This window comes from Centropristis striata, chromosome 2 (genome assembly GCF_030273125.1).
Source record: "Centropristis striata isolate RG_2023a ecotype Rhode Island chromosome 2, C.striata_1.0, whole genome shotgun sequence".
Classification (NCBI taxonomy): Eukaryota; Metazoa; Chordata; class Actinopteri; order Perciformes; family Serranidae; genus Centropristis; species Centropristis striata.
Window position 1 is genome coordinate 23,272,010 of NC_081518.1, and position 136,388 is coordinate 23,408,397.

General features: G+C 39.9%; 2 protein-coding genes across 3 annotated transcripts; both read left to right on the plus strand.

The window, feature by feature from the left end:
* Window positions 1–7,159: 7,159 nt before the first annotated feature.
* Window positions 7,160–94,763, plus strand: mpped2a (metallophosphoesterase domain containing 2a). 2 transcript variants are annotated; one of them, XM_059348792.1, is made up of 7 exons: window positions 7,160–7,682; window positions 10,056–10,354; window positions 36,043–36,224; window positions 47,814–48,039; window positions 86,344–86,459; window positions 90,064–90,177; window positions 92,387–94,763. In XM_059348792.1, exons 2-7 carry the CDS (start codon window positions 10,242–10,244, stop codon window positions 92,503–92,505), a joined length of 870 nt encoding a protein of 289 aa, XP_059204775.1. In that variant the 5' UTR covers window positions 7,160–7,682; window positions 10,056–10,241; the 3' UTR covers window positions 92,506–94,763. The 2 variants fall into 2 exon arrangements, with proteins under 2 accessions (XP_059204775.1, XP_059204782.1); XM_059348799.1 differs by lacking the exon at window positions 7,160–7,682 and adding an exon at window positions 8,392–9,041.
* A 14,473-nt stretch (window positions 94,764–109,236) lies between these two features.
* LOC131981848 (uncharacterized) lies at window positions 109,237–132,814 on the plus strand. Its single transcript, XM_059346344.1, has 3 exons — window positions 109,237–109,887; window positions 110,342–110,479; window positions 132,683–132,814. Exons 1-3 carry the CDS (start codon window positions 109,237–109,239, stop codon window positions 132,812–132,814), a joined length of 921 nt encoding a protein of 306 aa, XP_059202327.1.
* The last annotated feature ends 3,574 nt before the right edge of the window (window positions 132,815–136,388 follow it).

Sequence of the window (136,388 nt, forward strand, 5' to 3'; positions counted from 1 at the left end):
AAGAATAACAACCATAAAATGTCATTTCTCGCTCTGTTCTGTAGTTTGCTGCGTTCCGAAATTGCATACTTTTACTTTTACTGCAGCTACTCTACTTTAAAATACTGTTTGCATGCAGTATGCATACAATTAGGTCCTACTACTTTCTTATAACATTACAACTCATGCTTCAGTTTCTGTCTCTCCTGAATAAAAATCCTGTATGATCTCAAAACTCGCCACACTGTGAAAAAAACAAATCTGTTTATTTTACGGTAAAACAGCGGCAGCTGTGGTTGCCAGAACTTCGCTATAAAAAAAATCAGTGAGTGGGTTTTCTACTGTAAATTTAAATGTAAATGTAAGCAAAAATGTAATTTAGACTGAGTAGTCCCTTTATTTTTAGGGTAATTGTGACATTATGGTATTTCTCCTTTTATTTTACGTGGAAAAAACTTTTGTACTATTCCTTGATTTGCAGTAATTAAAAGAGTCTACTACTGTGAGATTCACGTTTCAATTTCACAACCTATTTCCGATGCAATTTGACAGTGTTTTACTGTAATTTCTAGAAACACTTTTACAGTGCAGATACTGACGCCTCTTCAGGACTTTCTGCGTCTGATATTGATGCACAAGGCACCCTTTTAGCTCCCAGCATTCACTGAACTCCAATGTTAACCTGGCCAAAGCAATATTAGACGCTTAGAGTAAAGGATGAAAAGCACAAATGGGAGGGGAAGTGTATGGTTTAAACAAATCCCAGACCTTGACCCAGGACCATTTTTTCCCCTTTGTGAAACCAAGAGTCAGTGTTGTTATTTGGAGTTATCCTGCGTAATCTGCACCCACTACTTAAGTGCAGAATTACTTGTTTTTAAGCTCAACCTTAGTCAAGTGGTTTTATTGCCTAAAGTTAACTGTTACGTGAAGAACAAGCTACTGAAGTTCAAAGCGAGTATCAGAATGGGGGAAGAAATGTGATTTAATATTGAACGTGGCATGGTTGTTGGTGCCAGACGAGTTGGTCTGAGTATTTTACAAACTACTGATCTAACAACCATCTCTAAGGTTTTTACTATTATTATTATTTACAGAGAATGATCCGACAAAGAGAAAATATCCAGTGAGCCCTGATGCCTTGTTGATGCCAACGGTCAGAGGAGAATGATTCAACAGTCACTCAAATAACCACCCAAAGACTGCAGAAGCATCTCTGAACACACAACACGTCCACCCTTAAAGCAGATGAAGATCACTTTATTAGGTACACCTTGTAGCTAATAAAGAGTGAGCGGCTGGTGTAGTGTATGAGAAATATACAAGTACTTACCAGTTTTGCATCCCTTTGTAAACATCTAAGCTCTGTCTAAACATCCTCCACAGTTAATTAACCTGTTTTGCATTGCTTTTTTGGACATCAGAAGCAAACTACAATTATTTTATTGGGATACAGCATATATGAACTTGTGTTTTGACTTGTGGTGTTGCACGTGGGGGTCCTTGGTCAAGCACCAGCAGAGGATGGAGAACGTTACCAAAGCGATAAAAAGCATCATCAGTGGATTAATTGAGAGTGTAGGTGTTCGGGTCGTCACCTGAAACGAGCGGGAGCCACTTCAAGCGGGCAGCAATCCCGTGTTGTCCTCCTCTGAACTTCAGCTAATCAATTAATGTGATTTAATACACAGTCAGTCCACATGGAAGCCAGCGTAGCTCAGTGTTCTCCTAATTTATACCGTATCGACCGCTTCACACACATGCACAGAGAGAGAGAGAAGAAGAAGGAGAAGCGGAGGCAGTGCTGAATGGGTTGCGGGTGAATCTGGATCTCAGGGGAAAATTAAATGATTGTTTTATTTTTACAGTTTCACATTGCTAAAGTTTAAAGGGCTGGAAAAAAAGAGACGGAGAGCAAGCGAGGCAGAGAGAGAGACTGACTCAGAGAGTCCTCTCCTGTGAGCCTTCGTCTAGCCTTTGGCATAGAAAGTGAGCCTGCATATTACTCAGTCTATCACAACACAGCAGGAGAATGGGAGGAGAATTAATACACTTGGCTTTCATGCCAGTGTGCTCTCTCTCCTCGCCTTTCTTCTCTCATACCCTCCTGCTCTCTCTTTCTCTTCAAGCTCCACTGGACAAAAGCACTTTGTGTGCTAATAAAATTAACTTGTATATTGCTTTGATTCTTTTTTTCTTTGGCCGATAACAACCAGGCTGGGCAAAAAAAGAAAGAGAACTCCTTGAATCTTGAGATTGTATTCAATTTTGGGTTCATTTGTAAACACACGATCGGTGCCGGCGGCCGCTCAGTCTTCAGAGTGCTACAGAGGCTCAGGGGCAAACATTTGTGTCTGTGTGCATTTCAATGACATAAACAGTATCTAGCCTGCCATACCCTCAGCAGCCATCTATCTGCCTCCCATAAATCTGAATGACATTAACATTTAAAAAACCCCAACTCCTGCCTGTCTGTGGATGGGCCTCACAGACAGACAGGCTTCCATTTTATTTATCCACATGGCAGACGGGCATAAATCTGTGCAGGTTAGAGCGGTTGAACCGCCGTGGCCGGCAGGTTAAGTGAATATCACCCTCTGCCTCCTGAAAAACCTCACACTCCTATTTCCCACTCCCATTAAATACGTGTTTCATTCCTGCCTTATTTGGATGGAAAGTCATTTTACCCTCTTTTATTGAAGGTCATAAAATATATAGTGTTTTTTTTAACGCTCTGCATAACATTTACATTTTCTATTGTATAAATGTGATCGCGGCGACACGCGGCTGAATAAAACATTCATGGCAAAAGCCATTTCTTCTGTGACATTTGGTCCCCTATCTATCATCAGTTTTCTATATGCAGCCAGGAGAACAAACGCTGGTCAAATGTTTAAATGTGGCCTCTCCACATAAAATTCAAACCCTGCTTTCACATTAACACCCGCCGGCTAGTAGATGGAAAATGCTTTTTTTGCGCAGATAAGAGAAAAGTCAAATGGAAATGACTTGCAGGGCTGTTGTGGCAGTGGGGAGCGTGCTGATGGGTCCGGGAAATTGAAGCATGTCAGTAAAATTAGAAAAAGCCAGCCCTGCCTCAACTGGCAGACATGTAAATGTGGCAGAGCCTCTCAGATGAGTCCATTATGGACCGTCCCACGCAACCTTTTCTCATCAGAAATCCCATCAGTATATTAAAAGGTATAGCCTTGGCACTGACATATTAATTCTTTTTTTCCTCTCTCTCTCTTCTTCCCTGACTGATTTGAATCATTGCTGAACTCAGTGACGGGCAGCAATTCAATATTATCATTCATCTCCCTTCAGAAGAAAAATATGAAACAGGAAAATGAAAAAGATTCATTGTAATACAATTGTGTTTTCAAAATTGGTGATACTAACAATAATAATGTCCTGATAAGATGTGAAAGAATGGAGAACAGTGTTTGAAAATATCAGTTTAGATACTGAGAATGAAGCATGGATGATGTTTTTTATGTCTTTGTTCCTCACTGAGTCTTCTGAGCACATTCATATGTAAGCTCCTATAAAATGTAAAGCCTAGTATTGTTTCACTGTGTCATCTAAATTACCTTGTATGTAGTTTTTAACTCTAGAACTCTCTGAAAAAAATAAATGTTTAATTTTATCAGAAAAAAGTTGCATTAATTAATATTCAGTAACAACAAAGGTTTTACAGAAGTGCATGCGTGAGTGAATACATGCTTATGAACAATATTAATTTTGCACATAGGTTTTATTTACACTGGGGACGTTGAGGACATGTCCCCTCGTCTTTTTAAAGGGTTTATTTTGTCCTCGTCACTAAAGACTCCTGCACACCTTTCCTGAAGGGCTTTGGTCTACCGAAATGTTGTTTTTAAATCTATGTGCTCCTATATTTGCCATCACTTTTTAATGGCAGATTTGTAGACAACACAATTGTGTAGAATATGTCGCAAGAGGGTCACAGGTTTGAATCCGGCTCTTCTATGTGGAGTTTGCATGTTCTCCCTGTGTCAGCGTGGGTTCTCTCCGGGTACTCCAGCTTCCTCCCACAGTCCAAAAACACGCAGCTTACATTAAATTAGTGACTCGTAATTGTCCTTAGGAGTGTATGAGAGCGGGAATGGTTGTCTCTCTCACTCAGTTCGTTTACATGACACTTGAAAAAAACGAATTATTGCCTTAATCCGACTATAACTGGACAACTGAAGTGCATGTAAACGGGTTCGTCCGACTGATGTCGGAGTTCTCTAACTCCGACTACGACACCCAGATAATGCGACTGGAATAGGATTTTCACCGGCATTTATGACAAGACAACGCAAGTACGCATGCTCCACATGCTCCACCCCACACCCAGCACCTGTGCTGGTGTATGACAAAAACATCCAAGAAAGAAGCATCCGGCGTTCTTGTCTGCCCCTCAAAGTCTACATCCATCTTGTTGTTGTTGTTGTTCGAAAATCCTGGTTTCCCGCCTTTCTCCACTTTTTTATTATGACGTAATAGGTCAACCGGAGTGGGGCCGTATTAACCCGATGAAACGAAGCATATCGCCACCCAGTGTTGAAGAGGAGGACACGTTCCCGTCAGTTGTTTGATTTTCTCAGTTGCATGTAAACTGGGACAAGGACAGAAGTCCAATAAGACGCCAAAATCGAATTTTAAGCATAGTTCAATTAAACTGTGCATGTAAATGCGCTGTATGTGTCAGCCCTGTGATAGTCTGGAGGCATGTCCAAGGTGTATCTGTCCTCTTGTCCAATGTCAGCTAGGATCGGCTCCAGCCCCACGTGACCTGAGTTCAGATAAGCAGTTAAGGATAATGGATGTTTTGTATATCAATATCATGCATATGATTCTTCTAAAACTTTAATAGTAGAGTAAGATTACTACAAGAAAAAAATGTGACAAAGAAGAAGCAGAAAGGTCAAAAAGCAGTTTGAGCTTTGAATATTTCTTCTCACAAATTAAGTAGTGACTTTTGGCTGCAGTGCTTTAAGTATGACAAGTTGCATTATAATTTAAGTACCTCATTTTGAACTGAACCTCTGTTATCTCTGCACACCGTGAGAAAAGAAACATTTATAAAGACTTCAAGATCAAGTATTATATGAGACGAGTTCGAGTAGGTTTGTTCATTTGAGCAAGTATGGTTCGTTTCAACACTTGTGAGACGAAATCAAGACCGACTTCCTCCCAGACTTCATTTATAATTTAGTGAATTGATAATCAAGGAGTTAAACCCTGATGATCAGGATGCTGTTTTTACACCCAGTCATCCAAGATGCAGGTTTTTTCCCCCCAGTTTGGAAACTGTGCTGCCCCATTTCAGGTTGTGTGAAGGACTCCCACAGGTACTCATTAGTATTGTTTACTCGTGAACCCAAAGGGGCCGTGTTGTCTTCTAATCATAGATTTTACAACACCTTCTACACTCTGGCAGCGTTTTCCCACACATCTGTGATCTTATGAAGAAATATTCCAGGTCAACACTCGTGCTGATGTACACTATTTCAGGACGGGAACTTGCGGTGTTCAGATGGCCTGATTATTTCAATAAGTCCAATTTAAAAAGTGCATATCTTGTCTCAGGACTTCCCCGTTAGTGTCCATCATGGCGAAGACAATCAATTAGTTTCAGCGTGCGCGCCAGTTTACAAATGAGACAGCGTATGCCGAGTTCAAGGTGCAGCAACCACAATATTGAATACTGCATAAGATTTCATGGAAGAAAATCAATAACCTTCTTATTATGCCATGTCATGAAGCCCCACAGCCCGAAGTAAACCTACCACAGTAAAACCTTTTTTTCAGCGCCAACAGAAGACAAACAAAGACAGACGACACTGAGGGTAAACAGTCAATTTAAGCCCCTGGGTCGAGGTTTTCTGTTCTCAGTGTCTCCTGCATAATAAAATCAGGAGGAGAGATGCTGAAGATGTTCTAATGATACAATCAGCTTATAAAACACAGTGCATATATATTTTGTATTATTTTAGCATAAGTCTATTATTGTAAAAAAAAAAAAAAAGGGGGGGGGGGGATCAGTCTAAAGTGGTTCATTTAGTTCCTTGGAATCAGAAATGCTTTTTAGATGGTCTTTCGAGTTAAGATTCTCCATCCATTGGCAATAAGAAAAAAGAAAAAAGAAAACATAATAACTGAAGTATCTTCAGAATTAGACTAAGCAATATGATTATTGTAATATACATGGGTGTTAAAAGAGAAGTGGATACAGTATTTGAGGCGGAGCCCCATTCATTCGCATGAAAAAGTTGTTTAGTGTCTTATGAAGCCAAAAAAAGGTTGATTTCTGTGTATGAAATTGACTGTGACGGAACTCAAAGTTGTAATTCCACCTTTGACCACTATGAAAATTGGCTTTAAAGCACAGTGCTCTTCCTGTGGGCTTGTTAATATGGCATATGTGTTATCTTTTCCTGGTTTTAAAGGCTGCATTACAGTAAAGTTATATAACTTTCTGATTTTAGCAGAGTAGTTCTACTGTTTTGATCTTTTTGTGTAAATATTTAGTAAAGCACCAACAGTCATCCCTAAAAGGAATGATCATGTGACAAACCTCAAAGTTGTAACACCACCTCTTCCTGGGGACTTGTTTTTATGGCATTATATTAGCTACATATAGGCTTCATATTTTAGACATTAAAAACAAGAAAAATATGTATTTAACATTTAAATAATCAATTTCATAATGAGTAAAACCAAAAAAACATTATTTTATTTAAACCTAAGAGACTGCCGGAAACGACTTCAATGTACCTCTGACAGGAAGTAGAACACACCAAAGCTTTTTCACTTTCACTTTGTTTAAAACTGTTTTAACAAGTTTTTTTGCAAACTGAAATACCTGTACTACTATTTGCTTTCCCGCTTAGACATTACAGCCACATTAATGTTGATTTTATTAATTTTATTGCAAAAATATTTAGTGAAATCACCAATAGTATCATTGCAATATCAACATGTTGAAAAGAAAATTGTGATATATGATCTTCTCCATATGTCCCAGCCCTAGCTTGGAACATTACTATAATCATTTAATTATATATAAAGTTAATTTAATCAATTTCACAGTAGAAGTGTGTCAATTCCGTCAGTACGTAAATGCAGCACGGCGGTAGAGCGGGACTGCGCGAGCGCCCTCCTCCTCCTTTCCCCTCCCTCCTTCGCTCCCGCGCCTCGCCGCGCGTGTGCCCGCCGGTGAGGGCGCGCGCACGGGAGGTGGCGGGGGGTTGTGCTCGCTCCTGCTCTCTCTGCTCTCTGACCCCAGTGGCAGCTCCGACTCACTGCACTCCGGCTCCCCCTCCGTCACACCGAGCCTGCTCTCTCTCTCTTTCTCTCTCTCGCTCTCTCCCCGCTGTCTGTCAGTGTCTCTCGCCCTCCTCTCCGGCTCTCTCTCCCCTCCGCTCTCTTGTCTGGTTTCTTTCCACAGGAGCCAGCCGAGGTCCCGCCGGGTCGAAGGTTCTGCCCTATCCGCCCAGACTGCCGCAACCCCCGGACGGCCGCTCTGGAACCTACCCGCTCTCCTGGCTGCTGCTGCCGCATGGACCCGCGTCCTTTCGCCTCCTGCACTGCCGCCGCTGCTGCCGCCGCCGCCGCGTAGTGGGCGACCCCGACCCGACACTCTTTCTCCGGCCAGATAAAAAACGCACAAAAAACCCCACACGACGAAGGTAGAGCAACCTTTCCGCTTTGCTTTGAGCACAGAAAGAGGGAGGGAGAGGTGGAGAGAGAAGGGGGAGACGGGGAGGAAAAAAAAAAGAAATTCCTGACACAAAGCCGTCGGTTAAAAGGTGGCTTGTCATTTACGAGGACGAGCAAGAGGTTAGCGCGGCGGTGCCGTGACACTGACCACCTTTGGGTGTTTTTTATTATTCCAGGAGCAGAGTTCAGGATCGCACGGATCTTTTTGTGTACATTTCTGCAAACAGCAAGAGGCGCATAGCACACATCGTGTATATGCATGGTATCAGAAAGGGTCAATTTATTCGCCTTTTACCCTCTCTGCTCACCGGAGTGGTTTCTACTGGTGAAGTTAGCTATATGGTGTGTATCAGGAGGGGGTCTCTGTGTGTATTCAAAGACAAGGACTGACAATGTGTGTGTGCACCGCCGTTATAGAAAAGCAGCTCAGTGCGAAGCTACAGCCTGCATAATAAAAAAAAATCCATTGCCAGGGCAGGTTTAGCAGGCTAAGCTACAGAGCTAGTTGCTGCTACTGTAGCCACAAGGTAGAGACAGACAGGCGAGCGAAGCGAGTTTCACACACACACATAGACACACACACACACACACACACACACACAGCCTGCACACGGCGAGGAGCCCGTGGAGCATGCTGCACACAAAATCGGCCTGCATTTGCAACAAAAAAAGCACATTTTCCTTGAAGCAGCAGCAGTAGTAAATGTTTTATATTTTTGCCTTGGAGGTGAAGTGTATTCAACGCATATGACAGGGCAGCTTTTAAATTTAAGTAACACATTTTAAGGCCCAGGGAGAGCCGCAAACTTATGCAACAGCAAGGGTTAAAACAGAGTAATTATTTTAACTTTTTCAATCTAAAGAGCTTTTTTATTTTTTAAATATTTGCAGGAATTGTGTTTTCCCACTTTTTTTTAGATTGGCATAAATCTTTCTTGACTTAAATTCATTGCACATATCATAGGAAGTGGCATGCAGCTGACCCAGAAAAACATAAATCAATGCTTTTGTGAAAATAGGACAGTTTTTTTAGTTGTTTGCTTTTAAGATATTCAACAACTGGAGGTCAGAGCGTCTTTTCTTATTTTTTTTCCACCACTACATCACAGGATTTAACCATCAAATGAACTCTGGAGCTGCTGATTACCCTCCCTAAAAAGATGTTGTAAATTGAGGGCATTTTTTTTCTTCTTTTCATGCTCGTGGGTGCATCAGGAGGTCTGGTATAAAAAGCTTGTCAAGCCCACAGTGGCCACTTGACTATCAGTCAGGGAGGTCAGGCAGGAGGGAAGCTCAGGGTTGCAAAGGAGAGACACATCGAAGCCCTGGTGAGTGAGCTCTGAGGAGGCAGACGCCACACTTGTGTGCAGGATTTTTGGATGCTTTTCGCTGCAGAATTTAAGTGTGTTTTTACCTAATTTAGTCTTGACTGTACGGTTATGCATATATACCAAAGTGGGCTCAGTGGGCAGATTGATTGCTCCTGGTTCATTTCAGAATTAGAGCACCAGGCCTGGATTAACAAAAGCAGAACTTTATGCTTTATTTTGGCGTGTTTCGGGGGTAATCATCAGACCTGTTTTGTGCATGCAAGGTGAAGAATTTCTTGTTTTATTGAAGGGTTTGCAGGGGAATTAAACTTGCAGCTTTTCTTTGTTGCTTGGTTTAATTTCAGCAGGCTAATGCCTTAGAGGCTATGCCTGCGGTATTTTCTATTTTGAATATATTAGTTTGCATTTAAAAACCAGCTGGGTTATGAGCAACAGAGCAGCAATTAAAAACATGCCTCCCAGATTGTAAATTGTCGCCTTAATAGTCAAGTGTTTCATTTTTGAAAGATATTTTGAATCACTTAACGAAATGCCATATTGTTTGAAAAGCTAGAATAAATTTGCTAATTATATTAAAGTTGCCTCGCTGCTTTTTTTTAATTAGGAGTTCGTGAAGAATGGTTTGATGAGCTCTTTCAGGAATTCCTTTTTTTTTTTTGCTAAATTAAATTGTGGCACAGCCAAAAACAGTTCTGTTTGTGCTCTTTCATTGCAAACAGAAAACTGTAATTGCAGCATAAAGTAATGATGACATAGTGATTGGAAATGATTAGATAAAGATCCTATGTTTACTTGATGTGTGTGCTCTGTCACTTCAGCTCTTCAAGCCACCTGTTTTAGCCTGTGCATTTTATTTTTTTAACAGTAAAAATGTGTCTAAATGTATTCAGAGAGGTTTTTATTTGCTTATGTAAAAGACATTCTAACGAGTTTATTTAAGAGTGTGTGCATTCCTTGTAGTCTTGTTATAGCAGCTGATGTGTGTGTGTGTTTTTGCTCCTGTCGGTGCAGACTGCAGTGTGTGTTGGTGGAGTCGGTCGGCTGGGTCGCTGCTCCTCCTGCTTCTCCTGCTGCTCCTGCTGCTGCTGCTGGGAGACTTCCTGGGCTTTTCCTGAGCGGCTCTGAAGGATGACCGCTGCACGGCTCGCTGCTGAATCCCGGTGAACGAACGGCGTCTCATGTCCAAACGGCGGAAGGATGGCTCATGGCAAAGTGACCATCACGGTGGACGAGTACAGCTCCAACCCCACGCAGGCCTTCACACACTACAACATCAACCAGAGCCGCTTCCAACCTCCACACGTCCACATGTAAGTGTCGCACACACTCGCACAAACCTGACATGCAAAATTAAAAAATAAGATGATTTTTACCTGCTAAAATCATATTTACTTCATTAAATGTGTTTTATACTTAACTGGACTAATGGAAGAACTATAACTTTTAAACACACATTCATCCAAATCTTTTTTGTATTTTTATTAATTTTATTTAACTTTTTATTGGTTTAAGTTTTTGGTTAAAGGCTGGTTTTGCAAATATTTTGAAAGATGTTATAACTAAGACCATGGGGGTGAAAAAAAGCAAAAATATAGACATTTTTAGTTGCAACAGGAAGCCAATCAGGAGCCTGTTTGATGCAGAGTCTTTGTTTATACTTTGATTTAATTGGCTCAAGCTCAGAGAGTACGGTGGCCATCAAGGACAAATTTTGATAACAAGCACAGAGACCACACTGCACACAATAACTGTCCTGTGTGACATTTGAGGAAGTTGCTCTTTTAGAAGAAGTTTGCAGGTGAATAATGTTGTTTAAAACATGCATTAACCAGCATTTACACTGGAAACTAAATGCTTTCCAAGGTTCACACATATTTGAGTAAAAGCTTCTCTGACTTTGAGTTTTTTTCCCTCCCTGTCGTGTGTCGCGGACAGCTCACCGCTGTTCCCTATGAGACTGTTATCGTTTGTGCCATGTTGTCATTGTGGTGCACGAACGCTTTGTCCACATTAGAGCCCTCTTTTTATTTATTTATCAGACCAGTTACTTAGCGTGGCTCTTGTCTGATGCGGTTACGCTCTGCCTCTCATTAGTGGGTCAGAGTGCTGTGACCCGTCAGCCCCTCGCCACACACACACACTCCTCATAGCGCCGTGTGTTTTTATCTGTGGATCGGATATTAACACACGTGTTTGCATGCTTTGTGTCTTCTCCTAATTATAGCAGTTTCTTGTCTTTTTATATTCAGTGATAGTTGGTTGTGGTTACATGCACAGTCAGCGTGCTCGAGATGTTTTATATTTGCTGAGTGTGTTGTGTAAGAAGTTAACCTGCAGCAGGGACAGGAAGTGACTGAAGGAGAGCAGCAGAGTGCTGCCTGTCTGCTGCTCTCACTGTCATCATAGTGGATTTGTTTCTCACTTTATTCTTTGTGGGGTTTTGGTTGATTCGGCTGTTTAAAGGCACAGTTATTTTTGGAAACGCAACTATTCCTTCAGCCTTTTTCAGTTTCCCCCTTGGGCATTTTCTATATTAAAGGTGCAACAAATTAAATATTAGGGAGGTGAGGACATTTTTCCACTGGTTATAAACTAATGACAACACCAGTGTTACAGATTACCCTGGACATGCAAGGTATTCCTCGACTGGGTTTAAATCCAAAATATTGCCAAATAAGTGCTTTTGCTTTTCACTTTGTCACAAAATCCTCCGACATCATCTTGTTAGTCAATTCTCTGTCTGAACGGCACGTGATAAGTGAAATCTGACTCCTGCAGACACTTTCAGTTTATTTTTGAATCACCACTTGGTGCAGCAGCTATTTGAAACAAACAAAGCTTGTCCTTTACAAATTTGAGTTTTGTTATTTAATGAGCGTGTGTACTGATTCATGCTCAACAAAGTTACTTTTATTTCTATAAAAAAAAAAAGAAGCAAAACAACAGTGAGGCGGTAGGCAGGTAATTGGTGTATGCCTGAAGTAAGACTATTAAATATGTTGCAAGATGGTTAGATTTGTTGTTTGTTTGTTTGTTTGTTTGGTTTTACACTCGATATTAACTTTAATTTTAGAAAATCCCTCACTGCATTAACGTGAGAAATGCAAACACCATGCACTAATTACATAATTGCCATTGTAGTCTTTGTTAACAACAGATTTGACAGTTGAGTCAATGCAACAATTAATAAGTCCTGACATAATTAATTAAATTCTTGAGCCTTTTTGTCCTAAAAAGCAAAAAGGCGGACTTATGATTGACAGTTAAACAGCCACAAGCCTGAAACACTGTTCCTGAAAGCAGCAGCAGCTTTTAAAACTGGCTACTTAAAAGTTTTGAAAATGCTTCTTTTTTTTAACATTTCTGTTTTAAAAGGTTAGGGATAACCTTGAATTTGAATATACTACTTCGAAAAATGCTTGATTTTTAGCATAATCTGGTGTTTCAGCTACACAATCAAGCATGCAAACCAAAAATATTTTAAATGAAACAACCCGTCATCATATTTGTCTGTTGTCTTCTGGTGTTTTATACCGGACATGGAGCAGACCCGAACCCTAAATGAGAAGAGTAAAAGAACTGAAAAAGTTTCCATGAGCTCTAAAGTTTTTAACAGTAACATTCTTCCAGGATAAACAGATTATTATGTTCATTTTAATCCATCTTGTTGTTTAAACAGATAAATATGTTGCTGTACTCCCTGTTATAAGTATGATTTTAAGAGTAAAATTCAAACATTTTCAAGGTACCTAAACCGAGAGACAGCCATAAAATCATGCATAAAACAGCAACTACAGCAATATCTTAAAAAAAATTAGAAAGTGCTTGAATTATTCTTTAAAAGCTGTATGAACCCTGTAAAAAAAGGTGTTTGCTCCAGAACTGCTAAATCTAAAAGGAGTGATTTAGAAGTTTAGCTGCTTAATCTCTGGATGTATAATTATGGCAATCTCTGACCAGACTGAAATTAAAGATAAGACTGAAGAAGATAATTCAGATAGGAGACCCTGTAAAGTCATCTCACTGGGTCAGACATTGGTGCTGGACGGCGGTCAGGTCACACTTGTGTCCGTGTTAACTCTGAGGTGGAAGTGAAGTGGCATCTGCATTGAGTTGAACCAATAACGGCCGGTGGGGGTTGACGCTCAGAACAGGACAGGACAAGAGTTTATGTTACATGACATGCAAAGACACGGCACTCATGCAGATATATAAACATCATATAGGAGATGTTTTTAGACAAACGTCAGACAGATCAGAGCTGGAGAAGGATCTGTGCAGACAGTGTGCAGAGTGAAGAGCGATTTCTCACTTTGGGGCGCAACAACATCTGGCAAACAAGTTTCTTTTGTTTACCTCAAACACTTCGATTCCCACAATTCTGTCTGCATAATCACGTCCATGTAAACAGGATTATTTTGGGGAGATGGTCACATTGTGGGCTGATGTAAACTCTTACCTTCCTCCTTGTGTTGGCAGCGTTCACGTTATTGTGCCACTGTGTTGTTTTGGGATTCCTCAGCTGCGAGCGGGGCTGCCAGCACAGCGAGCGCCGGTCGGTGTGGAGAAAGGAGACGAGGTCACCCCGCAGTTTGTGTTACATCAGTCCGTTTTAATGGTTGACGAAGACGGCAATAAATCAGGCCAAACCCTTCAATATGAATCAAGGTTAACACGTGGCAGACAGCAGAGGATTCACCAGAACACATTCTAGTTTGATGTTTCAAGAGGCTCCCTCAGTTTCACAAAATACAAATAGTACAAACAATATTTTTGTGCCTATTTTTGCTGAAATTTTCCTGCTTACTTTGGGGGATTTATTATTATTTTATGCTCCTGTGATTGACAGGTTTTGTTGTCAGTTCCCTGGAAAGTCTCTGTACGGTTCATCTCACCTTTTATTCTGCAGTGTTGCACCAGATGACCTTAAGCAGCAGAGAAACCTTACATAAAAACCTCTTGTAGGAAAATAAAGAAACAAGTGGGAAAAGAATGAATCGGCTTGATGTCCGAGAGGGGAAATCCTGAAAAGGCAGAATTTTCTAAAAGTGGATTATTGTTTGTTATCTCGAGACAGTTTAGTTTTATTCCAAGTGACGACAAAAAAAAAAGAGCAGATTGTGGACAATTAGGGGTATCAAAAGTATCGATGCTTTAATACTTTTTCAATGCAACGTGTTTAAAATAACAAGATCTCAACATTTGATCGTATCGAAAATACAGAAGCTATCAAAAAAAATTCAAAATGGGATTTTTTTTAAAATTTTTTTTAAGATTTTTTTTGGGCATTTCGTAGCTTTTTATTGATAGGAGAGATATTGAGAGTGAAAGGGGGAGACAGAGGGGAAGACATGCGGGAAAGGGCTCCGAGCCGGATTCGATCCCGGGCCGCCCGCTTACGAGGACTGGGCCTCTGTGGTATGCGCTCTACCAGGTGTGCCACCGGGAACGCCCCCAAAATGGGATTTTTAACCCCAGGCTACAAAGAAAAAATGTTATTTTGTGACATTTGTTTTTAGTTTTTATAAGTTTAAAATATTGGTATTGTGACAACCTTTATGGATGATATTGTTAAAATAAAGTATTTATCAGTTGCATTAAGATCCAGACTAAAGGAGTGAAAACAAGATATCCAAATGTCTGCAGCTCTGAGAAACACTGATTAAAACGACATAGTGCTAGCATGTTCAAGGTGCAGATATGCTGTTGAAATTCCTAAAAATGAAGAAATAGTCTGTGTTTATCTAAATAATTAGTGTATCAATTTGTTTGCCCACATTGCGCAGCCCTGCTGTTTTTTCCATTTTCACCGTGGTAGTTTTTGGAGGTGAAGCCCCAGTAGGAAGGGGATGTGTTGAAGCCGTGGGGCCTCTCAGCAGATATGTGTTTGGATAAATACATTAGCCTGTTTCCTGGCTTCCACAGAGCCTGCAGTGTTTTACCCTGCCATTCTTAAACTCAGACTGGGAACCCCGGGATCACACACACACACACACACACACACATACACACGCTCCTGCTCCTATAAGCCCATCCCCCCGCTATGTTTAAGTGCTTATAGAATACGCGCTCTGTTCTGGGAAAGTAAAGGCTTGTTTAGATTTGAGAGATAATGATCCGACTTGCTTGGGGGTTCTCGCTCGCTGCATCCACAGTATTTGGACATAAATAAAGTTGTTGCTTCTCTGACAGCAACGAAAGAGAGAGAGAGAGGAAAAAAGTCTAGCGCGGGGTTTGCCCGCCATTTGAAATACAATCCCTGCTCTAATGTTTTTGCCCCCCTAGACAGAATATTTAGATTTCTGTGATGGAGTACAGCAGCGCCTTTTGTGTGGCGTGGAAGGTATCGCTCTCTGAACCACATATGAAAACATGCATGTAGAACATGCACACACTCAGACTGACAAACACACACACACACACACACACACACACACACAGTGGCAGTTGCAGACTAATGCTCAGGAACGTGACCCTGGAGTCAAAGTGGGCTTTCTTGGGCGCATGGGACGTCTCTGTCTGTCTGTTAGACTCAGTCCAGCCCTGTTTGCGTCTGGTTTATTTTTCTGCGCCGTCTGTGTTTTTTTTTTTCTTTTTCTTTTCCTCAGCCCCCTCGTCTTCGTCTCGTGAAGTGAAATGCTCAGCAACTTGGAACATATGCTTCGAGTTGGGACACTAATGGCTTCAAATCCAATTTGAGCAGGATCTGGGCCAGACTGCAGGACGGCCCGACTCACAGACGCAGACAGACACACTGTCAGAGAGTCGGAACTAAAAGGACTCTAGACTGGAGATCTCGGACTGTTTAAACATTTCTCAAGCCCTGAAATAGTCTGAAACGTTTTGAATTTAAGCAGTTAAGAAGTTTTTAAATGTCCTCTGTTATTGGGCAAAGATTTGCAGCAAATTATCTACAATATTTTGATTTAGACAGTTCATTTTAACTGTTTTTATCATTTCATTTTCTTCTCAAAGCTTCAGAAAATCAGTTATGCTTAATAAGATGTAAACCCTAGTTGGGCTGCAACTAATGATTGTTTTCTTAATAAATTTGTCTATCACATTAAAAGATATTCAGTTTATTGGTTTACCTGCTGATTAGTTTCTTGATTAATCATTTGAGGAATTGGGATGACATTTTATAAACCAAAGTCCTATGTGATGTCTTCAGTGTTGTGATTGTGAAGAAGATTACTTAATTAATCCCACAATAGGGAAATTCAACGTCTGCATTTAACCCATCCTTTTTTACACACAAGTGAACACACCATGCAAGGAGCAGTGGACAGCACATTACTGCGCCCGGGGAGCTGTGCAGGGGGGTTAGGTGATATAGGAGATATTCAGTTTAATTTAATATTTTTAAAAAGCCCATTTTTGCATGAAAAATTACTCAATTATCATTTTTCTGTTGATCGACTAAGAGTTGGAGCTCTGAAATCAGAAGAGAAAAGCAGTAACATTTGTGAAGCTGCAGCAAATGTTGTATATAGTTGCTTGATAAACCATAATCAATTATTAACTACAACCATGATTCCAAAAGAGTTGGGATGCCGTAAAAAGTAGAATAAAAACCCAGAATGCAATGATCTGCTAATCCTTTTCGACCTTCATTCAATTGAACAGTACAAAGACAAGATATTTTGTTCAAAATGATAAAATCTTTTTTTGCAAATACACACTGTTTTTATTTACATTTTGCACAGCATCCCTTCAGCTCAGCTCAAATCTTGTTAAAAATGAACCTTTTTTAATTCAATATTTCAGCCGCTGTTATGGAAACTACCTGAAATCACTCAGGAAACAGATAAACATAGATGTCTTGAAGGACAAAACCTATTATACAGACTATTGGAGAGAAAGTTTACCTGAGTACCAAGGACTTTGTGCTTATTATTTTTTAGTTACAGCAGAACACACTAGTCTTACATGATTGGTTCCCTGCTGCCTACTTAAGGCTTTGACCTTTTGCAAAAATGGTATACGACGAATTTAAACCATAAAAGGACACGTTGCACATTTTCATAAGGCATATTTTCCCCATTATGCATACATCATGCCTGTTACATGGCTAAACATACATGACATCTCCATACGGCTCTGATATCAGCTGCTAAAAAAGGCAGAGGTCAGATTTCCAGCTCTCAGCAGTCGACTTTAGCACATGCACTTTATTCAGAGGAATGAAACACGTGGCTGACAGTAAAGAATGAAAACCATGGTATTAACATGATTACTGTCAGAGTTTAAGGCTTATTTGTACAACTGCTAAGATTAAATATTGTTCAAAATATGCAGGAGAACTTGGACGTAGTTTCATAAGAAAGCGACTGCAGGAGGCAGCTGAGGGAGGAAAGTGATCCAAACCAAAGTGCTACTCAATAACACGGAGCTAATCATGTGCACCACATTGGATTGTGCAGGAACGTTGTTGTTTGTGGTTGATCTTGATCGCAGATGTGTTGGCATTTCTCACCCGATGACTTAACTGCATTACGCCATTAACGCCTTTAGAGTGATAATTTATTTATTTCCCACCGGCCGTGTGCGCCGGGCAAGCCAACAGAACTGTGTCAGCGGAGAAAGCCGACTTCCCCGCTGCTGCCAGGGTCAGTGACGGGAGACGGGGAGCTTTATTCTGTATTAACAACACTTATTTATCTTGGCTTTGCACGTCGGAGGGAAATGATACCAATTTCTCTAAATTTCAGACATATTCCTGAACTTCACAGCTGTGTGGACAGTCACACCATCGCTCTAAATACGAATATAAAGAGTTTTTCCTTTTCTTATTAATCAGTAAACCCTGCTTTTTTAAAATCCTGACTGATTAATTGGCCAACCAATATCATCAGCTGATATTAGCATATCCGAGACATAAGTTGTCCATTTCGTGCCTATGTGAAAACTTTTTTCACAACATAAAATGCAGAAAACGTTGCTTGGGGTGATTTTGAAACTGGTGTTAGCTATTTATTTTACTCTTTATTATCTTCAATGTTAAATATCCATAAGAAAGCAGACTTCTGAGTACTTTTGCATAGTCCTATCAGGGCACAATCCCCATAGAAAAGGTCTTCTTTTCAAATTGGTCAGATTAAATGTGAGTGTGAGTGTTTCCCTGTGTGGGTTCACAGCGTGCTGGTGCCAGCAAGAGAAACCTGGTCCATTAAGTTGTTGTCCACTCCCCGTACAGGGTTTTTCTTAATAGCACTTAAAATGCTACTCTGCTGAGTTCAGAGCTGTCGGAGCATTTAGGAAACATTGGCAAACTTTTGTTTTAAGCATCACGATCTGCATGTGTTTCCCACCAGCTTTGTGTCTATATCTCAGCTTTTAAGTCAGTTCTTCAATTCTGTTGACAGGCTGTTGAAAAGGAATGAATCTATCTTTGGAAAACCTACAAACATACTGAAAAGTTTCAATGATGATGCTTATACGGTAACTTTGTTTAGGTAGAGACACTATATAGAAATACTTCTATACAACACATTCTCCAACAAAATATGACCCGTTTTCTCAAATGCATCTGCATTTAATTTGGTCAAATGTTTATTTTGGCAATGCAATTAGTAAAATTGGGATTTAGATCAAATCAAATAACTTGATGCCACTAAGAATCTTTGGTTGATACGATTATTTGTTTGGACAGGACTTATCCTGAAGATAGGACTGACTTAAGAGTAATTAGAGAAGAATATATCGAAGAACAATTTGCTGCATTGACCAAAAATCTGGGGTTAATTTGTCTGTACAATCTGAATGATTTAAGGGAGATTAAATGATGGCACTTGGATATCAAAACCAACAAATGTTGCAAAGTACAGAGCCATTTCCTCTATTATTTTCTATATCAGGACACCTCAGATTTGTGGAGAGTTAAGTTCATGTTTGGGTCAGTTTTCTACCGGTGTGGATGAACTGGTGGCGTTGCAGAAAGCAGAAGTGCTGTTGTTGTGGTTACCCGATTTAGAACGGCATAAAAACCATTCACTGGAACAATGTGAACACTTAGCAGCCAATCAGAGGCTATTATTGTTTTCCGCGGTACTAAAAAGCATCACTTGTAAACACAGAAGAGATGCTGCATCCTTTATTTATTTTTAGTTATTTACTTTATATAAAACATAATTCACTCCAGACACGTGAGCTCAAAACATAAATTTCAATGCTGGTAAAAAAAAACCCTCAAATGTTGGAAGGAAAAAAAAAATCCACATTTAACAAACTCCTTCTCGGCCAGATGCCTTGTTAATTATTCCCGCCCTCTGAATAATTGAGGAGCTCGTAAGTATGAATCATTTAATGACGCCGCCGCCTGCATCCATACACGTGGATATTCTAACACAAGCTGGCGAGGAAACGGCGCCGGGAGAACACGGCCTTCACACATTCATTTTAACACCGTCCTAGTTTTTATTAATGAACTCCTTGTGAGTTTTTTTTATGAGCTGTATTTCCTTCAGTGCAGTGAAAGAATGCTGTTAATATAGTCGAGGAAATTGTTTGGATTTATGATTTTTTATAAGGATCTGTTCCAGGAGCAGCCCCAGTTCTGAAGCTCATGCACACGAAAAAAAAATCAACACTTTTTCTATTTTTTGCAGTTTCCATTAATGAGTTGTGTGTTGGAGTGAGGCGCGTTGAGTCACGGGACAGAGAGAGCCGGTTGAGGTGCTCGGATGATAACTAAACAGGACATTTCCATCTCCGTGCTGATAAAAGTGGCTTTACTGCTTGTGTGACACGACACAAAATAGAGTGTCCAGGAAGAGACCCCGTGCCTCTCCGCTTCATGTTTTTAGATAAACACGCTTGTTTACTTTGGCAGCGGGCGCTTTGAAGATGAAAATATTCACATAATTGGGCGATTTAATTGTGAAAAAAAATCGTGTGACTTTCAAACAGTCACCGCCTGTGTTGGTTAATTCACTCTTGAACACATCAGAAAGTGTTTCAAACTCTCCTCCAGCGTAAATGGATCTCAAACAGAAACACTAAGAGAGAAAATGCTCCTCCGTTTCAAGTGGATCACTGTTTGTTTCATGTTTTGTTGTTTGACCTTTTTTGGGGGGCGAAGCAGTCGTTTGTTGTGTTTCCTTTCACTTGTGTTTTTCATTTTGCTAAATATTTTCATCACAACTATAAATATCACTTATTTGTCTTGGTTTCCAGAAACACAACTACTGAGCCCAAACATTTGGTTTAGTTTTTTTTCTTTGCAGGCTGGTTCCACTGTTGCTGCTTTACAGTAATTGTTACAATGCAGTTATTCTATTAGTTTGTGGTGCAGCTCCAACCTGAAGGTAAACTCCTTCCAGGGTTCTTGTTCTTGTTTGTGGTCGTCTGGTGAAAAAGTGTCTCCAGATGACAGACGATGATCCATTTTTAGAAGCTAAAACATGTTCTGCGTTTTGTTTTCAGAACTTTGAGGTGTTTTCCCTCGTTGCTCTGATTTTCCGCAGATTCTTTGTGTGAGGTTTGTTTGGATCACATGGGTCTGATTGGTTATTTGTAATGGAAACACTTGTTCTTCTTGTCTGCTTACAGACCTTTGAATTGCTACCCAATTTTTTTTTCTTCATTGATTCAAATACAGCTAAGACGGTTCTTTCTGTTCTTCCCGCTCCAGAGCCAGAATCGGCTCTTTGGATGTGGATGAGATAGATGAGCTGCTGAGGGTGGTACAGGTTGACGTAAATAATAGAAACCTTTTGAAGACCAGCTCCAGTAAAAATCAGGTTTTTAACCTTGTTAACATATGGAGTCAGCTTGGGCCGATTGCAGCAGATTGTTAATTCAATATTATTCAGATATTATTGTATGTTTTACAACCACTAACGCTGTGTCAGCCACTGCCAGAAAGCTACAATCAACATAAACTAATAAAAGATACGACTTCCAGCAAATATTAGAGGTGGGGGAAAAAATCAATACAGCATAATATCATGATATTTTGCGTGGCAATATTATATCCATTCATGGCCGCCAAGTATCGAAATTAAGCATTCTGACGGCTGCTGGGCCGTCAGTATTATTGCCATTTATGTTTTTTTTCCGGATACTGGTATCATACGTAACTAGAATCTAAGGGATCTATAGGCACCATGTGCGTCAGGATGTCCTGTTAGGAAGTTGTCGAAATAACACTTTTATGTTTCATTCAAAAAAATTCAGAGCAGCGAAGCTTAAAGCTGAGGAAAGTTTGATAAAATGCTGCAGTTGTTGTCGTCCATACATGTTTGATATCAGTTCAGTTAAGTTTGACTGAATACTTTGTTGGTCAGTCTGTTGGTTTGACTCTCATTGTGGAGAAATAAAAAGACTGAAGAGAGATGAATAGACTGAGAATTTCAATTCTTAATTGAATTGAATTTTGTTGACGCAAAATGCAGTTAAACAGTTAAATCGCAATATATCGTATCGTCAGGCTCAACGCATGTAGACTGTTGATATAGGCTTGCCATTGGTCACTTTTCTCACATGATATTTTCCTCTCCATCAGTTTTCTCCCCAATCTATTTTGCAGAAGCATCGTTGCTGCATTTGGGCTTATTACCGCCCAAGACGATTGTTATTAATTAAAGAAATACAAACGAGCAGAATCGCTCCCCCCCTAAATTAGAACGATAATAGGGCCAGCTAGACCTTTCTCCACAGCTAACAGATTAGTTCTTAAGTGGCTTGTACAAGTGATGTAGCAGAACTTGCAGAATTTCTGCATATTTTGAATTTTGTCAAAGGTACAAACACAATTCAAGCGACCTGTTGTAGAAGTCGTGCAGTTTTCCCACTAATGCATTGCAAATTTCATTGCTTTGAAGAGATTTTGGGTTTGAAAAAATGTGATTCAGGGAACGTTAAGATAAGAAAACTTGCATGAGGCCCAGTGTGCATTATTTTGATTATAGTCTTGCAAAGCCAGACCTACTTTCACAAGTTAATCTAGCAGCTACTATTGTGTGGACTGAAAATTACATTGTTGGGACTCGTACGTCAGACCCTACTGAGAAGAAAATAACCTTCCTTCCCCTTTCAGAACAGTAAACATCTAACGCGAACACAATGTCACAGTGAATAATGAAGTAAAAACCATATTCAGTCTGATTATCAGGCTATTGATGCACCACAAAAGGACTTTTCGGGAATTGAAAATACCTCTGTGGCCTCAAATCTATGAGTATTAATCAAAGGCGAGAGTTTCCATTTAACTGTGCCGCCTCATGTTTACTTCTCACCTCGACCATCCATTGTTCTATTTTCCTCCCAAACAGTTTGTGGAGGAGCAGCAGTCAGGCTTCAGGTCTCCCGAGAACAAAGCCAGTCCCATTTCGTGGCCTTTGTTTCTGTCGGCATGCCGCTGCTCGCCGGCAGGAGTGGAGGGGCTTTTGTAACTGGAGAACCCTTGATTAAGTTCCCTCTCCACCCCTGACCTGCTGCTGGAGCCCGGTGGGACGGTGCTGCTGGTTGCAGGGAGGGGTTAAGTGACAGTTGACATAGGACAGGTCTGCTGTTTTTTGAGATTGAAGCCCTTTTGATGTCTTTGAGATTTTGGCCTCTTGAGCTCCCCGGAGCCTGGCATCGCCGGGCACGATCTCCCGATGATGTCACTTCCCTCTTGACATGAAATGGAGGCGAAGCTGCCCGAGCCTGCAACTTCTCAACGTGACAAGTCGTCCGTTTTTGCAGTTTAGAGTGTGTTTAGTTTGCCTTTACCGGTAATCAGTGTTTTGTTTATAATGCATGTCATTTTAGTTCTCCACAGAGATCTTCATGAAAGCTTTTGCACTCTTTCTCTTAAAAAAAAAAGTGTTTAGAAATGTTTGAATGATTTCAGAAATGGAAATTAGTCATTAAATCTGTCCTGTGAATGAATTAGACGGAACAAAGTTTAAGTTGTTGTTGTTCTTGGGACGTGATCACTTCCATCTTCTGTTTAAAGGAAGCAGAGACTTAATGCTTTAATTGTTAGGTTTTATACTTGCATGCAGTCATTGGTTTGTTTTGTTCAGAGACTTTTTACTGTCTGGTAGGTGCAGCATCCAGCTCTACACACGGGGAATTTACATTTCCTTCATTACTAACGAACTAAAACTAATGGTGGCTACATGTAAATGTTGCTTTAGCTATATGAACATGCATTTCCGCAATCTCTTTTTATTTACCAAAAGAGCCTCAAATCTTCTAAAGGTCTAAACACAAGTAGCTGAACATATAAAGCCCAAGTAAATGATAAAATTTGCAATTTCTTCTTCATCTTAAGCATGATTTTAAAAGCTATGAATCTGAACAGACATTCTTTGCCAATCTTACATATTTACACACAGTACTGAATAGTTTTTAATCCGTAAAGAAACAGTTTTGAGAGTCAATACTCACTCCTTATCGTGAAAATATCTTCCAAACCAGGATTATTTTTTGTTTTCAAGGAACGTAAGCTATAGTTAGTGTAGTAGAGCTATGCAAAGCTTTTTAATGCTGCCGTACAAATAACAGCCACTGAAAGGTCAAAAACAATCATCTTTGCTTGACACAGTGCTGCAACTCAGTCATTCTCATTTTTGATTGATCGATTTGTCCTATAAAATGTTAGAAAATAAATCAGTATTTCCCAAAACCTAAGAAGACGCCCTCAAATGTTTTATTCACACTCAACTGTCAGAGAGGAGTAAAGAAACCAGAAAATATTTACATTTAAAAAGCTGGATTCAGAGTCTCCCTTTAAAAAATGCTCAAACTGATTAATGTTTCTCTGGCGATTAATTTAATCAATGAATCCTTGCAGCTCTACCATAAAGTGAAGCTGGCATGTTTTTTTTAAACCTCGCCTCTTTACTGTGAGCTGTGCTTTCTGTCCAAACTGCTCCACTAGTTTATTCTCCCAGCAGTCTGCTGCTTGGTGTTTGGCCCCCGAGGCCGCTTCGTGCCCGTCTCCTCAGCCTTCCTCCCATCCGCCCTGCAGCCAGGCGGGCTGTCAGCAGCACAATTAAGGGCTGTGCCATAATGAAAGGGGCATTAGCAGAAGCAATTTATTTCCCAGCGCAGCGCCGGAAGGTTTCTCCGGTGCTGATATTCCAACGCGGGCTTTGTGTGCCATACTTGTGTGCCATTATGGGAGGGATGAGGAGGACGCACCCTGCCTGAACAAATGGAGTAAAAGGGGGAGAGGAGGGGAGGGCATAAAGGCCATCATTCACTGTTCTTTAAAATCAATTCTCATTTGAATATATTTAAGTGCCCTTGTGCTCGTTTTCCCCCTCCTCTCTTGTGTCTGCACCCACATTCTGTTTATGCTATTTGCCCCTTTTTTCCGTGTTGGGTTTTCTTGTTTGCTTGTTTCTCTCTTCCACCTTTACCTCTTTCTCCGCTCCCTCAAGCAACCCCACCTCCCCCACCACCACCAACCCCCTCTCCGTTATTCCTGTGTTCATTTTGTTCCTCTGAAGTTTATTGAATTAACGCAGACAGCTGAAATGCAGAAGATAAGAGAGGCGCTCTCTGCTCCTCTCAGAGAAATGGTATTGCACCGTGGATGAGTGAGCGGTGGCTTTGTGTGTGTGTGTGTGTGTGTGTGTGTGTGTGTGTGTGTGTGTGTGTGTGTGTGTGTGTGTGTGTGTGTGTGTGTGTGTGTGTGTGTGTGTGTGTGTGTGTGTGTGTGTGTGTGTGTGTGTGTGTGTGTGTGTGTGTGTGTGTGTGTGTGTGTGTGTGCGCGTGTGCGTGTGCGTGTGTGTGTACATGAGGGGGAGGGGAGCTGATGCAGAGGTTATAGACAGAAGAAATGGGGAGCATTGTGTTTTGATGTTTCTCCTGAAAGAGCAATAAAAAACGGTGTGAGCTCAGCAGTAGAACAGTGACTGTTTGGTCTCCAGTTCAGCTGCCTGCAATATATATTTTTAAATGAACTATAAATGCAGCTTTGTGGACACAAACAAATCAAGTGTTCTCTCACGGTTCTTGTTGTGAAGTTCGACAAGAAGGCAGTGAAGTACAGACGTCCATTTACATTTATCAGCTGCTGTGGTTTTAGTTTTGTTCATAGAAACTGTTTTTGTCTGCACATCCTACTTGGACATTTTAAATCACAGTGAAACAAACTTTAACTTTATAATGTTTGACACTGACTATTAAACAGGTGAAAAGTACAAATTATTCTCTCATTTTAATGTCACACAATTAGTTTTTACTACCTGATGATCATCAGGGGCTGCAACATTTTCCATGTCAGGAATAACATAAAATGCTGAGGTATATGATATTAAACAAACAAATAAAACAAAACAAAAAATCTGCAAAAATTCACATTCAAGCAACTGGTTGAATGACCTTAATGATCTGAATGTTGTTAAATGTTCTGATATTGTAATTAAATGAATGACTGAAAAAACATTTCAAGCATTTAATCCATATTTTAAGAGGTAACATCATGCTACAAAAAGCAGGTTTCCGGACAATAATTCCATCAAACAGTTTCCTCAAAATGCCCTGATCCTGTTTCATATAGAAGTTTTTAGCATTCAAATTGGTAGCAATGAAATGTCAATTTGCTCATGATATAAATTGTCATGATCTGCAGCTCACATGCAGTCAAACCTTTGCAGAGTGCTGTATATATTAACTGTGATCAGCAGGCATTTATTGCAGAAATAAGAAGAATGCATGATGGTATTTTGAGGGTTATTTATCCTGCAGAGTGTGGCGTGTGAACGATGTGTATTGTAGTTGCAAACAAACAAATCACAGCCTGTAGAGTCTGATTAATTTGTGCCTTTTTTCCTTCTGACACCCTTTGAACCAGTGAGTGTACGAGTCCTGATCCTGTTTGTCATGTATGAACAGGTCAGCTTTAGTTGATTAGCAGTCTATTTCCCCGTTTCCCCTTTGACCCTGGAAGGTTTTAGGTGTCTGCGTCAACCGCTGGTGGCCTTTTATTGATGAGAAATCATTAGCAGGACGACTCCATTAACAATGAAGGAACAGGAAGGAGAGAGTGGGAGAAACTGGAGGGTAATCCTCCGGCAGCAGGTGGTGGCTGATAGAAAATGGAAGGAGAACTGGACCGGACTGTGATTGACATGTGTTTCTGTCTGAGACAAGAGGGCAGCTCAGAGGTCGTTGACCTCATTAACTCTTTGTGGGCTTAGAGAAAGGGGGGCTACCAACGGCAACCATAACCCCACAGCATCACAGCCTTAAAATATTATGTTAAACTACAAGTAATGATGTTTGTGGACTCCCCTGTCCACATGCTTGCTCACATATTTTCATAACTCAGACGAGGCTCTTTTTGCTCCAGTTAATTAAAAATGCACCCCTGCACAAAGCCAGCTTCATAAAGAAACAGCTTTTCCAATTTGATGTTGGAAGAACTTGACTGCTCTGCACAGAGTCCTGACCTTATCACCATCCAACACCTTTGGGATGAACTGGAACGCTGACTCCGAGCCAGACCTTATCACCCAACATCACAAGCCGACCTCGCTAATGCTCGTGTGGCTGAACGGGAGCAAATCCCTGCAGCCTGCTTTCAACATGCTGTAGCAGCAGCAGCAGCATATTAAAGACGCTGGTTTTTGGGGATGAAATATAGGTTTAATGTTCACATTCTTTCATCGATTGATCATATACTTTTGGCTGTGTACTGTGCAAAATACTGAAATGCTAGGTGATGTATATATTGCCAAAATGATCTAAAAATATAAATTGTTTCTATCAGGATGCTGAGAAAACGGCATCAGTATTTACTCTTTTTAAATGACGATTTCCGTTCTGATCTTCTACACATGGAAAGTGAAGCTGAGGCAAACCATAGATATGTTTTTGCTAACATGGAGTTTACAAACAAAGACTTTACCTTGTGGTTATTTCATACAGACCAGAAAACATGCTATAACATTAAATATGTCATTGCCAAGAGATGAAATGGCCAATATCAAGATAGAAGTTTTTGGCCAGCAGCACTGTATCATTACTGTTTTTACTAGTAAGTTAAAGATCTAAGTACTTCTTCCATCTCTGCATTAGTTAAAAATCTTGGCAGACAGACTTAAACTTGATTTCTCACCCTGAAGAGCCAATTTCTCACCAGGACATATCTTTATTGCCATTGTCTTTATCCATTTGGTCTAATAGCTCGGGATATCTCTCAACCTCAGCAAGTACTCTCTTGTCATCCATTCATCAACACATTTGAGTGATAGCAAGAGGTGAGGAGAGGAAGTTCGTGCTGCTATGGGAACCAGGATGCATGTTTTTCATGGTCAGCGAGGCTGGATATAGATCAGTGGCGTGAAGTGTCACAGGGAATGTGCCCCTCGCTGCTGACAATGTGGCGGATTTACATAGAAAATAATAGAAGCAGCTGTTTAGACAGGCACCGTTATGTGGCGTTGCATTTTAGCCTTTTGGAGTAAACATGAACACAGTTTTTCATTGCTCCAAATGTGCCCACACAGAAATAGACATGACAACAATGCTGGACAAAGGTAAAACGTCAGTTGATTTTAATTTATATACAGTAGATTATTGTAAAGTATTCCAATTCTTCTCTAGCCTGGCTAACACCAGACTAATCACAAATGAGATTAATCTGGAAACCAGCCGTTCATTTCTCCGTAGAGGACGTGTGGTTTACGATCCTCCGGAGCCGTTTATTGGGCGCTTAGAATGTCTATCAAAACGTCTGTAGGTAGCTCTTAGCCAATCGTATCAGTTATACCAGATGACGTTGGTAGAGCGACAGAAATTGATGTTTGTTGTGTGTGTGTCTGTGAGAGAGTGTTGCTTGCTGCTTTGCTTCTCCAGTTCTCGCTTTCTGCAAGATTATTTATTTTCACGCTTTATTCCCCCTCATGTCATTCAGCCACACACATCCACTGATTTTATGGGCAACAAACAAGCTCGAAATTCAACGAAAATCTACTTAAAATCAACTTTTGCTCTAAACTATTTAAAACACCATCTACAACTAAAGAGAGTTTTGCGTCGGCTGCAGCCATGTTGGATCTGTAAGAAAACTACAAGCTTTCGTCTGCCGAGTAGTACGCGTCATTGTCTTGCCGTCCCTCCCCGTTCTGTGATTGGATCCCTAAAACAGAAACGGCCCTGGTTGCCAGACTGCCTGGAGGTTCGAAATGAAATTTGATCCCGCAAGGCAGTATGGGTATACCCAGGCTAATTCTTCTCTTTAATAGCAGCAAAAATTGTGTCTACAGCATCATAACAATCATTCATTTTAAATATGGTTTCATGTGAGTTCTGTCTGGGAATCGTGGGTTTTATTATATTGAGTAAATAGGTTGTGCACAAAAGTCCTTCAATAGAGAAGAATAGAGCTGTTTTATAAAGCAGCTTAATGACATTTGTATTCTTACCAAAATCAGCCTTAAAAACAGTTCATAAAATGACTTATTGGCAAAGAATTTAACAAAAAGCATTCAAGAAGTTACCTCATCACACTCAAATACAACACCTGAAAGTTAAAAGTTTTTACTGTAAGAGTTCGGACTCTCATGGATTATATTTGGATAGCAGTCATCTCAAACCTCACACGCTTCGTGTCTCTGGTTTGTTTTTTAACTTTGATTTCACAGATCACTGACAGACTACAGTTCTGCAACTGTTCCTTTAGTTAGGTCTTCCATTAGATGTGTACATGAAGCCATTTCTTTTAATGACGGACAGCAGCGTTTATATATTACTAATACTAAAGCTTATGATAAGAGCTCTTTAGCCGGACAGTTTTTTGGCCTCGGCTTGTTTTTGGACAGCGCGAAGACTTGGGAGGAAGTGTTGCAATCAATCACAGTGATTATGTGGCGTCCTTAAAGAGCCGGACGAGTCGGGAGAGTGACACGGAGCGCGACCTTCTTATCTGCAGCGAGTTAAGTGTCACGTTTGAAGAAGCAAGCTCAGGCTGAACTTTGACCCTGTTTGCTTGTGTGTTTTTCTAAAAGGCCACGGAGCCAAGTGTGCTCAGTCAAATTGAATATCCTCCTACAGACATCAGAGAGCACTCCTCCTCCGCCTGTCTCTCCCACGCTGATTTATACTTCTCTCACTGTTTTTCTCTTCTATAGGACACACGCAGATGATATTTCTGCAGGCATTCAATCCACTTTTCAAGGATTTTAGTCATGTATTTACCTTGTAAAGAATTTTCAATTTACTGGAAAGTTTTTGTTGCATTTGGCATTATTTGATGTAAATAAATGACAACTTCAGATATGAAAGCTAAAGAAAACTTGAGAAAACAGAACAAACTAAGTAAAAATACAACAAATTGGCTCGATTTTAAGAGAGGATAAAATGTTTCTGCTCCCAAATTTGGAACATTTAGACGTGTTTTGCATTTGCATTTTTAGTGCACCTCCAGCTCGTCAGTCTTATTTAAGCACTGACATTATAAATGTGCTATTTATATTATTCATGGAGGTTAAAGGGTATGGGATGTCACTGCAAGCTCTGAAGTTAATAATCAAACTGAAGTCTTTAATTCCCAATTCACATGAAAGTCCCTGTCGAATTTGCCATTATTTGATGGGAATAAATGACAACTTTAGGTAAAAAATCAGATATAAGAAAAGAAAAACAGCAAATTGCCTCGATTTTAAGAGGCAAAATAATGTTATGGTTCCCAACTTTGTAGCATCTCGTGTCATCTGTAAATGTTGTGACTAAACAGACAACATGAGCGCAGCAGCAGGAACAGAAACACGAATCTGTGGCTGCAGAAAATGAGGCACTAAAGTGAAAATGAATGTCAAGTTGCAGGAGTGCAGTAATATAATTTTCTTTCCTAAAATGGCGACGGATAAAAGCCGGAGCTGTAGGTGAGGAGAAGTTAATGCGCCGAGGGTTTCTCTGCAGAGGGATCACAGACGTTTCTTCATCGAGCAGATATTTCTGCAGCCACAGACCTCGGTTTTGTGTCAGCTCCAATGTCATGGCGGATTTCAGAGTGTGCTCCTGCCCTCCTCGAGCACATTAGCATTTCTCTTTCTCCCCCCTCCACCAACCCACCCCCCCTCGCTCTTTTCCCTCCGCAGTCTTCCCTCTGATGTCACGCCGAAGCTCAGACATGTTAACACGAACCTTCATGCTAACACAGTTCAGTCTGTCACTGGAGAATATTCTTTTACCTGCTGCTGGAGCGCAAGAAGACTTTTTCATTTTCACTGTCTCCGTTTACAATAGATCAGAGGCCTTCGCTGCGCCGCTGAACTCCTGAACTCCTGTATACATTACTAATGAAGCTCCAGATTGTTATACAGTCATATGTTAACAGGAAAGACAGGGGCCCGCTCTCTTTGTGTGTGTGTGTGTGTGTGTGTGTGTGTGTGTGTGTGTGTGTGTGTCTCTCTCTCTTATGCAGCACTATCATGAAGGTTTCTTGGCCCGGGCCTGCTCTTAATTGATAGGGGCTGCTGGTATTTACTTACATTCTCAGGGTGGATTAAATCTCAAAGGAAAGAGGAGGAGATGGAGGTTGTTTTTTCTCCTGGCTTTGTCTTAATAGTATGCACGCTTGTATGTGTGTGCGTGCTTATATATACATGTGCAAATGTGTGTGTTTCTGTCATCCCATGTGGTTTCGTGTTCGTCCTTCCTCCATGACGAGAACTGTCGAATCCTGTAAAGCTGCATGACGTCGAGGCACCACAGAGCACCAAATCTAATCACCGGCTACACTGCGATGTATGTGCTGCTCCGCTGGCTTAAGTTAATGTGTTTCTGTGTATATAGGGGCACAGAGACTTATTTACTGCACACGGTCAATAGCAAATATCATTATCTCTGCGGCTGGTTTTTTCACTTTTTGTCCGGTCTGTTTAATATGAAGTTCAGTCCAGAGAAACTCGCTCTGGCTTCAGTGTCTCGGGGAGAGAAAAAAAGACATCTCCCAGCTGAATTTGTTAAAGTTTAAAGGAGCGATGGGACCAATGGCTGCAAAATACTGACTACTGCATGCTGCAAACTAGAAAATAACAAGCCACAGGTAGCAGCCTAAATTGTAGATTCTGTTAAAAAATGACTTTGCAGGCCCATTAGATGCCAAAACACATAACGACAGATAATGAGCATACAGGAGGATTTTTTGTACTCCTATCTTAATTTTATACTCAAAAGTGCTTCAAAGTAATGAAATGCACAAGTCATTAGTCAAAACCTGCACATGACTTCTACAACAGGTCAAGACCACTCAAAATTTGTTTCTGTCTCAGAGAAAATATCAGAAAGAAAAAATATTTTGAAGGGTTATAACCGCAGAGATTATTTTATTTCCCTGCAATGATTTCAAGGTAAACTGGAGAAATATGGCATTCGCTTTAAGTCATTTACCAAGATTTTGTGGCTGCACATGCACTTTGTGATTGGCCAGCGAACTACTTCGCCACAAGACGATACATTGTGCTGCAGCAAAAATTTAAAATAACTCTTTAGCCGGATGACCCTGCTTTTTTTCCATGTGGTTGCTGCATTTTTTCCTGTTTGTTGGCCTTGGATGCAGCATGTTGAGCTCCTTCTTACCCTCCAACTTCTAATTCATCCAGTTTTTTGTAGAGTCAGAACCAACACACTCACTTGAGATGCAGGAAGTATGCAGCTGCTGCTGCAGACAGTGGTCACTGATCACAGATGGTCACTACAAATGGTGGTTAGACTACAGTGATGACAATGGAAAGTTAAAGCAGTATGGCAGCAAATACGGCGAGACAATGGCAATTTGACTTTACTACGGATGCATTTATCCCTTTATTTTCTCTGGTTGTATTTGTCTTTTAAATTGTGAATTGAACTGATTGTGGTAACATTGGATTTATGTGATTTGTGCAATCTGAAGAAGTACAGCAAAACTTTTTTTTTAGGTATTTACTTCACCAGATTGGCCAGAGACTTCACAGGTAGTTATTTTTGCCTAGAAACAAATTAATTAGACCAGTCAATAACACTAAAAGAGCACAGACCCACGGCAAGGTTGTGTGCTAACTGGCCCTGTTAACGTTCTGACTTGAGGAGCCAGAATTCTTCGGCTCTGGAACTCATTTTTCTAATAATTCTGACACTATATGAATGCAGGACAAATGCCATATCTTGCAATATTAATGAAAGTGAAAATAATGTGTGTACCTGCCCTGTTATCACCTCCAATCCACTCCAAAATGTGATCGGTTCTTCTTGAACCATGCAACATGTTTTCTACAAAGTTTTATGGAAATCAGACCAGTAGTTTTTTTCTGTAATCCTGCTGATGAACAGATAAACAAACTGCACTGAAAACATAACCTTGGTGGATATATAAATTGATGTAGAAACATTACAAGTCCATAGTTTGGATGAAAATGATTCATTGGCTGCAGCCCGGGCAGTCACCAGGGGCCTCATGTATCAACGCTGCGTACGCACAAAAACACTGTTTTCCATGCACTCGCAACATGTATGAAGAGTGAAGGTGCTGTGAGAATGTGCGGTGGCACCGCAAACCTTTGTTGGGAGGAAAACGAACTCGTCTTTAATGCTCTATTTAAAACATGTTTCATATCTAAACTCAAAATATACCGAATTTCCCTCCGGGGATCAATAAAGGACTTCTGATTTTGATTATGGAGCGCATACATTTTTCACAGATAACCTGCCTTAATTACTGTGTCAAAGTCCCGATCGCCGATTGTTTCCCCTTTGGTTTAACATGGAGATGTTAACGCTGCAGTTGCACAGCGATCCATGACGCACAGATCCCTCTCCCCAGAGAAAAAACTTGTGTGGGAAATCCTTTCAGAATAAGTCAGGTGTGGTGCATATTTGATCCCATATGTGATGTTTAATTGGGACAACAAGTTAAGTGTGGCTTATAAACTGATGTGTGAAAATGATTTTGACTGCATTACGCACTCGCTGCTCCAACGGCCCTGAGTAATGTTAACAACGGTGGAGTTTAGAAGGAGCTAATTTTTCCTGCCTCCACCTCAGAGATCACCACGTCCACCTCGCACGCAGTGGCAGTAAGTTGATTTGCCATTGTTTTATCAATAATCAGCTGGTATGCCGGCGATTTATAGTCATTTGCATGTCATCTGCGTATTCATTTTCGGGAGGAGCCGGGCGTGGTTGGTGGCTCGTGCATGTGCGCTCAGTTCCATGTAGATTGGGATATATCACGGGAAAGGTGCGCTGAACCTGGTGTAGGAACAGTTTGATACATGTGGAGGTGAGTTTGCGTACGTACTTTTCTAGTTTTAGGAGTACGCCATCTTTCAGTATGAAAGCTACGCACTCTTTGATACATGAGGCCCCAGATCTCCACCACATTGAACAGTCCTGGAAGTTGTTTGAGCGTCAGTGCTCTCCGACAGCATCATGTCACCAAACAAGGGAATATCTTTTTGCAAGAATGGTGTTAAACCCTCCAGTAGAGTCACTGAAGCTTTTCTGGAGGCTGATGGTGCACCAACACCTCACAGGGACAACTTATGTTTCTTTAACCCAGGTTTTAGAAATCCATTTGTAGATCTTGATAAAAGATTTCATCTAACCTACATACAGTGGCTGCAGATTACCAGCTTACCCACCATTAACATGAAGTTACAGATGACTGTTTCAGAACAGAACAACAACAACAGATTTCAGTCTGTTTTGTGAACCTTTTTCCATATCTAATATTCTTCTCCATATGTCACCGAAATGGGAAAACAGGAAAATTGCTTCCCAAATGAGACTCAACCCAAATGCAACGTTACCTCCCTCCCAATAACATTTTCTTTTGTGCCGCGGTGCCTATTTTCTCCATCTCTGTTAATGACGTCTCCAGTCTCAAACCTTTTGATTTCATCTGCCTCTTCGGTTGTTTTCATGCCATGTTTGTGCACACATGCGAGTTAACTCTGAGTGTATGTGTGTGTGTGTGTGTGCTTGTCAGGTTGAAGATTGCAGCGTTGATTATGTGTCTGATGTTTTCGACAGAGTGACATCCCTTCTAATGAAATAATGGTCTAGTGGCAGAGTGCTGGAGGATTGCACATTGTAGACTTCAATTACAGACAAGATGATTTTTTTTCCTCCTCCTTTTCCTTTCAGCCAGAAAAAAAGTACAGGTTTTTCTTCCTCCTTAACAGACGTGCTTACATCGAACAAAAAGGCAGAATAAAAGGCTTTTTTTCAGCCAGACTTGGGTCTAAGTGTTTTTTCTTTAGATAATGGATAGAGAGGACATGGCATGCCTTAATTCACCGTCTCTTTAGCCAATCTGATGCCACAAAACAGCCATTGCCCTCCTTGTGTGCACAAATCAACCCGAGCGCCGGTTGTTTTCCAGCCCAAACTGCACATTTTTCACCGTTGTAATGTCTCCTCTTTTCTTTGAGATGCATTTTCTTCTGCTGCATGCATTATTCTGCCAACCGTGTAATTTATTTTGCACAACAAATGATCTTTTTAAGGTTCCAGTTTTCAGTTGTGCCCCCTTCTGCAATCTGGTTTGAAATTAGCATACATTTCCTAAAAATATGCTTCTGGATCAAGTGCACCTTTTTAAAATATCACAAAGAGGGAAAAGGGCACATTCTTTGAATTGCAGCTCTTCTTGGAGAGAATATAGTTAAAAAAATGAAAATAAAAACCGAAGGTAGATGTCTCAAAAATAAGTGGGAAAATTAAATTGTTTGCAAAAAACAGTTTGGTCTTTTTGGATTGCAATAAACTGTTGAAAATGTTATTTGATGGGAAGAAATCAGTTTCTAAAAATTTTGTATGATGCTTTTCAGATTAAAAGCATAATGAGAGTCTCAGCTGGTGCTTAAGACAGACTGTTAAATGTCAAGGACTAAAAAGTATTCTCAAAACAACTTCAGACTTCATATGAAATTCCTGCACCTGCACAAGTCATTTAAAAGGAGATTATAATTGTTTACAGATACAGTTTGTTTAGCTATCTACAGGACATTGTCACAGTATCATTTCACATTAATTTAATACATCATAACTTGAAATTCACCTTATATCCGTGCAGAGACCCTTGATTGACAGATAAGAGCATAAACAAACTGTAGTATTGATATGAAAACCGTTAATTCAACACAGTAAAAGAGGTTTAAGTCGTTGATTGTGTTTGTATGTAGAAGCTGCTGTTAATATTGTACAAATAAATGAACAACATCACCTTAATTTGAGGGAGAAACGACAGAGGAAACCTACACCATCAACACAAACACGAGCTGGACAACAAACTGAATTGAGTTCAGTGAGACGGAGTCACTGACATTATAAATCTCGACCTAGCGATGCATAATTTACTGGGGTTTTTTCAGTGTATGTTTTGTAACCTTTATTGAAAGCAGCATGGGGCGAGAGGGGGTGGTGGCATGCTGCAGAGTTCCCCGCTGCGATTATATGATGTGCTTCTTAACCACAAGGCCACCAGGATGCTTCATATTACAGTTCTCAATAAATAAACTGTTAAAATCCCATTTATTCAAACTGAATAACTCGGACACATAATGACAAAGAACTATAACCAACCAATTAAATCACAGTCCAGATGACTAGAATAATTAACTTATCAGCCTATAATTAAACTGTCCAAAAAAGAAAGTTTAAAAAATGTTAAATTTTAATAGTTGGAATATGCTTCAATTTGAATATATACTCTTTAAAATGCTTGTGTTTTCTCCTGGCGTCGCACAGCAGACAGACTCATGACTGACGAGTGCTGAAATGAAAAGTGGGCTTTTTTCTGTTTTACTTTGCAGTTTCATGAAGGCGACCGTCTGATTTTTTTTCCCCCTGCAATTTTTCAGAATTGCATTTATAATAACAAGTTAGATCTGATAATAAAGGCTTTGAGAGTGTGGAAATTCTACGTTTTGACGCCTTGAAAGTAGTTGAAAAGTGCTTGAATATAATCAAAAAATATCAGACCTGAGAGCAGATTCCTTTTGTCATTCATGGAGGTAAATGTGACTTTATCTTCTCTCAACAACTCTTCTCCTGTGTCTCTGTCTTTCAGGGTGGACCCCATTCCTTATGACACTCCCAAGCCAGCGGGACACACCAGGTTTGTGTGTGTGTCAGACACACACTCGCGCACAGACGGCATCCAGATGCCCTATGGCGACGTGCTGCTGCACATGGGTGACTTCACCGAGCTGGGCCTGCCCGCCGAGGTTAAGAAGTTCAACGACTGGCTAGGTATTAAGCTGCTTAAGACACACATTCATCCGGACGACGCACGCACGTTTTTTTCAAACTTGCACAAAGCTGACATGCACAGGCTCTCTCGTGAGTAGGAGGGGCGGGGGGGGGGGGGGGGGGGGGGGCACGAGACATGTTGCACGCATAACCAGCAACTGGACCACACAGTGACTCCCCCCCCGTCCCCTCCCCTGTTTGACCCCACAACTGGCGCGCTAAAGTGTCCAGTTTAACCCTTCTGACCTAACAGCCAGGCTCAGTTAACCTTTGACCTCTCCCTCTGGCCCCATGCTGTGGGTGGGAGCGCTGGCCTATGAGAGTGTGTGTGTGCTGTCGAAACACCAAGTGTTTCATCTCGGAACCCTCTGGGCGAGAGCTGAAGCATTTTCATCTCTCTAATGTAGTCATGTTTCACACACATCTACTGTCTCTGTAAGTGCAGAAATCAATAAGTGCCACCCACCACAATGGCCTGCAGGTTTTTAGGAAATTTTTATTATTTTTTTCTATATTTATATCATTTTATTTCGGCTGTTGATCAGCCCTAGGCCGGTGAGACGAAACAACTTCCTGAAATGTATTAGCAGGAGTTAAATGTTAAATAAAACACTCAATGCAAGGCACATTTTAGAGACATTAAGATTCTTTATAGGGTAAATGCAAGGTACAGTCGTGAGTTTAAAGCAACTACAAGAAACTTTTAATTGTTTTTGAACTCTCACTTTAATATTGATGCTTCTATATGACCCACATAAGTGAAGAGACCCACAGTGGAGAATATAAAGACAGATATTCTTAATTCCTAAGGTGCTATTGGGTCATATTTAGATGAAATCATGCTGATTCTTTAGCACCTCTTTGATGAGTTTTCCCATTGTTTTTATTTTGCACGTTCCCTGGGAGCTAACCCTAACACCACTCTGCAGGAGGTGCATGCTGTTGTTTGGCTTGCTTAAGGATAAGAGAACCAGAAATGGGTGGAGCAGACTGTCTGACCCGGCTGCAATAAAATAAGAGGTTTTCTTTTTTTATTTTGTGTTACATTTTTTTTAAATGAGAGGTTTTCTAAAGGGAGTCTGGTGCTGATGAGAAAAACTCACTTTTCTTTTGCAGGTGCCACATATTCCTAAAAGTGATCCCGCTACGGCCTCTGGGCACAAAAACGGCGAAATACTGATGGCCCACCAGCAGTTGGAATGTTAAATATAAATAATTGCCAACCATAAATCGTTATTATATTGCCGAGCAAATATCACAATACTATGCTGTATCGATTCCCCCCACCACAACCACCTCTATCACTGACACTTACAGATGCCCCTTGATGCACTGGCTACACACAAGTATGCATGGCTGAACCAGCTACCACAAAGAATAGAATAGTTGTTTGGTGCTATATTAATGTTCTTCATGCCATTTACAGCATCTTTGACTTAAGGGAAAATCTGTGCACGTCCTGAAGTCTTATGACTCCCGTTTTAAAGATACATGGAAGAGAATAGGAAGGAGAGACACTGGAGGAAAAGGACCAGAACAACTGGTGTTCCTCATGGAGTTTTTCAATCCGTTACAAACTGAGCTGTAACGCAAATACACACAGACATCCTCCCATCACCAAACTGGAGTGCATGATGCTAAATAATTGCACCTAATGTTTATCATTGGCTGTTAATGGGCAGAATAAACATCGGGAACCATTCAGTACTTTACTCTCAATAGTCTGATCTGTGCACTAAGAAGGAGAAAAGAGGATGAGACGCAACAAGAAACAGAAGTGGTTTAATGTTGTAATAAGCAAACAGGGAAGAGATTTGAGACAATAATCATCTTTAAATCTAGGCTCATACTTACATTTTCTCCTGGGAGGAAAATCTACATTTCCAGTGGAAATGTTTATAATTTAACGATGACATTCTCAGTCTTTGTTGGACTAGATGAATCATTAAAACAACAGAGTGTCAAAAGTGTAAAAGAAAACTGTCGACTTTTGAAAGATTGAGACATATTTTCATCATTTTAGAGTGAGAACCTTTAGCTTAAAGTGGCACTGCTCTCAAATTCTATGTTTAGAGTATCAGACACTCGCCCCCCGTAGAGTTGAAAGGTAGCTGTCAAAGTTTGGCCTCTCCAAAGACGACAGCGGCTGCACTCAGTCTGGATTCACAGCAGTTACAGTGGATTCCAACACTGACCCAGTTTTCACAGCAAACATGAAAAAAAAAGAGAAATCCAGGCATCTGTAGAGACTCCTCACACCGCTCCTGCTGCATAATCCACTTCTCCACTGTCCGTCAGTATGCTCTGCATGTTCAAGCAGACATATTTTTCGACAGAATTCACCTAAAACACAGCTTCAGTCTGGATCCTCCTGCACAGTCCTGTCAACCCGCTGCCTCCTGCTCTTCCATTTCTTTTTCTGTGTGTAAACTCGACGCTCTGTTCAAACTAAAGCAGATACATTTAAGCCAGACAGGTCCATTCACATTAGCGTTGAAGGGATTGGACTGTGAAATGGTTTAATCTCTTTTTCTTTGTTCTTGTGTGGTTTGTCGCTACACCTTTGCTTGTAAAAGTGTACTAGAAAACAACTGAAAGAGGCAAATAAATAGATTTGAAAAAGTTGATATCTGCCGTTGACACGATTAAGGACGAACATGGGAGTGAATGTGGAAATTTGAATACTTGCGACCAAAACACAGAAGTTCCAGCTGAAAAAATAAAAACGTATCATCATATAGCATATGTACCTGTTCATTTGAACAGACAGTGAGGTGGCATTTTGCACATTGGCAACTTCAGTAGTTTAACTTAAGTATTTTTCTTTGAGATAAAAATAAGGAACATTTCTTCTGTATTATTCTGTACTAACAATGAAGAAACACTTTCCTAACAGGCAGCCACATTCTTATTCAATGGTGTTTCTTCATTTTTATTATTTCCAACATTGTAAATTAATCCTGAAGACATCAAAACTATGAAAGAACCATATTCACACATGGAATTATGTAGTAAACAAAAAAGTGTTAAACAAACCAGAATGTTTTATATTTTAGATTCTTCCTTTTGCTTTGATGACAGCTTTGCACACTTCTGTTATTCCCTCAGCAGCTTCATGAGCTGCTCACCTGGAATGGTTTCTTAGGTGCACCTAGTTAAGAGTTTTTATGTGGATTTTTTTGCCTTCTTAATGTGTTTGAGAACATCAAGGCAGAATGTGCTTAGCTACTTTAACACGTTTTTGTTTACTATATAGTTCCATATGTGTTCCATCATAGTTCTGATGTCTTTATTATTAATACTATGTAGAAAATATAATAAAAAGAAAAGAAAAACCATTGAATAAGATAGTGTGTCCAAACTTTTGACTGGTACTGTATGTCATGTGTTGTCTTCTGATAGATCTTTGCTCGTGTTGTATGAACTCTGAGACATATGTCGCTTTGGATAAAATCGTCTGCTTAATGAAACTGCAACATTGTAACATACTCTACCTGATGACATGCGGCTATAAGTTTCCCTGTGGAATGCATCAATCTACATGCCATGTATTCTGTGTGTAGCTTTGTGCACCAGAATATGAAGGTTTGCTATGAATACACAAACAGTCACAGCCCTACAAAACAAACTCCAAACTCTGCACATTAAATTTTAAAAGATTTGATCGTTGTTTAACAGCTGCATGCTGATACAGGTTTGCAGTGTGTTATTTGCAACGTTAAGAAACTGATTGCACAAACTGAACTTACTCTTTATACAGTTTTAAACAAACTTTGACGTCTTAAATTCCTGCTTTATTAATTATGAATGTGATTTAGTTGGCCGGCTGCAGTTGTGCACCCACTTTACCTGACTGACTCTACAGCCAGGTGCTGTGTCCTAATTCCACACACACACACACACACACACACACACACACACACACACCTGTGTTTTCTGCTGTGTCACAGCTAATACAGCACCTGGCACCACCAGGAGGGCACACTGGTCAGCTTTTCTATCAAAACCCTCCATCCATCATCCCGGACAGCTACGTCAAGCATGTATCTGTGTTTCTGCGTGTGTGTCTGTGTGTGTATACTTTGTTAAGCCTCACAACAGCGATATCGGCCGTAATGGGGAATCGATGCAGGACAAAGTGGAAAATGGCTGCTGTAGTTTGGAGCGCCCTGCCAGGTCTGTGAGTGGAGCTGCACACCTGGTCATCAGAAAGTTTTCTATTATGAGATTACTGCTGAAATCACAAGAAAGAGTCATACTTTTGTGAGAAAAGTGGTGTAGTTTATATATATATATATATATATATATTTATTTTAAAAAAGTCTATTATGAGATTTAAGTTCTAAGTTGAAAGCGAAACCCAATTACAATGAGGTTAAAGGAGTAATTCTGCCAGAAAAGTCATAATATTATAAGAATTAAGTCAAAATATAGACATTAAATGGTCAAATTTATAGGTAATCATTTCCTTCATAAAAATGTGTTACCTTGTATTAAAATACACGTATTGGTCAAATCAAGCCTTTCCACAAAGTAGCATCTTTAATTGGTAAAAGTTCGTATTTATTTCAGAAAATCATGTTGATTTTATCTGTATCTTGTGTTTTCGTCGAGGATAGGAGGCTCCCAGCAGTATTTATGTTGTGGCTTTTACGTTGACAGTGTGAGCTTCATACAGAATGTGCCGCTCTTTAAAGGAAATGCAAATGCATGTGAAAGGTTAGATATTCCCCTCCAAGGCTGATTTTTGTCCTTGTTGACGAAAGGCAGAGAGTCTGAGAGAGAGGGGGCAGTCAGACACGGGGGTCGAAACACAGCAGCATTATGAAAGTAAGAAGAAGAAAAACATCAGTTTGAAGTCATATTAGCTCAATAATTACATTGATTTTTGGATGAAAGATAAAGGTTACAGTGCACAGACGAGCTCGAAACTTTAACATGCAGGTAGTGAGATGAAAAGGGTTTCTGCAGCTTGATTCATCTCATTTTGAAGCTAGCTTGCCCTCTGCTCTAACTTAAAAAAATGCATTATTTCCAATTAATTACACTCATTCAAATTGTATGTGAAACTACAACATATAACTATCTTTAAGGCTTTAAACATGGAGTAGGTCAAGACCAAAATGTAGTTATAAATGGAATAAAACATAGCTCTGCTATGACCATACAAAGGTGCCCAGAAGGCTGCGACAAATAACTTTATTAAAGAATACTTATAATTACAATTTAGTACATTGTCAGCTACACCACCAGTAGTAGTGCTATACTGCTGTCACCCTCCACACCATTGACACCATTTCTGATTTTTTTTTATATCGGCAAACAAAATACACCAACATTGTCCGATAATATCAGCCAACCGATATATCTGTCTTGTTCTAATGTTGAGTGCAAGAGGGTACAGAGAATTTGCTGTGATATATTCCACTGTGACTTATATGAAACTGTAGAGTAAGGTTAAGTAGCAAGAACCAATTTCAGATAAAGAATTATAGTGTGGGCTTTGTTTAGCCTATTCAACCTGTTGACCTGTTAAGTATGCAGTGATGTACATTTTTAAAATTTGCAAGATGGTTTGCAAAGCAATAATGTGATCACTATGCAGAAGTTATTTCATGCCAGGAGCTTTTTTTGCAGCCAGTAGAAACTAGCAGAATTAAAGTTGCAGTCAGAAAATTGAAAAAACTGAAAACCGAATAATCAACAAACGTCCACAGATTTTACAGTTTGGGCTGGAGGATTGTTTTTTTAGGGGCTGTAGCAAATTTCCTTTTTTTTATTTTAATCTGAAGCTTCTATTGAGGTTTTTGAATAAAGCTTTGAATGTTATTTTTTATGATGTCATCCAACAAAAGAAGAAATTTAGAAATCCTCAAATAAATCCTCAATTTGAATTTAGAGATTCATTGGATCTATGTGTCGGCTGCAACAATATCACAGGCTTATTGTTCTCAGGCACCCTGCATGCAATCGCTCATGCAAGGAGTGATTTTTTAATTACAGTACAGAGTACAATGCTTTAATCAATACATAGTAAACTTTTCCCTTTGGTTAATTTTTCCAGGTATATAAAGCTTCTCTTCTTTTAAGTCATAATCACCATATATTTTATTTTTTATTTTAGCACCAGTCTCACACTCTTTATTTACCAGACCACAAATGAGACAAAAATAAGCTTCTGTGTCTGACCAGTAAAGCAAAGTTTGCTGATCAGGCGTAGAGTTGGGTTGGTCCGGGATCAGAGCCCTGGTGTTTGGAGGTTTGCACTACATGAGTAAATAAAGTCTCTGGAGCTGCTGGTTAAGTCTCCTACTGGCGGGGAGTCGGAAACAATCCAATGCTACCACTGGAATCTAATTCTTCAAATAGTTTAACACTATTAATATTGGCGTAGCATAAACTGCAACTGTGCAGAAATACAAGGTTTAAGAAGATTAAATAGACTAGCAAAAAAAGATTCAAATGTTGATCTAGAACACAAATGTCAACGTTCTGAATGAAGCCTTCAAACGTTCCAGTACCGCCCTCCTTGTTATTGTAGATTCAGAGCTTCTTGTGGTGTGTTTGTGCTCCTCCACTGCCTCCCTGCTCTCTCCGCCTCCTCCGCCTGCTCCTCTCAGAGGCTGTGGAGGAGGCAGCGGTTTGTTCGGGCCATCGACTGCTGCCTGGCCCGTTGAAGTAGATCATTGGAGATCGATGCGGAGGAACGAGCTCTCCCTGACCCAGCCTGTCTGATGGTGGAGCTCCGGCTCTGATCTGCTGCTTTAAGCTGCTCCCAGAGGCCTTTGTAGTGTGTGTATGTGTCCGTGTGTATGTGTGTGTGTGTGTGTTTGTTTCTATGCTCAGATGTGAAATGTGTGTAGATACAGGCGGTGATTATATGTGTTAAACAGAGAGACCTGACAGATGAAGGTTTTGTTCACTTCCTGCGTGTGTTGTTTGTGGTTTGAGACTCTATATGCAGTTTGTTTAAAGAGCGAATCATTTGATATAAACGTACAAATGTCCAATCAACTAACCACAAACCACAAATACCTCCTTCTCTGTACATACAGTATGAAAATTATGTACAAGTATGTCTTCGTGGTAATAATTTTCACAGTGACATAAAATGCATGACCTCGTGAAACTACGAACCTTTTTTTTTAATTTTTTTTTTTTTTACACACACATTACTACTACTTAAATATACAATTTTCTTGCTTTTTCAAACACACTGTGCTGAAACTGATATGAAACATAGCTTTAATCATGCTGGATGTCTCAGTGGAGCGAGCTGTAAACAAAATATTTGCATATTATCACTTTATAAATATATTGTTGTGGCGAATCAGTTAAAAAACCTTGGTTTATTACTGGAACTGGAACAAGTCTGTTAATCAATTAGGTGATTATCAGATGAATAATTATAATCAAGTTTCTGCTTCTCAGTTATGAGAAAATGGCTTAATATGATATTCAACTTTTGGTTTCCGACTTTTGGTTTGACATAACACATTTAAAGACTTCATCTTCGACTCTATTAAAATGATCATGCATTTTTCATTATATTCTATCATATTGACTAAATGGTTAATTGTTAGACTAATTGTGAGCAGCAATTTTGATTCAGGGGCCTTAGGCCTGCATTCTTTCTAATGTCCAGCAGGGGGCGACTCCACAGGCTGTAAAAGGAGTCAGATTGAGAAAATGTGCCCACTTCTCACTTGATTTATTACCTATGAGTTTATGATCTCAATCGCCAGTTTCAAGTCTTCCTTAATGCAACATGATGTTCATTTTATGAATGATTGTCCCATTTAAAGTAAAATAGACAATGAAGGCAAGTTAACTTTTGGTTGTGGCTACCTTGTGAAGTCATTAACAAGGTGGTGTCCTGGGTCTTTCAGGCAAATCCACCCTCTTGTCCAAATATGGTCACTTCTTGCTTCAAGAAACCAATATGGCAACAACGAAAATAGTCAAATACGTCCACAGTTTGTCGTACAGTTTATAGCTACTTATTTGCAGCGGTGATTTACATGTCCAGCAGACACAGAGCAACATTAGCATGCTTTTATTTCTGGCCTCCTGATAAATGTAAGTTCAATATTCAGAGTTAAGTTTTAACTCTGCGGTCTGCACAAACTACTGGAGGAAGGATCTGGCTCTTAATCTGTGTCACTTTACCAGCTTGTTGCTTACTTAGTCTATCCCGTGTCTGATAATGAACAGGTGAAGTGAAGTACAGTGAGTTCTTCAGAGCTTTATCGCTGTAAACAGTTCAAATTCTGTTCACACCCTCCTGTCAATAAAGATCAATAACCAATGAATCATTGAAGCTATTTTTCGAGCAAAAATGGCAATCATTCTCAAATTCCACCTTGTCACGTCAAAGATTTGCTGGGTAGTTCTGTGTATTTTTTGATAGAGAACAAAAATATTAAGGTTGGTCAGACAAAACGAGCAATTTCACTACAAACCTTGGTTTGATTACAGCACTAAAACTGAAGCAGAACAGTAAATTTGCAGTTTGTTAAACCAGACCACACAGAACCCTGAAAGATGCTAAAAAGTTTCAAAGAGCTGGTGGTCGTACATTTTTTTTACCTCCTGGTGTATTTTAGCATCATCCAAATATCCAAATATTTAATGATAAGAAAAGGCTTGTTTTCGTGCATATCAGCAGCTTTGGAAATAATTGGAAGACGTGTTGATGTCCATCATATTTCCTCAAGAATTAATATGAGGAGACGAAAGAGGAGATGAGAGCAGGTTGACAGTTTAATTTTCTTACATACTCACCTCTTTAATTTAAGGAATGTCACATAGAATGTGATTTTCTTATTTATTTATTCATCTCCTGTTTAACCTGATTGGAAAGATTATTTTTAGTGTTTCAGATGCTTCTTCCCTTTTAGATCTTTACACAAATCTGAGTGTGGCTTCTCAAGAGGTGCGACAAAACATTTGTCTGCACACGTAGTTCTTCAGAGTTTAACTTTTGTTTTGATTCTCTCTTTCATGCTCGTTTGTGGGCGAAGGAAAAGAAATAAATCTAGGTGTATCACTCCTCCAGCCTTCTGTAAGATGTATCACGGTGGCAATAAAAAGCAGTAGAAATTCCCAGTAGAGTAATGGAGATGGAGTTGTTTGATGGTAATTATGTTTTCCCCACATTTTCCCTGCGCGGTGGTGGAGGTGGTGGAGAGGATGATTCGCTTTGGGTTGTGTGTGTATGTGTGTAAATGGATGTGTGATCCAGTTAGAGTGCTGGGGGACTGAGAGACGGCGCTCTCATATAAGGTTAGACTGGAATTTATGATCCTGAGACGCGACAAGAGCTAATTTAGAGGAGCGGGAATGAAACCTGTAGACCGGGGAACCATGATTCTTTCATTTTCAGCATTAGAGAACACACTCCCTCTCACACACACACACACACACACACACAAACACACATTTTTAGATGGATGCGGTGGAATTTTTTATCTGCATCTGCACTGAGCCAGCGTATCCGGATTGAATTTATATTCTGTTCAGTTTCTATTATCTTTATTTCCAATTGTGGACCTGGCCGCTGCAAAATTGAGCAGTGCCTTTACATCTTTTCATTCACTTACTGTCATGAGTCAAAAAACATTTTCCATTCAACAAATACGTTTTATTGGATTCTTTATTCAACGTTTTATTCAATTTGCCCTCTTGGCATGCATCATAACTTTTCTGCTGTTGCTGGCCAGAGCCAATACGGAGCAGAGGAACAGACAAAAGCACTTCAGTAAAGGGGAGGGGGGATACCTTCCTGTCAGTCACACTCCATGTCCTAGGTGGATGTTGGCATCTTACCTGTAAATAGGTTCAATAATCCTGTAGTGTAGGTCAGGTTTCGAGAGATGTATAAAAGCCCATTAATCGGTGATTGTTAATATTATTTGTGCAGGTGTATTAACCCTCCAACCCCATCCATAGTACCAACTAGGAGTTACGTTCAAGTGGCTCCTCAGCAATTTTAGGCTCATAAATAAATAAAATAAACATACAAAATCGAGCACCTAAAAATTCTGACACATACAGTCATGGAAAAAAATATGCGACCACCTCTTGGATTTCTCGTTCATTTTAATGCCTGGTACAACTAAAGGTACATTTGTTTGGAAAAATATAATGTTAAAAACAGAAATAGATAACAAGAGTTTAATTTAAGAGCTGATATCTAGACATTTTCCATGGTTTTCTTGATAATGATATTGGTTATTATGAAACCAAACTATTAATAAAGGAAATATTTAAGAGATTAATCCAAAATCAAAATAATCGTTAGTAGCAGTCTTGACAGAGAGGAACACAATCAACAGGAAGTCTAAAACTCTAGACTAAAGGAGAGGAGAAAGAGAAATATAGAGAAAGAATGGAGGGGTGATGAAGGCCAGAGCCTTTCGCTGAGTGCTCAATCTGCTGGAATAAAGTAGTAAGTCAGTTTCTTGATGGCGAAGGGGAACCGGGACAAATCACCTCGACAGAGGAGAGCGAAAAGGGCACAGCAGAAGTTGAAAGATGAGGGGATGAGAATCGTAATAGATGTTCTTCTCTATTTAGTTCAGGTTTGTGCTTTTTTCCAGCCGCCCGGCGTCTGCAGAGATGGACGGTGGTCTTCTGGGGTCAAGCAGAGCCGTCAGCTGTGGTTGTAACCTCTCTGACTGTCTGAATTGAGGGTATTTTTCCCCTCCACTTATCTGAGTTTCCTTTTTCCCAGTCCTGATCCGTGCTCTGGGTTAGGCACACAGGGAGCGACTGAGGGAGTGGATGCTCCATGTACGAAATGTTAGGACAACCAGGTGGAAAGTACAAATCCTTTGTGATTTAATAAAAAAAACTTTTTCTACCTTGAAGGCAAGCAGAGTGAATTGGACAAAATATACAATATACCTGAACAAGAATCATTTGCAGTGTATCAAAATGAAATTATTATTTAATTAACCACAACCACAGAAAGAAATATTCAGTAATGTCCATTACAGATTTGCTGACATAAATCATTTTAAAAAAGGAGAAACGCAAGTTAGATTTCTCCGATAAATTGTTTTTACATCAAAATTGCCCACAAATATCACAAATATTGGGGGGTGGGGGTGGAATTGGGTCTCTACCTGCTATACATATTGAACTATTTGTATTTTACAAATATACAACCTTGTCCTGTCCTCTCCTCTCTACTCTGTGTAAACAGATTTTCAGTGAATATTTGACACGAGACAGTTTGACTCCGCAGAATCAATCATGGCTTTCACAGGATCTAGTTTTTCCAAATGGTTTATTTTTGGCAATATTTTCAATGAGATGTAGAATGAAGTGACAGAAATATCACAATTTTAAGCTTTGTTTTGGTAACTTTTTCTAACAGAAATGTTGGTAATCTATGAGGCGTTCAAGGACCGTCGGAAAGGTCAAACTCTAACAATAATAGGGTTTAAAATGTCTTTTAAAAATGTTTCCATGAAAAAAAAAAACATTGCATGCAGAAAGCTTATAGGTTTGATTATCACCAAACATATGGATACAGATGTTGACTCGGGGCTCACCACCCTCTCCCTCTCTCGTCTCTTCCAGGTGGCCTCCCGTACGAGTTTAAGGTGGTGATTGCCGGAAACCATGAGCTGACCTTTGATAAGGACTTTATGGCCGAGCTGGTCAAGCAGGATTACTACCGATTCCCCTCAGTGTCCAAACTCAAACCGGAGGACTTTGACAATGTCCAGTCGCTCCTCACAAACTGTGTGTACCTGCAGGATTCGGACGTCACCATAAAGGGATTCCGGATATACGGAGCGCCATGGTAAGTTCATCCTCCATCCCAAAAACTGCTCATCACTTCTCTGTCTTTCATAAGCGCTGAGTTGCATTTGTGTTGTGGATCCCTGAAGTGAAGGTGTGCCTTCCCCTCTGTGGGAGTCTGGCTGATTTCCAGCTCCCCTCCCTGCAGTAACTCTGTACTCGGCTCTCAGCGAGGGGGCCTCTCTTACATACAGGGTGCTATTCCCAGCTCGCACATTCCTTTGTGAGCTCAGGACCTTCGCCTGCTCCCCAGGCTTACGTTACACCTGTGTTTTGACACGGGGTTAAGTGATACGCGTGGTACCGGGACTCTCTGTCAATAGGCTCTCAGGTGTGGAAGCAGTGCAGAGATGGGTGGGGTGGTGTTTGGTGTAAGCTGCATGTATTCAACAAACAGAGGCAGGTGGGAGAGAAGAGTGTTTGTGCACAGAAACTACTTGCTGTCATGAATGAAGAAAACTCCTGAGATCACGGCTGCATCTATAAGTCCGAATTTTGTGTTAAAATGCTAACCTATGTTTATGAAATAGGGTCATAATAATAACAGCTTTGGGGCTGCTTTTAAAAGAACAGTTTGGGAGGACATTGTTCTTTATATTTGGAATATTTTTACAGATTTTCATGCTGTCAGACAGCTCTTACCGATGCTCTCTTTAAAGCCACCAGACTCCTTTGAAAAAAACAGTAATTTTACCTCACAGAACAAGAGTTGCTGGACTACCACTGCCTTCATCCGTTAGTTTGTTTGTTTTATTGTGTATTTTAAGAGTTAGTTTGGATTCACTTAAGTCACACAATATAACAGCTTATATTCTACTAGATGAAGCTTGAACTCCCAAACATGAATTCATTTTACTAGTTCTTTTTTCAGTTAATTATTAAGTATTTTGAATTCTTAATTGTCTCAAGACTATAAGGTAATATTTTAAAACCGTTTATTTATTCCAACCTCGGCTAAAATTGAAGATATTATGATATGTAACAGAGAAAATAGGCAGCTCCTCACATCACAGTGAGCAATTAACGATCAAATTCATAATGGATTATCTCCCTGTCTACTGCCTCACTAATCTATTAATTGACGAATCATTTCATCATTATTTCTCTGCAGTAGAAGTCATCTTAGATGCTGATAGTTTTCCAATACAGTCCTGTGTTTCCAGTGGTCCTTCACCTTTTCTGTATCATGCAATAGACACTGAGCTGTGTAGTTCAGTGTGAACCGCTCTCGTCTGACAGTATTTGACCCGTCCTGCCGTCTGACCTCGGCTTGCCGGCGCTGCAGCTGTGTGTTCGGTTGCGTGGCGGTCGAGGCTGGAACTTCCTCTGTCCTGCTGTGACTCCCTCCCTCTCTCTGTGTGCAGTGGTTCTCACAAGTCTGCTCCAGACTTAAAATAACTATTTAGGTCACACCTTCATCCTTTTAGCGGCTATAATTAGCAGGTTTTTGCAGCCTTGCTTCAGAAGTAGTGGAGGGACGACGGCGGGGGCAGATCCCAGTATTTCCTGCGACATCACAGCAGCAGGAAGAAGAGATTACCCTCTCTCTTTTTCTTCCTCTTCTCCATCCTTCTGTTTGAAAGAGGAAGGATGCTGCCCCCCTCTCCCTGGTGGGTGTTTAGTGTGAGGGCTGGTAAGTGTCTGTTGTGACAGCTGGGGGTCTAGTGAGAGGCGGAGTGGACAGCTTGGCCACCCCCTCGCCCCCTCCAGCCCTCCTCAGCTTCCTCACCTCCTTCACACCCATATGCCATCGTGGCCCGAGGTCTGGCCTGCTTGTCCAGTGTGAGGTCTCACTTAGCCCCGCAGTGACCCCTCACTTCATCAACAGCTCACCAGCTCGCCGCCTGGGTGGCCGAGCTCCTCCGAGCCCTCAGCGGTCCACTGCTGCAGGCCGGGGCGCGACAGCATCACTCAGGAAATGTAGCGTGTAACTACCACCTGATAAACGCTGCAGTGGCCTGCTCTGCTGCTGCTGCTGCTGCTTTTAAAACACAAGCAATATGTTGGATTTTCAGCTCAATGGTCAGTTCAACTAATCATACATCTGCTTTTAGTGGTCTAAAGTCTTTGGGTCTTTCAGTTTCATTACAAAATGCTGTTCTTTTTCATGAAAAAGGGTGTTTTTGGAGAAAAACAACCAATAGTCATTTGTTTTTCTGACCTAAAATGCCACACATTTTAAAAGTTTGTGAAAATTCCAGAACATTACCGTCTGTACTGTCCCACCCCCTTCCACGTCAAACTGAAAAACAATGAAACAAAATGTCACCAAAAGGCTGTTTCCTTTCACTTTGAAAAGAAATCAACTTTTTGGCTTTTTGGTTCTAAAAAGCTGCTTTTTGAATCCACTTTGCATGTAAGATGACAAAGCAGATGATTCCTACTTTGATTATAACAAGCACAATGGAAAACACATTTTAAAGGGATGGGTCAGTTTTTTTCAGTGTGGTTGTACGAGGTTTGTATTACCTGCAGTAGATGGCGGTCGGCACGGCCCTAGTTTTGGAGAAGCAGGCAGGGGTACTGACACAGAAGCTAAACAATGTGCTGCTGTGGACAGGAGCAGCAGATAAAATGCATTTTTAGACACCCAAAATGACCCACCTAAAAAATACTCTATCCCTTAGAGTGTACTCTATACGTAGAATATTTTTCCTATGCTTTTCCTTGCCGCCAGTCTGCCCTTTCCAAAGTCTTTATGCCCTCTTTAAAGCCACCAGACTCCATTGACCAACACAGTAATTTTACCTCACAGAACACAGGAGTTGCCTTTGTACCGCTGTCTCAATCGCTTAGTTTGTTTGTGTTATTGTGTAACTTTGGCATCACACAATAACGCAAACAAATCAAGGCAGCAGTAGACCAGCAACTCCAGTGTTCTGCAAGTTAAATTGCTCTTTTTGTCAATTGAGTCTGGAGGCTTAAGAGAGAACATAAAAACAGCCTCAGTGTCTGCCGTGCAAACTTTAACAGAGCTGTCTGGCAGCAAGGTAAAGCAGTACACTTAGATTGGTATCAATTATTTAAGGTGTCTAAAATAAATTTAGCTGTAGCAGAACATTGCTTAGCGTCTGTGTCAGTACTCTACTTTCAGAATTAAAATCTGACCTATACCTTTAATATGCCCCTTTGCAGCTCTTTTGTGTTTCATGAAATCCATAAAAAAAAAAAAAGATTTGTGTTTTATTTTGCAAAAACACATTAACCACTGCATCAATTAGTCAGATTTCTACCACAAGAGCAAGCAGCAGACTGAAGTTTCCTCTCAGACAGCAGGTTGCAGCAGTTTTTTTATCTGCAGATGAAAGATGGAAAAAAAACAACAACATTCTGCTCTGATTGACTGATTAGCAACATTACACCCTTCTTTTCCATCATTTAAATGTCTGTCTTTTTAAAGGTCTTATGGAAAAAAATGGCTGTTGCAGCGCTTCTCACACATAATCCATTTTATAATTATCTGCAGCAGGATGTCAGTTCAGCATGTGGCCGTTTACGGCAGAAAGATTTGGATAGACCACTGAGGAACAGTTCGTTTAGTACAGTGTGTTTTGGACACATCCATATTTTGCTGTCGAAAGGAGCACATGCAAATGAAGCATGCTTTCACAGCACAGCAGTTAAAATCTGCTCTTTCCCACGCAAATAGTTTAAACTTTTTATCTTCTAAAACTGAGGAAGTAAAGCCGATTCTGAACTCCACTCGTTAGGGATGGAGGTGGATTTTGAACAAGGCCGATCATTCTCTCACACATAGATTTTTGGTTACTTAAATATGTGTTCAACATGTTGCCTCAGTTAATTAATCTCACTAGAGCGTCTGAAAAACCAGTTATCTATAAAAATCTTAAGCGTTGAGGGGAAAAATTGCCCCAGATGTTGTAAATCTGAGCGCTCCTCTGGCTGTGGGTTTATTGCCGGGGAAGGGAAAAAAAATCAGAGATGAGATTTATTTAAAAGCAGCAGACTTGAGGGTGGTGGAGAGAATTAGAATTCTTTAATTACTTGGTTTTTATTATATTAATGTCAATGGCGGGTTATAAATTCCTTAAACCATTTCAGTTAAGTGAGAAATTACAAGTCTGACATGATGCTGCATTAGTCAAAAATTACAAGTTACTCTTTTTTATTTCCTCCCAAATTAAAACTCTGCTCTAATTTGCCAGATTGATGTGTGATGTAAGTTTAGCTGAAAACCTGCAAAGAAATTAAAGAAACTCTATTGGAGCCAAGTCGTCTGCTCTCATTCAGATACTTGGGGGGGAAAAAACTAGAAGATTCAGCTCCTGAAACATGAACATAAATGTCTTGAAGCACTTTGAGCTTTCATTATCAGAATAAAAAGTTGATATAAATGATAAGCAAAGGGGGAGAATTACATTTTTCTAGTGCCGCAACTAAAGATTATTTCCATAAATTCTCATTCCATAGATTGTTGTCTTTTAAATCACTATTCCCTCCAACTCCTCCTGAAACATGAACGTTAAATAAGTTAAATACTTGGAAAATGTCTTTGAGCTTTCATTATCAGAATATATATAATGTATACTATAAAAAAGGGGGCTACACGGTGGTGTAGTGGTTAGCGCTCGTGCCTCACAGCTAGAGGCTCTTCTGTGTGGAGTTTGCATGTTCTCCCCGTGTCAGCGTGGGTTCCCACCGGGTACTCTGGCTTCCTCCCACAGTCCAAAAACGTAGGTTTAATTGGGGACTCTAAATTGCCCGTAGGTGTGAATGAGAGTGTGATTGTTTGTCTCTATGTGTTAGCCCTGCGATAGTCTGGCGACCTGTCCAGGGTGGGATCGGCTCCAGCCCCTGCGACCCGATTGCGGATAAGCGGTTAATGGTAATGAATGAACTATAAAAAAGGGATATAAATGATGAGAAAAGAGGAAATTTACATTTTTCGACAGCTGCAACTAAAAGGTGTTGACATCTTCTTGTTGCTTATTTAATCCCACCAAATCTTTGAAACCTCAAAGAGATTTGATTTGCAATGATGATATATACAAAAAAGCAGCAATAATAACTTTTGAGAGCCAAAACATGCAAATATTTTTATTTTGTTTGCTCAAATAAGTGTAGATTCACTACAGCTGCAACCTACACATGCAATCCTCCACAGGTTCATGCATTCACACACACACACACACACACACAACCTCGCAAACACTTGACCTCTGTGCCACATTTCAGCCTCATAAAGCAAAAACTGTGGCCAACATAGTTTTTTGTGGCAATTTGTGGAAGAAGTGAGAGGACAAGCTATAAAACTGCTAAACACAACAAAGAAATGTGACTTTATGACAAAATGATGTTGAGGGAAGTCCAGATGTTAATTTCTGCTATATTTACATCACTTTTATGACATTTAAAATACCTTTCATAATACTTCTGATCTGTGTTCTGAACATTTTGAGTAAAACTCTCTTTTGACCCTTTTCACTGCTGCTCAGAGTGAAAGCAGTGTACCATGAAAGACACACAACACACACTGTTTAATGACAGATGCTTAACAGACCGAATACCTAAACCTCCTCTTCTCATACTCACACACTCCTACACACACACACACACACACACACACACACACACACACACACACACACACGCTGTGGAGAGACAGGCAGGCTTCTGCACCTTGTCAATCAAACCTCTTTTAGGAGTAGCTGAAGGTCTCTGGGAGCTGGACAGTTTCACATTTATTCACATCGTTAACTCTTTCTGCTCCAGACAACAAGGTTTTTGGGGGCAAAATAAAACTCTGAGTCCTTTTCTCTGAACTGTAAAGCAGTTTAATGTATTTATTAATCTTCTTTTAATCATATTGCTTCAGTGCAAGATATGAATTTCTGATTTTTTGCCCTTTTGTAAAATGGTAAAAAGTTGAGTGCCATTCCACTTTAGGTTAAACTTTTAAAATACTTTGACTATCACTACTGAATTGTTAGATGATTACACCCCAAAGAGAGATCAATCTGTAAACTGAGTCATTTATCAACTAAAAACAGAGCTTTCCTTTTCCCTGTTTGGTATCACTGGTTTGTGGAAGCTGGTGAGACAAAATAAACAGTTTGATGACTTAATTTGTGCTCTGGAAGCATTATCTGTGTCATTATGTGACAGTCTGCAGGCGATATGATTCAGAAAACTTAAACTGTGGCAGAAATGTCATTTATATCCTTTAAGATTCACGTGAGCTAATTCTCAGTCCCAAAAGGTCTCTTCTCTCTATTCCCCTTGTACAGGAGCATTTACTTTCCTCAGCATTTTGTTCTCAAGACTGTATCATTTATTTGATATGAAAGAAGGGGGAAAATCTCTGTAGCAGCCAAGCTACTCAGCAAAAAAGCTCAGTTCCTAAGTGGACACTGAGTTCACAAAGTTATTCAAAGATGCATCTTCTACCATCAACTCCTGACTCATAACTGTGGATCATGCAATGCAGCTAAAAAAAGCCACGATAGCTCCTGGTGCTGGTGCTGGAGCTGGACTCCAGCACTGGTCAAAGCGGCAAATTCGTGAGTCATAGTTACCAAAGATGAACTTGATGATCTGCTGATCACGCAAATTCTCCAGCAATTTATTGACTGTCACAAAATGTTTCCTCTTCTAAAGCATACTTTGCAGTTATTGTCGCTTACTTTTTGCAAAAAAACATTAAAACTAAGTCCTTCCTCCGCATCTCAATGAAAATGAAAGCAAACCCCAGATACACATCGCTTTGTAGTGAGCTTTGTCTTCTTGGCATTTTCCTGCAATATTTGTATTTTCATAGCTTTCTGCTAAAAGGTTGATGCCCAGAAACGTTCTGAACATAACAACATGAAAAGAAATGAGCTCTGCAGAAACTAACACAATTCTGAGGGGATCATAAGTGATAAATGACAGGGATTAATTTTTTTTGACTCATAGTCACATAGTTTTTTTTTAAGGAAAATCCTGCATAGTATACCTTTAAGTGCTGGTGGGATCAGATCTGTACACACACTACAAACTAAAGCAGAATAATTAAATATCCATCCGAAATATCCCCATTGATCATTTCTTGGACACAAAATCAGACTGAATATGCAGCCCTCGAGATATAATATTGAGCTCTGGGAATCTCTTATGATCATTTTTCATATAGACTTAATTATGAATAAATTAAAAGAAACCATATAAATACTCATTAAATCTCTTGCACTCAGACATCGATAATAGGAGTGTCCGGTCAGGCCGGTCACAGATACGAGAGGAATCCTGCTGGTTCTTCAGACCGCGATAAGCTCTGCTGACTGATTCAGAACAGAAGTACGAGCGGGGAGGAGAGACGGTCTGCAGGGATTAAACTGTTTTGTGATTCTGGACTTGACCACAACTTAACTCCCTGGTCGAAGGTCAAACTGTTGCTGCTGCCTCATCCCTGATCCTCCCAGATGAACCCCTCCTCCTCCTCCTGTCCTCCTCCGTCTCGTCTGGGGAGTCTCTCTCGTCTCTCGACGCTTCTCACATATTTGTCTTTCGTTCCTTTCATTTCTTTTTTTCTCATTTCTTGTCTGTTTTTTTCTCCTCTCCTCATTTATTTACATTTATAACTTTGGTTCATGTTAGAAAATGAAATGGCAATCAATGTTAGTTTATTCAATAGCAAATCTGCTCGCCTGCCTGTGTGTGTGTGTGCCTCCCAGAGGCGGCAGATTAAATCCAAGTGCCCTCATTTGACTCTCTGAAACTCACCTCGGGGGAAACCTGCAGGGCCAAATGCAGATTTGTCATTTGCAGATTTTAGTTTTATTCATGTATTCATTTCTCACTGTAAAGGTCAGCCGTGTGTGTGTGTGTGTGTTTGACACACGGGGGGGGGGAGCGAGAGGGTGTGCTGCACAGTGAGTGGCCCTGGTTGTTTTCATTATGAGGAGGACAGAAATCTGTGAGGTTTGTTTTCCTCCTCTCCCTGTTTGTCTATCTGTCTATGTGTCTTCACTGTTTGGACAAAAGTATATGGACACTCCTGTCTATATACTGCTGGTCCAGGGTTTAGTTCCAGATAATATAATAATGATATAGTTAATATCTTAATGCCAGAATATACAGTTATATTTTAGACAATAACATATTTAATTTTGTGGAAGCTTTAGTACAGAAGAACTTAACTGGTCTACATAGTCCTGATCTCAACAGCTCTGAGATGGACCAGACCTAATTATCCAACACCAGCGTTCGAGCTGTGGATATATTGTAGAACTGAATACCGTGGCGTCTCTCAGCCTTGCAGACAGTTTTTTCTAGTGGTCACTCACAATATTGCAAAGAAATATCCCCCTGCAGCCTAAAAATCATTCTGCCGGCAGGCAAGAAAAGCAATTAAACAATTTAAGAATGTAAACTCTAGAGGTGTATAACAATATATTGCGATTTAACTGTTTAACTGCATTTTGTGTTCAAAAAATTAAATTAAATCAAGAATTCTTTTGTCAAATAAGATGAGGAAATTCTCAGTCTATTTATCTCACTTCAGTCTTTCTATTTCTCCACAATGAGAGTCAAACCACAGACTGACCATCAAAGTATTCAGTCACACTGAACTGATATCAAACATGTATGGATGACCACAACTGCAGCATTTTATCAAACTTTCAAAAACTTGAAGCTTCACTCCTCAGAATTTGTTTTTGAATGAAACATAAGAAAAGCCGAACTTTGCAGCGTTATTTCAACAACTTCCCGACACGATATCCTAAAGGACTTGGTGCCTATAGATTCCTTCCTTCTAGATCTTCTAGTTTCATATGATACCAGTATCTCCAGTATATTCCTCCTGCCTCCAGAAAATTCTGATGGCCGTCGGAACGCTAAACATCAATACTTCGCTGTGAATCGATATTATCTCACCACGCAAAATATCGCGATACGATGCTGTATCTATATTTTCCTCCACCTCTATTAAACTCTATGGACAGAGTGAGAACTAACAGGCAGGGTTGAAGATATAAAACATTTTTTGGTGTATGCACCAAGTGAGTTTTTCTTAATTGACTGAATAGGCTACATCTTTGGGTCCAGTGGTTTGAACTCACTCTTTGTGGCTGAATGGGAGCAAATTCCTGCAGCAGGTTCAACATCTGGTGGAAAGGTTGAGTCTGTCAGAGCAGCAGATTGCAGATTTTTGGAACGAGATAACAATCACATCTGTGTGTAAGGTGCAGATGTCCACATACTTTTGGCCGTGTAGTGTATGACGTGAAGAAAAAAAACTGTAACCTTCCTCCGTCTCACTCCGTCTCTCGGGAAGTGGCCTTTTGTTAAACGAGTATCCTGGAGTTGTTAAAATAAGGACCACCCCTGACCCCCACACACACACACACACACACACAAAAACAAACACACACACACACACACACACACACACACGCCCCCCCACACACATTGGCAGGTTTACTCTCCTTCTGTTTGAAAAATATTCTTTTAATTAACAGGTTATTAAATCTTTGGTGTCGATGTGATCCCTCATCTGACAACAACAAGAGTCTTCTCCTCATTATCAACTACACACAACAAAACTGCAGAATAAATTAGACAGAAACAAAAGAACCTGAACCACAAATAAACAAAGTAACTTTTTTTTAAATGTATTAACTTTATTTGGACCTTGTAATGTGACAGTCCTGCACCTACTTTTCTGCTGTTTGTGGAAATAGCCACCTTCTCTAAGTGGACAAACAAATAAAATAAAATATCACAAAACAAATTAAGAAACACATTCAAACAGTTACATTTACATGTGACAAAATCTCTATTTGTATAAAAATGACAGACAGGTCTACTCATAACTTAAGGATGTCTTAATATCTTTTAAAAATATTACTTGTTGTTAAAATGAGCAAATTTAATTGTTTATATAATTGTTAAACCCCCCAAGATCCTTCCTTCTCACATGCCATTAAGTACAGTAGTATCTCTTTTAACAGTACAATATTTAATAAGCTTCATCAGCTTTAATAAGCACATTAAAAAGGTTGGTCAATGTCCTTTAGTTTTTTTGTTTGTGCGAGTTTAAAAGAACACAATTGCACAGTTTTAAAAAACAAAAATGTCCTCAGTTGACAAACAGATTTTCATCATATTTACAGAACCTTTTAATCATTTATTAAGAAATGAGAACTGTGAACCAGCATATTTTATCATGAAAATATGCGAATTAAATTAATGGTGAAGAAGTTTACTACCTCCACAGTTGTCTTTCTTTGTAACATGCTTCACTCACCTGTTATTACGTTATATTGTCCCACAAATAACTGCAATAAATTAAATAAATGTGATTTTTAGAGCATTTTATGATACAAGATAATGTCTTTCTTCTTCCCTTTTCTTTAAAACATTCTATAAGCAACAAATACACTAAAATATGAGAAAATATTACCCTTCTATGCAATCAGATAGGATGATATTGTACAATATATTGATCATTTTTGCCAGGCTGGATAAGTCGATATTGTAATTATTCTGATTATTACCTATGATACTTACAAGTCCTAAAGTCCTGTAACTTAATTATTTTACTGCACAAACTAGATTCTTAATCTTGTTATTTGTTCCAAAGGAAAACAGAGTTACTGATGAAATATTTATGGAGCAGAATGATCCTTCGAGTCTATAAATAAACGTGTAATTCTCTGCACTGACGCCACCTGTTAACCTTAGAATCTTCCTGCATGGTGAGTCAGAAAAGTTGGCATTAAAAAACATTAAGAGAAGAAACTTTTTCTATGCAGTAATGTTTCTTTTCATAACATTATTATATTTGGACAGCTCCGTAACAAATGAGTAAAAATTGAGTTCAGGCGTTTTAACTTTGTGTTGTTTTCATCCGTCAGTGTCGCTGATCTGACATTTGTGTCGGCTGCTTTTAGCTTAATCACCCCTAAGTCACCTCTTCGCCGGCGCCAGCCCCTGTCAGTTTGTGTTGGCAGCCTGCCCACACACACACACGGTGACACACACTGTTTTCTCTGTCTGAGTTGTGAGCACATGGCAGCGTTACCTCCGATGAGGCAATGCACCCTGACAAATGTCCATCACCAAGAAAAGTCAAGGGCTTGGTGGTCGCTCTGCCCTCGTCTGTCTCACTCTACAGAGAGTTCACGCTGGGAAACTTTCTCAACCTCTGGAAAGTCAAAAACATGTAATGAGGGAAAAGTGTCTTAATTTTGCATTAGCAAGCCCAATTTTACAAGAAAAAATATGGTTTTTAAAATAAAGGAATTAAAAAGCAGCTTTTTTTCATGAGCATTGCTTGGATGTTTTTTTTACTCATTAAAAACGTTTTAATTGAACAGTGTTGCTGTCGGGCTGCAAGGATCATATCTGTCCTGTCCTTTTATGCTTTTTTTGCTTTTTTAAAGTTTTTATACTTTCTGTCTCTCATTGTAAACCTGTCAGGTTTTCTATGACTGTCAGTTGGCAACTTGGAAAAAAAGTAAATGTTCTTTTTTTTTTTTCAATAGAAAATATGAAAGCGACTGAAACAATAGGTCAGTTTGTAGATCAACATAAAATAAATCTGCACTTATTTTGATTTTGACCAATTATCACTCATTTTTACAGCAAACAATCTAAACATTCCTTTCTCAAATAAAAGTATGTAATACTTCTTTTTGTCAAACATGATGGTAAACTAAAATTATTTCAGGTTATAAACCAACGGTCACTTAAAAACGACAAAAAAAATAATCTGAATACATTATCTGTAGCCTTTGGACATAATAATGACAATTTTCACTATTTTTGACATTTAATTAACCAAACAATCAGCAGATTAATAGATAATCATTGGTTGCAGCCCCAGATGTGAACAACATGAACAAATATTAGAATTGTAAAGATAAAATGTTAAATAAATATAAATAAAAGTTCAACCCTGCTGATATAAACACTCGTCACTAGAAACGTGTCTTTTTTTAGTTTAGGATTGAAAGCAATCCATCAGATTTCACCGAAAATGTATCTGCAGTTATTTTGATAACAGTTATTAGTCACAGCAAAATAATCTGTTGTTAAATTCAACAAAAACAAGTAATCTGAATACATTAACTAGAGCCTTGGGATATTATAATGATCAATGATAATCAATTTTACTATTTTCTGACATTTTAAACAAAACAATCAACTGATTCATTGCTGCACAAAATGACTTATTATGACTTGTGAGAATTTTAGATTAAAGATAAAATGTAAAATGCTATAGGTGAGTTTACCTGGTTTCCTCTTTTATTTTTTTAGGATTTAAAAGCACTTAAATCTAAAGACTTTGACATTCAGATCAGCTATTAACTTTTATTGTAATTTGTTACGGTAGAGTGAGATTTATCTACAGATATTCAGAAACTCTTTAAAAGGATATCAATGAAGAAAAACACAGATGGTGCCTTTTTCCCACTGAAACTCTTGCAAAATAAATGTTTGTCTTAAATATACCGACTAAAAATATTTTCTTACTGAATCATTATTTCTCTTTATCTCTTGTTAAAAGTTTTTCCACATATTTGTTCCAAACCTAACTCTTTAATATTATGTTCAGCTACAGAAAGAGCAGTTTTTCCTTCCTGAAAATAAAACATTTTTTTAGAACTGAAATGTTTTCAGTCGACAGCCGTGTCACATTAATTACAGTAATGTTTCAGAATTAATGAGGTAATGATTTATTGATGTTAAAGTGTGACACCTTTACTTAATGGAGCGGAAAATGGAAATCGTCAAGCATCTGTTACTGGGGCAGGATTGTGGTGGACGCTCCTGCTGCCTGTGTCTCTGCTGCTGCTGCTGCTGCAGCAGTTGTTGTTGTTGGCCCTGCTCGGTGCACCCATGGGTGCTGATGCAGCTGCAGGTGGTCGTCAGGTTACAGATGTGGGGAGGTGCAGACTGCACGGAGCCTCCTGCAGCTGCTGATGACGGCTGGGGGAGGATTGTTCTTGCAGGCTGCACAGTCTGCAGGTGTAGCATGTGTGTGTTTGTGTGTCAAAGTGAGTGAATGAGAGGGTTAAGTGATGGATTTGTCATTGTGCCTTCGCTCGCCGACACTGCTAAATGACTAACCCCTGCATACACACACACACACACACACACACACACAGACCAGAGGCACATATGAACTAGAAGTGTGAATCAGCAGAGGACCCACTATAAAATATTATCCTGATACTTGAGTCAGAATACGATGTTAATGCGATTTTAAGCATTTTGCGATATGGAGTATTGTGATACAATGTATTGCGATTTAACTGTTTAACTGCATTTTGTATCCACAAAATTATATTCAATCAAGGATTGTTTTGTCAAACAAGAGAAATTTCTCATTCTGTTCATCTCACTTGTCAACTTGTGGGAACCCAGGGAGCCTATTTTTTCTACGATATCTTCAGTATATTTCTAAATGTAATCCCGATACAGCCTCCGGGAGAAACAAAATGAAAATACTGACGCTAAATAAACGCTAAATATCGTTACTTGGCGGCCATGAATTGATATAATATCGCAAAATATCGCAAAACTATGTGTATCTAGCGAATTTTTCCCCCACCTCTAATATGAACACAAGTTATGCAACAAAAGCATGAAAAACACTGAAATACTGGACTGAACCAACAAACACACACAGCACAGTGTGAATACAAACGGACTAAATGTTCCACATCTCACTGACTCCTCCTGCGGCACCCAACCCCCAACCCAAGGTGAGCCCCCAATATGTCAGAGGGAGAGTGATGGGTCCTCGCCGTCGTTTAATAAAGCTCTCCTCCATGGCCTGGTGTGCATCAGTCACCGGCCGGGCAGCCAGAGGTCCGCCACACGACGGCCAGCCGCTCCATCAAACACTGTCGGGTCTGAAAAAAAGAGCTGACGCAGCCAAAATATCCTGCTCTGGATCACAGCCACAGAGAGATCCACTTCACAGGAAAGGCACAAAAAGTCATTTAGGGCGGCGGTCAATCTTGACAAATTTTGTTGGAGTTAGGGATGATATTGATTTTGCTTATTAGGCAGATTTTTTATCGATTTTTCATTCCTGATCAATTTTTTGTGTAGGGGAAAAGAATAGAACAACAGTCGGTCTGTCAAGGAAGCCTCGCTTTAGAACATTTCTTCATGCCAGCATTGATAAGATTAGATCTCTTAATAATGCATCAGGTTTCAAGTTTTGAAACTTATGTTATTTTTGTTCCTGTCAAATATACGTAATCTGTGCTCTGTGTAAACAGTCTGCAGTTCTGTCTGATTTTCTGTGAATATTTGTCATCTAACTGTCCGTCTCAGCAGAATCAATCATGGCTTCACAGTTGCGGAGAGGAGCACAGTATTTAATTGTTTTTACCATTATCTACTTAGTCCTAACTGTTTATTTTTACCAAATTTTTAAACAAGACATATAAAATAAAGTGATTTTGATGAAATATTACAATTTTAAGCCTTGTTTTGGTATTTTTTTCCCATGGAAACCTCTCATATGATTTATTTTAGTACTCTTACCAATAATGCCTGTTCTTACAGTTTCTTTCTATAATTAATGGGCAAAGTTTTTAAAGCAAACAATTTCAAACAAGCTGGCAGGTTTGGGGTTCAGAGGGTTAATAAAGAAAGAAGTGAAAGCTCGAAGCTATATGATAACAATAAACTGGACAATTAGGAACCAGCTCTTAACTGGAACAGGGTTTTGATTTCCAACTCTCTTTAAACATTTTTGTCCAAATCAAGATTTTGTATAGTCAATGTGATGTTACCTTGTTGCAGACGAAGATGTTGCTCAGCAGGAAAATTTGCTGTGTTTGCACGTTTTCAAGAAAGTCAACCTCGTCTTCAAGTCTGATATTTTTCTTACACAAGAAAATCTTTCAGCAAGATTAAAGAATCATCCTCTGCTTTGTTCACACACACTTTGAGAAATGTGTTGACATCTTATTGACACCTTTTTGTGTTTCCAATAAAAGAAAGTTTAGTCATTTTGTTCGGTATTGATTCTCCAGTTGTCATGATTTTGGACTGTATCGGTTGTTATTTTGGATTGGAAAGGTGCAGTTTATCTTCTTTTGTAGCCATCTGTCTTTTTCTTGCAGCTTTATATCAGAAATGCTGAAAAAGGAAAGAAATGAAAAGGCCGAAATCACCTTCATGGGTGATTTGGTCTCCTCTTAGTATCATCGTAAGACTATGACTAATTTTCGGTCTTTAATGTGTTTATGTCAGCAGCACGATCTCATCGTTGGTTTCTCACCTTCAGTGTGATGTAAGCCAAAAACTGAGCGCTCCGTGAGTAATGGAGAGAGACAGCTGTGTTTGAGCCGCTGGTGTGTTTCTGCTCTCTAGTGCAGCAGACTGTTGGCGCTGCTCTGAGGTCAGATCCGTGTTTGTCCCTGACGGTGTGGACAGACTGTGGTTACAATACACACAGAGCCTCTGGCTGGAAGGTAATCTTTCCTGTCGGTTGGCTGGTGTGTGTGCGCGTGTGTTCTGTAGACTCTGTCCAAGATGTCGACACCCTCGTCCCATTGATGGCCACACAGAAAGACAGATCTCTCTTCTACTTATGTGACCAAACTTACAGAAACTAATGGATGCAAAACGTGCATTAAAGACAAAAGATGTTAAAATAACAGGATGTTTCTTTACCTCTCCATCTTCTCCTACTCTTTGTGTCTGTAAATGTACAGCCCGTCAGCTATATAAATCGCCTTGCTCTCGTCACCTAATGTGATTTCCATCTTTTATCCGTAAGCCCTTAATTTTCTGTGTGAGAAGCTTGCTTCCATCTGTGGCAGCGAGACACTTAACGCCAGGCTAAAAGGAAACGCATCTCACCTTCAGCTTATTTTGGTTCCAGTGTGAACGGAAGATGTCTTGATGCATTTCTTGCTTCTTAACAGCTTTTAAGTCTTTTGTCTGTTTCCTGATTTTTCCACACGAACAAGGTTTTCTGCAAAACTCTAATGGAGCTGCGTGTTTTTACCTCCTATACATATTTTTCTGGAACCAAATGGAAGTATTGAAGGCTGCAAGTAGGAATGGTATTAATACGATTTCATTGATACTAATGACATTTTCGATTCCGCTATTTATATTTATTCCCTTATATGCTTAGATAGGATTTCAGCATCAATGTAACTTTTTTATTATCTCAGAGTCTGAATAAAGTGTAGATGATCTGAGATAATATCTGTGTAGAATTTGCTTTCATTTAGGGTTCTTGGTAAAGTAGGAAACAAAATGTCAAACCCACAGTTTTTCTCAGCTTTAAGTCCATGTTCTGTAGACAGATGTTTCAGCATATTGCTGTTGTTTCCACACTTGAAATTATCATTTTACAGACATTATAATCTACACTGTTTACTTTGTTTCTTTGTGAAATGAAGTCAAGCTTTGGACCGTCTCTTCCTCTCCCACATGACTCCTTGTTGTACGTTTCCAGCATCATTTTAGTGTCCTAGTTAGTCAGAAATTAGAATATTGTGGAAAAAGTTTTTTTTGTCAATTATTTCAGAAAGTGAAACTCATATTATATAGATCACATAGAGTGAAATATTTCAAGCCTGTATTTCTTGTAATTTTGATGATTATGGCTTACAGATAATGAAAACACAAAACTCAGTGTCTCAGAAAATTTGAATATTACATAAGATCAATAAAAAAAGGATATTTTAAACACAAATGTCAGGCTTCTGAAAAGTGTTCATTTCTATACACTCAATACATGGTTGGGCTCCTTTTGCATGAATTACTGCATTAACACTTGGTGGCATGAGGAGATCAGCCTACGGTAGCATGTTGCTTTTATAGCAGCCTTCAGGTCATCTGCGTCTGGTGTCTCTCACCTTCCTCTTGACAATAGTCTGTGGATTCTCTATGGGGTTCAGGTTAGTAGGTTTGCCAGTCAAGCACAGTAGCACCATGGTCATTGAACCAGCTTTTGGTATCTTTGCCAGTGAGGGCAGGTATCAAGTCCTGCTGGAAAATGAAACCAGCATCTCCAAAGAGCTTGTGGAGGCATGAAGAGCTCTAAAATGCCCTGCTAGATGGCTGCTATGTTGACTGTGGACTTCAGAAAACACAGTGGACCAACACCAGCAGAGGACATGGCCCCAAATCACCACTGATTCTAGACTCCAATATTGAACTTCTTCACAATATTCAAATTTTCTGAGACAGAGTTTTGGGTTTTCATTATCTCTAAGCCAAAATCATCATAATTACAAGAAAAACAGGCTTGAAATATTTCACTCTACGCGTAATGAGTCTATATAATGTATGAATTTCAGAATTTCTTTCTGAAATGATTGACAAAAAATATTGAAATTTTTTTGATATGTACCGGTACCTGTATTTGAGAACTGTGGCTTGTTTTGCAGAAATGACATTTTCTTTCTCCAAATGACACCTAGCTATTGACCAAGACCTGCACATGCCAGAGTTATCATTTTCACTCATTCCTGCTACTTAAATTTCAGTACATTTCCTATATTTATGCGGATACAAAAGCTCTACCGGAGATGGGTGTTTCGAATTAACATAAGCATCACGTCGGATACAATAAGTCATAATTGTGTGTCCAGTTTGTTTGTGTACAGTCATCAAAAAAATTATTAGATCATTGTTTTTTTCAATTTCTTGTTCATTTTATTGCCTGGTACAACTAAAGGTACAGGCACAAATCTATCTAGGTTTTCTTGTTAATTCCCAAAATCATTATCAAGAAACCCCGGAAAATGTCTAGATATCAGCTCTTATGTGCTATTTTTGTTGTTATCATTATATTTGTCCAAACAAATTTACCTTTAGTTGTACCAGGCATTAAAATGAACAAGAAATTGAAGAAAACAAGGGTGGTCTAATATTTTTTCTCCATGACTGTATGTGTGTGTCCAAATCAAATAAACCACAAGAAGAAGAGCGGCAGTGCAGTTTGTTAGTGGCAAGAATGTAAACCCAATCAACTCCCGGAAACGACCTCAATGCACGAGCGTTTCTGGGCAGCAGTAGCAGGAGGAGGAGGAGGAGGTGGAGGAGGTGGATGTTGACATCTGATGGCCAGCAGCTCCTCGTGTTCAGAGAGCAGAGCAGCGCAGAATAAAAAGGCTGAAAACGCTGTGGGTGAAGCTGCAGTGACCAGGCTGTTGACTCGTCTCCTCTGCAGTCTGACAGCCGGGCCGACGTGCTGCTACAACAACTCTGACCTGTAAACAAGAGACCTCTGAGTCCGTGTGACTTCTGTTCCCTGGTTAACTTGTACTTGACCAAATACAACAAGGGACTCTTTTACACTGTGCTTGAGACCTTTTTCTTTTTTTTGAGCATGATGAATTGCTTTCTTCAGCTCCCTCTACCGCAACACAAACATTGTGGAAAAAAACTTTTCTTTTCTCGACTGTATCTCTCCAAGAAAACACACCAAGGTCCGGTTCCACTTTGCTTTGAAAGACTGGACACAAAGGTCAACACCATGCCTTTGTTCTGGTGAACAGATAGGATCATTCATACGAGAGGTACACGGGGAAGTTCTCCACTTCTCCACCTACAGTATTTATTTTTCCTGTGACATGTTTGGCCCTCGGATGATGGCCTTGCACCTTGGAAGCGTCGTCCCCCCTCCCCGCTCTTTCATCACGCTGAAAGGAGCTCTGAAGTGCGAGTTTCCTATAGATGTTCTGCTGAAAAGCTTTTCCTCTTCTTCCCCTCCCTCTTTCCTCCTTTTCTATTCTGTCTCTATTCTTTGTCTCCCACGTCATTGAGTGGATAAATGTGTGCAGGCGGGTGATTTTATTTTTATTTTTTTTCACGGAGAGATGTGGAGGGAAGCAGGGAGCGGTGGGGGAGGAGTGCAGGTTAAGGTGGAGGAGGGGAGGCTGGTGGTGGCAGCGGCTTGCCTTTCAGCCTGTTTTACAGTGGCTGGCTACCTGCTTGTGTCAGTGCTTGTGTGGTGACCTTTGACCCAGGGGCTGGTGGGCTTCAGTGGCGGCGTCAGCTTTAATTAGAGAGCCACACGACTCGACGCTCCGCAGAGCCTCTGCAAACGCTCAAACTCAGGGACCGGACCGGCGGGCAGAAGGGACGACAGATGCATGTAATGACAGTCAAACAAACACAGAGGGAGAGATCAGTTCGCCCCGAAGAGAGTTTAATTCACATATATCTAATCCTGGTACTAATTCTGGTCCTTTGAGACCTGGCTCTCGTCAAAGAAAGCAAAATACATTTAGCAAGACACAAAATACAAGAAACATTTTTCATATTATCTACTAACCTTTTTTGTTTATTATTTTGACATTTTTAGCCTCAGTCAACAGTAAATGGGGGAGAAGGACCAGAAACATTTGAGAGATATTGAGAATAAATGTATGAAATGCTACCAAGAAGCTTCATATGAGTTTTAACATGCTAAAATTCGTTGATTATCATCATGTTCATATTGCTAGTTGATTGCTTAGTTCTGATAATTTATGCATCTGTTGAAGGGCTGTACAGTGAATTGATATAAATGACATAGAAATCATAATATGCACTGGTGCAATTTCTAAATCGCAAGAAGCACAATATTTGTCAAATTGTTTGTTGAATGAAGTTTTGTGGTGCTGCAGAGAAGTCCCGGGCCTACAAATCATATTCTATAGACTGAAGAAAAAATCTTTTCTTTGAAAGATACTCTCAAATATCCGGCCTGTGTAATTTTATATATATTTGTCAATGAAAATGAGACTACTTGTGCAAAAATGATCATTCGTCTAATATGAATAAAAAAAATGCAATTAGATATTTATTCCAAATCCTGCAGCCCCACTAACCAACATTACTGCTGTTGTCTCCAGATTTGCAGATGCTTTCCTCTTTACTTGACTGTGATGGAAGGGTGGATTCCTGCAGCAGTAGAGTAGACTCAGTCTTTACTGAAGTGTTGCACTGAATGCTTTTGAGACTTTGCCAGTGTGCAGATTAGAGATATTAGCTCCAGGCTTTGGGTCAGGTTTGGTTGTAAACACGTGTACCATTCCAGTTTTGGCACACATCATGCAAAGAAGGCTGCTTTGCATGATGCTTTCACATTTTTGTTGTGTGACAAACAAATGTTTAAAGATTTGTGAGAAAGGATGACGAACCCTGTAGAAAAAGGTATCCTCGTCCTGGTGTGTTTTCTTAATTAAAATATTTTTTCTTGTACTTCAAATGGGAGCTAGAGCTTTAATGTTCATCTAATTCATCCTTGGATTCTTGATATGAAGTAAGTTTGGGAGTGTGGATCCTTTGGGGTCTAACTAAGAGGACTGTCAGCGTGAACAGTCGGTGTCTGACCCACAAAACTTCCTCCTACAAGGAATCATTTCTGATCTCCTCTGCGGTTAAACTGCTGTTGGTTTCCTCCAGCGGCTGAACAGTCGGCCTTCAAAGTGTGCTACATTTCCGAGAGGATTAATTAGATTAAACAGAGTGTTTGCTCGCTCCTTAAAGTGTTTGTGTTTTCTCCTGCAGGACCGTGTGGCTGCTTTTTTTCTAAGGAGAATAATCAGTCGCATTAAGGAATAATGAAGGGATTGGTGGGCGGTGGGAGCCTGTGGGACCAGGCTGCTGTTTGTGGCTGCAACGTGAATTCACGCAGTGTTGATTTACAGTGTGTGTGCGTGTTAAACGTGCCCCCCACCTGGTCGGCACATTAAATCTGCCCCCCCATCAGGACTGCTGTGGCTTGTTATTTTTTCACGTTGGCAGTGTGTTTTTTGAGGTGTGTGATGGTTCAAATTGATGCTTTTCTGCAGATGGTGAGAGGATGCTCAAATCAAAAAGTATAGAGGTAGAATAAGGTTAATTATTTTTAAGAAATTAATGACCCAAAAGGGGGAAAGAAAGGCCAGTATCATAAACTCTTTTATTTATGTTTCCCTGTTAGCTTATATAAATCCCTGCTGTTTTCCGGTCTCGTCATTTCTGTAAAAAAAAAAAAAAAATCCTTGTAAAACCCCTTAATGAGGTTTGTGTGCCTTTTGTCTATCATTTTGACCTCCAGCCACTGTTAGCTTGCAGCATGGTGACTTTGGTTTGTTCACAGTGGAAGTGGAATTACCAGCCGTTAAGCCCGAGGAGGGATCAGCTTCCTCTTGCCAGCATCGCCTGCAAAGGTGAAACTTTGCTTCACAGCAGCAGCAGCAGCTTTCACAGGTGGAAGATCTACACTTGTGAAGGGTGTAAAAACATTTCCTCCACACCAGAATATTTCTCTCTGCATTTGTTTGAAATACTTTTGCACGTCGGTTGAATATTTTAGTCGGAACTGGTGGGGGAGAAGAAAACACAAGACACCTGGAAACACTGGTGCAATCCTTTTAATTAAAGCAGGAAAAGATCGTTGTCAAGAGATGTGTGAGAGGGAGAATGAGCGAGGGATGAAAAGAAAGCCGGTGTTAGGAATACATCGGGGGATTAAAGACAGTGAGCGAGTGTTACAGACCCCTGGCCAGTTTGCTGCTGTAATGAACATTAGGGCTGCGGCATAAATTTAATGACCTGTGAAACAAACAGCGTGGCTGAGACCAGTGCCTCTGAATGCTAAGTGGCTCTATTATTAATACCAGCTCGGAGATGCCACTGTGTAAACACACTGTAAGTCTCTTTCTCCTATGAGGCCCGTTAAACATCAGTCGGCCGTGTGCTGGCGGTGCACCGGCTCTCTGAAACGGGGTCACGTTTTCCTTTTGTACCTGCAGAATTAATGGCACGTCGCCCCGTTAACAGCATACCTGCGCTAACTAACACGAAATGAATAGCATCGCAGCTAATGGCTGTGCAGGTTAGTCACCTTGATAATGAATAGCTTAGTGATGGGGCAGGTGAGCAAGTGGTAATAAATAGGTTCCACGCTGCTCGGGATTTAACAGGCGAGTGAATAGCAAGAGTTCAACCTACGCGGTTTGGTGACATGTCATCAATTTGTGCATGATGTGTGAGAAAAAGAGTGATTGTACCAGCAGGCAATTTATTAAAGTTTGTTTCAAACTGGAATGAATTTGAGGCAAGTTGAAATCAAACAAAAGAAAGAAACGTGAAAAATAAGGTGCAGGGAGAAGGGAAAGAGGGCCGATTCAGTAACTTTACCTAAATAATGATGAGTATTTTAAGTAATTTCCATAATCAGGTACTCGCCAGTACAAAACAAAAGCATCTATCTGACATGACTCAGGCAGAAATCATATTCACGGACGTGTTGATGTGGTCCAGGGTCATGACTTGCACCTATACTAATATTAAGTAATTCAACTGTACCATGGAGACTTAATAGTTTGAACAAAGACAGAAAACTCTTTAGTTCCATTCTTACCTTTCAAAATAGAAGCCCTAGACATATAAACTGCATTACTGCTACAGAGGGAACCGAAATTCATTCAGAGCATTTCACTAAGGGGCAACTCAAAAAAAATAGCTCACAGTATTAGTTTGATTACTTTAAGTTTATTTACAATTATTCATTTTAAGTAATTTTATTCTTAATGTGGGGTAACATTGTAGGGTAGTAAACATCAGTTTTCCATTGGCTTGGTGCATTGCATAAGCAGCTTAATAAATACACAGCAAAAAAACAAACAAAAGTGAACTCTATATATTGAACAAATCCATAGTATTCATAATATCTTGAATTAAAATACAAGCCCTGGTAAACTTGTACTAGAAAATTACAATAAAGGGACTCCTACACTGTGGTTGAGACCTTTTTTCAAGCATGATGAATGGCTTCCTTCAGCACACTTGCTCCGTCTACCTTGACAGAAGTGTTGTGGAAAACCTTTTCTTTTCTTGACTGTTTATCAGAGTAAACACACCAAGGTCCATGCCAAACAAATAAGGTGGAGAGAGAATGAGTGATTCTTTATCTTTACCTAAATAATATGATATTTGACCAAAACATTATCAGGAATTGTATTCACACCAAAAACCTAGTTTCCTTTTCTCGTTTTTTCCGTGTAACTGCTTTCAGTTGCCTTGCTTCTTACCAAAACTTCCTGTTTAAGCTAAATAATGTGTCAAATTTTAAGAGCAAGGGGTTTTAAGGCAGTTAGGGAGCAGGTCTGCAGGTTTAGGAGCTCAGAGTATGATTACGAGCAGGCTTAATCAAACGATGCAGCACGGCGGGGAGCACAGGGGAGACTAGAAGAGCCCAGAGCTAACCAGATGTCTGCGACATGAGGAGGGAAACATGTCATGAGGAGGCTGCTCGAGGCTATAAAATGCAATCACAATCCCCTGGAAGGGTGCCCAAGATGGCTCAGCAACCAGCCAGGGAGTAAAGGCGATCTGTCAGCAGCTCTCCCCCCTGAACTCGACCCCAGGCTACCTGCTCGTTCAGCAGAGAAGATGCTTAAAAACTACAGGCTGCAGCAGGTTTCCATCGTTACCAACACTGCAGCCGTGGTCACAAAGGGGCCGCCTGCATGTCTCTGACATCTGAATCTTTCCCATCTGTTTGTTTTTTCTTTGCTGTGTTTGTCCTGGTGTGTACACTGGCAGATCCTGGGCCCAGCAGGACTCCATCTTGTTTTCCGTCCCATGCTGTGTCTCACGCTATGAGGGGATAAATATTTGAAAAGCAGAGGAAGCCCTCTGTCCCTCGCTGCTGTGGCCTGAGGTGTAGCAGCCCTGCATTTGCTGCACCTTTTACCACAGTGCCTTTTATATATATATTTCCCCCCTACCTAAACATAGATTTCAGCTCAAAGTGTACCTCACTGTCCTGGCCATTATTCTCTGCAGACGTCAGTGTGAAAGGTCACCAACCTAAGTGCTGCTGCGGCCGAGGCTCAGATGAATAAGTAATGCCATCAATGACAACAAGTTTGAATACGACAGGGGAGATGCTAAGTGCTGGAAGGTTTTTGATAGAGAATGAAAAGAGGTGCAAGCTCCACTGAGTTTTCTTGCAAGTTTAAGAAGGAGGAACACATTAATGATTTAAGATGGAGTGATATGGAAAAAAGATCAGACAAAAGCACAATCAGACGGTTCAAGGTGTTATTATTCGCACTTTGGTTTTCCTCTAAAAGCTTCAAGCTTTGTCCTCAGTGTACAGTATATCCCAGCAGGTGATGGTTACACTTTTGTATATCTACTGAAGATAATTTAATCATATAGGTGCATCTCAATACATTAGAATATGATGGAAAAGTCCATTTCCAGTGGTTCAAGTCAAACAGCCCCAACCAAGTATTGAGTCATATAGATGGACATACTTTTCAGAGGCCAACATTTCCATATTAAACATAATTTTTTTAATTGGACATTTGTAATATTAAGATTTTTTTGAGACACTGAATTTTAGGTCTTCATTAAATGTAAGCCATAATCATCATAACTAGAAGAAATGAAATAAATTAAGACATGAAATGTTTCATTCTGTGTGTGGATCTATATAATGTGTTATTTCTATTTTTTGAAATGAATTACTGACATAAATAAACTTTTCTTTGATATTCTAATTTATTGAGATGCACCTGTACAGCTCTGTTCAACTAGACTCACGATCCTGATACTGTATGATAAAAGATGAGTTTATTTAGTTATAAAGGTGTCATAAGATTGCACAGTGTATGTTGGACATTTCTCATGGCAGAGCTCTGTGGAAGGTGGACTTAACATTCACCACAGCTGGAACTGTTTGTCCAAATAGTTTTTCTCTCTCCCCCAGAACACAAACACTCTCCCACTCCTGCTTCTCCCACTTTGTCTCCCTCCACACTATGTGGCCCCGTGAGGGAGATGTGAATTGTCTGTGGCGAGCCATCAATCACGGCGGTAACGACAGCTCCATAAACAGAAGGGCAGCCTACCTACTGGTTTCTGCTTGGCGGTGATAGCATTCACATCGTCCTGCAGCACTTCCCTTCCTTCCTGCTGACCTCTGCACAGCTTCAGTGGCAAGGACGAGACTCTGCTTATCTCCACTCGCTGAATTTAAACACCCGATGTGGGTGGCAGGAGCACCCTAGGTGTCTGCAGGGATATGGTGTCGTAAATAAAAAGGTGGGAAAACTCTGACCTGCCTTCAGGGATCAGTGTCAGACAGACAACCAACAATAGACATAGTTCTATAGAGGAAAGGTATTGTAAAGAATATACCAAATTTATGCCGATTTATGACTTATTGATGAGTTTGATAGCTGCAGGGCTGCAACAAACAAATCTTACATTTCCATTATCGATGAATCTGTCAAGCTTTTGCCCCTGAAAAAGCTGCATTTCGGGGCGTCCCGGTGGCTCACACTGGTAGAGCGCTTACCATGTAGGCTGAGTCCTTACTGCGGTGGAGCCAGGTTCGAATCCGGCCTGAGCTCCCTTTGCCGCATGTCTTCCCCTCTGTCACCCCCTTTCTATCTGTCACTTTCAATAAAAAGCATGAAAAATACCCCAAAAATAATCTTTTAAAAAAAAAAAAAAGCTGCATTTCAAATAAACTTTGTATTTTTTTATATTTCATGGGTGCGTCTGAGCTCTTTGTACAGTCTGGCCTATTCAGCCTTGTGTGTTCTGTTTTGTCTCTGTTCCGGCTCTTTGTATACAAACCCCTGAGACTAACAATGCCAGTTTGTGTGCTTTCCTGTGCCTATTGTTGCCTCTGCATCTCCGTGCCCCGGCTAGCATCCATTCAGTGTAAGGTCGAGACAATAACTGCTAAACTGAGTGCTATGTGTCTGCACCGCCTTGACCCCGTGGCCCTTCCTGTTGCCTTTAACACCCCCTCCACATCCCCCCCCTTCTTGACCTCTGAACTCTCCAGCAAAGACCGGTTGGCCTGTCATGTCGGGACAAGGCAGGGTGTGCTCCCAGCCTTTTGACAGGAGTCTGTGAGAACCTGCTGCATGCTTTCTTCCTTTCTCCCAGTGTGGAGTTACTCTCCTCCCGAGGAGAGTAACTCCACACTGACGAATACCGATAGAATCAAAGCAGCGATGTCACTTAACAGCTTGCAGTATGCTTTATTTATTATGTTAGTTTCCTCTTCGTCTGACCGTGACAAGGAAAGCCAACTAGTGTGAAAGCTGCAAAGACAAACAAAGCCAGTGCACCCTTATGTTGGAAAACATTTATATAATACGAGTATTTTATAAGTAAGGGAACACACTGATGCACTGAGTTGTGTTGCTTCTTTCTCCTGTAAACTCTCACAGCATGATGGCAGCAATGGCCTCATTATAGTCACCAAGATTTTGACATTGCACTGTTGGATACTTGGAGCATACTCTATGTGGTGTGATAGCATGGACCAGAGACTCCCAACCCTATTGCCTGGCATTTATGTTAAATATAAAACTGCAGTTTAAATTCCTTCAGTGTCAACACAAAATGTATTTAAATGCAACATTTCGGTCATAGATCCTCATCAGAAGACAAACTCCCAAATAGGAAACAGCAATTATTATTATACCAGAGCCACAGGCTGCAACGATCAAGCCAACACAAACGGTTTAGTCTGTCACTTGTCTACTTTGCATCAAGGGCTTCCTGTAAAGTCTTGGTAGGAAAACATGGGCAATAGAAGCAGGTAATTTTATGGTGAACTCGGTGCAATCTGCTCTCAAGAAGAACAAAAAGATGCTCCTGCACACTTGTTATACTTCTTTTTGTCTAGGGAAGGTTATAGATTTGGGTTCCAATGTTCAGTCCTGAGCTGCGTGCAGTCACTGATTATTTGTCTCTCTTTTTTGACAATAAGCCAATATTTTTTAGTGTTTTAACCCTTACACTTAGAGTTGTGGCCAAAGAGCCACTGTTGAATGTTTACATTTTTCAAATTAAATGAAGAAAATGTGTATATTTAGTGCCTTTACGCCCCGAATGCAGGTCCAATAAACTAAAAGATAATAAAAGTAAATTAATCTGGTTATTTTAAATGTGGATCATTACAAATATGCTATATTTTTCCCTAAAAGTAGCAAGTAGTCACACAGTGAGAAAAACAGAAATAAATCATGCATTGATGCATCGTTAATTGTTTTATGATTGCATTGTAGCTTCTGAATCTGGACCTAATCGAATCATGAGGCACCTAGAGATTCCCAGCCTTAAAAAAAAAAAGGGTTTAAAGTGCGACAACGTAAAACACGGTAGTGATACAACAACTGAAGTAATATCATTTGCGTCAGCGTCCACCAGATCTGAAGACTGTGTGGAGTTAAAAAGAATGAGCAGGGTGCTTCTTCTGCTGCTGGCTTGCAGCTCGAGGCTGCATTAGCTAAAAACACCTGCATCTCTAACTGAACTGTTGGAGTTAAATTGTGGGTAACACAAGTGCCAGGTTTTAAAAGGAAGAAAATGTGGTATTTGTGATATTTCTGCATTGATTTTTATCTTTTTAACTGTCCACAATGTAACATTAGTGCCGTACTAAACACTTTGCATTTTTAAAAGCAGGGAAGGCTAACATGACAAAGCTTGTCCTTTAGCTTGGAACAAAAAAACAGAACAGGATAGAGAAATAGTGGATGGTTTATTGAATAGTTAATGATTTTGCACACAATCTGGCTTTTCATTACAGTAAGAAAGATTTTATTTGTCTGAATGCCCCAACTTTTAATGTCACCTCTCCGGGCTAATTTATGTCAAAGCATCTCTTTTCTTTCCCTTTCTGTTGAATATCTGTTTGTGTCTGAGGAGCCGCAGACCTTCAGCACCGGGCCTGAATCGTCACAATTACTAGCAGAGGCCAGAGCACACAATGGTCTGTTTTATTAATTTTCTTTCATCCCGTCTCTGCTCTCAGTATTGCATGTCATAAATTAAAGTTTGAGATGTTCAAACAACTTGTTTTATTTTTTATTTTTTTATTTCAATTTTTTCAATTAACTTGCGGACCTGGAGCAGTAGTCTTTGTGCTGAAGAACAAAAGCAGTGAGAGGTTACAGCTTTCAAAGACACACCTGTGTAACAGAGTGCGCTCTTTCCATTTTCAGATCACCTTGTCCTGTTTGAAACTCGTAGAAAAAAGGTTTCACCCAGTCCTTGGAGCTGGGAAATGAAACCTTGCCTGTCATTTATTGTCACTGAGGAAAGCTCACTTATTTCCCAGAGATATTATCCTCCCCCCCTGCCTCCCTTCACTCCTCCCCCTCCCCCCTCTCACATTGTTCCCCAGGATCAAGTTCACGGAGGTCGGGCTGGAGGAGGGTAATGGGACCCTTGTCCCCACGTCTCAGGGCAGGTTGAATGGGTCTCGGCCCCTGCCCCCAGCCCCCATACAGCCTTTCTGAATAGCTCCCCTCTCGTTATTAGTCTGGTCTCCAGTTTCTTCAGACCTGCCCGGCTTCCTGACGGTCCATATCCATATTTCAAAGTGTTTGGATTCCATGTTCACATGCAGACACGTCCGTGTTCCCACAACACTTCACCGCTCGCTCCTCTCAGAACCCCCACCTGCCACGTCCACCGCGAGCTTTGCACCTGCATGTCTTCAGTGTCCGTGTGAAGTCTTTACAGTGTTTGTCTTGGTGTTTCTTTCAAATCGGGCTCTGTAACAATAAAGACTTACCCTGGGAAAAAGAAGCAAGGGGAATAAGAAACAAATTAAGAATGTTTTAACAATTTAAATCAATGATCAATCACTCATGACAGAGGCCATAAAATCTCTGTATTCTGACTAATGAGGAAAAATACCAAGAAAAAACTAAAAAACAAACTCCACCAACACCTGTGGTTCATGCTAATTCAGGGGCAAAGCAGTTTGTTTTTAAGTGTTTTTTGTTCTGTAACAAAGCCTGAGACTTTATTTATGATGACTAGTATCCTCTGGCACGCATTTTTCGGCAGACAAATTGAGCAAACTTAATGATACTTGGTGCAGCCTACAGTATAGGGCTGGAGATATACCTGCTGTTTAACCACGTGGTCACTTATAGGCTGCGCTGTGAACAGGGTTGTTCACATACTGGCCTGCATACAACACGTGTTACTGGAGGTTTTCACTTAAGGGCACCAGAGAAATCAGACTGTACAGAACTCACAGATTTGCAGGAGGCTAAGATAGTCAGAAATACTAAATAGAAGCTTCTAAACTGCGATCATGGCAGGAAAAAGTGACTCCTACACTACCCCCTACTGTTCATGTGTGTATTGCATCTTGTGGACGTGTAGCATTAATTTCTGGTGATGTGCAAAACCAACGCTTGCAATCTCCGCCCTCAGGTTGGGTGATAGGGCCAAAATCTTTTATCCAGATATGGGTCTAATTTGTCAATAATGATTGTATCATGATATATTTTATTTTATTTTATTTTGGGGGGGGGGGGGGGGTAATTCAATAAAGAAGAAGTGTGTGCATTAACACAGTTCAGCCCTCGTTTTTCTTTTAATTGCAATAGAAATGACACAGAAAACCATACATAGACATTTTTATGTCATTTTACAGTACATATATCGCCCAGCTGTACTCGAGTATGTGATGCTTTCAGGCAATTCAGCTGACTGTCACAGGGTCAAACTTGCCAGAGTTATGATGTTACTACGAAAAAGGTTGCAGCATATTTTTCAACATCTTACAAAACTAACCTCAAGTTGTGACTAAATGTTGGCAGACTACAAACATAGAAAACAACCTTAACTTGTGGGAGTCAAGGAACATGTAAAGTGGTTATGAGGGACTAAATGGGCAAGTATTCAAATATATATATTTATTTTCGTTGTCATTTCTCTGCTGCAGACAGACAGACACTTTATTGTGTTCTAAATTGCTTTATACTTTCATATTAATTGGCCTCAGTGCATGGCAGGACAGATAAATGCACACTGAGTCACACTTCCAGACAGGCAGCTTCAGTTACTGTAGTCTTTGATGTCTGTGCTAATCCAGTGTATCTCTGGCTGCAGAGTGTGTGTGTGTGTGTGTGTGTGTGTGTGTGTGTGTGTGTGTGTGTGTGTGTGTGTGTGTGTGTGTGTGTGTGTGTGTGTGTGTGTGTGTGTGTGTGTGTGTGTGTGTGTGTGTGTGTGTGTGTGTGTGTGTGTGTGTGTGTGTGTGTGTGTGTGTGAGAAGGGGGGTTGTTAAAGAGGAAGTCTCTTAGATGTAATGATGGCAGGGGATACACTTTGAACATCTCTGCTCTCAGTTGATTTCCTGCTACAATGTTGGGCACTTGGCCTTTTCTTTTTCAGTTTTTTTTTTCTTCCTCTCTCACTGTCTCTCTCCGTCTTCACACACACTCAGACCTGCATGTCGTGGATTGTTGGAAACTGCCGGGTCGTCGAGAGCAGCTGTGTTTGCTGCGAAAGCGTCTGCTGGCTGATGCAGCGGTTGTTTTACATCAGCGGTCTGCAGGTCAAACTGCAGCTGGCTGCATCTCAGCGTGGAGACAAACCCTGGGGAAACAGTGTGTGTGTGTGTGTGTGTGTGTGTGTGTGTGTGTTTGTGAGTGTGAACCAGCCCGTCCCAGTGGTTGTAGCCTTTCCTAAGCGGGCTAAGTCTGGTGGCTAACCCTTAGCGCCTCTGCGTTTGGCAGCATGACTGCAGCGAGATTAATCCATTCCACACTCCATCAGTCACCAGGCACAGGTTATTAGTGCTGGGGCAGAGCGGAGCACACAAACACACACATACACACTCGTACATACATACACGGCCCCTTCACCCTTGTGACTTCGCCTTCTACCTCGTCCCCAAAGTTTGCAAAGGTGGCCTTGGTGTTGAGAGGCCATTTGTCAAAACCCAGCCAGAGTCTCCACTTGGCTCCTTTTAATAAGGCTACCTGGGCTTTGGGATTACACACACACATACACACACATGTACACACACACACACACAGGGCATGCACTCTGCTTTGCACATACTCATGCAGCTCTGAGTGTCAGGTGGTGCGTCCCGCGGGGCTTATAAAAGTCCCATTAACATGGCCCTCCTCATTGGTTCTGACAGGTTGATCAATTAGAACCCTCCCCCCGCTGACCCTGGGGCCGCTCTGACTCAGAGGTCAGACACGATGGATCGTTGGACCTGCACACACACACTCTCTCCCTCTCTCCCCTGTTATCTCTGGGCTGGTCACGGTGCAGCTTGTTCGTCCCGTCATGTGTTCGGCGACGGGCTGATATCCCCGAGTGCAGCTGCTCTCTGGCTTTTAGGTGTAGGATCATACTTTACCTGAGACATGTTTCGATCTTATCTCTGCCTGCAACACGACCGAAACACACACACAGTGCTCTGTCTCGCCCTGCAGGGACTCGTCTGTGTGCGTGTTATTGGTCTATTCTTTTGCCGTTTCTCAGCTTTTTATGGGTCTAGTTTTTTCCATAAGACTTACTTTTAAGACTTTGGACATAATCCCATCGAAAAATGACATTTAATTCAGCACCTTCATCACTCAGATTTGATTAAATGACGTGCTGAAATGGCTTCATCAAGCAACAGGCGTGGAGAGATCAGATGATTATTTTAGCGCATTTAGAAGAGTTTGTTGTAATATTTAGTTAGGGAAAAGATCACTAACTCAAAACTGAACCCTGAATTGCATTCTGGTTTACTTCCTGCTGATCCTGTTATAGGAATTGTCCTCTGTGCTTCGTCTACAATAAATCTATACCTGTGTTTACCTTTGCTTCTGAGGGACTGACACCAAAACCGGAAGCACTGATGTTTAATATCACTGATCCAGGTGATAGAAATATCCGGAAACAGTGTCAAATCCTGTCCAAAACATTAGTGCAGGTTATCTTTACAACCACCAGACAGATTTCCATGACATTAATGAGGATACTCATGGTCTCCAGAGGATATTTCCTAATGCATTTGATGAATATATACAGCATGATTTCGGTCATCACCGTGACCTTATCCTGTGAGGGTTTTTTAAGCTATATGTTAAATAATAATCTTAAAGTTTAATTGTTTTACGTCCCTTAATATCACAACGACCTCACAACCGCCTGTGAAAGTTTAGCAACCCCTAGTGGGGATGTTAAGGTTTGTTTTCACCAGAAATATTTACCTGGCAAAGGTCGAATCCCCAAAATGTTAACAATTAAGCGTGTTGCAAGTAATTGACAGTATGCATGAATTTTCTGTCTTTCTGGATATGGACGTTTCCTCCTACACACCTGTCCCCAAGATTTTTGATGGTGTGCTTTAGCTTTTATAATCGAGACTTTCAAAAGAAATAATAAATCTTGATGATCTTGACCTCGATGAATATTATGGAAACAAATCGTCAGTAAATTTTTCAGTTTGTCTTTAACAAGCACAATGCCGCCTCTAGAGGGTGCAGTTAAGAATGTAAGGAGCTTTGCAGGATATTAGAAGACTTGTTGCAATGTTTTTGGGCTGTAGAAATGAATATTTTACAGGTTTAGATGCAGACGGACAGTATTTACCTCATCTCTGCAGCTCGAGTGTGTCTTATGAGGTCTAAGCTGCTCGGTCTCAGCTGTATGTTGAATGAGACTCGACCTGTGATGGCTGCGAGTCTGCAGTGTGTTTGGTAAACAGTCTGCTCTGCACAGAGAACATGAAGGATCCTGTGTGTGTGTGTGTGTGTGTGTGTGTGTGTGTGTTTGTGTTTGTTTAGTTCAGGTTAAAAGGGTGAGCTGTTCCTCAAATACACTGAGTGTGTGAAGCAGACTGAGGGGAAAAAGCATTTGTAAGGCCGTTGAAGAACCAGCAGCTTCGTAACCTGAGTTTAGGATCATTACTGTATTATACAGTTCACCAGAAACTAAAGCTTTTAATCTGTTAGGCCACATTTTGGTTATTAAACTGACACAAAACTGCACAGTATCTTAATTACTCCAAGTATAAGATGATTAAAAATGGCAATGACAGTTTGTAATCATTGTTGTAAACATGAGAATTTAGCTACACGATGTGATAAAGCCTCACATCATCATCAGTATGAAAAGATTCAACTGTAAATCAGTAAATAAATAGCAAATCATCACATCAAAGAACTTAAACTAGAAAAAAACTATAAAAACAGTCAGAGTTTGAACTTTCCGACAGTACTTGAACAGATCATAGGTAAAGAAAGTTTCCCTTAGAAAAGGAAACAAAATCAAAGCTTAAAATTGTGATATTTCTGTCGAGATCACTTTATTCTACAAGTCTCATTTAAAAATTAACAATTTGGGAGAACTAGATCCTGTTAAAAACATTCAATTCTGCTCCTCACTGCGAAGCCATGATTGATTCTGCTGAGGAGAACGGTCACATGACAAATGTTCACTGAAAATCTGTTTACGGAGAGGAGAGAGGAGAGGACAGGAGAGGTTGTGAGTAGAGGCTGTCAAAATGTAAATAGTTCAGCATGTGAATACCCAAATTTTTTGTGGGAACTTCCAATTAAAAAAAAAATATTCAAAGAAATTCAACTTGCTTTTTTTAATGATTTAAGTCATAACTGTTTTTCTGTACAAAAGACATTTTTTAGTTGTTCCTACTTCTAGCCATGATTGTGCTGATTCCATAGAGCTGCAGGACTTATAAATTTTATATATTGAAGTGAAACACAAAGCCTCTGTGAGTAAAATAGAAAAAGAGCAAAAAACACCTGAAACTGCTTGTGGGGGTTCAGAGGGTTAAAAGATGATATCAGCACAGTTGCAGTACACTGTGACTTTGAGACATTAAAATATATCATTGTCTCGCCCTGCCGAGGCGCCCCGATGACTTCAGGGTCAGTGACACAAAAACAGCAGATACACTTTGCCAGATAAACAGCTGATTCAGTGAGGTGTGAGAAAATTGTTAAAATGATCCATTAAATGAAGGGGGAGTCGGATTAAAAGGCGTAATGACAGGAATGAAGCATTCAGTGTGTGTGTGTGTGTGTGTGTGTGTCTGTGTGTGAGTCTGTGTGTGTGTGTGTGTGTGTGGTATTAGGAGGGTATCATAGTCCGTCTAGGGACCCAGTGAGAGTATTTGGCGGGGTTAAGAGCGGTGTCACGCCCAGAGAGACGCGGCGCCGGCGTTCTAATGATGTCCACCGGCCTAATTGAATATTGACGTTCTGCACACGAGAGGCTAAATGGCTTCTGTCTGCTTCACCTCCGCTGCCGGCCCGGGCTGCGGATTTTTAACCTGTTTCCACTGTTTGAATCCCAAAGGTGGAGGGTTGTTTAACGTCCCTGTTACGATGCTTTTAGGCTTTTTATCCATTTTCTTTCAAGTTTTCTTGATGATTTTAGTCAAGGTGAGACCTCAAATCTGAGGTTTTGTGTTATTCTTCTCCCATAACATGTCTTCTTTCAGAATAATTGGGGTAAAAAAACATCCTAAATACACATTTAGGTGTATATTTTATTATATTTCATCCATTTGTGCCTGTAGATTTCGCCTAAATTCAAGTTTGCGTTCTATTGCAACATGCAGAACCGCAAGCGTAGTCTACATCTCGTCATCTCAGGCATTAGAAAGCTCTCACTCTCCTGCACAATATTATGTGTTTTACATGTTCTATATTGTTGTTGCTGTGAATTAGATTCAATATTTTGTCTTTCAATTGTCATTTCTTAAGAATGTATAAAAACCTATAAAGGTTTTTATACAATCTCAATTTCAGTTCCACTTACAGACCAAAACTTTCCAGTTTTATTCCTAACTATATTCTATTCATTCATACCCTGATTTATACAACATTTCCAAAAAACATGATGGGAATTTATTTTTTAATGGCTTTTTACAGTTTTTTCTGATAAATATTAACTTTGAAATCAGATGAGCTCAGATTTATGACCTGGAAATGTTTGTATTTTGGCAGTTCCCATCTCATTTTCATATCTAAACATAACATTAAAGAAAACTTGTAATGCAAAAAAATATTGTCTTAATGTAAAAAACAAACTGGAGAAGTTTCATGATGATATCTGTAAGTTTTAAAAAAATGACCCTATTCACCTGGTGTGTTGACCCTTAAACGATTTTCTCTCTCGACCACATGACGACATCTTCCCTTGTTGTCCTCCACCTCCTCTTCCTCCTCTTCTTCGTCTTTATCTTATCTATCCTCTCTCTGATCTCTTCATTCATCCTTATTATTTTTTTATTATTTTTCTCTTATTTCTGCTTCTGTTTCCGTGGCGGTGTTTTTTTACTTCCCACTGTGCCTGCCTCCAGACGCTTCTCCTTTGTTGCCACGCGACGCGCTCCAGATGGCGAGTGTCAAGGCAAGACCGGGCTCCGAATGTAGTCTGATTTCACACACACACACACACACACACACACACACACACACACACACACACACAGAAACACACACTCTGAGAACAGACTGAGACGCTGGCAGCATACTACAGCCTACTCAGATGCTGGTGGACGTGCACTCTGCTGCCCACTACACACACACACACACACACACACACAGCAGTACAGTATAATAAAACCTGTGTCACAGCCACATAGGAAACAATCTCTCCTTTATGTGACCGGGATGTCATTAATCTTGGCGGAGGTTAACAAATGCACTTGCATGGAAGGTATATTTCATAGGCGGACAGCCGACAATGGGGCCATTGTGGCATCGAGCTACAGCGCCTCGCTCTGCATTCAGTCAGGACCTTTTGGTTGGCTCTGGATCCACGGCTCATGTCAGGGGGTTATGTTTCATCTTCCAGATGAATGTGTTTATGCGGGAGAAAACATGTGAAACACGGAGCAAAATCAAAGCTCAGGCTATTTATTTATTTTCGCCGCCTTGAAACCAGGATTTATTTTTCTGAATGAGCGGAGAAAATAAATGCGTTTGGCCATTTTTCAAAGTTTGGCCTTGTTGCTATTAGTCAAAACTAGAGCCAGACAAATACCCCTGCTCGTGCTTTCTGTGTGCAGCTCTGATTCACTGCTCTCTAAGTTCCTCCAGTAGCAGCAGAAGCGCTTTCTCCCCTCCATGAAGTGGCGAGTCTTCCCAGTAATCCATTAGACTTCCATTAGCTCCGATTTGTGTGATTAGTTCTAATTAATCAGTTCAGTCTGTGGCCTTCACTCCCCTGTGCGCTCCTCACATTTCATTTTTAACCTCATTTCTCAGCTCTCCACCGAGCGAGAGAACGAGGCAACGACTGAGCGAGCAAATCAAAGAGCGAGCTGCAGGTCTGCCGCCGCCGCAGCCTCCTTTCTGTCAGGATACTGATCAAGCTGCACCAGACACAAACCTACTGCCTGCTTAGGCTGCATTATAATGCTCTTTGCTCTCGAATTAATTAGATATTTTTGGCGGTATATGTTGAGTAGAGGTACTTTAGGTGCTCGGTTGTGTTTTAAAATGAACCAGGAGGGTTTGAGATCTCATGTTTTACACATCCTGGGTGCGCGGGCTCGCCCTCCCGTGGCACAGTGAGTATTGATCAGCGCTGGAGCGTCCATCCCTCACTGTAACAAAGCCTATCGATGTGTGTGGAGCCCTGATTTCCCCTCGGTCAAATACCAAATGCAGCACCATTGCTAAGTGACTTGAAGCTGCTCTGAAGTCAGCGATCCGTCCTGCAGAAAACCTGGAAATAACCCGGGCCAAAATCATCTTTTCATCTTCTTGCTGCAAATTAAAATGAAAAGATTTCTTCTCTGGGCGTGTTGCAGCAGGTCAGCTTATATACTGAGGTATTACGTGGTGATAATCTATCTTCCTTTCCTCTGTTGTCAGCCTTCTTCTGCCATTACAACTATTGTGATAAATGAAGGCTCAATTTATCAACCAGCCTCTCTACTCGATTTCTTTCTCTCCCCCTCGTTTCCCAACCCCCACTCCTATATCTAACCTCTACATGCTTCGCTTTATTTCTTCATCTGTTTTCACCCCCTCTGCATCTATCTATCCATCCATCCATCCATCCATCCATCCATCCTTCATTCCTACTCAGCCACATCGAGGCTTTCTTTGTGTCTGCCAGGGAAGGCTGAGATGCTGCTGTCACCCCGGAGCTGCAGACTCCCATCCAGGCTGCCGGAGGTGGCCCAGCTGCTGTCAATCAATCTGTAGCCTGTGCAGCAGAGGGGATGGGGGCTGACACATGACGTGGCTCCCTGCTGCTTAGAAATTCACTTTTGTTTTTTCCTGGAAGGGCCTGCGCCGTCAGTCGTGTAGTTTTGTCTTCTAAAATTAATTTAACTTTGATTGTGACTCGGGTAAATGGACCGATCGCAGGTGTTTGTTTCACCATCATGCCACGTATTTTCACTGCAGGCTGTGGAAACCTGCAGGTGTACAGAGATACTGTGATTGCATGTCCTTTTTTTCATGCATCAAACTTGTTTTCATTTCAAGATTTGTGCATTTGAAAGAAATTGTCCTGTTAAGCTCAGTATAACATGTTTCCACTACAATAGAACACGATATTTGCCATTATCAGTTTCAGCAGGTAGCTTTGTTTGCTGCACATTTAAGTATAGAAATATTTGCTGCAGTAGTTGGTGTTCGGGAAAAAATCTACCCCACTTGTGATTTAGGGGCTTTTAATAGCAATTAAACCCATTTATTTCATTTTCTTGTATCGACTACCACTCTCATCAAAATAAAAAAACATTTATTTGTTTAACTTTCAGCCTCTGAAACACTGTGGTCTGAGAGAGTCTGCTCCATGCAGCAGCAGCAAGAGTTTAGGGATGCCAATCTTGAAATGTTTTTCTAAGCATTTTACCTATAATTAACAAGACAAGAAGCTAGTTCAGTCGTGCGACAGAGTTATGACTTGGGCTTTTTTTTCCCCCTACTACCTGTGGACAATTTTACATGCATTGTCGTGAGTCCATGGCTAGTTTAGCTGCAAAGTTGTCAGCTGTGTGTCTGCCGGGCATATTCTTGGGTAGTGGGAAGGCCTGGAGGGCACTTTTAAGCCTTTTCTTGTCTGTTCGTGGCTCTCATGACCGACTGCTTGGCTCATAATCTTTTGATAATTTTTTTGTATTAATCTGTCAGAATTCTTACCCTCTTACCAAAATGCAATGAGTGCAACCTCAGTGCTTTATATTGTTTACATTGTATGAAGCTACTTTCTTAAATTTTGCAGGCTTTTGTCTTTGTGATGCGAGATCTTACAAACATTTAATTTACTATTTTCGAGTAATGTAACCTATTTTTCATGATTGTTTTCACTACTCTGTTCTCCCTAAGTATGCATCAGCATCTTCAAAACAGGTTCTGCATGCATGAATGTATTAAATAAGGACTCAGGGAGTAATATAATGGGAATTAAAGCAAGGCTTTCTTGCTGCTGCAGCTTTTAAGAAATGGCGTAATAATATATTTTGCTTCCAGATATCAATTTAGCTTTATGCCGTAATCATGGCAGGGTCGGTCTCCTGAGCGATGTTAATGTGATCTCTGTGCCTCCGTCTCTGCAGGACTCCGTGGTTTAACGGCTGGGGGTTCAACCTGCCTCGGGGTCAGTCTCTGCTGGATAAATGGAACCTCGTCCCTGAAGGCATCGACATCCTGATGACCCACGGACCTCCGCTTGGTGAGTCCAATTAACCAATCACAGCGACCTCATCTCCATATCTAATGAGGTTGAGCCTCATTATTCAGAATCCGTACGGAGTCTGGAGGCGTCGCAGCAGGCGGCGTGTGTGTGTGTGTGTCCATGTGTGCGTTACAGTCAACACTGTTTTCATGTAAATCCAACAGATTCTGCAGCGAACACCACAAACATGGACTGATTCAATATTTATGTTTGACTTTATGAAAAAAGAAAATACATATTGTTTGGTTTCACTTCAGACTGATTCAGTTTTTCTTCGAGTTGTTTGGGCTCCAGTTGTTTTGTTTTTTTTCTTTGCGCTCTCCATCTGGCTTTATTGAGTGATTTCCTTCCCTCTCGCCTACGGAGAGTTGCTGCTGCTGCAGCCGCTGTGGCCGTTTGATTGCATGGAAACTCGATTTTGCACCAGTGTGACAGACGCTGCAAACGATTGGAGAGAGACCATGGGAGAGGGGAGCAGAGCTGGGGGGGAGGGGAGCAGGCGGCTGGAGATGTAGGGTGGCTCTCCTGGAAACTGGAAACTCTAAATCTGGGTTGCACAACTGTGGAAGAAATATCAAGAACGGTTTTCATCAGCCAGAATGTGTTCAGGTTGCTGTTAAACTCGGATAAAGGGCAGAAAATGAACAGCTGTGAGGTTTTTTCACTTCTTTTCATAGCTGAGTATGAAGAGGTAACTCTGAACTCGAAAAGGTTGCCAAGATCTAAGAGCTGAGAAACTGGTCAAAAATGTACTTTTAAATTCATGCAGTGACGCAGCAAAATATAATAGGCATTGCATGAAGGTAGTTTCCTGCAGGGGAGGAAGTCCAATATGACCAAGCAGTTTCTGCAGCAGGAACCTGCAGACTTTTGGCTTGTGCATTCCAAAATATGAGAAAAACTGTTTCTCAATTGCACATTTTTAACACAAAGAAGTCACCAACTTCACGAAGTCTCCAGCAGCCACATTTATTTAGATGAGGGCCTTAACTCCATCATTAGACCACATCTGTCCATGTGACATTTTTCAAGCCTGCTACTACCGTGCTGGTGTTGGTTCTCAAATTTCCACCTAAATTCAACCCAGAATGCTCTGTGTTTTGGTTCGCTTCCTTCCTTTGCATTCTCACCTGCAGAGAACCAAACTTTGGTGCACTTGGAAGCAAACCGATACCCCCATTTTTTAGCAGATCCGAGTTTGGTTCTTTGGTTTGCACCAGAGTTCATTGATCATTTACACCAGCAGAAACTATTTTTAAAAATATAATAATCATTGATGAATGTGGGTTCCTGCAGGGGAGGAAGTCCAATACGACGAAGCATTTTCTTCGCAAACTTTAAACTTGTGCGTCCCAAGATATGAGAGAAAATCTGTTTAACTGCACATTTTTAACACAAAGAAGTCATTAACTTCAATGTCTCGAGCAGCCACAATTATTTGGATAACGGGTTGAATTAGGCAGAAATTTGAGAACCAACAGCAGCATGGTAGTAGCAGGCTTTGGAAATGTCTTGTGTTGGTTCTCAAATTCCTGCCTAATTCAACCCAGAATGCTCTGTGTTTTGATTCTCTTCCCTTCTCTGGTTCGGACTACGTTCTCACCTGCAGAGAACCAAACATTGGTGCACCTGGAAGAGAACCGAGACCCCCATTTATTAGCGGAGCAGAATTCAGTTCTTTGCTCCGCACCAGAGTTCATTTAAGCACTCACACCAGCGAAAGCCAAACAGACAAAACACACCAAAATTTGTTTCAAGAGGACCAAACGGTAAACGTTGAACGCACCTTGAGATTCATGCAGTGACGCAGCAAAATATAATAATCATTGCGTGATTGTAGTTTCCTGCAGGGGAGGAAAACATTTTCTGCAGCCAAAATATGAGAGAAAGTTTCTTAATTGCACATTTTTAACACAAGTCTCCAGCAGCCACAGACACGAGGGCTGAGTATTGACCAAATGTGATTTAGTTAGTGTTCTTTCATAGCTTGAACATACTGAACTTTTCAATTACCTCGGAGTGAGCCAAGGCCAACATAACAAACAAAAAGTTCCCTAAACTCAGAACACAATCTTGCCTCACAGAAGACAAAAGAAAATTCAATCAAATACAATCTCTACCCTTCAGAAAAAGAAGAGACAACTAAAGAAAGGGCCCAGCTACCTTCAGTAGATCATAACTCTTGGTTTTACAACTGTACAAATTTGCCTCCTTGAATATACTTCAAACAAATAGATAACGAATAAAATTATTTTTGCTTTCTTTACTTTCAACAACAATCACAACCAAGATTTTATTACAACCAGATCCAGAAAGCATTACTCCATATCCGTCATGCTGCTGTTGATACTTTGTACACTTTTTTGTTGTCTTATTGTCTGACGCAATAACAGTTTCGTTGTGCTGGCATAATGACAATAAACAAATCTCGAAACAGCAAAATTGGCGTCTGAATTGCCCAAAAAACCTGAAAGATTGCTAACAAAGACTACTATCTGTGGAGTAAATGTTATTATACCCAAGCTCACCTGCAGAACTCACTGTTGGAAATATAACATGTTCAGTATTTAGTTCTTTCATTCACCACGGAGGTTTCTCTGCCTCCAAGGTTATCTCGTCTATTTAGGGACATATGTTACATTTCTGTACATCCATACACTCATACTCAAGCAGCTGATGAAATTGATCAACACTGTTTGGGCTGTCAGGAAACTCACATGAAAGATTAACTTGTCTTCTGCTTTTAGAATCATAACAACATGTGCAGTACCTAAACTAGGGATGGGAATAAATAAACAATCATTGATTAATGGTTGTTAGGAATTTGGTCGGTGACATGGAATTTTTTAACGAGCGGTGTATTTTTAAAAAAATTTCATCTATGACTGCGTATCAGTACTCATTGGACTGAAACACTGGCGCGTGAATAAGCCAATAAGCTGAGAATGAAGTTGGATAAAGATACAGTTTGGAAAACTGAAAGTTGCAATAACAATTTTAAAACACACAGAAATAAAAGAGGATTAGTTTCAAATCTTGAAGCATCAAACCTTGCTAGCATGAATTAATGAGTTTAATTTTATCCAAAATGTATTCAAACACAAAAAATACTTAAACATTGAACTCTTTGACGTTATCTTTACAGTATCATCTCACAAGTTAGTTTTACGATCAACAGGAAGTCTCTTTTCATCCTTTCAAAATAAAAGCATCCATTATCAAAACAGGCTTTTGCATAGTACTGTATTTATATCTTATTTTGCCCATGTATGCATGTTTTATACTGGAGTATGTATAGAAACATAGCCATTAATCGATTATTTGATCCTTAGTGTTATAGATTAAGTATACTGTTTTCTTTATTTTATTTCTTTATTCAGCCCTACTTGTTTTGTCCAAAGTGTTTTATTTTTGTTTTATTAGTCTATTCTCGTTTTTTATCCTTCAGTTCAGTTTATCCTTCAGTTTATCCTTAGCACCTTCAGTTGTATAAGTGTCTGTACAGTGACAATAAAGGCTTCTTATCTTATCTTCCCACGACTGTCCGGGGAAACTGAGGATTCTAAAATGTTTCTCATGACTAACATGTCTGTTCGTGCAGGTTTCCGAGACTGGGTTCCTAAAGAGCTGCAGCGGGTCGGCTGTGTGGAGCTGCTCAACACGGTGCAGAAGAGGGTTCGACCCAAACTTCATGCCTTCGGAGGAATCCACGAAGGTACTGAGAGAGAAAAACACAGAGTTTAAGGTCACAGATGGAGACTTCAGACCTCTGCTTGCTTAAACGTTTTATTTCAGTTCAGAGAGTCATGGTGGAATCTGTGTTCTCTGACTTTATTCTTGTGACTTTAAAGAAAAATCATTGTTCTTGGCTGTGCAATAGATGGACGGCGTCCGGGGAGTACAAGGGAAGAAAAAAGGATCTTTTACAAACAAAAGAAAAACATACAGACTGCTGTCTGTTTGTGCAGAAAAAAGTTTTGTTTGCAAAGTTCCTTCAAAGTAAATCTAACTTATAACCCTGATTCGGAAGAAGTCGGGACCCAGATAAACAGAGAATGCATCAAATTCAGAGAGTATATTTACATCTTTATCTGTTAGAACACTTAATATTGTCTTTGTGATTTATTCAGTTAAATGTATGTCAAAAAGGATTTGCAAATCATTGCATTTTATTTTACTTACATTTTACACAGCGCCCTAACTTCAGTGGAGAGTGGAGTTGTAAAATTAGTGTTTTCTTCAGGAAATTAGTCAAGTCAAAGTCTATTATAGCGAAAAATCACAAAACATGCCTCAAAGGGCTTGCACATACAACAAAAACGGCAATGTGCAGCATCAGCAAAATACACAGAAACAAATTGCACGAGATGAACTACATACAAAGCATTTTAAGAGAAATATTTGACATAAGGGATACCAAAGAAAACACCAAATTGTTTTTAAAATCCCAAATTAAACTCTTCATAGTGTAGCTCAGACAAGAGTAAAATAAAGGTGATAAACTGGGAGGAGAAAAAAAAGGATGTATTAAGCAGACAAATTAGAGATTTTGTGGAACAATTATCATGAAAAACTTCCTGACTGTTAGTGTGCAAGGTTATAATAGTTTTTAATTTTTTGCGAATTTTAGTTTTTGTGAGTTTTTGTTTTCAAATTCAGTTTGTTTTAATTAGTTTTTAGAGTGAGTTTGCTAGTTTATTTATTTATTTATTTTTAAATGCTTAGTTTTAGTTTCGTTTTTATTAGTTTAAGTCTTAGTTTTAGTGTTTTTGTAATGGGGTATTTGTTGGGTGTGAGATTCAAAAAGCTCACTATACATTTTTCCTTTATTTCCGTTACCTTATCCATCTCAGCCCCAATAAGGTGATTAACTCTTGTAGCTCCGGGTGTTTTGAGTCTTGGCTGGAGTGAAGTGCTGAACTTTCTGAAGGCGATCGACTCACATAGTCGTGTAGACATCTCAGTCTCAATAAACAGATTTACTAATGTGTTCCTGCATGTTCACTAACCAGCAGCTGTTTGGTCGGAGCTAAATAAATAGATTTCATATCAACCAAAAAGGTTCATGTATGAAAAAAGTTGACAAAGATGAAAACTCTCAACAAAATTCTCAACAGTACAACAAATGTAGAAAAATATAAAATTACACAGTGAACTACTTTACATTCTTGAGTGTTTTTGCAGGTATGCAAAACCCAAAATTAACAAATTGTGAGATTTGTTGTTGTTAGAAAGCCCACGCTCTTAATGTTTTGCAAACTTGTTTATTGAACTAAGTTCCATTCAGTAATAAGTTGTTTCTCTGCAGTTTTCATATGTCCCACGCTCTTGAATGCACCATAGCTGTTCTGACGCTATTGAATGCACCATACCTGTGTATGAACTGCCGTGCTGTGAATGTTAGTTTTTGTCTTGGTACAGCGGCGGATAGATTGTAATGTCTTTTTCTCTTTCCCATCATTCAACTGTTCCTCCTGGTTTATTGCTCCAAGTCATGGCTGACATCTATTTCACTGCCCTCAGCTCCGCGTTTAGCTCCACCTTCAGTCTTTCTGGTTACTTCTCCGGCAACTTAAAAGCGGAGCATGAAAAGGTCGACTCTGATTGGCTGTTGTCACACACATTTCCGACATGTCTGATCAAGTAAATATGCTTACAGCTGATCACCGTGATCGACCTGAAATTTCTCACAATCACTAATTACTATTATATAATCGCCCAGGCCAACATACAATACAGTTTCAGTTAGTTATCACTTTTTTATTTTTTAAACTCATTTACTTAAACTTATTTTTATTTCAGGTAATGAAAATATTTTTCAAATTTAGTTTTCAAGTTTTGTTTTCGTTATTTAGTTAGTTTTTCATCAACTATAATCTTGTTTCTGAGCTGGTTGAGACCTTTTTCCTGTCTACTCTCCTCAGGCTACGGGATAATGACGGACGGCTACACGACGTTCATCAACGCGTCGACCTGCACCGTCAGCTTCCAGCCCACCAACCCCCCCATCGTGTTCGACCTGCCCAACCCCTCCAGCTCCTGAGACCAGAGGGAGTGGGGGGAGGGAGGGCACCACCAAGCTACTTTTTTTCTATAAATATGTCAAAAAAAAAATTCTAAGTGTTTCTTTGCAAAACTTTTGGTCTTCTCCAAGCTGTTGTTGAGACTGAGAAGATTCAGAGACGTGGGGCGGGTCGGGGAGTTTGTCTGGGAGGGTGAAAGGAGAATACCGCCGCTTATTCTTTTCTAACTGTGCCAACAAAGCTGGTTCCCCTCAGAGTTTGGTAAGAGAACAGATTTTTTGCAGATTTCAGGGCTTGTTTTCCTCCAGAAGAGGAATGGCTTTGAATCTATAAAATAACTTCCACAAAATGAGATAATCATGAAACTACGTCCTGATTTATATCCTGTTAATCACCTGACAGCCACAGGAAAACACACAAAAAATATAAATAAATAATCCCTCAAAACTACATCCCTTTAGTGCAGAACAGAAAAAAGTTTTTTTCTTCTTTTTTTTTCAACATTAAATTACAACTAATTTTTTTTGTCACAAATCTTTTTTCATTATTATTATAGGAAAAAAGTTCACGTGATTTTGCTTTCTTTAAGCAAGCTTTTTTTTATATAATTTTAAGAATTAAATTATAACTACATACCTTGATCACAAATTAATATTTTTTTACTATCGGAAAAAACGTAATATTATTTTGTGTTCTTGATGCATGCTCTTTTTCTTTTTTTATCAGTTATTTTCAGCAATGAGTTAAAACAAATTTTCTTGATCACAAATCAATATTTATTTTTTTTATTACAGGGACATTCAAAATATTTTGCATTATTTACTTACATTTTTTTTCCTTTTTTTGGATCATAAAGTTGAGTAGTATTAAATTACAACAAATGTTCTTGATCACATTTATTTTTTATTATAGTGGAAAAAATTTGATTATTTTGCATACTTAAACTTTTTTCTTGGATCATGAAGTTATTTTCAACATTAAATTACAGAACATTTTCTCAATTCATTTTTTATTATTATAGAAGAGAAACATTATTTTCGCATTCCTGACAGTAGCTCTTATTTTTTTTAATTATTATTATTATTTAGATATATAAATATATATAATTTCATGATTACAAGAAAACAAAACAGGAATATTTAAGCTCTTGTCCCCTCTGGCCTTCCGTACTGTAGTACCATCACATCTGCATTTCTTCGTTAATGTAAGAAGTTTTTTGTAATAATGAAATGTGTTGAAGCCGACATACGTATGCAATGCAGAATGACTCTGGGGGGAAGTAAACGTGACGCCGGTATTCTCCTTTCTCTGAGGGATTTTGTGGTTAAACAATCTTGCTCTTGATAAATATTGGTCAGATCTGTAAGATAAATGATGCTTTGTGAATTTGTACAATTTCTTTATGTTTGGTTTGCATTGGCCGGACAATGGATGCCATTGTTTATGTTGTATCATCTGATATTTTGTGTTTAGGTCTTTTTTGTTTAATTTTTCTCGTCAGTTCCTCTTTTCTTATTGGCTGACAGGGACGCTGCCTTAAACTAGCTTTAATGTTCTCAGCTAGAGCCCCACTCTCTCTCTGCGAGCTCAGAGAAAAGTCCTTATTTATTACCCCGCAGAAACAACACCTGACTAACGCCGGGACAGAAAGCTATCAAATTACAGCCCGAAAATTAACTTTGTAACATCCCGCTACGGATTTCTGATCTAATTTGGAAAATGTATGTATAAAATATATATATATATTATATATTCATGTTGTAAAACATCTGTACTAAAAGTTGTGTTTGACGAAAAAAGAAAATCTGGTGCATTTTTTTCTGTATGCACCTGTATAATTGACTTGTTTCTTTAATGCTCCCATCAGACGTTTCTTTCCTGTTTTTTGTATCCCGGTAGGGTAGAATTCATTTCGGATGAGAGAGGAAACATTTGTCAGAGACACAATCCAACAGGTGCAGTTTGTCGCCTGCCTAAACCTGGTAAAGTTCTCCTTTAAAGTGTAAAAAATCTGATAGTATTTGTGTTTTATTGCTTTCTTTTTTTCTAATTTTGCACTGTGTGTAAATGCAATCTTGCTAGCACAAAAAAAAATGTTGCCAATAGTTGTCTCAACTTTGCCGCTGTAAATGCTCTTTCCGTGCTCTGCTCCTCTCTCGCTCTCTCTTTCTCTGATTGTATCCCTCTTCATCAAAATGTTAGTTCTCTCTTTCAGTTCATTGTGATATATTTAGCTGCCTTTATATGCAAATAAAATTGCAAGATTTTTACTTATCGAGCTCTGTCTTGGTTTTTAATCTTGTAAATCTTTTTTTTTGTTGTTGCTCATTTTCAGGATGTCTAAAGAAGTATTCAGATCCTTTACTTAAGTAAAAGTATTAATACCAAACTGTGTGGTATTTTTTTAAATTACTCCACTACAAGTAAAACTCCTGCGTTCAAGCTTACTGAAGAAAATGTACGAAAGTATCAGCATTAAAATGTACTTAAAGTATCACAAGTAAAAGTACTCGTTATGCAGAATGGACCCACTTAGACTGTTTTTTATATATTCTAAACGTATTACATTATTTTTATTGATGTATTTATGTTTTAAACGTTTTAATTTTGTAAAGGGACTCATTTTAACTAGTTAATATACAGTTTTGAGGTATCATTTAAAAACAAACGCCTAATCACTTTAAATGTATCATGTTTTCTATGTTAAATCTCTCATTTATTTGCATTTAGTTGCAAAATTAAGGAGGGTAACAGCTCAACATGCATTTCAGGTTTTCTCATTCGCTTGTTTTTAAGTTTTTGTTGTCTGCAAACAGCAAAATAACCACTACCTTTTAAATTTTTTTAGAAGGCTGCCGTTTTGTTCGGCCTTGACTACAAAAACTGCTTCTCTGAGGTTGTTTTATGTGTATATATAGAGTTTTTTCATCTGAATGTGACAACTGGAGGTTTCACTGTATACACACCAGCAGCTTTCGGCTGGCTTCAAAATTTATGCATTTAAAGGTAAAGGGAAGAGCTGGTTTTAAAAACAGATTTTTCATGTTTTGGCTCAGGTCAAAAGGTTAAAGTCCAAGTGATGTCAAGATTAAATGGTGTTTAAAGTAGTTTAAGATGTATTTGTTGCGTCAAACACTGCTGCTATTTGATTGTCTTGTGATAAGATTTATTGGAAATCTGGCTGATGTACAGTCTTGGAAAAATATTAGACCATTCTTTTCTTCAATTACTTGTTCATTTTAATGCCTGGTACAACTAAAGGTACGTTTGTTTGGACAAATTTAATAACAAAAATAGCTCATAAGAGTTTAATTTAAGAGCTGATATCTAGACATTTTCCATGGTTTTCTTGATAATAACCAGTCATTATCAAAAAAGCAGCTAGATATCAGCTCTTGCTATTTTTGTTGTTAGCATTATGTTTGTCCAAACAAATGTACCTTTAGTTGTACCAGGAATTGAAATGATCAAGAAATTGAAGAAAACAAGGGTGGTCTAATCATTTTTTCCATGACTGTATTTGCATTTCATTGCAAATAAAAGGAAGCCAACTGATCGCTAACAGTCAAACATGCAGTACAGGTGTTACAGGACGTTTCTGTTGTTTGCAAACTGCTAATAGAATAATAATTAATCATTAGTTTGACTTAAAGTTACCTCTATATTTGTATTTTGCTCTTTTGACGTTTGCATGAGGTATAAATATTGCTGCTGTCTGTGTTTAGGACCGGGCAGTGGACGCAGCTGCAGACAGGTCTGGCCTACTTATGAGAGCCATTTGTATACTCGAGCCTAAAGTATATAAATGTAAACTCATCTGCACAGCCCGACGTCGCAGCGGGAGCTTTGCCTCTACAGGCAGAACACCTGCTGGTCCTGATTGTGCCGAGGCCAGAGGAGCAACATGTTTAAAAGTCCTGACCCGCTGATGAATAAAAAGGCCGAGCAGCAGTGTTTCCCCACTGTGACTGTAGATAAAAACCGTTAAAGCTGAAATGTAAAACTTTCTGCACACTGTTGACCTCTCCAGCTGTGAGGTTTATTTGAAATGACGACGTTAGAACTGCAGCCAAAAACGGCAGCTTAGTTGTGGAAAAGCTGCTATTTATTTCTATCATTTACTTCTAAAATCATGCACAAAGAGAACACATTTTAAATGGCTATTTTTGGCAGTATTTTTCTGATTTTCTTATAATAATATAATATATAAATATAAATGATAATAATATATATAATATAACAATATATAAAACAAAAAATATATATAAAATTTGCATAAAAACCTTTGACTCGAATAGGTAAACAAAAAAACAAGCATTTTTTTACCTTTATTAAATGTTCAGTAACATGCAAATTAGTTCATATTTAATATGATAACAACTGATTTGCATATTTAAACTTCCCAGTTTTGTTCCTCTCTTTATTCAGAATTTTTTTCCAGAGCGCTTTGTTCATTTATCATTTATAACCTGATTTATATCAAAATGTATTTCCTAAAACATTCAAAAAAGGTTTTTTTTATTGGCTGTTGGCAGAATTTCCTGATTTTCTTATGGAATTATTAGAAATAATGATAATTAATTAAAAATAAACAATAATAATTATAAAATGATATATAAAACAAAAAATATATAACATTTGCATATAAAACTTTGCCTCACTTATGTAAACAAAATGAGAGATTTTTTTTACCTTAATTAAATGTTCAGATTTCTCTCCTGAAAAATATATGCAAATTAGTACATATTTAATAAGATAATACCTGATTTGCATATTTAAACACATCATTTTAGAAGACACAAAACTTTACAGTTTCATTCCTCTCTATGTTCTGAAAGTTTTTACAGAGCACTTTGCTCATTTATCATTTATAACCTGATTTATATCACAATTTATTTAAAAAAAAAAAACATGCAAAACACTTGTTTTCTTTTTTAATGGCATGTTGGAGGTATTTTGTAATTTTGGCATGGTGTAATAAGAAAATTAAAAATATAAGAAATTAAATTGAAATAATAATAATAAAATATATAAAACAAAACAAATATATATATAACATTTAATAATAGTAATAATAAATGTCTTAATGGCAGTAAGTATGTTTAAATTGTTGACCGTGTTGTGCTACAGCGTCTCCTCTTAAAGCAGCTTTGCCGGATCACTAACAGACAGATCAACAGATGACTCAACCTGCTTCACTCAGCAGGAGAGAATAATGTTTCTGCCTGCACTTATTCTGTGAATATTCACAATGTTTCAGCTGCAGATCTGCATCATTTCTCATTGGTTTCATCAGGTTTCATTCCTTTTCAAGCGCAGCCAGCATGGACCCTCTCGTAGGCCAAAAATAAAATGGGCCTGAGTCGAGGGGCGCCTCTGCCAGCCTTTTCCCACCAACCCCCTTCTCTCTCATCACCACAACATCAAAGCAACCCAACCAATTAACTATTCCCCGAAACGAGAGCAGCAAAGCATCGCCCCACACCCACCAGATCCCCCTGCACATTACCATAATCCAGTCTAATCATATTAACATAGGCCACAGATGAGCAGGAGGAGACACGGCTGCTCGGGCTCTTAGTGTGGGTGTGAATGCATACGGGCACTTTCATGCTGCACATGTCGTGTCTCTGCAGCGCTTCTATAGGCCCCCATATACTGAGCACAACATGCTATATGCTCAGCGTGTTAACATGCTAACGGTGCACATGTTAACATGCTCGAATGTCAACATTACATGCTAATCATCAGAATATTAACAAGCTGACTTTGCACCGTGTTTCATGCTGCTAACGAGCTGCTAAATCCTAAACTAAATGTTAGAATCATGACTGGTCGCATGCTGAACGTGTGCAAGGCAACATACTATAATTTCACATATTAATATTTGCTCATTAGTAAGTTTCAGAGCCGGAAAATAACTGAGTACATTCACTCAGATACTGCACAATTTTAGTACAATTTGTACCATTTTTTGCTCCTTTATACTTTTACTACAGTGCAGTTTAGAAGTAAATATTGTACTTTTTGTTCAATGACGATTCATTATTTTTGGATTAAGTGACTCAGAAGAGTATAAGATATATGAAAATTAACAACTGCAACATTAGTGATGTACAGATAAATGTCTGTCTGTCTGTCTGTCTATTTACATTTTTGAGGACATTGCAATTTTACTGCGTGTTTCTAGCTAAAAACATTAGAACTGAACCTGTCAGGTAATTATTTTTGCACCTTATGTCCACGAGAGAGGACAATACTGCACAGCTCTCCATATTAATTGCTTGAGCTTAATTTAAATAAATGAAGTTAGGCTGGATATATGGATTGGATAAATGAATTAGAGACAGAATGCACTAAAAACGTAACTTAACGTTAATTATACTGAGTTTCAGGATTGCACGGTTTGTCTTGTTTTCACTTTTGTCCTCTTTAAAGTTCAGTTTTTCGCTTCTGCAGATTTAAAAAAATTAGACCTGGTTCTTGTTGGTAGTGCTTCACCACACGGCATCTTTTACACATGTTTCTGTTGTTAACAGACAGAATTAACAAAGATTCTCCTTCATTCAATACAGAGGGACGGGGCATACCTGAACTCTGTGTCTTTGCTGCACCTTATATATATATAAATATATATATATATATATATAGAGAGAGAGAGAGAGAGATTTTTTTTTTTTTTTTTTGGGAGCATGTGGCCGGAAATTACACATTACCCCTTTAACCAGGAGGGTTTAACGTCCACACACTCCCTCTCTGAAGACATCTTTCATTGTCTTGGCAGGAAATGAACTGAGGATCTTTCCTTTTTTTCACCTTGACAGAAACAATTAAGTTGGTTTTATTAGTCAGAGGAATCTGTAATGTTTCCTGGATTATCAGCGCTCCTCTCTCTCTCTCTCTCTCTCTCTCTCTCTCTCTCTCTCTCTGTGTTAGTGAGAGTCTCTCCACCCGTCAGCCCTTCATGTCTCAGCGTCAGGACGTTTATAGCTCTGCCAAATTGCTGGCTGTATTAATTATCCTTGCACCGGCAGCTGCTGGTGGTGTTGGGTGTTTGTCAGGTTAGCCTTCGCCTGCTGCTGATGGATATGGGGCAGGACACGGTGAAGGCTGACAGAGCCTGTGTCAACCTGAGTGTGTGTGTGTGTGTGTGTGTGTGTGTGTGTGTGTGTGTGTGTGTGGCTTACTCTGGTGCCAGCACTCTGCATGCACTGTTTATATGGACTTAATTGCCCGCCAGTGGTATTATTGTAATCTGGAGCTCATTTGGCAGAGTTGGTATGAAATAATTCTCTAAATCAGAGTCATGCAGGCTCATGCTTTCCATGCGCTCATCTCTCCCATGTGGCCTCACTTAACATCTCTTTAGACTAAATATTTTACTATTGCAGTTTACATTATTGAGGGTTTGTTTAAGGACAATATTCGTAAAAGCCTCCTGAGAGCTTTTACAGGATGCACACATTGGAATTAAGTATTTTTCTGCAGAAATGTGAATATATTGAGGTTTAATTCAGTCATTTCGAAATGTAAAACTTGATCAAATTAAATTGAAAGTTCACTGGCTAATTGCACAGATTTCCTAATTATTTCTCCAGTTAATTATTTCTCCTTACAGAGTGGATTCGATGCCATGGTTTCTCTTTTTACATTGAGTCTTAAAGGAGTCTGGAAGAGAAACTGACCCTCCAACCTCGATAACAATACGTGATTATCACAAGTGGCTGGTCTGAATGACGGCCGATGATTGCTACCTCCGCTGTTTCTTTACATCTCTGCAGAGACAAAAGCTACATTTGTCTAATGGTATATAATTTACCTCCTTCCTGATTTTCGCTCTCCTGACTTGCTCACTTTTTTTTCCCTTTTTGCCGCCGTTTGCATGTAAAGCGCCTCATTGATTAGTTTGTGTGGAGTTTAGAAAATTACCGTAATTACAGTTGTTGGGCACCATTGTTCCATTATTCACTAATCAGGAACATCGCTCAACGGACAATCACGATCCTCCACAATCAGACACGTCAGCGCAGCTTCTCCTTTGATTAGAAATATCTCCACCTTAACAAGTAAATACTGCAGCGCTATTTTATGGTAATTTGTTTGACATTGAACTGATTATTAGATGGAGACAGAAGCTTTTTTTGTTCCAGATTTTCTCAACTCAAAGGTCAAAAGTCTGCTGCAGGTGATGCCATACATATAAAAGTAAAGAAGGACCGTAACATTTAAGTTTAGTTTGAAATCAAGTTCATGTATTGTATAAAAAAAATTGAAGCCAATGCAACAGTGTCTTGAATCTGCATTCTTGCTAGTAGCCAGCAGGGGGGGACTCCAATAGTTGCAAAAAGAAGTTCAATTTAAAAAAAAAAACTTTATTTCTGACCTCAGTAAACATTCTCATATTGATTTTTTAGTCTTGTTAGTTAGTTTTAAGTCTTCTTCAACACATCATGGTGTTCATTTAGATTAATAAATTATCGTCCCATTTGGAGTAAAAATAGACGATAAAGCAGGGGGTGCTTTCAGGAAGTGGCATCCTGTGATTGATTGAAGTCACTAACAGAGCAACCTGTCAATCCAACAACATCTCTAACTTAATGACAGAATAGACCTTTTGTCAGCACCACCCATAACAACACATTCCAGCGTCTCACAGCTTGTGGTGCAGCGGAGCAAAGACATCATCATAGATACACGTACAGTTCATAGTTGTTAAAAGGCTGCCGTTTCTGTGAATTATGCTACAAAACCACTGACCTAGGTTAAGGTCAAAAATGACGCCTAACATGCTAGTTAGGCGTTATAAAAGACTGTTTAAATAGTAAAAAAATAAACGTAAATGCCAGAGGTGACGTAAAAAATGTAAGTTACATAAAAAGTTGTTCACTTTTGTTTTCACATGGGTCACGAACCCTGTTCTCCTCGTGAAAGTCTGGTGTTTGTTCAACGTGTTCGATGTTAAAATGTCAAACAACTTGATTGTGTTTTTCTGTCTGAATTTGTGAATTAGAAAGAACGAATGACAAAAAGAAGAGGCTCCTCGATTACGCAGCATCTGTCCTGGTCTAAAGTTCAGGTTTTGATTCTCTTCGCTCCTTTTACCCTTATCAGCCTTCAGCCCCCCTTAGATCTGCTGCACATTTTGGCTTAAAAACGATGTGAAATTATGTCAAATAGTTATTTTTTTGGCAACCTGACAACAGACATAAGAAATCCTGGTTATACAAAATAACAAAATAGTGACAGAAACATTCAACAAAATCAACTGTATCTCATGTTAGAAAGAATCTTTAACACACTACTTTACTCAAGGTCAAGAATGAACTTTTATGCAGAGCTGACACATTGTGAATCCAATTAATGTTGATATATTTGCATTGAAAATGTCTGTTTTTCTTCAGCTTGTTCAACCTTTGTTTGCTTCCTGACAGCCGCTGTTGTTGGCTCGTCGTACAGAAATCTGCAGCAGCTTCAACTTTTATTGTCAGTTTCTGAGAAAATCAGGAGATTCTCCACAATCCTCCGAAAAACCTTCCAAGAAATGGGAGCAGCAGGTCGATGCGGCTGCAGACGTAAACAGGCAGGCAGACACGGCGAACAGCAGCTCGGTGCAGAGGTCAATACTTCATTAATGTCTGATTAATGTCTTCAAGCTGATTAATTCAATTGAGCCCTTTATTACACCGTGTGTATTAATAGGAGTGAAGGAGTCCCTCAGCAGGAGATGCTGTCTGCCATATGGGGGAGCATTATGGGAGGGTGCAGCCGGAGCCCGAGGACGCCAACCACAGCGCCACAGAGAGGGTCAGCAGGGCGCGTAGGGGAGAGGCTCGGCCAAAACTTAGCTGAAAAAAAGTGTTTACAGGCTGCAGGATGACTGACTCAGCAGATAAACAACCCATGGAGGCGTTTCTGTGTGGTCCTGTACAATTAAATGCATTTATTATAGATTTTATGGTAATAAATGGCAAGAAGTTGTAGAAAAATGCCTTCAAATCCCAACAAAATCCACAGTCGCCTATAAAGTTGGAATAAAATATATTTTTTTACCTCTTGAGACAGATACAGTGTATATCTTCTCAAAACGTTATTAATCAATCTCTTCAAAACATATCACAATGAAAATGAAATCCACAATTAACAGAGGATTGTGTCTGAAAACAAGATTATTCCAACTTGATGAGCGACTGTGTAGTTTGGATGTGTTTTGGTATGATTTTATGGTAATAAATGGGAAGAAGTTGTACAAAAGTGTCTTCAAATTCCAACAAAAGTCAGAATATAATTTGTAATAGAACTTGGAGAGGACAGGAGCAAATTTGTTTCAAAGACAAATGTCATTCTTCTAATAAAGGGTCACCCATAAAGTTGGAATTAAATAATTTTTTTTAAACTCTTTCCATGAAATTATTGTGACAGATATGGTGTATATCTTCTCAAAACTCTATTAATCAATCTCTTCCAAACATATCACAATGAAAACGAAACCACAATTAACAGAGGATTGTGTTTGAAAACAAGATTATTCCAACTTTATGGGCAACTGTGTAGTTTGGATGTGTTTTGGGATAATTTTATAGTAATAAAAGGGAAGAAGTTGTACAAAAATGTCTTCAAATTCCAACAAAAGTCAGAGAGGAAAGGAGTGTTTGACTCAAGTCCAAGGGAAAGACTAATGTCCTTCTTGTAGCCATTTTACTGAAAAATGAAATAGAAATTTAACTGGAAAAATGCATTGCTTGACATGTTAAACAGACTAGAAGTGAAAGCTAAAGTACGAAAAAACTCAGAAAACAAGAGAAATGTCCAGAATCTTTGACAAAGTAAGGAATCTGTCTTAAAATTGTAACATGAACTTTTTATTTTCCCCTTGAAACAACTTTTATTTGGGTTATTTTTCATCTAAACGTCCTGTTTAATACTGAAAAAGAAACAAAGACAGAAAGGACGCAAAACAGAAAATATTGAGGAAGATTTCATGTAACTAACTAACAAAGTAACTACTCCTTAAAGTTATTAAATAAAGGTAGTGGAGTCAGAAATACAATATTTACCTCTGAATTGCCGTTGAGCAAGTAAAAAGTAGAAGTAAAAACTCACATAAAATTGGAAACACTCCAATAAAGTAAACAGTAAATGGTTGTTTACTGCTTTGTTAAAGTTCTTAATGTCGTTTGCAGCCCCTTAAAATGATATTTGTCAGTGGTTTTGTTAAAGCTGGTTCTGGTAAAAAAAAAAATGACATGTTAAGACTTCTTATTGTTGTTGAGTTATTTAGTTTTTGTGAATTTCAGGTACATTGTACTTCAGTGAATGGTTGTTTACTGCTATATAAATGTTGTTTACGGCCCCTTTAAATGGTATTTGTCAGTGGTTTTGGTTTTAATATAGTGAGTTTTAGTAAAACAGAACATGTTGATACTTCTTGTTGAGTTATTTCTGATTTTCAGGGTCGTGTTGAGGAATAAAATCCCAACACAACAGTTGACATTGGAGGAACTTTAACAAAACATTTTTACCCATTACTGTTGGATTCTACTCACTATATCAGCAGTAACAGAGCAGCAGTTTATTCACACACAGCCGAGATAAATACAACAAACATAACTTCTGGCGTTTTTTCACTGCAAACAAAATCATAAATTGTTGAGATTAAACAGCGTGAACGTGTCAGAGGAGGATTTCTCCTTTTAATCCTGAAGGAATTTCTCCTTCTGTCCAGTGAAGCAGTCAGTTGGCGCCAGAGAGTTTCTTCTTCACCCCAATGACGCAAACCCCTGGCACACACACACACACACACACACATACACACACACACACACTCAGACGCACTACAGCTGTTATAGTTGGCACACAGTGTCAATTGTGTTTGCCCCGGGAGTTAACAGCAGCCACTCGACATGAGCCGCGCCGCGCCCTCGGCCCCTCTGCCTTCACATGACAAAAGATCTGTTTCTATCACGGCGATGGCGGCTTAATTGAGTATGATAACCTCTGTGTCACAGTTGTTTATCCAGCCACTCTTCTTTCTGCTCCACGCTCAGAGAATTTCAATGTTTCCACCAAAGAATGTGAAAGAATTTTGAGTGGCTCTGCAGTGAGAACGCTGCAAAGCAGGAACTGAAGGAAATATTAGTCAAAGAAACTTTGGGCCTCATGCAACAATTTTGGGCTATTTGTCAGTTTTTGACTCCTTTTCATTCTTTATTTGTTGAGTTAATTTTCAGGAAACCATAAGCACCAAGGTATGACGTCAATTCATTTAGATTTACCGGCCGTGGTAAACAAGAGAGATGTCGCCTCAGTTACCCGGTCAGGCTGCTTTGCACTTTACAACATCAGAAAAATCAGACCTTACCTAACTCAACATGCCACTCAACTCTTGACACAAGCTGTTGTCATCTCAAAACTTGACTACTGTAACGCCCTCCTGACAGGCCTGCCAGCCTGCACAATAAAACCGCTTCAGATGATCCAGAACGTGGCGGTGCGCCTGGTCTACAACCAGCCAAAAAGGTCACATGTCACACCGCTGCTCATCCAGCTCCACTAGCTACCTGTTGCAGCCCGCATCAAATTCAAATCTCTAATGCTGGCCTACAAAGTTGTCTCCGGTACTGCTCCTACCTACCTGAACGCCCTGATTCAGACATATGCTACCTCACGACTGTCGTGCTCTTCCAATGAACGGCGCCTGGCTCTACCCCCCGTTGGTCCAAGGCAATCCAGACTCTTTGTATTTCTTGTTCCCCGCTGGTGGAACCACTACCAGTTCCTACCAGAGCAGGGGCGTCCCTCTCTACCTTTAAAAAACTCCTGAAGACCCAGCTCTTCAGAGAGCATCTTCTTTCCTAGCACCACACGATAATTCTACTGCTTAAAGAATCGTCACTAGCACTTATTGATGCACTAATAGCTCTTACTGCACTATACCTTGATTGTTTGTTTTTTTCTTCCTGTAAGTCGCTTTGGATAAAAGCGTCTGCTAAATGATTAAATGTGACTGTAAATGTAAGAGAGAGGAGACAGTAAGTGGTGCCTCTCCACCTTTGAAGCAGTCTTAAAGTCTGAATATGTGTCTATTTTCTCAATTATATATATACCTTAAATCTGGATGGTTCTACGAATCAAAACAATGAAAACAGTTTTTCATAAAAATATATCCAAATTGTGTAAATTGTCATGTGAAGTCCACTGGTTGCTGTCTGTCAGCTGCAATCAACTTTTATTTTGTGTTGGCAGCGGCTGTGGACAAAAGAAAATAGGTCTTATGGTCTTAGGTTTTTTCTATTGTTTTATTTTGAAAGTTACTTTTCTTGTTTATCATGTCTTGTCCACTTCCTGCCTCTCCTGTGTGATTGTTTGCCCGCCCTGATTAGTTTCACCTGTTTCCTCTCAGTCTGCTCTTCAGTCTCTCAATTTTGTCAGTTTTTCTTTGTTGGTTTTTGGAGTTAATTCCACCCACGGCCAATAGTTGTTGTTTCATTATTGTTTTTATGCAGTCTCTAAGAACACACTGTTGTTCCATGCTGGATTATAAAGCTTCTGGAAGACGTGCAATCACACCTGAGCACTTGTTGGAAAGCTACAACGATGACAAAGCAGAGGCCATTTCAAGTACGTTTCTACACTGTAATGGATTTATGGATATTACAAGAATAGTAATCAGAGTACTTTGTTATCGTATATGACATTGTAGATCTTTAATCTTGAATATTAGCAAAACAAAAAAGGAAAATACAGCACTGAAATCTGCATGGAGCTGATAAAACACGTGGCGTATTTATCATTTTTGCACGTCGCCAGTGGTGGAAAACAAGGGTGGTCTAATAATTTTTTCTATGACTGTAGAATCTGACTGCATGAATCTAATATGTAGCAGAATATTTAAAACTTTTGAAAGTTAAATTAAGATTTTATTATCCCAGTCACTTTCATCCACCAGCAGCTTTTGCAGGACTGTTGTGAATATAACGTGAGAGGTATCAAACTCCCAACAACACTGAGGAGCACAACATGTCTGAGAAGTGTATTAATTGCTCTTTTTGTGTCTCTCAGGAGCCGATCAGAGCATTCAGCTGAAGGTTGGCGCCCACCCGGAGCGTCTCGGAGCTGTGGCCTCGAGTCCAGGTTTGAATCATTTAATTAGCCGTGATTATTTAGTTTCTTTTTTTTGTGCCAAGCGATGTAGGTGCACGGCCTCCTTTAATTGAATGGCCTTCTGTGTAATTATGTCTTTGTGAGCGCGAGGGAGATGGCGAGGATATCCCGTCTGTCTCCGCCGAAACGGAGCAAAAAAAAAAAAAAAAGAGCTTTTCCTGGTGTAGACATGGTAAATAACTCACGTGTAGAAATATAAAAGAAGTTTATTTGAGGGGAAAAACAACCTGGTGGAAAATATCAAACATCTGCTTACTGTCTGTATGATGCACACAACTATCCTGCACCTGCAGAGAAGGTCAAGCTGCCTTTGTTCTGCGACTAATTAAATCTCCAGTAATTATTGCGCTGCAGAGGTTGTCAGGAATAAAATAGATGAATAGAGATCCAGGAGCGCTGCAGATCTATATGAATGCAGACAACATTCATCACATATTTCACAGAGCCACGGGGTTATGGCGAGACGGAGTAATGACCATCATGATGGCTGCGATTTGATCGGAGGGGTTTTTTTTCTCTCTCCAGCAGCAGAGAGAGAGAGCAAAGGGTTGAAGGAGCGTTCATCATTGTTCTTGTTGCTATGCGACTCACTAATTAGCCTTAGCTAGCTAACCTGATGAAACAAAAGGGGATCAGGTTGTTAAAAATAAAAAATGGGTAAGAGGAAGTGAAGTAATTGCTCATTCTTGCTCCTGAAGACGTGGCTGAGGATCCAAAAAGGACAAATCTGATTCTGGTTGCTGTTGGGATTTAGCTGTAGCTGAGTTAAATTTGACCTCCTGAAAATTTTGTCAAAGTTGTGTGTCTATTTTTTCCCTGCACAATCTCAGTTAACAATCTTGGTCATAATTTTTCTGCTTTTGATTGCTCAGCTGACTTTTCTTTGTATCTGTTTGAAGTTCCCGATTTAAAGAAATTCAAGTTTACTGTTCTGACACAAAAATGTATACATCCTGAGCACCTTTCAGACCGCCGCTTCAAGCCACGATATTTACACCTCTGTGACATTTCTCCTGCTATCTGAACTCTCCAGAGGTGTGACGGGGGACCAAGTGATCCTGGTTCTGTACCGCCTGCAGAGGTAGAAACAGAGGCTTTAAATTGGCGAGTCATGTAAACATAAACAAATTTCGAAGCGCATTTTGAAGATTTGCATGAAAAAAGCTTGATTGAAACAAAAAAAAACTAAGAAACATTTGTAAATGCACATAAAAGTTACGCTCACTTGAGGTGGTTTTTGTCTTTTTTAGAAAAATAGTTATTATTATTATTATTATTATTATTATTGTCATTAATAATAATAATAATAATCATAATCATAATAATAATAATAAATACAATAGGGACCTCGCAGGTCGTTGCCTGCTCGGGCCCTAATAATAATAATAATAATAATACATTTTATTTAGAAGGCCCCTTTCTTGGCACTCAAGGACACTGTACACAAAGAGAGGCAGTTGTTGTAATGATGCAGGCAGCTGAATTCTGGACCAGTTAATGTGATAACGGGAGATTTAAATACTTTTTCTGAATAAGTTCTGACCTAGCGAACATTCAACTCTCATAACTGATCAGCTGTTTCCTCTGAAGACATATTTTCTCTCATGGGGCCAAAGTTGGGCTGATTAGCGACCTCATTTTTATTATTTTTTCTCTCTTGCTCAAGCTCTTCTTCTGGTTTTGATGAGTGACTTCAGAGAGTTATTAAAAGTCATTTACTCAGGGAAATTGCACATGTTTTTGCACGTTTGCCAAAGTGGAAGTATAATTTTCTACAATTTGCTGATCAAAACTGAGTTGATTGTCATGACAGTAGATAATCTTTCAAATATGTATCTTGCTGCAATGAAACAAATTCTTCACAAAGACGTTTCACACACATCTTCAACCCTGCAGCCCTTTATCTGTGCAGTGACCTGGAAAGTATTTTACAAAACATACCGATCTAACTTATGGATAAAACTTAATTCATTCAACTTCTTCAAATTCTTGAGTTCTGGCTAAAAATGTGTCATAAGTCACAGTAACATTCTGCCCTACAAAGCAAAAAGGCAGTAACTACGCAGAGTGCAGAACTGAGAAAAATGACTTTAAAGTTATCCTGTAATCCAGCCATTTAGTTACTGTACAAACAACTACCAAAACGACACACATTTGTACGGAAGCGTATTGCATTCAGTTGAAAAAAAAAAAAAATCCGGTTTTTCTGAGTAATTTATTTTTTGGTTTGTTTTTCGGGGTAATTATTTCTGTTTTTCTGAGTATTTCTTTTTCCTGTTTGTCTGACTAATTTTTTCCTGTTTTTCTGAGTATTTTTTTTCCTGTTTTTCTGAGTAATTATTTTTCTGTTTTTCGTGGTAATCCCCCCCGTGGTAACCCCCCCCCCACCAGATACTTCGAATGGAAGCAAACATGGACGGCTTGTTTAGTTTAATCAAGTTTTACTTTGATCTGGGTTTAAGACACTGGGAGATAGTCCTGTCTTTAAGTCATATAGATGGTTTTACTATTAGTTTGTCGACTTAAGCAGGCACCTGAAGACTTTGCGATTGTTCAGAAGGAAAGCCCATTCAGATCTCCTGGACATAGCAATGTTTCTCCGGGATCAGCTGGACATATGTGGCATGCTCCATGGATATAAGATGATGCATTTGAAATGCATTCAGGCTGGCTACGTGGTGACTCAAGAGACGATCAGGAGACTGCTGAAAATATTGGATCCGCACGGTGTGCAGCTGAGGCGCTGGAATCGCCTTCGGCGGCGTATGTACCAGAATCCAGGCCCAAACTTTTTGTGCCATGTAGACTCCTATGATAAACTCAAACCGTACGGGATCTGCATCAGTGGTGCAATAGATGGGTTTTCACGAATGGTGATATGGCTACATGCCTACTCTACAAATAGTGATCCCAGGATAATCGCGCAATACTTCATTGATGAGGTGTCATCAAGGAATGGAACTGCTGCCCGAATTCGTTCGGACCTTGGAACCGAGAACTGTTACATTGAACAAATGCAGATGTTCTTGAGACACGATCATCTGGACAACTTCTCGCACAGATGTTATCTGTATGGATCGAGCAATCACAACCAAAGAATAAAGAACTGGTGGGGGTTTTTAAGGAGGCAACATGCACAGTTCTGGATGAACCTGTTCCAAGATTTAAAAGACTCAGACTCCTTTTCTGGTGACTTCCTGGACAAAAGTCTCATTCAGTTCACATGTCTTGAAATAATAGAGGTAAGAACTGCAATATGTTTATGTTGTTTTTTTCCCCATAGTTCTATATTATGTCAGAATAATACATCTGTTTAGCTTAGTGGTTAAAGTATTCAGATGTTTTACTTCAAAAAAAGCAGTAGTACCACCCTGTGTAGTGGGTTAGTTTTAGTGTGGTACTAATATCATAGGCCTACTGATATTAGTGAAAAAGAGCTCACTCCATGTAGGCTATATTCAAAACCTTAGTAAAGTAAAAGGACAGTATTATCAGCAGTATATATTCAAAGTACTTAAATTATGAAAAGTATAAAATGCAATAAAATTTTCCCTGTGAGTGTTTTGATGTTTTTAATTGCATAATACAGTTTATTATTGCAGATGTTTAAGTTGGAGCTGAACTACATTACTAGTTTAATGATCATGTGTGAACTGATTTTCTCACTTTCTATTTTTATCTTTTTTTTATCTTTAGAGAGAACTGCAGGAAGTTGTTCACCTCTGGAACACTCACAGAATTCGCCCATGCAGAAATGCTGTGTCTCCAGGTGGGCGCCCAGTGATGATGTACACCCTACCCCAACTTTTTGGTGCCAGAGAGTACCTGAAAGAGGTATCTCAACTAAAGATAGAAGCCTGCAGGAATGCCGTCAGAGAGGACCGTATCCCTGTGACTATACAGTGTTTGACATTTGCTGCCTTGCCATGGCAGAAAACAGTCTTCATCCACCCACCTATCCAGAGGAAGCCATTGAGCTTTACATGTTCTTACGTGCTTACATACGAGCTCAAATTTAATGATCACAACCTGCTCTACTGGATCAAATGACTGGATGTAAGCCTCCACATAAGGGAAGAAAATCTTATGGACCATGAATTTCTAACTGTCAACTCTTTACTAATGGACATCTCCCATTTGTGCTTTGTATATCCTCTTTCTATTCATTATGGAAAAATTACACATCATAAGTGTGTGAGTGCTGGCAGTCCAATAGCTGCATATGAAATATCGCGTTACATGTGAAAAAATGGAAAATCTTGGGTGCATTGTTAAAGAGCAGTGTACAAAAAGGAGTCATTATCAATTATAAATCAAACAGGTTATAATATCTTGTCCTTAATGGTGTGTATGCTGAATTTCAAATGCAGCTCTTACACAATACCTGTTAATACTGAGCAGTGAAACCCTTTTCTCTTTTGATATTTAATTATTGTTTAATGTAACATTTAGGAAATATACCTTCCTGTTTTTTTTGTTTCTCTCATGAAGTTATTATAGGTCATTTGCAGCCAAACAATTACATGTAACAAAATTTGGTGAATATGTGTGTATCTAAAATTAGTTGGTGATTATCATGTCATCTCTTTAACATATAAACAGATCAGATAAACTGTTCTTATGTATTTGAATGAAATATCACTTTATAGATTTATGTTCAAATGCAGTTGTCAATAAATGTTCAGCAAATGAAGCATATGATTATCTTTTATTAGGACATGCATCTCAAACATCCCATAACAAAAGGAACATGTCCAATTTTATGATTGTGGATGGAAACATATCATGTCTCACAGAGCAGGACTAACCTGAACTACATGACAGTAAAGACACAATCTGTTTGAAGACAGTTGTACAAAACAAGGCAGCAAGCTGTGATTCTATTTGTAAAAAAACACCTCAAAGTACCTTGTAACAAGCAGATTCACAAACACTGTCAGTATTAACATCTGACATGAGGTAGAGATTCAAATTCTATTATGATTTAACAGTTAAAATAACAAAAGTATTTTTAATGTCCAAACATTCTTATCCTTTGGACATTAAAAGCAGGGTCTTCAACTCACACCTCCGGAAGAATTTCTCCAACATCCCGGGTGAGGTTGGGGACATGGAGTCCGAATGGGCCATGTTCAAAGCCTCAATTATTGATGCGGCTGGTAGGAGCTGTGGCCTGAAGGCCGTCGGTGCTTGTCGTGACGGCAACCCAAGAACCCGCTGGTGGACACCAGCGGTGAGGGAGGCCGTCAAGCTGAAGAAGGAGGCCTTTCGGTCTTGGCTGGCCGAGGGGTCTCTGGAATCAGCAGACAGGTACCGTTCGGCCAGAAGGGCTGCAGCTGCGGCAGTCGCTGAAGCAAAAACTCGGGTATGGGAGGAATTCGGGGAGGCCATGGAGGAGGACTTTCGGTCGGCCTCAAAGAGGTTCTGGAAAACCATCGGGCGTCTCAGAAAGGGAAAGCAGGGCTTGGCCCAAGCTGTGTTCAGCGGGGGCGGAGACCTGCTGACCCGACCTGTGGATGTCGTCGGATGGTGGAAAGAACACTTTGAGGAACTCCTTAATCCAGCCAACACGTCCTCTGTAGAGGAGGCAGAGTCTGAAGACTCAGGGGAAGACTCACCAGTATCCCTGGCAGAGGTCGCCGAGGTAGTCAAAAAGCTACCCGGCGGCAAGGCGCCAGGGTTGGATGAGATTCGCCCTGAGATGCTGAAGGTTCTGGACACTGTTGGGCTGTCATGGTTGACACGCCTCTTCAGTGTTGCGTGGAGGTCTGGGACAGTGCCAGTGGAGTGGCAGACCGGGGTGGTGGTTCCCATTTTTAAAAAGGTGGACCGGAGGGTGTGTTCCAATTACCGTGGAATCACACTCCTCAGCCTCCCCGGAAAAGTCTACTCCAGGGTGCTGGAAAGGAGGCTCCGGCCGATTGTCAAACCTCGGATTCAGGAGGAACAATGCGGCTTCCGTCCTGGCCGTGGAACAACGGACCAGCTCTTTACCCTTGCGAGACTTCTGGAGGGGTCATGGAAGTTTGCCCATCCAGTCTACTTGTGTTTTGTGGACTTGGAGAAGGCCTACGACCGTGTCCCCCGGGGAGTCTTGTGGGGGGTACTGCGGGAATATGGGGCACCGGGCTCGTTGCTACGAGCTATCCGGTCCCTATATAACCAAAGTGAGAGCTGTGTCCGCATACTCGGCACAACGTCAAACACGTTTCCAGTTAGAGGTTAGAGGTGGGCACGTCCAACTGGTAGGAGGCCCCGGGGAAGACCCAGAACACGGTGGAAGGATTATATCTCTCTCCTGGCCTGGGAACGCCTCGGGGTCCCCCAGGAGGAGCTGGACGTTGTGGCTGGGGAGAGGGGCGTCTGGAATGCCCTGCTTAGCCTGCTGCCCCCGCGACCCGGCCCCGGATAAGCGGAAGAAAATGGATGGATGGATGGACATTCTTATCCTAGACTGATAACAAAAGTGTCTTAAATCAAAGTAAATTGTTAAATGTTTTTTTTTAAAGTTTTTTAAATAAGGACAGTCTTTTTGTATCATCTCCACCTCTTCTCTGTTTTTCCATACAGAAACGCCTTGTGGCAATCCTGTCACCATAGGCTGGAATGTAAGAAGCCATAGTGGCATCATTATGTCTCCAATTACCGAGCTGTCAAACTGCAATAAAAACAAAAAGTATACATTAGACATGACAAAGCTTAAACTATATTATCTCTAACTAGACTAGTTACTTCTGTGCTAAATTCCAGGATAACCAATTATAAATGCCTAATGCAGATGATAACACAATAGACAGTATGAGACAGTACAAAAACAGCTTTTGAAGCTGTGACTTACATGATCCTGCTGCATTTTCTGAATACTCTCCTCAGGAACACCTCTGTTTCGAAGAAATATCCACAGACCATCATCTTCTGGGAGGCCAAGGGTTGAGGCTGTAGCCATTGCTGGCACTGCAAAAATTTAGGAAAAAGGCAGAATCTATATAAAAATTTGTTGCACCAACAATTAACATGTTTAATTTTGTTTAAAATGGATGTTTCATGTCTTGACTGTTGACCTATAAACACTCTGTCTATATGTATAATCATCTGAAAGTTGACCTGTCATTAAACATTTGATTAGGCTCACTCAAATCACCACTGATTTGTGTACTCAACAGCTCAGAGTGGGCTTTTATTATTATTATTATTATTATTATTATCATCATCATAATTACTATTCAAATAGTCAATAAAATCCAGATTGGGGATTTGCAACATAGGGTATGAGTACCTCGTTGTACCAGTAAGCAGGTGCAAAAACATTTAAAATTTTAAATTGTTTTATTCAACATATGGGCCTATTCAAATAATTATGTGCAGGGATGTTTCATGCATGCAGTTTCAGGTATGCATGCATGTATTAAATACATAGGAAATAGCAAAGGAGAGGGAGCCCATGAGCAAACCACAGCAACCTCAGCAACTCAAAACACCCGTCATGGTCCGTGAATGGTGTCAATATAGTGACTAGTCTACTGGCAACGTTCTGTTTGTTTATATGTTTACGTGCCCCATATTAAACAACTTTTAATATTCTCATGTTATGTATCTACAGTGTTAGTGTATACTATTAGCATATAACCTAATGTTATGACGAATGGCTCGTTCTACTTGTGCCAAGCCAATATAATGAAAGAAAGGCGATTAATTTTTGATGAGCAGCAATATCCAGCATGATGGAAACAAAACTGTTAGCTTACCTGACAACTGAAATCATGTCCATAGACATGTTCGTCTATTCCTTACCTGCTACAATAAGCAATAGGCTTACAATAGAAGGATAGAGTCTAAAATATAACAAACCATACATTTGAGATAAGATGTTTTGTCACATAACAAAGGATGCCTTGAAAGTCATGAAAATGATAATAACTCATTTTTGACCAAAAATGCAGTTACTGCCTTTTTGCTTTGTAGGGCAGTATTGATCTTTGACCTCCCAAATCCCTCCAGGAATTCTGTGAAATTCCCTCTACTGGAAATTAAAAGACAAACTTTCATCCAAAAGCAAATAATGTTCACCTTTAAAACATGGGCTACTTTAATCTGCAGTTTAAATTCTTTAAGACATGAAACCTCTGACTGAAAGCGTAGTGAGAAATCAGGGGAGAGAAAACAAAGATCTCCCTGACACATAGATGCTTCACCTGCTCTGCAGCCTGTTTCCATTTATAAAACATCCAAACAGTGTTCACTCTCTGTTCCACTGGATCAGTATAATTGCAGAGACACTCACACAGACAGCCTCATATTGCTCTGGAGAATCTCCTAAATATGTCCGCACATAAATTTTCTGTACCCTGTCAGAATCCTCCAGCTTTATACGATATACCATAAACCCGGAGAACAGATCTGCAGTTCATAATCCTTCTGCAGGAGCAGTTTGGATTATCAAAAATTGGTTTGATTGCCACAATAAGTGATCTTCCTCTCACCTTAACCAAGTGGTTTTTGTGCCCAAACCTAATAAAACTCTCCCCTTTCTATCCCCTTTTAATAATAATAATTGGTGTTGTATTATATATGGTTGCATAGCCTGATTAGACACCTTTACACCAAGGTACAACTTGTAGGATTGTGCATTTGTGGAAGGAGCAACACAGCTAAACATGTAGGTAGTGCCCCAAAAAATGTGCCTAAATCCCCTGCAGTATCTCCACTATATTTCCACTATAGTCGAATACCAGGAATGAGGCGGATCTCCCTCGCCGAAACGCCACTAATTTGAATATGAGCCGTTGAATATGAAACGTCCTATTTGACCAGATGTTTTTTTTTTTCTCCCCTGAAAAAAGCCTGGTTGCTGATTGGATAGAACGCTAAGCGAGATGTGACGTAGTAATTGAAACTACAACAGCGCGCCATTTTTAAAAGCCGGCGAAGTAGCAAGTAGTCCCAATAATCATCGCTGCCATATGGGTGAACACATTGACAAGAAACACAGCTCTGCTCCTTCCATCTCGGTGTCTCCTCCGGTTGGCGTGTTTCCTGTGTTAAATCCGTTGCGTATGTGACGTCACGGTCGAAACTGTCGCAAAGTGATTATGAGACGATTGAAAAGCATATGTCACCTCCGAGTCTCGTAATCCTTCAGGGGCCTTTTTTGTAATGGCGACACGCTCAGTGAGCGGCCATTAGAGAGGGCGTGGCCTGAGACTTTCCCAGCAGCCACTTTTTATCCCAATGGAAACACGCCAAAAGGGGAGGAACCGGTCTTCTTGGGGTGTGACCCATCCTCCCATCAGACTTGTTTATTTATGCGTCCAGACCAATGAGGAGTCTGTGCTACATACTGCTAGCCTGGGTATACCCATACTGCCTTGCGCGCTCGAATTTCATTTCGAACCTCCAGGCAGTCTGGCAACCAGGGCTGTTTCTTAGCCCTGTTTTAGGGATCCAATCACAGAACGGGGAGGGACGGCAAAAACGATGACGCGGACCACTTGGCAGACGGAAGCTTGTCGTTTTGTATTTCTCTTACGGATCCAACATGGCTGCAACAGACTCCTGTTCACCACGAAAAAAGGATGTTTTAGCCTTGCTTCGGACAGGATTTGGGAAAAGCCTAATCTACCAACTAGCGCCACTACTAGCCCCGCTACCGTAACGCCGGTGATCTCACTACGAGCCGGGGGACAGCAGAGCCGCCCAGAGACCCGCAGCAGCTTGTTTATTGCCCAAAAAAATCAGTGGATGTGTGTGGCTGAATGACATGAGGGGGAATAAAGTGTAAAAATAAATAATCTTGCGAGAACTGGAGAAGCAAAGCAGCAAGCAACACACACACACTGCCGGTAGATTGTGAGCAGCCAGAGCCAGAACATGCTGCAGAAAAACGTTGCAGAAGCAGAATTGAGCATTTTAGTCTCAAAGTAGAGATGGGCTAGTCTGGCTATGTAAACCATAGATGTAAGCATCCATTTCTGTTGCTCTACATACGTCATCTGGTATAACTGATACGATTGGCTAAGAGCTATGTACAGACGCTTTTGATAGACATTCTAAGCTCCCAATAAACGGCTCCGGAGGATCGTAAACCCCGCCTCCTCTACGGAGAAATGAACGGCTGGTTTCCAGACTAATCTCATTTGTGATTAGTCTGGTGTTAGCCAGGCTGACATACTCTTGCTGTTAGTTTAATTTAGCAAAAAGACTAGAAAAGGGGGAAAGCTGCAACAAAAATATGCTGCTGAAATTTGCTTTATATTTATGTTGCAGAGTGGAGTATCCGTTTTGTCAAGATGAAAGCATATTAAAGCATATATACTCCAAATCGTTAGACTATTATTTGAATCTCCTACTCACATTTTGCTTCTTACTGACATGCATAAAAATCATAAATGGATTTCTGAGCACAGTAACAGGGGCCCAAAGTGTCAGAGGCTCCCCTCGTGCCTTCACCTGCAAAATGCCACTCAAAGAAACACAAACCAACCAGAAAGAGATTCAAGAAGACAAAAAGGAGCTACAAATTAGACACCAAATGACACTAAATTACAAAAAGATTTATATCAACAAAAAGTCTGTGTGTTCTGTTCCTGTGTAGGAGAGATGGTGGAGCTTTCTGCATGTCTGTGCCCGTTGTCTCATGATCCGCCCGTGACGACACTACAAAAATGGTGAAAAACGCATGTGACTGCTTTGGTTTGAGCATAATTTATTGGTCAAACAGAAACGTTTGTCAAGCTGCTGCTACTCAGAGCAAAGATAAGACATATAAGTAGCACATAAGTAGGTCAGTTGTAACATCTAGAAAGTGAAGATAAGATGGTGTTTTATTTACAAAATGAAATGGATTTCAAAGTAAGATTTTTGAGGGCTATATTTGCACGTAGAGATCATGTGAGTTATCACCAGCTACCCTAAATAAAAAATAAAAAAATCCATTTGAGGCTTTCCTATGTCATTAACAATGAGGCTCACATACCCAAGGCCACTCAGACTGCTCTCTGATTGGTTGGCGGTCTTTGTTACCCGCAGCGGTCCTTTCCAAGGGCACAAAGGTCAGGCTTGAAAGCTCTCATTGGAAGAAAAAAAAAAACCTGAAATGATGAAAGAAGGACAACAGGGAAGAGCTACAGATTGATGGTCTCTGGTAAGCACACAGAAAAGAGGAATCGTGTCCTCGGGGGAGAAAGAGACAAATGTTGAAAGAGTTGTTTGTTGCACTGATTGAAAGGATTGTGGAGTTGACAGAACATTTGGTGCACGAGGTCTGCTCGCCTGCAACTGGTTAGTGGCTTTAATGCCTCCTTCCTGTGTGTATTGATTCAAATTATGTGCAAACACAAGAATATGCGTGCACGCTGGCAGACACAGACACACAGAGATGTACGCAGCAGCTCTTCTCCCTGAATTTGACATGTGTTTTTATTAAAGTGAGCAGCTGCTCGATAGTGCTAAGGAGTAATGGGGATTGACTCTGGCATAATTATACAAACCCCTGCATGAATTTGGTCCAAATGGAAGCTGAACACTTAACCCAGACTAAATGCAGAAGGGCAGATCAATGCTGAGGGGCCTTTTTTTTCTCTCCCTCACTTGAGCAGCAGCCAGCTCTCTCCAAAACAGGACATTTACATATGCAATGCATCTCCTTTAAGATAATCACAGGAAGGCAAGAGCCCCAGCGCCTTGGGACCAGTCAGGTGGTGATACCTTACAGGGCTTAAAAAATGAAGATGCATGTCTAAAAAACCCTCTAGTGAGGGAAATCTTACTTAGATGTGCATGCAAACTGGGGAAACATGCAAACACACGCTCTTGCATGCATTAACAGAGCTCATTTCAGGCTATTTCTATGGTAAAGACACTATATGCAACCAATTTAGGTCACACATCATCAGAACCACAACAGTCCCTCGTGTTTAAGGTGCAGGGACACAGCTCACAACCCCCCACTCATTTTCAGCCAGAAATCAATATATTTAATCTCTGTCTCGCCTCACATAACCCGTGTAAGGGACAATGGACTTCTGCACAATTTGTTCAGCTTTATGTTTATTCTATTATTGTATACACTGTAAATCTAACTGTTTTTGACTCATATTTTCCCTCTATACAATGTGGAATGATTTAATCCCTCTATATAGTGATCATGTCCCTGCAGTCTCTAGTTTTGTTCTTTTTGAAGGGCTGCAGACTGATTTTAAGCCAGTTTACTCATCTGAACTGTTGCAGTTGCCCTTTCACAAACGAAGCATGCATAGATGAAGACTGGGCCTCATGCAAGAACATATTTGTATTCTTATCTTTCCCTTACTTAATAATTTATGCAACATTTTTAAACAGAAAATTGCTTTAAAGTAAAGAAATATCTACTGGGTAAAAAACTCTCCTAAATCTCTCAAAAAAGCCACTTAAGAACGAATCTGATCAAACTAGTGTTTTGTGCAGGAGTCCTAGTTTTGGTGTCGGATGCATTCTCACATACTGGACATACTCAGTTTAGTTTAGGCGAGGGTCGAGCATGCAGAAAGGCAGGACATGATACAAAAAGTAGGCTGCAGAAAATGCAGGTTTTTGTTGACATAGCATGTGCATAATTTGGTTATAAACAATCAAATTCCTTGGTGTAATGTTAAAATAATTGATTATTTTCTATATTGGTAAATTATTTTATGCTTGATTTCTGCTTCTCTGTTGTTTGACTCCCTGGTGTCTGTCCCTGTTCTCTGTCTCTGTGAGTGACGCAGGTCACTATCAAAGGTCAAACCTTGAGTGTAATAAATATCTCTATGCATTTATATTAAGTCAGACAATATGATTTTGATACAATGATTATGTTTGTGTGTTAATTTTGGTTTAGAAACTTTGACTACATATATTTCATTGTCTGTTTAATATTTTTTAGACTTTTAGAATCTATGTGAGACAGTAAAAATCCTTTGGCCCTGTAACACACACTATCTTTTTAAGACAAAACAAGGCAGTAGGTTTTTTGTTGAATGTTCTGGAGAAGAGGCCAGGGCAGGATGGCCTTGTCCGGGGCAGCAAGCAACCAGGTGGCATTGACGTGCCGTTGTATTAATTAAAACTGGCGAATCAGCGATCAAGAGGGCGGGACTTCCTGGAGGAAATCGACCAGCATGTTTTGTAAACAAATGTTAGTATTTTAATGGGTTCAGGGAGAGAGTCGTGGTTCAGACTTCACGAACTGAAACACGTCTGTTTGTATTCAGGGACATGAGTTTTTGAACCCGGAGATTCTCTGTAAAGTGCACATTTTTTGACGTATTGTAATAAAACTTTTGTTAAACTGAGAACTTGGACGTCTCCAGCTCTTCATTTCCCCATCAACGAACTGCGCAGAAAAATGGTGAGGTTTTTTCTGTTGGTGACAGATTATCAATTTTCAAGGTTTCCTCATGCAATTTTTCTAACAGTAACTTGAATTGTATGGATGATATTGGTTTTATGGGCTGCACGGTGGTGTAGTGGTTAGCACTCTTGCCTCACAGCAAGGGGCTCGCTGTTTCGACTCCTGCCTGCGGCTCTTCTGTGTGGAGTTTGCATGTTCTCCCCATGTCAGCTGGGATCAGCTCCAGCCCCCCGCGACCCAAGTGCGAATAAGCAGTTAAGGATAATGAACGAATGATTTTGGTATTATTATTTCCTGACAGAAGTTCACAAATTTCTTTGTCTCTCCACTTAGATAATTGCAATGTTGTTCCATGTAAATGGCCCTTCTTCACACTCGGATGTCTGTGTTCTTCCGGTTTTGCACCAGCCACATGATAGAAACTCAGCTGCAATGAATTCTCCATGCATCAATCAACTTACTGAGACTTTGTACTCGGGAGCTGGCAGGTTAATGTCTGATTAATATCCGGTCCAACAGATTCTGACATTGGCGTTCTTGTATACAGCTCCTCTGGATCATATCTAAGTAAGTTCAGCGTTGCAGTGCATGTGTGCAAGGGGCTTTAGTCATACAGTGTTACCAGTGGTAGGCAAGGGAGATTTCCTCCTGCATTTTCTATTTAAAGTATTGATTTTTGGCAATGTTTTCACACAATTTTGATTATCCCAGTTCCCCAACTTGGTCTCGGCTAAGGGTTGGGTTATACTAAAGAAGAACTTGGAGTAAAGCAACGTTTTTACTGACTACATCGGAAATCAAACATCTTTATAGCTGTTATAGACAGTGACATGCATCATAGAGATGCATGATGGTAAAAATAGGACGAACGTTGAGGGCTTGTGAGTTCAAATTCTGCTTGCTTTCTCACCTTCACATTTATTGCTGCATGGAGTGGGTGTGCATGTCAAATTGTCTGTTTCATAAAGTTACAGAAATAGTTAGTGTCATCGTGGTTAAATGACATTTTGCAATTCTACAAAATTGCAACGCAAGTATGCATCAAGAAAATGCTGATGGTACGTTCTCTTTGGCAAAGTGATTCGGCATTGCAGGCCAGTTTAACCTGTTATATTATTATTAATCCATTTAATAATCAAAATATGCGGCGCACACAGCCTCTCCGTCACCGCGGAAGCCACAAATTCAGTGTTACAGCCACTGTGTTAAGGACACGGGAGCGGACACACTCTGCCTCTCCTTTGTCTGGCCCATTGACATGTAAATGTCCTCCTGCTATAAGGCATCAGCAAAGAGCAGTGAGAGAAAAAACCCCACTGAATTGAAATGTCAATAGTAATTTTTGGCATGCGAGGGACATCTGAGAGTCAAGGGCGGCCTCCCGGGAGAAATGTAAAAAGGAAGAGAGCGAGGGGAAGTACTGAGACTGTGCAGAGAGATGGAAGATGTAATAGAGGGGGCAGATAAAGTGGAAGACGGTGTGATGGAGGAGAGGAAGAAGGGGGAGTAATAGCAGTCAGAAGGTGAGCTGTCAGAGGAGAAGCAGGGCAGGGACATCCACGGGGGGAGGAAGGGGGAGAGGGATGGAGGAAGGACGGCCAAGCGGCGCTCCTCCTCTGGGAATCTCTCCCCATCCTCCTCTTCCTCCACTGATGGACAGACTGAAATACCACAAGAGCCACCTCCCGTAATGACTTGATGAATGAGCTTCTCCAACCGTCCCCCGTCAGCCCTCACCCCCTCCACCCCCAATGCTACCTTCACACCTCCTCCCTCCCCCATTTCACACTTCGCCCTCTCTCCATCCCCCATCACAACATCACACACCAGGCAGGATCTGCATTTACACTATTTACATACAGCGCTCGGTATTGTTAGAAAAATAGCTTGAGGAAACCTTAAAAATTGAATAATCTGATACCAACAGAAAGTCCTCACCTATTTCTCTGTGCAGATCGTTTGATGGGGAATGATGAGCAGGAGACGTCCAAGTTCTCCGTTTAAGATCATTTTATTACAATACGTCAAGAAATGTGCAGTGACAGAGATCTCCGGGTTCACTCTACATGTCCCTGATACACACAGACGGGTTTCAGTTTGTGAAGTCTGAACCCCCCTCCTTTCCCTCGAACCCATTATTTATCTAACAATTGTTTACTAAACATTTCTTCCAGGAAGTTCCGCCTTCTGGATCCGCCGATTCGTCAGTTTTAATAAATACAGGGACACGTCATGTCACCGGACAACAATCTTCACTGCCCAGTACAACAAGTCCGTGTCCTGACCTGCTAACAAACTTGTTAAGACAAACATTCTGCCTTGTTATGTCTTACAGAGATATAATAGGAGCCATTATTTTTCAATGTCTACATGCATTCTAAAGTCTAATATATGAAACATACAATATATTCTTTGTGATTATAGAATCTTAATCAGTTTAAGCAAATTGAATATATGTATTTGAAGTAATCATAGTGTTAAAATAATAATAATTATTTTCTATATTGGTAAATGATTTTATGCTTGATTTCTGCTTCTCTGTTGTGTGACTCCCTGGTGTCTGTCCCTGTTGTCTGTCTCTGTGCATGACGCAGGTCACTATCAAAGGTCAAACCTTTGGTGTAATATCTCTCTCTATGCATTTATATTAAATCAGGCAATATGATTTTGATACAATGATTATGTTGGTGAGTTAATGTTATAACATATATGTCATTGTCTGTTTCATGTTAGACTTTTAGAATCTATGTGAGACAGTGAAAATCCTTTGACTCTGTTAGACATACTATCTTTGTAAGACATAACAAGGCAGGAGGTTTTTGTTGAATGTTCTGGAGAAGAAGCCAGGTCAGGATGGCCTTGTCTGGGGCAGCAAGATCGTATGCCCAGGTGGCATGACGTGCCGTTTTGTATTGATTAAAACTGGCGAATCAGTGGATCAAGAAGGCGGAACTTCCTGGAGGAAATCGACCAGCATGTTTTGTAAACAAATGTTAATGGGTTCAGGGAGAGAGTCGTGGTTCAGACTTCACAAACTGAAACACGTCTGTTTGTATTCAGGGACATGAGTTTTTGAACCCGGAGATTCTCTGTAAAATGCACATTTTTGACGTATTGTAATAAAACTATGTTAAACTAAGAACTTGGACGTCTCCAGCTTTCCATTCCCCATCAAAGACTGCGCAGAAATAATTGGTGAGGTTTTTTCCTGTTGGTGTCAGATTATTCAATTTTCAAGGTTTCCTCATGCAATTTTTCGAACAATAGTTTTTAAAACAATATTAGCACACAAACAATCATTGTATCAAAATCATATTGCATGATTAATATATAAATGCATAGAGAGAGAGAGATAGTACAACCAAGGTTTAGTGGATAACGCATGCATACTGACCTTTGATAGTGACCTGCGTCACGCACAGAGACAGACAACAGAGACACAGAATAACAAATTATTTTAACAGTATGAAGTGTTGCACTTGCGCTGTCAAAAACATGAAGCTTACCAAGTATTTTCTAATTATATCCTATCTTAATTATATTGCAATTATATTGAGCATAATTTACCTACTGACCATAGCTTTATGTGCTTATCAAATTAATAATATTATGTGCGTATTTAATTATCTTATTGTTTAAAGACTTGTTTTTAGTTCAGTTAAGTTTAGTCATTGTGAGCTTTTTCATGATTTCAAGCTATTCAGCCGTTGAATATGGTGAGTTTTAGTTACATGTAGTTTGAATGCTATTTCAAAAGCATTTTCTACCCACCAAAACGTGCTTGTTTCAAGTATTGCTGGCTTATTTTAATGTTACTACAGTTGGGCTATTCAAGCCACAATTGCTCAAAATAAGTATATTTGGATTTATTTCAAGACATCGTTGGTTTTTCCAGTGCCTAGATATTTTTTTATTTAATTAAAGAATTCTTACAAAGATTATTGCACTGGCAGATCATTTTACTTGTCTCGAACATGTATTTGCTTAATTCTAGTTATTTATTTCTTATATTTTATCAGTTGGTTTTTATCAGTGTGTGATTCTGCTCTGTCTTCATATAAGTGATGCAAACTGGGTCTCATATTGCATCATTTAAATATATATTCTCAATGCATTTATTGGCATTGAAAGTCACTCAAACAGAACTGTGTTTGCTTTTGCCTGATTTGATTCCTCTTGTGATTCTGCAGCAATAACACTGTGTACTGTGCTGAGCAAAGTCATTAATAGTGGATTTTCTAATCAATGGCTCCGGCTCTGTCTTGTTTGTCAAATCAATGTCGTGCTCTGATGCTGCTTTTATTTTATCTGCCATGTGCCTCCCTGTCCCCTGCTGTACTTTTTCTCCTCTGTGTGAGCAAAGAGAAACTGTTTCTTAGTTTCACTGTTTTTAAACTGTTTTAGAAATGTGTTGCACGGTGAAATTATTCTGGCAGTATTTGAAAACCATAAATTATTCTGTCCTCTGAGAGCAAACCTCCAGTATATGAATAAACATTCTCCATGATTCTGTCACAAACACAGGTTCACTTGCAAACATTTAGATCTGTAGAATATTTGTGCTGTTGCAAGAATATGAAAATATGCAGCAGAAATGGTTGTTTTATTCCAAAAATGTATCAAATCTAATTCCACATGCATGCTGTCAAATGCTGATATCAGAAAAGAAAAAAAAACTATAAATCCATATTTTTGTGTCAAAATGGCTCAAATTAACATAAAATCATCCTGCACTGATCCAATGATGTTTTCATGCAGATAACCTAAATATTCAACTCCCAAATTATCTAATTATCATCTTTTCTTTCCTATTTCCTAAAATATCTGAGCTGGAAATTGGCCAAAAGGGGAAGTTTTCAATGTTCAATCTTTAAAGGTTTTATTAAAATGCTGCAAATCTGCTCTTTAAAATACAAGATGGTGCAACATGAGGTGAATCCAGGTAAAAGCATATTGATTTCTGCTCTTTAATCCATACTGAACACAAAGCAAGAATGGATGGAGGAGCAGAAAAAGGTTTTCAGTTTGAAGGAAACAGACATGCATGATTGTGCAAAAGAAAAAAAGAGGGGACTGCTGCTTAACATCAGGAAGTCGGTGACACTTCAGGATATTTCTTGGAAAATGCACTCGATAGTAAATGTGGCTGCAGCTCAGGAGGATTTATTATGGCTGCCATGTTCTGCTTGTTGTCTCTGCGTCTCTTGAATTAGAAGGCGACCAGAGACCAGCGTTGTTTACCTGATTACTGGGAGATAAAACTCTACACATGCTGCAGGAAGGCTCAGTGATAACTTGTGTGGGTATTCTCAAAGAGGGATTGTTTCAGGGCATTTTTTTCCCTGGTTTTATTGTTGTTGTTGTTGTTGTTGTGCAAGAGGTAGGAGGATGCAGGGATGAAACAAATGACCTCTGCTGTGATCAAACCCTCGACCCCGGAGGCATAAAATGTCAGGATGGCGTAATTCTGTAAACAGATGTATTTAGATGAGTCTGTTAAAATGTTTTAAAGAAATTACAAATACTTATTCCTGCAAGAAAGACAACCACTTACTTCTATGTAGCATTATCTCATTGTTAGCATGCCTGGGGTCAAAGGATAGAGATAATCCCAGCAGCCGACCTTTGTGTCCCAAATGAAACCAAAAGTCAACGAAGGTTCCAGATTTCATCAAATTGCCCTCTTAACTACTTCAATTTTGGCAGTTACGTTTTTGTTTTGTTTTACTTTTTCAGGTTTGTTTCATAACTCCTAACCAGGAACTCTTTTAGCACTAACCTACCGAACTAATTTTGCTGCAAGATCTCCAATCTCAACTACAGAATAGAGTGTGAGCATTTGTTAAAATAAGAGTTTTGCTGCTCGCAGTACAGAGCAGAACGTTCTAAAAATAGCACAAACGTCATACTTCTACAAAACCACTGATCTAGGTTTAGGACAAAAGTCTTCCTGGTGAGGGGTCATAAAATACAGTAAATGTACGTAAATACCGTAACTGAAATAGTTACGAGGGTGATGTGTCTACCATAACTTACATAAAAACGGAAGTGACATGATGGCGGTGGAGGACAGTCTCTTCTTTGCTGCGTGTACCAGACGTTTCTGAGGGGGGACCAGTCTATAAATGGAACAAACTGGCAGCTTGTTTTAAGCCTAAACCAAACAAAACTGCAAGTGAAATGTAACGTAATATTGAATGGGCAAGAAAAGCTATTGGACCTATTTGATTTGGCTGATAATGACCTACCAGCAGGTGGGGCAGGCTCCTATTGGCTCATCATTTTAAGTGCTGATAATCACTCACTCAATGGTCTGACTGCAGTCAAATCAGGTGAATATTTGGCCCCCAAATAGTTTGAAGACACACCAGGTACGACAGGCGAAACTAACACTCTAAATTAAGGCTAGGGAGGCCATAAATTGCGTGGTGTTGTTTGTGTTATTAGCTTGGAAGAAACTAGTGAACAGATCAATGATTAAATATGTTTAAAGGGCAGTATTTTGGGGGAGGACATGAAGTATTAAAAGTAGTATGTAAAAGTATTTCAATGTAGTAGTGTAGTTGTTGATGTCTTAAAAAATAAACAGGACACACAAAAAAGAAAAATTGGCCCATAGGTTGATTATTAGCTGTCTATAAATAATCTTGTTAGATCAGCGAGTCAAACAACAGCAGGTAGCTTCCACTGAGGCATTTATCTGGACGCCTTCAGGCAAAAACACATCCCTACACACACACACACACACACACACACACACACACACACACACGACCCATGGGGTTAGCAGTCTAATCCCAGAGGCTGCACCCTGACAGAGGGCAGGGTAATCTCCAGGACAGGCCACTTCAGGAGAGACAACACACACATTATCACAGAGCAGACGACGTCTGTGTGGAGCAGCTGGTGCTCAGCCAGGTCGAGGAAATACTGGAGATGAGACGGAGACGAAATGAGGAGAGGAGGACGAGGAAGAGGCGGAGGGAAAGAAAACCCGAGCAAACACTGAAGAAAAAAATATGCAGCCAGGATGGAAGGGAGCGCTTTAGCAAGAGGGAATTACAGAAATAGATATGAATGAAGAAGAGAGGCAGGGAAGCTGGGAAGGGTAAAGAAAAGGTGAAAGTGTGAGCGAGAGTGAGCGGAGCCGTGTGAGCATATGCACGGTGTTATCTCCCAGTAAAGCAGATGTGCTTTATCTGCCAGGAAACAGGAGGCTGCTTCTACAAAAGCCTCTTTTCACAGGTGAAGCCCCAGTCTTTACTTACAAGACTCTTACTGCCAGTTTGGCCTTTTTGAGATTGAACCTGAAATGGAGATTTTCACACACACACACACACACACACACACACACACACACACACACACACGTAAAGCAGGCCTCATCGTGTCCACTCTGGTTATTTTTGCACATCGTCCCTCCAGATGGTTGTTGGCGACAGACACTCTCAGCGATGCAAGGCTGGAAAATTTGTCATTTTAAAACGCGGGTCAAACGGCCTCTCTGGCTATTGATTGGCTTGTCCTCCTCTATTACTCCTCTGTTATGTATTGCACCCTTTATCAGAGCTGCGACAGCCACAAACACATTAAACTTGAGCAGCTTCGATCCGCCATAAAGTGCCACAGCGTGCCGGGGTTGGTGTGCCTCGCCGGGTGAAGATGAGCTACCGATCAAGGACACAGGCGCAATGTTCTCGCTTGCTCTGTTTTCTGGAGTTACGACCCAAAGTCACAGAGTCGTGGCCGGAGTGAGAATCTACAGCTCCCCTGACTCCACACTGCCTCACCTCATCACACAAGGTCACTCACTTCTCCTGGAGGAAAGAAAAACTGCCAGCCTGCAGCCCTCAACAAGAGAAAACAAGAATTGTGTTTGATGGTTAATATTTATACCGAGTTTCTGTGGATTTTATGAAACTATACTGAGCTACTTTCATTCTTAAACACGCCTAAACTGCTTCTTTTTTTTCTTTTAGCATTTCTTCTTGCTTATGTAAAAAAAACAATGGCATATTATTGGGGAAATTAACTCATTAAGAGTTAGCTGCTAATTTGTGCCCCATTTCTGTTCATACATAATACTAGGAACATAAATATAGAATAACTTAATGAACTGTTCAAAACCCATAATTATATGTATTATTAATATAATCTTCATGAAAGTATTACAAGTACACATTTTACCTATACAATGACTTTTATCATCATGCAAGAATCGTTACTTTTTAATGTTACTTGTGATTAAAAAATAGTCAACGACTTTGCTAACACAGCCAAACGTAAAGCAAGAGCAGCAACAAGAGTCATAGCAAGACAGTTAATATTACCTACTTGTCCAACCAGCTCGGGGTCTGTCTTGCAGTCTTTTATTTCATGAAGCTCTCGCCAACAATTAAGTCACGCCGAGGTTTATTCTTGCCCGGCGGCCTCTTGCTTGGTCACTTCCTCTTAATGTCCTCTTTGGTCTCTTCGGCTCTGCCATGATGTCCCTAGAGGCTGTTGAATGAGTCCTTCACCAAAATATGACCACATGTGGTTCATACAGCAGCTTATTACCACCCACATTTACATGTGTAGTAAGTTGTGCCCTCTAGTGCCAATAGCAATTATGACTGATGCCAAGCCAAAAGTGACATGAGTGTGAAAGAAAGGGGGAATCAAGGAAATGGAAAATAAAGCACAATAAGATTCACTCCCAAAGGAGGGAGGGTGGTGAATGGGACAAACAACCAGGATTTTCACCTAGAAGACGGTGCAAAAACCAAATAAACAATATTTTTTGAAGTAATGAAGCTTTTCTTCTCCAGTGTTACATCACTTCAGGCAGTTACTATATTTTATAATGTCTAACCAGAGGGAAGTACTTTTGTTGCCTTAATTAATTACATTTACGTATGCAGACGTGTTAATCTCCTGCAAACTGTGGGTCGTATCTGAGTACCTATGAGGTCCTGCAGCTCGACTAACTGAGCTAACTGAGCAGTTAGTGTTACTTTAGCAACAAGTAAAGCCAGAAAAAGGTAGATGAAATAAGATCCAGTTTTACCAAAATCCATGACATAGTTAAAGCCTTACCCCCAAAATCAAACGGACCCAACCGCAGCACTTCGCGTGAGCGTCGCATCATTGCTAGTAATACATGGCCATTATAGTCAATGTATCAACCTCCACCGGCTCCATAGTGCTTCGTTTCAGACGCGTCCGGACACGTCTCAATGCTCGGCCACGCATGCATTACGCCTCTGTTCTATTTTTGGCACTCCGCGTGAGTAGCACAAGTTTAGCTGGACAGAAAGCGGATAGTTCTGACAGGAAGTCAGACAGAAGTTGCAGAGCGAATCCAGTCGTTTTTCAAATTATACACCATGAGCAGACTCCGGGTCGTATTTCACATCGCTAGATCAACATTACGTCACAACCTGTGGCGCCAGGCCAAGAGTCAGTTGGAGGCAGGTCACAACGAGAGATGAGACGACGCCAACAGATTCATTATGAACAAATGGTAAACACTGTGGTGCACGCAAGACGCGCCACTTTTTAAACGCTCCTGGTGGGTGTTGACGCCGTGTGGAGGACGGACCAAATCTACGATGATCACACAACATGCCGCGGATGGGCCCAGTACCTGCTCATCAAAGGTACGTGGTACAAGAAAAAGCATGCAGGGTTAAAATGATGTTCAAGCTGTTGAAGGTAAAACAGCTGCATAAAGTTGCTTTAAAGTTCCACATCAAACCTGACAGCATCAAACACATTTATCATGTCATGTAATTGTGCAAAAGAAAGACGAAAGCTTGTGTTTTCTCTGCATTGCAATCACAGTGTTGCTTTAAAAGGAAAAAGTGTTGGCCCTGTTCTGCTTTAGTTGCCAATAGAAAGCTTCTATGTTTGTGTGGGCGAGGGAATCCCACAAAGACGGAGAACATCCACTCGTATTGTATATAATAACTGGTATTGATGTGAGAAATTTAAATAATTCACTGAACCGCATTGGTGCACTGCTTTTGTGGCTGTGAGCAGATGGCCACGGCGGCGGAGTTCACACGAGCAGATTAAACAAGACTTGAACGGCGTCCAGTGAAGACAGTTGCCAACCCTTCAGTCAGATCCCTCAGCTAAAAATGCCTTTATCTCACAGAAGGCGTTTAAAGCCCTCAAATTAAGCTCACCTCGTACACCGGCTCACAGAGTCAGCTGTGCTGCACACAATTTACATATCCATTTTTTAAAAAAGAGAAAAAAGGGTGTTTTTATTAAAGCGGTCCAGCAATATGACAACAATTTCATGTGGAAACGGTTACTCTGAAGTTTGTCTCCTGCTGCTTCACGAGTTAATGGGAATTTCTGAGTGGTTCATGTCCTCTGAGCTATTTATCAAACATCAATATGACAATTGTGATGTCATAATAGGAGAAGTTTATTTTGACATATTAATCTTATTCTTGTTTCATATGTAAAATAATTTAACTTAATGTCTTATTGATATATTTGGCTTGTTTTTGTTTTTCTCTTTCGATTTTAAATAGTTTTTACTATTTGTGGAAGCTAATAGGGATCCAAACAACATCCTAAACAAATAATACTTTCACATAAACTGACACTGATTATATATAATTTGATATGTGAGGTTTCTTGTGTCCAGTGGTTATTTTAAAGAGCCATGTTGCTGTTTAATTATCTTTTTTTTTACCCACATTAACTCAGCCCATTATGTTGTACATTTCCCAAAATGTCCTTCAATAATAGTTTGATATCTTCAGCGTTTCAGAGAAAACACAGAATTCTCATTCAGTTTTTCAATACTGCAGGGTTATATGATGTCCATTATTATGGATGATCTCGTTAGATACTTAACATAAAAATGTGGGTTTTTTACGATCACTTTGATCCGTTGAATCATGTTTTTTTTTTTTAACCATTTGAGAAACCACAAACAACAAGAATCAATCACCTCTTCACAGCTCCAAAGCTCTGTCACAAGCAGCGTATTTAACAATATTTTTGTGAAGCAGCAGTTGCCTACAGTGTGCACAGTGAACCTTAAGCAAAATTCCCTTTTCATAAATGTTTACACTAATACGCTCGCCAGCCTTTTTCACAATTCCAAGCTGTTGTATATTATTTGAATAAGCAAAGACAGTTGATTTACTTTCCGTTTGTCTTTACTAATGGTGTTGTGGTGATTATTTTCTGTCCTCTGTGGATGTTGGTGAAGCTCAGAGACTTCCTAAACAAACATCAGTTCGCCGTGCCATGCTCTCCCAGACAGATGCACTGGGTCTCATTTAGATTGAGAGTTGGGAATACAATCCACTTCTGATTCGCAACAGATTGCAGCAATTGGCTTTCCTTCCATAGTCTTTAGGGTCCCATTGATGCACTGCTCTCTGTGTGTAAAAATAAAATGTGGAAAAGTACTGAAGTGATAACCCATTTCTCTACTTGATTATTTGACAGTGTCACAAAATAAGGAAAGCAACCATGAAGCACAGAAGTATGGAAATATCTCATGTTAAATGTCATATGGGCATTCATTTAATTTTCAACAAATATATACAGTTTTTTAGTTGCTACAAGATTAGTCCCACACAAAGAATTGTGCAGAATGTTATTCTTCATAGTCCCTTATGTTTCAAGCTTTAAATCAATTTCAGACCTCTTATGAACAAATCAAACCTAGTTTAATACCGAAACCTATAAGATAAGTCAGACTTTATTTATCCCACAGTGGGGAAATTTAGTTGCCACAGCAGCTCAAGATTCATACGCAGATATATAGAAGACAGAATAAAGAATATAAAAAATAAGCCGATACATACATTTTATACACATTATATACATACATTTCTGCTTTTGGCATGTATTATTAATATATATATTTTTGTGTTTGTTTTCCTTATAGTACTTTGCATTTTACAGATATTGCACATTGGAGAAAACATATTTTAGCATTTTAAATAGGTTAAATAATAAAGTTGGAACTTCTACCTGTGCCTGAACCTAACCAGAATACTTGTCTCAACCCTGTTACTTATTTGGACTTTTCTACCCATACCAGTGAGCTCATTTGCCTCTATTTTTGACATTTACAAACATTTGAAATGGTTCCAAACTGCATTTAGGCCCTTTTCCTCGCTGCCTATTGAGGTCTTAAACAGGGCCTGCAGGTCTCCCTAAACAGAGAGAGATTATGAGCGTTAAAGGGTAATTTTTTCTGTAGTATTTATGAGAGATTGAAAGATTGCTGGGGGTAAATTGAGATGAGTATGGAGAGAGAGAGAAAAGTAAGGGATCGATAATTCTGGAAGTTGCTCTACAGCCTCGTCTCTGCCTGACCCCAGTGTCGTCTCTGAGCGCGTCTCAGTCTGCGAGCGTTCACTGTCCAGACAGCTCCGGTCCTGTTACATAATGCATGTCCACCAAACGACACGGCCAGCCAAGCTCTGCTGAATCAGCGGCACAAAAAAAAAACCCTCCTGCAGCCGCTGAGCGTCCTCTGAAGACGGGCAGCCTGCACGGCCCCCACCCCTGAGAAGAGCACTTGATCACCCAAGTAACCTTTTGCATGAGTGCACTCAATCTGCCACTCACCAGAGAGCCACTGCAGACATGGGGTAGACAGGGGGCATTAGGTGGGATTATCACCCCCGCTGCCCTTTGTTGTTTAGATGTCCGTCCCTCGCCAACTCACCCCTCCCGCTTCACACCATCCCCCTCCCCTCCCCTCCGTCCGGCCCTGGCACCGCTACAGAGAGGCCGTCCACTGGCAAGCGGGAACCAGCAAGCCTCCCCCTCAGTAGCCCACTTTCACAGCCACACGCAAACACAATCTCACGCAAATCGAACACAGAGACACACACCGGCTGTGTAAAACAATGGGGGTGCTATCTCTTTTTAATGAAGGATATGATGAGATGAGTCCAGGTTAAAGCCATTATCGCTCATTGATTTCCCTGACCAAATCGAAAATGTAATCGCAGAGGTGAGACATTAATAAACGGAGGCAGAGGAGATGACTACAAGGAACTTTTAACTGGTTATTTAACACTTTTAATTTAATGTTAATGCCTCTATATGACCTACATAATCAAACAAGACCTTCAGCAAGAATATTGGCTATTTATAAGAAGTTATTCTTAATGCCTACCACGGTGCCGTCAAGTCCAACAAAGTCAGACAAAATCATGCAGGTTCTCCAGAACTTTCTTCAGCTCAGACTCCTGCAATTCAATTCAATTCAATTCAATAAGGCTTTATTGGCACGAATGTTAAAAAACAATATTGCCAAAGCACAAGTTCAACTTTTTCCAAATAACAAGAATTAATAAAACAATATGGATACATTTCATAAAATATATATAGACAAAATAAAATTGTGTGTGTGTGTGTGTGTGTGTGTGTGTGTGTGTGTGTGTGAGACGAATCAGTGACAAACATATAATTCATTAAGTAAATCTAGTAAATAAAATGCAACAACCAGCTCATCATGGACAGACAGATCCAGCGGAGAGCTCCATGTCCAGCAGCAGTGGCTTCTCCCTCAGCCAGCAGCAGAGCTTTGCCCTGTTACTCCGACAGCTTACACCGGTCCATGAGAGGTTCGTGCTGTTTTGTTGGGCCTGCTAGAGGGAAGAAAGGCACAGAAGAGCCAGAACTGGGAGAGAGCAGGACAGACTGTCAGATCTGGCCAGTGGTGGAATAAGTTTTCAGATCCCTTTCTTCTTACTAAATATATTATTGTACTGTTATTATTATTGACACATTTATGTAAGCAGTGTTTTAATTTTCTAAAGGTAGGGCTAATTTTAACTACTTAACATCCTGTTATGAGGTTGAAGTAAAATAAAAAATGCATAATCACTTTAAATTGATCATGTTTTTTATGTTAAATCTCCTAAAAAAGTAACTAAAGTTGTCAGCTAAATGTAGTGGAGTAAAAATACAATATTTGCTTCAAAATGGAGTAAAAGTATAAAGTGACAAAAAGTGGAAAAACTCAAGTAAAGTACAAGTACCTCAAAATTTTACATAAGTACACTAATTGAGTAAATGTACTTCGCTACATTCCACCACTGGATCTGACTAATGTAAAATTACAGGTTTTCTAAAAGGAGTCTGTTCCTTATGCAATCACTCTTTCGTCCACCAACTCAACACAAAATGAAAGTTTCACATCGCTGCTTTATAGCTTCTTGTTCCCAAAATAGTCAAAAGTAGATGATTCGCAACAATATATTTCAAGTATTGTGGTAGAACATACATCCTGTATGTAATTGAAAGTAAAACCTTGAAGAGACCTAAACCTCCACCAACTTCAGCTTCATAATTCACCCAAACACGTCAGTCCTCTCTTAATTGTTTAGATTAAATTCATTGCTCAGAGCTGCAGATCCTCCCAAGAGTTGTAGTCAAGTCTCTAACATGTAATTTTCACAATCGCGTCAGAAATCACAGCTCCAAAATCAAATCAGTTGTTTGTTGGCAGCACCCCAATGTGCCTGCCAGATTTCCTGGAAATTTCAGATGTTGCCAGCTGCCAGAAACAGAGAGAAAACTGCCGGAAAGGATTTAAAAATAACCTCATCAGTGGAGTGAAAAGTAAAGAAATTCAAGAGGACTTTTATCTCACATTTATGTCTTTTGTTTTTTCCTTTTTCCCCCAGACTTCTCACAGATGGCGAGACTACCACCAAATATCTTTGAGAATGCAAATATTTCTTTGGAAAGCAGCAAAATACAGACATTGGTTGAGAAAATAATCTCACCACCGGGTCTATTTAGCAGCTGTTCTGATTATATCACGAGTTTCAGCAGATGGAGTTCGCTCTGTCCAACATGGACGAGAAAAAAAGGGAGATTTCAACATGTACATTTCAGTGGCAAGTGATCAAACTCTATATGCTGAAGACTGTGATATGATCAGACTGTTTTCTCAATTGCTGCTTCCAATGTCAAGAATTGACTTTGAACTTTACAATGCAGTTTCATTTTTGACAGAATTTGACACACTGAAGATAAAAAGCCAGGATCAACAGATCATGAGTATTCTCCCAGCCCATACAGTGTTGCAGCAGTCTGCAAAGTTGTTGTGTTTTTACAGTTAGACTCAGATTTTTAGACTTTTTTTTTTTTACTGTTGCTGCATGTCTCCTGTCCAAACGGACCAATTTGCTTTGTTAATAACCAGTTTATAACCTCCTATATTGTCAGTTTTAGGTTGATGATGTTGTTAAAGACATCAGAGTATTTCATATATCGGTGGTAAGAGTTAATATAAGCAGACTGCTGTATCTGAGAGACTTGCGGCCGATCCCAACTGAGATGGTTTTTACGAGCGTTTTTGAAGACTGCCACTCGCCACTTCTCATCCAACGGATAGCCTCCCATATTATTAAATTTATCGATCCACATTGCACCTGATTTGACTGTAGTCAGACTATTGAATGGGCATTATCGGCTCTCTATAAACCCATAAATAGGGGCAGGTAGAGACCTGCTCAACCTGCTGGTAGGTCAGTAGGTTGTCATCAGCTATATTAACATCTGTTGTTTAGTGTTGCCCTCTAGTGGCCGTAGTAATTATGAACAAGATGCCAAACAATAACGTTCTTTTCACACTCTCTAATGTCACTTACATTAGAGAGTGTGAAAAGAATGTTATTTGAAGTAACGTCACCTACCTTCACTTACCACTTACCGTCTTTCACATTTTTACGTAACCCAGTAACGACGAATTTTTGGCATTTATGTGCAGTTGTTTCATTCTTAAACTATCTTTCATAAACCAAACCAGGAGCTTTGTAGCCTAAAGTGAACAATCGGTAGGCTTTTTCCATGCCAAAAGCGAACAAAAGTGATGTAACAAAACAGTGAGCAGCCAACAGTTTTACCTATTTGCAGTTAAACATACTAGAATGCAGAATAGAGCCCACTGACTGACTCTGTGACTGTTATTTTTACACTTCTACAAGTCTATAAGTCTATTTTTGTGATAGTTAGTGAAGCGTAATCTGCATGGAGAGCTGTCTTACAAATGTCCTGCTGTATGTGTGTTTTGAACCTATTAACCATCATTATATTACAGTTATTAAACTGACATAGCCCCAAATGGTGACATTACCTCATTGTTATACAACCTACAAACACATAGAAAATAGTATTAAAAATAATACTCTATTTCACTTAAACTATTGGGGCGGCTGTGGCTCAGTTGGTAGAGCGGGTTGCCCCCCCCCCGATCGGAGGGTTGGTGGTTTGATCCCTGACCATGGCAGCCTACATGTCGAAGTATCCTTGAGCAAGATACTGAACCCCAAATTGCTCCCGATGCTGCGTTCATCGGTGTGTGAATGAATTTCCAATGGTGGCAGGTGG

Excerpts from the sequence above, each read along its gene's own strand:
- LOC131981848 (XM_059346344.1), top strand. The coding sequence starts at position 109,237 with ATGTTTCTCCGGGATCAGCTGGACATATGTGGCATGCTCCATGGATAT. Across the intron at positions 109,888-110,341 it reads CATGTCTTGAAATAATAGAG|AGAGAACTGCAGGAAGTTGT; the intron begins GTAAGAACTGCA and ends TTTTATCTTTAG. Across the intron at positions 110,480-132,682 it reads CCAGAGAGTACCTGAAAGAG|ATGTCCGTCCCTCGCCAACT; the intron begins GTATCTCAACTA and ends TTTGTTGTTTAG.
- mpped2a (XM_059348792.1), top strand. The coding sequence starts at position 10,242 with ATGGCTCATGGCAAAGTGACCATCACGGTGGACGAGTACAGCTCCAAC. Across the intron at positions 48,040-86,343 it reads CGGATATACGGAGCGCCATG|GACTCCGTGGTTTAACGGCT; the intron begins GTAAGTTCATCC and ends CCGTCTCTGCAG. Across the intron at positions 90,178-92,386 it reads CTTCGGAGGAATCCACGAAG|GCTACGGGATAATGACGGAC; the intron begins GTACTGAGAGAG and ends TACTCTCCTCAG.